Here is a 143,741-nt window from a genome sequence, read left to right on the forward strand (position 1 = left end):
ATTGACTTTTTGACTTTTAAAAATCATTAGGAGTTCCTCCAACTGCCTGAGTTTCATTATTATCTGTACAATAAAGTAGCGTTGGCTGGGTGGTTCTGCTCCTTCTCTGTCACTGGCTTCTCTTGGGACTCTTTTTTAAGTGAGAGGAAGGGAGATAGACTCCTGCATGCACCCTGACCGGGATCCACCAGGCAACCCCTGTCTGGGGTTGAAGCTCGAATCAACTGAGCTATCCTTAGTGCCCGGGGCCAATGCTCAAACCAGTCAAGCTGCTGGCTGGGGGAGAAGAGGGAGAGGGTGGGGAAGAGAAGCAGATGGTCGCTCCTCATGTATGTCCTGACCTGGAATCAAACCCAGGACGTCCATACACTGGGCCGACGCTCTATCCACTGAGTCAACTGGCCAAGACTCTTGGAGCTCTCATGGTGATCAAGTGTACCTGAAGCCTTGGGACCACGGGGTTAGCCTTGTTGGGGTGGAGGTGGTGGAGCCATCTTCTGTTCTGCTCTCCTAGGGCTCAAGGTTGTCATTTGCAAAGTGACAGAGGAAGGGAAGCCAGAGGGACCCCACCGTCCCCATGTGGTATTGCTGTGTGGGGCCTGGCCTGGGAGTAGGGTCCCTCAGAGCAAGAGTTGTGGTGTGTTAACACGCTGGCTCCAAGGTGAGTGGCAGGAGACCGCTCTTCATTTGTATAATTCAAAGGTTGGGCTTTAGATTACCATCTTGGTGCATCTTTTCATCTTAAATATCTTCAACAGTGAGAACGTAAAAAAGAAGAGCGGTAATGCCTACCTGCAGCAGAGCAGGGTGGGGCCTGGGCTTCAGTGGAAGGACAGGCCAGCATGCCCACAGCACCCCTCGTTCCATCTACTTTTATCTTCTCATGACACTTGGCCCTGTAGGCTCCCACAGGTATGGCCTTGTGTTGTAACAGGGGCCTGGGGGGAATGAGCTCTTGCAGGCTGGTTAGAAACAAGACACTCTCCTCTTGCAGTAGTCTGCCCAGCATGTCTGCCTGCCGGAGCCTCCCTCTGGGTGCAGTTCCTCGCCATGCCCGTAGGAGCTTTGGTCATCCGGGAGAGGCCAGGTGGGTGTTAGGCAACACTGGCTGGTTGGCATGGGCTGTGTCGGGTAGACGGTGAGGCATTCTGGTGTTTCCCTCTTATTTGTGCCACTTCCCTAGGCTACTGGGGCAGTCTGAGTCCTTTTCCGGCATTCTGGGCAGGGCTGGAAAGCTGGTGACGGCCACAGCTGGCCTGCCGGAGCTGCAGGTCCTCGGCCTTTCTGCTGATCCTGGGACTGAGCACACCAGATTCAGTCGTGCAGCTGCTAAGCCTTTGCTGAGACATTGAGAAGCAATAGTTGGAAGAGCTTGTTGGTTACAACATAGTTGTCTGTTATCAGAGGCCGTTTTTCTCAGACGAGCCTGTAGTTAAATGAGATTTGAAAGAAGATAATTTATTTATCTCTTCATATTATATAAATTTATTTACCCATTCATATTAGAGAGGAGAGAGAGTGCGCGTAGTGGGGGAGGAGCAGGAAGCACCAACTCCCATCTGGGCCTTGACCACCAGGCAAGCCCAGGGTTTCAAACCAATGACCTCAGTGTTCCAGGTCGACACTTCATCCACTGCGCCACCACAGACCAGGCCAAAAGAAGATAATTTTTAATCATCCAAGTTTAAAAAAAAATAACAGCCCCCAAAGGAGAAATTTTCTTGTACAAGCAAGTGTCTTTTGCTGTCATGTCCTTGGAGCCATTCCTAAAGATACGGTTTGAGTAAGGAGGTTGCTTAGAACTCACGACAGTTAAATAAATGATCTTCCAGAAGAGTTGCTGTCTCTGTTGTTTCATTACTGTGATTCAAACACCAGTAGCATTGCGCCTTCAGTGTGCAGCCACCAGGGAGCTGGGAATTCGGCACAGGCCGCATGGGCCCCCAGGAGCAGCAGCCAGCGCCCTGCCACCCTTGTTTGTTGGTCTCTTGCCAAACTGAATGCTCTTGACGTCCCAGTGTCCACCTTGGCTTTGAGTGGCCAGTGCAAAGCCCCTGCCTTGCTGGAGCCAGAGCAGCTGGGAGACAGCCATGTTCAGGCCAGCCAGGGCCCTGCAATGACGTATCCGTCCGCTGTTCTTCAGTGGTCGAGTGTTGTCAGTAACCCCCCCCCCCCCCCCCCCCCGTGGGTTCTACCCCTTTCTCTTACTGAGCTTGCCCCATCAGCCCTGGGACACTGTGCTGGAGCTCCTTGGAAGTTTCCATGGATTTTGGTACGATGAGCTCTCTGTTCTCCCCACCTCCCGGGAGCAGCCAAGCTGCTGTCCAGGTCAGACACAAGTAAGAGAAATTTGAAGTTGGCCAAAGGCAGTGGCTTTCTTGGGATTGGGTTGAATTGGGTAAAAATCAAAGGAACTACCAAGCTTGGGAGTGTTCATCATTTAAAGTGCTGATATTTTTAAGGTATGATAGTGGTGTTTATTGCAATTTGACTTTTTTTTTTTTAACCAGCTTGATACAAGCAGAAAGTCAGTGGCTGTGTGACAGGAGAAGGATTTTGAGGGGCCAGTTCTTCAGGGTTGTCCCACCTGAAGGGGGACGAGAGGGGCCCTTGTGAGGCTGCCTCGTGTGGGATGAGCTGGCTTGGTTAGAAGCCCCTCAAGTATATTGCAAGGAGGTGACACAAGTGTTGGTTGTGTCAGAGGAGGGCAGGGAGAGGACAATTTTCCCTGGCGTGAAGGGAGGGGACAGTGTTAGCTCCAGCAAGTCTGAAGTGTCCCTGCCATCTATTGCTTAGTTCCATGTGTGCCAAGGGGAATTTCTAGTGTCTGCTGCTTTCCCAGGTGTTGTGAATCAGGAAGCACTCTGTGTGTAGGTGGCTCATCACCAGAGACCAGTGTCATCTTAGCTCAAGAATAGCCCATAGACTTCTGTTTTGCAAGAGAGCTTCTGACTCCAGGCTGTGTCTGGTCACCAGGGGTCTGACCATGGTGTCCGGTGGGAAGCTAAGGCACTGACCAGGACAGCTGATGGCCACAGATGGAAGTGGTTGCTCTCAGGCTGAAGACGGGCAGTTGAGCCATCTGTGAGGACTGGGGGACTTGGTGTGGGGAAGGGGTCTCGTGCATAGAACTGGGCCTGGGAAGACTACAGTGGGTCAGGGGAGCGTCTGCTGCAAAGAAGCTCATGGGAAAGAAATACTTAGTAACTATCCCCAGAGAAATATAGAAGTTGAAATTTAAGAAAATTCAAATAGGTTGAAAAAACAATACTGTGAGATCTTTGGGGCCTCAGCTGGCAGAGGGGAGTGAGTACCATGAGGGGTAGGAGGCCTCAGGCACTCAGTTTATGGTGAGGAAGCTGGGCCCTGAGACAGTGGACGGGGTGGACTGTCTACTCACGTAGGACATGCTGGCGTGGGAGGGTGGGGACACATTTCAGACGTGTGTTCACAGAGCTTTCCTCCTCCCTGAGAGCCTCCTATTATGATAGAGGCTGTTAACGTAGGCTTAGTCCTGTAGGTTGCAGTTATCCACCCTGAAATTTTGCCACTCGAAGGAACTTGCAGTAAAGACACTAATTTATGAGATGATGCAAGTTGTCCAATTTTCAAATGATATTTATTACTAAAAGGAGTGGAATTTTTCTTTAATCTCAACAGTTTCCCTTGCTTTTAGATAGTGAAATATATAGTAATGGTATAATTTTAAACAGTTACATTCATTAAAGAAAATTATTTTATTTTCATTTTGTAAGTAACCAAGCTATTATTCCAGCTAAATAAAAAGGCCGAGGTAATGTTTTTAGCTGCTTCATTAATAAGAAAAAATCAGAACATAGTCAACATTCCCTTTTGTCAATGCACAAAATGATTGCACAGTATTAGCAAACAGTTTACATGCACCAGGGGGAAAATTGGAAAAAAGAAAATGCAGATTGAGACAGATTTGTGTTAGAGTTCATTCACAAAAAGGCATCTACACCAGGGTTAGTGGTTTCATGTCTAGAGATAGGGTGCTTTTTGCATGTTGCTCACCTGCACGGTGAGGGTGTGTTGGCTTTGTTTCACTCAGGCTACACTGGGAGGCGCTTCTTTGGAAATGGTGAACGGTGCAAATAAGCAGGATACAGCTAGAGAATGTTGTCAGTTTTAGCTCAGTGTTCAGGAGGCAGTGGCAGGTCAGTGGTCATGGGCACACGTGCTCCTGTGTAAGCCACTGTGTGCGTGAGGGCCGAGTGAAGGCGGGGGTGAGGGTGCAGGCCATGCTGCTCTGATAGGGAAGAGGAAGGCTCACTCAGGCCCAGTGGGAAGCACCGGGCCCAGGGCTAGGAGTGCCCGAGTAGCCTGGAGGGAGCATGCCCAGTACTGGCCCTCAGCGCTGACTCCTTCCTCCCGAGCCTCCCACTGTCTTCCTGACCTGTTCTGCTCTTCAGGAAGCCCACACAGGTCAGCCCTCCTCCTGACTCACTTCCTGCCTTTCACGGGCTCACATGGTATATAGTGCAGGTGTCATACATGGAAGGTCAGTGGGTGCAGTGTGTCCGCCCATTGGAACTAATACCATTTAGAGAGGAAGAGAAATCCTTGGGCTGTGTAAGTGCTCTTGCTCTGAGTACTCTAATACAGTCGTTTTCAATCGCAGGTCTGCCAGAAATTTCGTGCCAGTCCATGAAAGCGTTACCCACCCGGATGTTATATGAAAATTAGAGACGATCTCTATAATCTTCATAGTTCTATAATTTTCATATAACATCCGGCACCAGTCCTGACCTTCTGCCAGTCTGACCTTCTAGCAGGTGTAGATGAGTTAGTTACCAAGGCTAGTGCTGCCACCAGGGTGGAGGGGAGCAGGGGGCCACCATTCCTTGGGGCCTTCTGCCTCCATGGGTTTGGAATGCCACTGTCACCGCATCACCAAGCAGTGCAGCACAGCTGGAGAGCTGTGTCCATGTGTGGCACAGACATGTTGGGAAGGGCAGCAGGATAGGATGTGTAGGCGTGACGACAGGCATGTGAAGCATGGGTCCCAAACCCGTGGCCCCAGCACACAGTGACTGTGTGTGTCTCAGGCAGTGGGGTGTGGTGGGGCAGTGAGGTAGGTGTGTGAGGTCTGCCACTCACCCTGCCTGCTTGCCGACCCCCAGAACCCTGGGCCTGGCACACTGTACCCGACTTGCCCGTGGCAAGATCACATGTACACTTGGGCTCTGCCCCTGGTGGCTCTGCTTTCCTGAGGTTCAGGAACATGTTTGCACATTTCTCTCAGGCACGTCCAAGATCCCAAAACCTGTGTGTGCAGTCAGTTTTGGAGAACATTTAGCCATCTTCCAAAGCATTGCCTCTGTTCTGGGCACCACACCATGGTGTCGTCTCCTTCCTGCACTTGTTCCTAGGTGTCATGCGTCTCCTCCCGTGAGTTCCTTAAAAAGGGCTGACCCCCACATTTCAGTGACTGCGACCCTTGTGTCCCTTCCCGTAGTTCTCAGATAGTCCATACATTCTGTAGTTCACATTGTCTAGGCATACTGATACACTGTAAAGCTACGGCTCCATTTTTATTTAAACCAAGGCAACTGCACTTATTCTTGCTTCTTTTAAGAAGTGAGTTAGGGACATTTCTTGGGACAGACCTTTTTTTTTCAGTCTTTGCTTACTGACAGTCTGGCCTGACCTGTGGCTCGCCCTGGACAAGAGGACAAAACTAACCAGACTCCTTGGTTTACCAAGTCATATTTTCTCCCTTGTTTCTTCCTTCTTACCTGGATTCTGATCCTGTTACTTCACTTTTATGCACAACTGACTAGGAGCCAATCTTTGTCCTAGGACAAATTAAAAATGACTCTGTTGTGGTGTTGACTCAGTATCGTGAAACTGAGATGTTTGCCGGGTGCACTCAACACGATTGTAGGGTTGGCAGTACATTCAGCTATGAAATAGATGTCTTAAAACCTAGTAGGCAAAAAAACCCACAAAAAACCTAGTAGGCACCTTTATGTTGTTTCTGAGACCAAAGGCTAGAAAAATTGGAAGACAAGACCTGTAAGAATTAAAGAAACTGAGTTTTATGTAGAAAAGGGGCTGCTGCTTTCCTTTAGTACTGAAAAGTGTCACTGTGCCCGTGAAAATGAAATAAGCAACTGCCTTGGGAGGAGGCCACGCTGGGCATCTCCAGAGCACCGACGGGGCCTCCTAGGGCTCTGCCAGCCCTGAGCGCAAGTGCAGACTGCCTGACAGGAAAAGCTGCCCAGAGGGATAATGCTGGTGCTGACTCTAGATGCTTAGATGTCTTTAAAAGATAATTAAAAACCTAAACTAAAAAAAAAAAGGAAAAAACAGAAGCACTACCCCAAATATTCATCCACTTTCACAAGCCTCTGGGACTGTAGGGCTCGGTAGTGCCCTTTGTAAGTGGTGTGGCCATTAACTCATCCAGACTGGCACCCTTTTGAAAGGGAACAGGAGCATGTTGACCAGACTGGGACGTCAGTTATCAGCCAGAACATGGGGCTGCTCCATTCAGGCGCCCTGGGCGCCAGACAGGCCCTGAGGGGTCTGTGGACTGGTGAGACCTCGTGCTTCTCTTGGGATCAGTGCACGTAGGAAAGAGCCTGTCCTCCTACCACGTGTTTACTCACACCCCACACCATGGCGTTGCAACAAAGACGTGAGTGTATTGGTTGTTAGATGTGGTTGGGCTTCTTAGGAGAGACAGAGTCCTTGCATTTCGATGACTCTCCCCCCCCCCCCCCCAGATGATTTCTACAACGGGCATTGCATTTTTGTGGCTGCACTGAATTTTTCTATCAACATCATCTTCCTTGTCAGTTATTTTGGCTTATGGCTTATGTATTGCATACCTCATCTCTGTCTTTGGGAATCTCTGTGCTAATGATTACAAAACTTAGAATTCAAAAGGATGGAGACAGAGAATTGTTCAGGGGCCTTAAACCATCCAGGCGCTCTACAGGCACTAAGCAGACTTAGCGTGCAAGTAAATCCAATGAACGGGCTCCTCACGTGAACCACCAGCACAGACAAGTTGCCTGATGACCTCGGAGGGCAGTGTCCTTCCCAGCTCTTTTAGGGTAAGTGGGACTGCAGGGTCCCAGGCTTACCTGGTGAGAGGTGGTCGCAGGGTGGTGGCCCCTTCTCCCCATGTCCCCAGCCCAGTATGTTGAGTATCTCAATTTCCGCCTCTGGTTTTCACATCTAGAGCATGTCAGGGGAGAAATGACTCTCACGAGGCTGCCCTGGGATTAATTAAAACTTGTCAGTGCTCTGCACCACTGGGGCCAGCACGACACACGTCTCCTTCCCCACGGTCCCACGTGTCCTTGTCGAGCTCAGCTCACTCACATTCACCAGGAGCGTGCATGACAGAAGCAGGTCAGTGGACCTGGCCCTGGAGTGAGGTGATTGGTGCACCTGTCGGGGGAACCTGAGGCTCTGGGCAGGTAGGAAGAGCAAGCTGGCTGCAAGGAAGCTGCGAGGCCGCCTGGTCTTAATCACACTGGGAGAATTAACAGTGCGCTTTCTGGAGTCTCAGACCCAGTATATTTTCGTCTTGGTGGAGTCCACTTGGCATTCACCAGGAGTGCAGGGAAATGGCTCCACCTTCTGCGTGCAGGTGCGGAGGGGTGTTGATTTGGTTTTCACAAGTCTGTGACTGGCAGCTGGACTAGTGATGGAGATACCTAGTCATGAAACCACTACTGCGTCTATTAACGATGCGTGTTTCTGTGCCGTTGCTTTTATGTACCTAACTACCTCATGGTGTTTGCGTGTAAATATGTAAACTGCATTTGTAAGTACCATTTTGACATGCAGTTATTGGAATGTACAAAAAAAGTCTATGATCTTTACAAAGAGTTTCAAACAATTATAAAACACATATCCCAGCATGGATGATTCTTAGAGCTGCAAGGAGCAGGCATCTTTATTTGGTTCACTTCAGGTCTGCAGCAACCACTCGGTATTTAAAAAGAGGAACGGAAAATAAGATGTACAAAAAGATGTAACACCCCATTAGAAAGCAACATTCAGAAACGTATTCCTACGGATCCTCCCTCCCTCTCCCCTGTCCCCACTCCCCCAGAAGACCCCACCCCAAACCAAACTGTGAGAAGGAACGGGGGTTGAATGTATTGAATGTATAACAGAAAAATAAAATAAAATAAAACTGAATTTAACTGGAACATGCTCTAATCTTTAGTTTATTTCTGGTTAAAAATATAGCAATCCAGTGCAGTGTAGTAAAGAAATCTGCTTGAAAGGTAGCAGAGAAACAGCGAAACATAAGCAAAGCAAGGCAGTCCAGACGGGCTGCACCCAGGACAACGGTGGGGACTCACTTAGGGCTTTCCCAGTGTAAGCATGGGGGCCTTGCATGTGGATGTGCCCGTGGCCCCACAGACATGTCCACACCCGCTGGCCAGGCTGGCCCCACAGCTAAGACCACAGGGCACTGAAACATTCTAGAACCTTCAACTTCTGTTTGTAACACTGATAGAGAAGGCAGAAACACCAGGAACCTGTTTTTGTTCGACTGAAATAAGTTATGTTACATATTTTGGGGAGATGGATATGTGACGATTTCAGGAATTTTCAAGCCACTGGGTTTCATCCACATTCCTGTCCTGGGACCAGACCAGCTCTGGAGAATGAATGAGGCATCTGGAAGGAATAGGCATATCTGGGGGGCAGTTGCAGGCACAGGACAAAGATGTGAAACCCATGGGCTCAGTGACAGTGAGAGAGACGATGTCATGTAAGGGCTGTGGATGTCTGACAGGGACACAGGAGCCTGGATTCCTGCCCTACACGGTGAGTACAGGAATACCACGTGCCAAGAGCCCCGGCGTGATGGCCCAGGGCCCCACACTGCTCCCTGCCCTCCACAGGCCTCTAGGCGTCTGCAGCACAGCTCCTTGGGGTCTGGTGGGAAGGTGGGAACTGGGAGGGCCAGTGGGGGAAATAAGGACTTCCCTTTAAGACTTGGTGTTGGGATCTGGCAAGGAAAGCTGTGTGTGTGTGTGGGGGGGGGGGTGTGTGGAGACAGGGCTGGGTTATGTTTCCCAGGGAAGAGGAGACCTCTGCTGCTTGAACTAGGCAGCACGTATTGAAAATAGGAAAAGGCCCAGGCTGCTGCCAGCCAGAGCGGACCCCCGCCATGCCTCTGTCCATACTTGTCACCCACTATTCCAGCCAGAGGAAAAGCAGAGTTAACTGACTTCCCGCATGCGCCTCACAGCAGCTGCTCCCCCTGGCCGGGCACGGCTGGACACTCTGCTTGGGCTGCCTCCTTCTCCACATCCCCGGTGGGAGTCTGATGACAATGACGACGACGATGGTTTTATTTTTTTGCCGCTGATTTGCCGGGATCCCTTTTCTTTCCACTTCAAGCTGGAGGGTCGGCGTGCTGGCCTCCTTCTGCCATGCCACACAGCATAGTGTTATACAAGCAAAGAATTTTGGCTAAAATCCAAAAAACATTACCCAGAAAAAAAAGGCAAACTGTGAGTAATACCCAATCATGTTGTTCTGTGAAGCAACTCGGGAGTAGCTGTCAGGCCACTGAGTTATGATCCTTTCCTTTGTGTTGTTTTGCTTTTAACGTCCCCCTTTTGTACCCCAACTGGTGTTTTTGCTAATTTGACAATCTCATCAGATGAAAAAGTTAATAAACAAAATGGCGACTCCGATGTTCAGCAAGATAACCATGGCTACCAGGATGGGAGCTGAGCCCTAGAACAAAAGGAGAGAGAAGAGGTGAGCCCAGGCCTGGTCTACAGTGTTCTCTCTGGCTATACTCCCCCCCCCACACACACACACACAGCCCAGCCCCAGGCCAAAGTAGGAGGTCCGAGAGAGTGGGCGGATAACAGATCACTTAGGACAGTGGTTTTCATCCTTTTACCTTTGGCGGCTAGTGAAAATAGAATTACTTAGGGACCGCTAAGGCAGAGATCACTCTGAGCATAAGTGAATTCAACTAAGATCATTCAGTCTATAATCTTCATACAACATCAGGGTAGTTAACTCTCTCATGGACTGGCACAGAATTTTTGGCTGACTGGTCTACGGACTGGCAGCTGAAAAACACTGACTTAGGAAACAAACCAACCACTCACTCTTCTGAGCATGGAGCCCTTCAGAAGTCAGACTGGAGGAGGAGGCTGCCTACTTGATTCTACATCTGCAGTTACTGTTCTAGGAACTCCTATGGCTCTGAAAACTGGCACCTGCCTCCCCTCTTGTGTGCCCAGGTGTCTCTGAGTAAACATCGTCATGCCCACATTATTTTTGCCTCCAGCTTTGTGCAACTGGGATTTCAGATGTCACTGAATTTCAGGTGCAACCCACCCTGAGTGGCCCCTAAATTCAGCCTGAGACCCCACAACCAGCAATGGGAGAACCCTCTAATAGGCCACATCTTCCTCAATAAAAACCACCTGCCTGGTTGTTGGCTCAGCGGCAGAGCATCGGCCCGGTGTGTGGACGTCCCGGGTTCGATTCCCAGCCAGGGACACACAAGAGAAGCACCCATCTGTTTCTCCATTCTTCCCCTTCTTTATCTCTCCTCCTCCCACAGCCAAGGCTCCATTGGAGCATAGTTGGCCCGGGCACTGAGGATGGCTCCATGGCCTCTGCCTCAGGTGCTAGAATGGCTCCAATTGCAGCATAGCAGCACCCCAGAGGGGCCAAGCATTGCCCCCTGGTGGGCGTGCTGGGTGGATCCCGGTTGGGTGCATGCGGGAGTCTGCCTGCCTGCCTGCCTCCCCTCTGTTTCTAACTTCGGAGAAATAAAAAAACAAAAAACCACCTTCCCATAAGCTACTTAAGCTCTGTGCAGTTGCCATCCCTGGGCAGCCTGGTCCTTTCTTGCAAGCAACCTCTCCTCCTCTTGGGGGAGGCATGATTGGTGGTGGCACAGTGGACAGAGCATCGACCAGGGTTCCTAAGGTCCCAGGCACAAACTCTAAGATCACCTTTTTTTTTTAGTTGTTTTTTTTAAGACTTTATTCCATTTTTATTTCTGAAGCTGGAAACGGGGAGAGACAGTCAGACAGTCTCCCGCATGCACCTGACCGGGATCCACCTGGCACGCCCACCAGGGGCGATGCTCTGCCCCTCTGGGGCGTCGCTCTGCCGCAACCAGAGCCACTCTAGCGCCTGGGGCAGAGGCCAAGGAGCAATCCCCAGCACCCGGGCCATCTTTGCTCCAATGGAGCCTTGGCTGCGGGAGGGGAAGAGAGAGACAGAGAGGAAGGAGGGGGGGGGGTTGGAGAAGCAAATGGGCGCTTCTCCTATGTGCCCTGGCCGGGAATCAAACCCAGGTCCCCCGCACGCCAGGCCGACGCTCTACCGCTGAGCCAACCGGCCAGGGCCCTTTATTACATTTTTAGAGAGGAGAGAGAGAGAGAAGGGGAGGAGGAGCAGGAAGCACCAACTCCCATGTGCCTTGACTAGGCAAGCCCAGGGTTTTGAACCAGTAACCTTAGTGTTCCAGGTCAACGCTTTGTCCCATTGCGCCACCACAGGTCAGGCTAAGGTCACCATTTTGAACGCAGGCTCAACAGCTTGAGTGTGGGATTATCAACATGACCCCATGGTCACTGGCTTGGTTTAGCACCTCCCTCCCCATCAAGGCAGGTGTGAGAAGTAATCAATGAACAACTAAAGTGCTTCACCTACAAGTTGATGTTTCTCATCTCTGTCCCTTCGGTCTCTCTTAAAAAAAAAAAAAAACACGAATTGCCCAACACCTTCAAAGCAGAGGACCCAGCCCGCCTGGGCACTGAGACCACAGGCTCCTCTGAGCTTGCTGTCCTTGAAGCATCTCTGAGATGGGTGCAGGGGCCGCCCTCATGGACAGAGTAAGGAGCAGCACCGGAGGCCTCCGAGAAAGCGTCCCCCTTCCCTGGAGTCCCCACCTGCCCCTCAGGACCAGAGTAAGTGTAGACGTCTGGCTGGAAGACTTGTATCTCTACACAAGGAAGCTCCATTTTAAAGCACTCAGACATGCCAGCGTGGTTAAGTGGGCCAAATATAGAACCCTTCCTGCATCTTCCACCCTTGCCCATCATTCTGTTCCTAAAATAACCACATAGGCACACGTGTGCACACAGGGATGGGTGCACATGGGTGGGTACACATCACATGCACATATGTCACATACATACGGGTGAATGTGCATACACATTTCCAGCTGCCAGGATGAGGAAAATGGAGTTGTAAGTGCCAGCTGGTATTCAGGTCCCAGGGGCTGCTCTCTAGGAGGATTTGGGCACAGGGAGGGCAGAAGCATTTTAGGAACCAGCCCACCAAGAAAGACACTCCACTGGTTTCAAGGAGAAGCAGAAATGGCCTCTCGGGGGCCAGTGGGCTGTCTTCTGACTGGAAGCTTCTAAGAGGCACTACATCCTTACATCCTCGAGAGTCCTCTGGGGCAGGTAGATGCCAGCCCTGCCCCCAGGGTCACAATCTGGTCACGTGAAACGCAGGCCTCGGGCTCTGCATGCCTGTAAGGCCAGCCTCTGGTGTTCCTCCTGCACAAGTGAGGCTGTGGCCCGTGGCGCCCACTAGCAAGCGACACTGCAGAGCCAGTTGGAGTCAGCCTGGGGTCTGAAATTTGTGTGTGCCATTGGTTCTTCCTGCTGCCACCTGGCCAAGGGACTGAGGCATGTCTGCTTGACTGGGGGAGGCCACCTAGCAAAAGGGTCCCAGGAGGTAACCTCTGGCTGCAAGAGCCCTCCAGCCCCCGCACAATCCTGCCCAGGGGTCTGTCTGTTCTTTCCTCCAGCCCACCCACCTTGGGAGGAGTGCTTCTAGGCGTGTCACACCTGAGACTGTCCTCACTCCCGAGTAGCCCCAGTGCTGTCCATGGGGCTTGATTAACCTGGGTCGTCCCACAGGCCTAGTGTGGGTCAGAGGCGTCTTTCTAAGGAACTCCCAGAGAGTGTGCAGTGTCCTGGCCCACACATGGAGAACCACAGCTGTGGTAGGAAGGGGGCTGTGGAGTGGACAGCCGCACACAGAACTGCCTTCTCATCCGCTAGGAAGCAGGCTTTGTTAGAGCAGGACACCTGTGTTCTGGCAGATGGGGGGACCACAGCGCCTGACCCATGAGTGGTGGGGCCTTGGGAAAGGGACCTGACCCAGCCTGCTGTCCCACTGCCGTCTCCAGGACTGGGCTACTTCTCGGAGACGGTGCTGGTGAGGGCTTCTTACCAGGACGCACTCTCCAGTGCTGGGGAGCCCCCCGACACACAGCTGGGAAGTCTGAGCAAGCTGGGGGAAGGTCCGGGCAAGACTGGGTCCCATGCGGCCCAGTATATTTTTGGCAGCTTCCAACCTCCCAAGTGCTTTCGCTAAAAGGACCAATCCTGGGAGTAACCGTCTTGAGGATCTGTCTGAAGGAAATGCCACCCCAACCCTTGTGGTGGCTTCCTGTGGGGAGGGTCCCAGTCCTGTGGAAGCCACCACCATCACCCTGAGAGCCACTCCAGACTCCCCACCCCCACCCCCAGCTAGAAGAGGACTCTCTGGAAGTCCCAGTGTTGATGGACCTGGGCTCTCACTCCCCAGGACTGTCGGGTGTCCACTTACTGTGCTGGACTTGAGCTCGTCCCCGTTCTCCTCGTCTGACTCCAGGGCCACAGGCGAGGACTTCTGGGGTGGGGAGAAGGTGAGGTCCCAGCGCAGCAGCCGGGACTCGGCCCTGTCGCCCAGCTGCAGGCTCTCCAGTCTCTGCACTGCCGGCTCCGCGCTCGCAGCCGGCCGGACGTTCTCCTTGTTCTGGGACTTGGATCTCAGTCTCTGTGCCCCAAAGCCCCGGTCCTCGCCCAGGCCCCGGCCGGCCGCCCCCCTGCTATAGCGTCTCTTCTGGGGGTGTGCCTCCTGCCCGTGGGAGTCCACCCTCAGCAGGGGCTTCATCTCCATCTCATAGTTGCTCAGCTTCTCCTCATCCAGCTCCAGCAGCTTGGTGCCCCCTGAGCAGGGGTTGCCGGCCCGAGGGTGGGAAGTCCAGGAGAACGCAGGGGGCGACTCCGTCCGCCGCTCCCGGGGCTTGGGGTTGCCGGGCTGCTTGTGGCCCGAGCCCCGGGTGCGGAAGTCCTCCGTGGGCTGGCCACTGCGTAGGGGGCCGCTACGGACCCCCCTGGAACCCCCCGCCTTCTCCTCAGCCCAGCTGCTGCGGCCGTAGTCCCCTCCTCTGCCCTCCAGGAGCATCTGGATGTCCCCGCTTCGCTCCTCATCCACCGATACCTGCCGCGAGAAGTGGGCGACCTTGTTCCTGGAGGCAGGGGCCGGTGGAGGGGTGGCCGAGGGGCTGGCAGGGAAGCTCTGCAGGGGGCTGTCATCAGGGGTCAGGTCCGAGGGGGTGGTGCCCTTGCGGTACAGCTCCGGGCTCTCCTGCTGCATGGGCGTCCCGATGGAGATCACCTCGATGTCATCACTGGAGACCTGGTGCTTCGGCCGCTGGTACTCGAGCCCTAGGTGAAGAGGCAGTACACAGGCTGGGCTGGTTACTCACATGCTGTGTGGGGGCCCGGTCTCGCTTGAGGATGCAAGAGCACAGGCTGCAGTACAGGGGTTCCCAAAGTCCCTCCATGGACGCCAATTCCCACACCCCACGGGTGCTTTGAGGATGACCAGGTCACAAAAAGCAATGGTGGACAGCAGCTCTGGCCCCGGCCCCCTGCTGTGGGGCAGACCCAAGGCTCAAAGTGTGCAAGGACTTGGGCCCCGCCGGCTTTGTGGGGGTCTCAGGTCCCACCTCCTATAGGGCTCTCCTGAAGATGAAAGGAAGCATATGCTAGGTGACCTTCTACAGCAGCGGTTCTCAACCTTTCTAATGCCGTGACGCCGCAATACAGTTCCTCATGTTGCAGTGACCCCAAACAACCAAGAAATTTTGGTGGCTACTTCATAACTGTAATTTTGCTACAGTTATGATTCGGAATGTAAATACCTGATATGCATTATGTATTCTCATTGCCTCTCCGCTTCCTAGGCTTCTGTCCTCTGGCGCTTGCTGCACCCGCCCACTGATGACGTCAGCCAGCGCCGGACACACGTAATGCGCTGCTATGGACTGTGGAGCGTCCCCCCCTCCCCCCCTTCCCCCGCCCCTTACGCCCCGGTCGGATGATGCAATCACGTCTGCGCATGACCGCAGGCATTCAGTTTGGAACGCATGGCGTGCGTTCAAGCTGAATAGCGCTGCTGCAGACGGTAGCGGGGCTTCTCAGCGGCTAAAGCCATCGGGTAATATGTATTTTCCGATGGCTTTAGGCGACCCCTGTGTTTTGGTCGTTCAACCCCCGCCGGGGTCGCGACCCACAGGTTGAGAACTGCTGTTCTACAGGGTCTCAGAGCCTGGGGAGGGAGGCCACCCATGGTCACCAGCCCTGTGCACCCGGGGTGGCCTAGGCCTCCTGCTGGCCTGGCCTGGCTTGGCCTGTGAGAACAGGGGTGGTCTTCCCACCCCACGGTCGGCCTGGGGCTGGGCTCCCCTCCCCGTTTCTCTACTAGGACCTCTGAGCTAGGGCGGGAGAAGGCCTTGGGGGACATAGCACCGTCAGGGTGGCCAGAAATTTCTTGGCCCAGCAGGGCCAGGCGCCCCGTTTCTGAGGAGACATCAGCATGCTGTTGGCAGCACGGACGGTGGCCTGAGGCTCCTGCTCTCACCTCAGTGTTTGAGGTGCAGTGCTGACCACGAACAGTCCCCGTGGCTGCTCCACAGCAGGGCAAAGGCCCCAAGGGGAACCCCATGTGGTCCCGGATGGGGAAAGCTGAGACCCCATGAGTGCTGGGGAGACAGATGCAGGGGCTCAGGGCAAGCAGTCAGCCCCACCCCCCCCGCATCTGCACCCATCTGTCACATGGGGGTGCAGCCCAGGTGAGTCCAGGTCTCATTCAACCACCGTGTCTCTGTGGGAACAAGGGCTGGGCTGCAGGGCCCCTACCTTGGTCCCCAGCACAGAGAGGAAAACAGGCCGAAGAGTGTCTGAAGGACCACGGGGAGAACTGCCCTCCCTGGGCGGGGCCCTACAGCACTGTGTGGGAGAGCCCAGGCAGCATCAGACTCCATAACTCCCTGACCTGTCCCAACTGTGATCTGGACTTCCTGCATGTCAGGCCCCAGGTGAGCCTGGGCACTAAGCCCTGCAGGGTCCTGTGGCCTTCCTGGGAGACCATCTGTCCACTGACAGCCCTGGGGCAAGCCCTGCGGACCCCACACCCCAGAGAGGGGCCCTCCAGCTCAGCTCCAGCCCCGTCAGCCCCGTCGGCCTGGACAGCCTTCTCAGCTAAAATTAGTTTCAGAGCACGTGACATTCCTGGAAGCATCCTGGTAAAAACGCAAAGCACATGGAGCATGTGTGGCTGAATTCCAACACTTTCACCCCCTATCTTGGGTCCTCCTGCCTCCCAGAAGCGGGCCTGGCCTCCCTCAGCTGCCCCAACGGCCAGGTCCCCTACTACTGAGGCCAGGAGCTCTGGGGCTCCCGGAGGAGAGCTCGGGGTGTCCACCCTCAAACCTCAAGCGGTGCCCTGACGGAAGCGACCTCACCTGCTCTCCAGGGCTTCCCGCTGCTGAGGAAGCTTCTGGCGGCAGACTGGGCAGCTGGGCTGGGCTGGCCTGGCCTGTGAGGACCTCAGCCTCGGCCGGCCTCTCATCCTCACCCCCTTCTCCGCCCTCTCTGCCTCCCTCATGCCTGCTCCCCGGAGATAAGGATGAGAGTCCCAGCTCTGGCCAACCTGTAGTGCATGACGGAAGCTCCCTCATTGTTCCAGAGCCACCCGGTCTGGCGTGGCAGCCACTAGGCACATGTGGCTGTCTGCACTTAAGTGCAGATTAGTTCTGTTCAAATAAAACTAATGATACAGGTCCTCAGCCACACTAGCCTCAGTTCCTACACGGCAACTAGTTGTCTCGTCAGACTGAGCAGTTACAGAATAGTTCCTTTGTCACAGAAAGTTCTAGAATAACATTGGGGAAAGGGCAGGGAGAGAGACCATATATACGTACATGCAGAGCACACAGACATTCATCACGGAAAGCAGGAGAGTGGTGCACAGAAACATGAGAGATGCTGAAAGCACACGTGCTCTGACACGTGTGTCTGAGGGAGGCACGTGCCGAAGCCCCCTGCAGGAACACGTATCATCACGAAGGAGAGTGAACACGAGGTAAGGTGGCAGTGGGCTGAACCTGCTGGAATGTGGCCTTGGAGATCACCCAGCTGTCCCACCCCCACCTCACACCCGGACTCACCATTTTCCCTGTGCTGGAAGGAAGGTGAGAACTCTTTGGCAGTGATCCTGGCAATCCGTGCTTCCTCCTGGGCCTTCTGAGCCGCAGTGAGGGCCGCCTCAGCCTTGGCCCGCGAGTGGGAGGTCCTGGATGTGGAGAGACAGGGAGGGCAGTGAAGGCACAGAAGGCAGAGAGGGCCGGGCAGCCGCCCATCCCCAGAGTGGGCTGAGTCAGGACAGGATGGAGGCCCTGGTGTTTGTGCCTCCACATCACTCACTCACTCATTCATTCATTCATTCATTCTGCAAACATCACTAGGCACCAACCAGGCCAGATAGGCTGCCAGCTCTTCTGGGTACAGGGCAAACCACACCCTGGGAAGGGACTGGGTCCCACATGGAAGTTTGGCCTTTAAAGAGAGCCTCTGTCTCAGACGGAGCTCCAGGTCCTGCAGCAAGGAGTGTTCCACAAGCTAGAGGCTGAGACCCATGACTGACTCGTCTGAGTCCCCTGGGGTGAACAGGTGCTCAATGTTGACCGGACAAGAAATAAATAGCTTGGGGGACAGCTGTACCCTGCCGCACCCATGGGGGTGAATGGCCAGTGGGGATTGATGTGGGACCAGTCAGCTCTCAACAGGACGTCAAGGACATAAGGAACAAAACGCTCCCCCGGCACCAGGATTGGCTCCGGGCCTGGAGAAGGTGTGGGCCAGTCACGCTGGAGGCTGTGTCGCTGCCGAAGGATTCTCCAGACACATCCAGACGCCTGTGTCCAGGCTGCCCCCTCCGGAGTGAGCTGGGTGCACTTGTCCCAGCCCGCAGCACTGCCGTACCCTGAGCTCCGCCCTTCCACGGGAGCACAGGTGAGCTGAGGACTGGGAAGGAGCTCCCGGGAGACCAGGCTGGTCCCCGCCACTCAGCCTGGCGCTGCTGCCCCTCAGACCCCTGACACATACAGGGCCAGGCTGGGCATCCTCTCAGCTGTCATCTGGCACCTTCTAGAATCTGATATCATTAACTCGTACTTGTAGAAGAGACAGGCTCAGGGCGTTTAAGAAACTACCCCAAGTCAGCGTTAAGTGTAGTCCCCAGATGCTGAGAGGAAGCAAGTCTGCCTCCCATGGCCCTGCCCAGAGAGGAAACCTATCTCCCAGGAGCATCTCAATGTGGGTGGTGACGTCACGTGGAGCACAGGCGCGGCCCAGGGGAAGTCACACATCTCTGTGCCTTGGTTTCTCCCTGGGCCACATGAAGCCAGTGACATTCCCAACCTCATGCGTCCCCCATCACAGGCTGGGCATGGGGGACATGATGAGAATGGGTTTGCTCTCACATCAATAAATACTCTGCACACAGTGCACCAAGCGACAGACCCGCGGATGCCCCCCACCAGGGAGGATGTGGGGGCGGGGCCGGAGAGTAGCCGGATGGTGCTGCCCTGAAGCTTCTAGCTCTGGTCCTTGGGCTCTGACTTGGGGCCCCAGGGAGTGGCCAGTTCCCACCGGCCCTGTGCCTCTCTGCGGCCGAGGCACACAAGAGACCCTCCTCCCTTTACAACATGAGGCTGGCCCGGGTGCCCAAGGCAGAACAACACCATGAGTCCCTCTGCTGCACTTGCCTGGTGTCCTGGCTCAAGAGGGCACTACTTCCCAACCACAGGGACATCGAGGCACAATGAACCGCTCCCCCTCTGAAGGCTCCTCTGGACGGCCCGACCCTCTCCACACCCAAGCTGCTCACACTCCAGGCTTACCCTGGAGCCCCTCGCTCCTCGTGAGTGACTAGGCTTTCTCTTCTCCCAGTTCCACCGCGCTGACTAGAACAACGTGACTAGACCAGAGCAAACGTATGACACACACACACAGAGTAAATCAGCACGAGCACGTGTCCAGGAAACAAAGGACGCTGCTGAGGATGCCCGCGCCGCAGTCTCCAGGGTTCCCGTCCCGTTCCTCGCCCCACACCCGCCACCCACTGCGCCACCAGGAGCCGGCCACAGACGGAGGGAGAAACCTCGAGCACAAACGGAGCACGGAGCAAACGCTCTCCTTCATGGAGCTTTCTCTCCTAGAAACTGGGAAAAGGTGACTGTCACTCAGGATAGCTGCAACTCCATGCCCCTAGGGACCAGAGCTGAGAACATCACCTTCTAGAAGATTCCTTTGGAACCCTGTGGTTGTAATTACAACAGAAGAGGGGCAGGAGCCTCACGGAGACAAAGCCATTAATAAAACATTAATTATTAATACTTAATTTATATCAACAGCAAATCAATTGGATAAACCATCACTGCAGCCTTTGGCCCAACCTCATCCCCCCAGCTCCTGAGCGATCACCCCACCTGCCCAGTGCACCCCAGTGTGCAGCAGGCTCTGTAGTCCCTGAAGGTCACAGCCATGGGTTTATGAAAACGTTGGGCTGGAAGACGTGCACACGTATGCCGGGAGATGTCAGGGTTGTCACGTGAGAAACAAGGGTGGAAGTCGGATTCAGGGAGGGCCGGCGGGAGGCCTGACATCCAAGACCACATCCAGGCGGGAGTGTCAGTGATGGGGGAGAAAGGACAGGGTGACCAGGTACGCAGAGCAAGGGCCCGCGAGCCAGCTCCCGCCACTTCACCCACAGCTGTCCTGGGCTGAGGCTTAGTGAGGGGACAGCCAGAGCAGCACAGACGCCCCAGCTCGGAGACCCGGGGGCTGACAGAGGCCCTGGGCAACCCCCTGGAAGGGCTCTGAACTAGGGGCCTCTGGATGGGGCCATCTGTCCCCTGAAATTGTATTCAAAATGCTCTACCTGCTGCTCCCCCACCTCTGAAGCAGAGGTTCACAGCTCTCATCAGATTCCATAAGGCTCTGTGATGCCCCGAAGCCGAGACGACTCGCAGTCTGAACACGACAGGTCCCAAAGGAGAGAAGAGATGCCACGGCCTCTCCGGGACCGCCCGGGGGCTCTGAGCTCGCCTCTGCTGGAATGTCGTGGCTTCTCTCCAGAACTCGCCATGGGCTGGCATTTTACTTTGTTTTTGGTAATTGTTTTATTGAGATATAGCACACACTATACAATCTTCCATTTAAAATTCAGTAGCTCTGTGTATTCACAGAGTTCTGCAGCCATCCCCACAATCCACTTTTGAATACTTCTGCCACCCTGGACAGAACCCTCACCAGGCACACACGCTCACTTCCCCCCACACCTTCCCACCAGCCCCAGGCAACCTCCGGGCTACTTCTGCCTCAGTACCTGTTTTTTTATTCTGGACAAGCCAGACCTAGCCATTACTGTTGGGTATTTTTAAGTTTTCTATTTTTACTGAGGTATAATTCACACGACATGAACTGAACAAAGGTCTCTAGCGCATCGACAGGGTTCTGCAGCCACCACCTCTATCTATACGTAGTTACACAATGCCATCACCCCAAAAGGAGACCCAGACCCACTAGCAGTCACTGCACACTCCCACCCATGCCCCAGCCACGGGGGGTTCTGCGCGACACTCAGTGCTCGCGAAGCACCTCCCATCATCACGGAGTTCAACTGCGCATGACCACTGTGTGGGGTACGGGGCCTTCCCCAGCTGGCTGGGTGCCCGAATCCCAAAGACCTGGGATAATCAGCTGGCAAAGAAGTGTTATAGCTGACCAGAAGAGTGTCCCCAAAGCTGGGCCTGTCTGGGACCCGAACAGGTAACGTCCACCCTGAACTGCCTGTGCACGTTATAGCTGACCAGACGAGTGTCCCCAAAGCTGTGTCTGGCTGGGACCCGAACAGGTAACGTCCACCCTGAACTGCTTGTGCATGTTCCTATACCAAGTCTGAGACGGCCTGGCCCTCATGGGCACACAATGTGCTCATGTCCAGATGGCGGGATGCTGAAAAACAAGAATGTTTTAGGGGCTGTGAACAGAGTGTTGGAGGCAGTGACTGGCCAGGTGGTCAGGGGAGAGGGCATGGGAGGCACCGTGAGCACAGAGGCTTCAAGGATGGAGAATTTGGAAAGGCCAAGGCTAGAGATGAGCAAGCCCAGGTGAATTTGTGTCTCTGGTCACACTTGTCATTACAGCATTTATCTATATCTATCTTGTACTCTGTCGCCTTCTAATAAGAGTAGGCAGGTACCCTGGCCGGTTGGCTCAGTGGTAGGGTGTTGGCCTGGCATGTGGATGTCCCAGGTTTGATTCCCAGTCAGGGCACAAGGAGAAGTGACCATCTGCTTCTCCCTCTCCTCCCTTCTCTCTCTCTTCTCTTCCTGCAGCCATGGCTAGATTGATTTGAGCACATTGGCCCCAGCCCCAGGTGCTGAAGGGTGGCTCCGTGGAGCCTTTGCCTCAGGTGCTAAAAATAGCTCAGTTGCCAGCATGGCCCTAGATGGGCAGAAGATCTGCCCCAGATGGAGGTCACCAGGTGGATCTTAGTCAGGGTGCATACAGGAATCTATCTCCCCCTATCTCACTTAAATTAAAAAAAAAAAAAAAAAGATGCAGGCAATTGAAGCAATAACAGAATAACTCAAGGTTATGAGGAAATGAGGGGAATGAGCAGAGGCAGGAAGCAGGGGGTGAGAGTAACACAGAGTGTATGCCGAAGGGCCCAGGCCACGGAGAGGGCTGCAACTCCCTGGGGGCCAAGGTAAGCAGGGAACAACATCAGTGAGGATCAGGGTTCACATCAGCCCAAACCAAAGCTGTGGCCCAGGAGAAGGACAGCCAGGCCAAGCTCTGGACCTGGAGGAAGTCTTTCATTTAACCTCACAGCTTACCTGGGGGTTTCTTATAAAGACCCTCAACATAGGCTGCCAGGGGCATAAAGTGAGTTCAGTAAAGACAAATGGAAGAGGCCAAATGAACCTGCAGACCAGCATCTCAGGTCTGGTGTAGGGCTCAGTGCAGTTCCATGGAGATTCCCTCCCTCCCTCCTCCCTCCTCCCTCCCTCCCTCCCTTCCTTCCTTCCTTTCCTTCCTTTCCTTCCTTCCTTCCTCCCTCCCTTCCTCTCTTCCTTCCTTCCTTCCCTTCCTCCCTCCCTCCCTCCCTCCCTTCCTTCCTTCCCTTCCTTCCTCCCTTCCCTTCCTTCCTCCCTCCCTTCCTCCCTTCCTTCCTCCGTCCCTCCCTTCCCTCCTTCCTCCCTCCCTTCCTCCCTCCCTTCCTCCCTCCCTCCCTCCCTCTCTTTCTTTCTTTCTTTCTTTCTTTTCTTTCTTTTCTTTCTTTCTTTCTTTTCTTTCTTTCTTTCTTTCTTTCTTTTTCTTTTTTGAGACAGAGAGTCAGAGAAAGGGATAGACAGGGACAGACAGACAGGTATGGAGAGAGATGAGTGGCATCAATCATTAGTTTTTCATTGTGACACCTTAGTTGTTCATTGATTGCTTTCTCATATGTGCCTTGACTGGGGGGCTACAGCAGACCGAGTAACCTCTTGCTCAAGCTGGCGACCTCGGGGTCTCGAACCTGGGTTCTCCGCATCCCAGTCCGATGCTCTATCCACTGCGCCACCACCTGCCTGGTCAGGCCAGGGAGATTCTTTTTAAAGTCAAGCTTGGATGGCTTGGGGCAGGCATCTGCCCTGACAAGAATGTGAGAACATTCTCTACCGCCTGCTAACAGCAAGTCTCCATGATCCATGACCAACGCTGATGAATATGGAATCCAAACAGAGCTCTGGATTAAGAGATCGAACTGACCACTCTGCTGAGAGGGGGCAGCAGAAACATGGCCCAATTGAGGAGGGAAAGACAGGCTGGGCCAACTCAGGACAGAATGAGCAGTTGCCAGGCTGCAGGAGGAATGGGGAGCTATGAATGGTTGTTGAGGAGCGGGGGTCAGAGGCCTTGGAGTGACAGCGTGTGCCTAAGACCACAGCAGACCTCAGCATGCTGGACTGGACACGGCTGCTCAGAGAATGAAGTTATAGTGAAACATGAAAGTGGGCTTTTGGATTTTTTTTTTCATTTTTCCGAAGCTGGAAACGGGAGGCAGTCAGACAGACTCCCGCATGCGCCCAACCGGGATCCATCCAGCATGCCCACCAGGGGGCGATGCTCTGCCCCTCTGGGGCATCGCTCTGTTGCATCCAGAGCCATTCTAGCGCCTGAGGCAGAGGCCACAGAGCCATCCTCAGCGCCTGGGCTAACTTTGCTCCAATGGAGCCTTGGCTGCGGGAGGGGAAGAGAGAGACAGAGAGGAAGGAGAGGGGGAGGGGTGGAGAAGCAGACGGGCGCTTCTCCTGTGTGTTCTGGCCGGGAATCGAACAGGACTCCTGCACGCCAGGCCGACGCTCTACCGCTGAGCCAACCGTCCAGGGCCTGGATTTTTTTAAAGTAACAAGTTTGATGGCTCCTCAGAGAAATAACATGAACTTCTGTTCATTATATGAGTGCCCACCTTATATAGAGAACTCAGCTTAAATCCTCCCCAAACCAAGCTAATGGGGTGTCATTCCAAAGCATTCAAACCTGTGTGTCGTCCCCTCTGGTCCCGTCCTCACTGGACATGCGTAGCTCAGGGGTGGCAGACCTCCCTAGGTGGGGAAAGGGTCCAGAAGTTCGAGCAAAGACTATGGTTTCACCCCACACGCTTCAGTTCTGTCTAGAACCCTTGGAAATAAAGACTGCCCCCCCCACCCCGCCCCCCCCCCCCACCTGGCTGACCCTTGGCGAGGCAGGTCTGCTTCCGGGAGACCACTGCACACGGCATCTTCGGGGCAGCCCCAGGCTCCGCGGGATGGCAAGGGATGAATCCCAGATGGAGGCCTGACCTGGAGCTGGAGACTTGGCTGCCCTTCCTCAGAGCCTGCATGGTGGGGCGTGCCCAGTCGTTCTGCTCCGCAGGCCCTGCGGACCTGTCACCACAGCGCCCGCCGACCCGCCCTCAGTGGGCGCCTGTCACGGACATCCCGAGACTGTGCACTCCTGGACAGGAGGGCATGTTGCTCCCCACCTGCCCAGAGCCCCCCAACACTCACACAGCACAAGTGAGCGAATGGGAAACACCCCTGAAAGGGCCACTACTGGTTTCCACAGCTTCGCTTAGTAAAAATACCACAAACGTTAATTCACCAACATCATACGTGTATTTACATACATACGTTCACACATATATAAAAAGAATATGCTGTGCCAACCCTAAAATAAAATTAAATCAAGACAAGTGCGTTTAATAGAGAAGAAACCCTCCCAGTGCATTGCAAAGTTAATTTTAAATGAGACTTTCAGTAACAGTTCAGGAGGGGAAAGCCCTCTGGCTGACACTGCAGAGTGGGGGTCAGGACGGCCACTGGCCGTGGGGCCTCCTCACTCGCTGGGCCACACCACCAGCGGCATCTCAATCACCTCAATCAATTTGGACCTAAGGTCTGTTTGACGTGAAGGTCAGCACAAACATCTGGGCTTCCATATTTCAGTGGTGGTTGGGCTTCGTCAATGATCCCAGTTCTCTTCCAGCTCCCCCCACCCCGTCCCCAGTGTTAATTAGGGCCCGCACCTCCACTCCCACTCCCACAACCAACTCGAATCCCAGAGAAGTGGCCGTGAAAACCACACTGGGGTTCCCGTGTTGCTGCTGACCCGAGGATGGGGAAGGGGTCGGGCTCTCCAACATGGGAGGCTAGTCCTTTTAGGCAGCTCGGGGGACGGTTATGCAACCTCAGGGGTTACAGATAAGTCAAGGTCACAGATGCACAAGATGTAGGGGCAGACGGAGCATGGGGTGACCTACCCATGTCCTCCTAGGTCCACACTTAGCACCTGAACTGAACTGAATGGTACCCCCCCCCAACTTTATCCTCTGGAACCTGGGAATGTGATCTTAATTTGGACCTAAGGTCTGTTTGACGTGAAGGTCTGCAACGTTCCATCTTGGGTCTCCGTAGGACAAAACGTCTGGGCACCCAGCTGTCAGCAGTGCTGGCGACCAACCAAGGGACTAAAATGGGTCTGCGGGTTGTCTGAGAGTCTCCGCTTCTCACCACTCATGCTTGTACTTGGCACTTGCTGGACACCTGCCATGTGCTCACTGCAGCCCCAGCGCCACAGAAAGAGGCGGAGCAGACAGGAAGCGCGCAGAGAGGATGGGAGGCGGCACAGGAGCCGTGGGACGCGGAGGGGGTTTGTGCTGGGCCCCATCGTGGAGGGCTCGCCCTCACTGGCCCTCAACCCATTCCAGCTCAGAGGTCTCCCACACACTGCAATGGGACACCGGGCATTGTCTCTTAAAGTGCTCATGCTCACATCCATGACAACCCTACCACAGGCACGGGTAGTATCACTTCTCTCTGACAAATGAGGAAACCGCAGCATGAACCTCTCTCTGGGCTTCCATATTTCAGTGGTGGTTGGGCTTCGTCAATGATCCAAGTTCTCTTCCAGCTCAGAAAAGTGTCAGGAGTCTAGGATAAAGTGACTGCTCCCGAAGGTATGTGACTCAGGATATTGTCCTCTGCAGCCACATGCTTTGGGAGGACCGTGTATTGGGGTGAACAGTGTCTCCCCCACAATTCACCAGAACCTGGGAAGATGCCCTTATGTTGAAATAGTACAGTTATAGTTAGTTCAGATAAGGTCATACTGAATGAGGTTGGGCCCTAAATCCAGTGACAGGTGTCCTTATAGGATGAGGGAAGTCACAGAGACACACATAGGGGAAGCAGTCATGTGAAGACAGAGACAGAGACCAGAGTGGTGTGACCACAAGCCAAGGGATGCCTGGAGCCTCCGGGAGCTGGAAAAGGCAGGAAGGATCTTCCCCAGGAGCCTCTGGAGGCTCTCAGCGAGCTACAGACACACCCGGGCCCACTTGGGCCCACCTAGGAAGGTCCCCTTTGCCAGGGAAGCAGCGGCCGGTTTGGCACCCCGAGTGCCCAGGCAGTGCATGGCTGGAAGCAGGCCTGAGACAGACACACGCATTTCTCAGGCCACATGAATGTCCATCTTGCAGAAGTGGAGATGTGCTTTGGGCATATTTAGAGGGAAAAGCACCAACCAGATGTCAGGTGTTATGAGGTCCTGCCTCACCCAGTCCCTCCTTCCTGACAGCCCCACAGTCCCAGGCAGCTGCGGGGATTCAGGCCTCGGTGTTGCTGCTGAGGCCCCGAGGAAGGAGGGACAGGGGAGGAGTCTGGTCTGCCTGAAAACCAGGGGGGCTGCCCAGGCTCCCCCCCCCACACACACACACAAGGCCATGACCAGGCTCCGCATGCACAACTCGGGCCCACGGCCTGCGGAGGCAGACAATACCCTCCAGAGCTTCCACTGTCTTCCTTCCCAGCAGCCTTTGCGGTGGACCCTGTGACACCTCAGAGTGACCCAGGACAGATCACACTGGAGAGGTCCTCTGGACTTCGTAACTGCCAACTCCTCCCTCTGTTTTTTCAGTTTTATTGAGGTTTACTCATATAATACACAATTCACCCACTTACAATCTGGTGGTTTTTAGCACATTCACATTTCTATCTCCCCTCTGAGAAACCCTGCACCCATTAGTAGTCACTCCCGTCCCCGTCCCCCTGCCCCCCCCCACTGGTGGCAGCCACCAATCTACTTCCTGCCTCTAAGGGTTTGCCTGCCCTGGACGTTCTGTAGAACGGAATTAGACAACGTGTCTGGTTTCTCTCCCTGAGAGTCACATTTCTGAGGGTCAGCCAAGTGGCAGAGTATGTCCGTGCCTTCCAGGGCTGAATGGCACCACAGCACGGCTAGTCCCCGTGTGGTTTATCCAGTCACTCATCGGGGGACACTTGGCTGCTCCCACAGTGTGGCGACTGTGAGTTCTGCTGCGAACACGGGTGTACATGTTTCTGTGTGAATGTGATGTTGCTCCCTCTCCACGCCTTTCTTTGCTTTCCGTTCCTTCCCTCTCCTGGCTCCTCCTCCGCCTCTCCTCCCAGTCTTCTCTCTTCTCCTCCGTTCCTCCCACTGCCTGGTCCTTCCTCCTTTTCCTTCCCTCACTTGGCCCCAAGTGCCACACAGGTCTCGGTGCTGACCCCCGCTAGCTCCGTCTTGGGGTGTCAGGGGCGTCAGCTCGCCGCAGCCAGACCCGCTGTTCAGCTTGAGCTGAGCCTGAGCCTCCCACAGTCTCATCTGGACACTAGCGGCTGCCTGGGGCTGCTGGGTTAGAATCCCCGCTGCAGAGCTGGCTCCCTTATTGTCACCAGGGGGCAAGGCAGCTGGGCGGCAAAGCACCCGCAGGAGACAAGACATATACATCCACGAAGGCCCTTTCAGATTCAGACAAGACCGGGGTGTGGGGGAGGGAGGGTGGGACCAGCTTCCTATGGGACCCAGGACTGAGTCCCCATCCTCCGCCAAGTCCAAACCCCGGGTGTGTGCAAGGCCACGCTCCCTCCGGAGGCTCTGTCGGAGGGTCCTTCTGCCTTTCCAGCTCCTGGAGGCTCCGGGCATCCCTGGCCTTGTGGCCGCATCACTCTCAGACAGCCTTCACACGGACTTCCCATGTGTCTCTGGCCCTTCTGTCTCTTACCAGGACACCAGTCATCGGAGTTAAGGCCTCCCTCATCCAGGAAGATTGCATCTCCAGATCCTTCACTCAGTTCCATCTGCAAAGACCTCTTTTCCAAGGAAGGCTGCATTCACAGGGTCCTGGTGGACGTTGTCTGCTGGGAGCCGCCACTCTGTCGGCCTGCCTGGGGCAGCTGTGAAGGAGTCCTGGCTGGCGCCTGCAGCTGATGCCGAATACTTTTCCCTTCTAACTGTCAGTGTGCAAGGCCGTTCCGCTTGCAGGAGGGCACGGCCAGACCTGTTTATGTTCCCTCCAACCCCACATGGGGCCTGCGGAAGGTCAGGCGCCTTTAGGGCAGAATACACAACTGTAGTTTCCTTGAAGAAAAGATGAAACCTCAGAGACAGAATTTAGGGAAACACAAATGTGGGAATTATAACTTCCCGTTAGTGCAAAATCCTTTTTTCACAGGAAGTGCTGGACCATTCATCCTTTGTTTATACATTATTAAATATGTGCTAAGGAGCTGCCGTCCAGCCAAAGAATAATGTGTCTCAATAAATGATCAATACATGGAAATGTGATAAGGCCAGTTATGTAAATAAATGAGCTCAGCACTAGCTTTACAGAAAGCCACACCCACTCAATTTCCCATTGACAGGCTAAGAACCAGCCAGTCAGCTCCAGCCTGGGCAGGAGCAACAGAACCAACACTTCTGGGTGGCCCCTGGCCGCGTGCCAGGCTCCCACACTGTCTCAGCTGATCTCTTGCCCCTGGACGGCCACCCAGGTCTGACCACCCACCCTGCGTGTGCTCAGCCTCCCCCCCCCCCAACACACTCTACTCACCCCGACACCATGAGGCTGGTGAACCCCCATCGCAGGTGAGAAAACTTGGGGCCTAAGAGAGATTGAGCATCTTGCCTGGGACTCCCAGGAAGTGGGAGCAGAGTCCAGGACAAACCGGGCAGGTCAGGGACAATAGATTTCCACTTTTTAAGGAGGGATATACCATTATTGAATAGAAACAGTGGTCCAGATGCCTCAGTGAGGCTCCCATCAACCAGCTTGTAGGGACTCAGGACCGCGCCCCATCCCACCCCTACCATGTCTGTCTCTCACTGTCCACAGCTTCTCAGCTGTGGAAGAAGAGAAAGCCGGCAGGGAACGGACGGGCTGTGCACTCAAGGCTTCTCCCCAGGAGAGGCGCCGGCCAGAACACGCTGACAGACAGGGGTGTCCCGGGAGCACCCATGAGGATCGATCTCCACACGACATCTCACAGAGGAGAAAACCAAGACGCACAGAAATGAGGGGACACACCCAGCATTGCACCCAGGGTAAGCGGAGTCAGGGTCTCAGACCCAGCGGCTCTGGGCCCCCCCATGGGGAGGTGGGCTCTGACAGCCACCAAGATGCAGGGTAGACTTTTCTTCCTGTTTTAAAAATGGGTTTCCCCCCCTTTCTCACCCTTGGAAGATCTTCACAAGCATTACAAAAAAGTCTATGTGACATGTCTTGCCTTCAACTGTATTCGCAAAGTAGACATGATGAAGTCCTCGCTCCTGGTACCTGTGAATGTGACCCTACTGGAAGTACGGTCCTTATAGAAGCAACGAAGCTAACACGTGGTTTTCAGGGTGGGCCCTAATCCACTTCTAAGAAGAGGGACTAGGACACAGACACACACAGAGGGAAGGAGAGGGGAGAAGGCCACTATCTACTAGTCAAGGAGAGAAGCCTCAGACAGAACCAGGCTGCCGGCCGCCGGACCTCGGACATGTGGCCTCCAGCCCAGGAGAGCAATCCCGGCTGCTGGCCGCCAGCCTGCGGGGCTTTGTGCAGCAGCCCCAGCAGACTAGCGCAGCGCCTGTTTCTTTCCAGACTCCTTTCACTTGTGGCACCTCCCTCACTGGCCACTGCTAATCCTTAAATCACACTCTGACCTTTAATTTGAGCCAGTCCTACTGACCTGGTGGCTCAGGGATGCTCTCACTAAACCAAATTCCAAGGCAAAGGAAGAAAAGCTCTCGCCCTGCCTCCAGAGCAAGCCCAGCTTCCAGAATACTACACCGAATAGGAGGCAGCCCAGCCTAGGGCAAGTTGCTCCTCTTCAGCCGTTGTTGCCAAGACAACCCTGCCTCCTAGGGTGACCCACAACCAGGGCTGGGTGTGCAGCAGGCCCCACCTCTCTGAGCCAGTGCCTAGAGCATGGCCCAGCCCTGGAGGCCAGATGGTTAGTCCCTGGAGGGCTAGAGTCCATCTCTTCTGGATTTAGGACCCCCAGGCCCTACATCATCATCAGCCAGCAGTGGGCTCAGCCCACAAGTAGAATTAGTGTTGTTCTTATTTTACAGATGAGGAAACTGAGGCCCGAAGAAGCTGGAACCGAATCTCTCTGTTCTGCACGTCTCCCGGTGAGGTGATGCAAGCTGTCCTGGGGCCTCCATCTCCTCAGGAGTTCAAAACCTCGCCTCCCAGGGCCCCTGAGCGAGAAAGGCAGGGACAGCCTGCCAGCGCCTCCTCCTCCTCCCCTCTTGCCTCCCCCCAGCCCCAGCCAGCCCCTTGCTGCCTGGTGAAATGTATTTTGGTAAACAGGCTGCCAGTCCCACTCAGCTTAGACCCAATGCTTCTTCTGAATGAGGGGCTCACCTTTTGCGAGTCCTGTGACTGCCTCACCAGGAGTCCACGCTCTGATGAATCATCTACGAGCAGGTGGACCCTTCCCTGGGCCTGCAGCATCAACTGGGCGATGGTCAGAAACGCAGGTTCTCCGGCCCTGCCTGACCTGCAGCATCAGAACCTGTCCCTCTTTCCACGGGGGATTCGTGTGCTTGGCAAAGTCCCAGAGGCACCAGCTAATGGCACAGGACAGCACGGACGCCCACTCTCTCTCTCACATTCTGCCTGGGGCGCCCCCTCAATGGGTCCAGAACTACATACTGGAGGGAGGACACCCTGAGAGTTGCTGAGAACCTGCTGGGCACAGAGAGGTCAAGGGACTTGCCACAAAGAAACGCAGCTCAGAAACAGCCAACCTGAAACGCAACACTGCCCCCAACTCCAGGGTTTTGCCCATCATAATTCAGGGGGTGCCAGGAAGGTGAGGGCTTCCTTAGGAGGCCTAGCCCTTTACCTGTGGAGAGACCTGGGCTGGTCACCAGGCCCCATAGGTCTCAGTTTTCCCATCTGTAAAATGGAGCCATCTCAAAGGTTAACTGAAAGGGCCCAGGCCATGATCTCAGCACATGCCCAGCACGCAGCAGAGCCTGGAGGATTTGGAAGCTGTGTTCTTTTGGCCCTGGATGGCAGTCCCTGCCCATCGGTGGGGAAAGGGCCTCCATGCCTGAGCCAGCCCTGCTCCATCCCTAGGATGGGGGTTGCTCCACCCCCAGGGCCTTTTCCTGCTGCCCTTGTATGACTCAGGGTTTTCCCCAGCCCCTCCTCCCCCTGAGCTGAGAGGGAGCAGACCCCTGGCAGGACCACTGGAGCTTCGGACACAGGCCTGCAAGCACAGCCCCAGTGCAGACAATCGCCAAGCCCTCCGGGAGCCTGCTGCCCAGGGCCAAGCCCATGCAAGGCTCTTGGGGCAGCACTGGCAGGGAGGGCTTATTAAAAGCTGCCGTGTTTACAGCTGGCAGAGGGGCTTTGGAGTCCACACTCTGGCCATCCTCGGGTGGCGTCCTGGCCACGCCCCCTATTTGCAAGGGGGGACATCCTTTCTCGGCCCTGGGGCTGCTTCATCTCATGAACCCAACGGACAAGGATGCCTTAGAAATAAGATTAATATTCAGGCAGGGGCAGCTCCCATGGCCGATCCTGAGCAGACATCACTAACTCAATCACTGCATTTCTTCCAGGGGCTCCAGCCACAGTCTGGGAACCCTCTGTGTTTTCAGCCTTCCAGACTGGCCAATCAGAATCAGCTGACAAACCTTGAGCTAGATGCCTCCCTGGGCTGACTGCTACTTATTTCTTTATTAACATAAGCTCATGGGAACCCCTGGGCCAGTCTGATTACCATAAAAACACTGTGAACAGTGCTGACAGCATCCAAAGGGACCGTGTACCCTACCTGTGCCTGACCCCCAAATAGACTAGAACACACCTGCCAGAGGTGGTCAAGGGTTCACCTGTGCTGCCCACAGTTGTCAGGTCCCTGAACCTACAGCATTTGCATCACTGGATGCATCCAGAATGCAGATCAGATGCTTAGGCCCCCTGGCTTCAGAGGACTCATACACGGAGACCTGTGCCCCTGCAAGGCCTGCGTGGTCCTGCACTACAGCCCTGACAAACCTAAAGCCAGGGCCCGGGAAGAGGCAGGGCGTGTGGGCCCTGAAGTTGATGAGGCTTGGGGCTTTCTCTGAGAGAAAGAATACAAAATGCTACGTGGGTATGTTGCTCAAACCTGATAACTGTGTTTCATCAGTTCCCGGGATCTGTCTCTGGGAGTGGTGGCCCTGAGCAGAGAGATATGTAGAGGGGGAGGCCCAGTCCTGGGGGTGAAGAGCCATCAGGTTAATTCAACCTGATCAGGCGGTGGCGCAGTAAATAGAGCGTCGGACTGGGATGTGGAGAACCCAGGTTCAAGACCCTGAGGTTGCCAGCTTGAGCACGGGCTCATCTGGCTTAAGCAAAAAGCTCACCAGCTTGGACCCAAGGTCACTGGCTCAAGCAAGGGGTTACTCAGTCTGCTGTAGCCCCATGGTTAAGGCACATATGAGAAAACAATCAATGAACAACTAAGGTGTCGCAACGAAAAACTGATGATTGATGCTTATCTCTCTCCGTTTCTGTCTGTCTGTCCCTATCTATCCCTCCCTCTGACTCTCTCTGTCCTTGTAAGAAAAAAAAAAGGTTAATTCAATTTTTAGCAGACTGAGTCACATGATCAAAAATGAAATCCTCCTCAAAAGGCCCCCTCCTTCTCAGGGACAGGAGAGACAGTAACACAGGCACCGGTCAGAGCAGCCTTCCCAGCCCCCCTCCCCCCCGGGTCCCAATGTCTCCCCCAGATAGTCCTGGGCGTTCCATCCAGGCCGGGTCTACCAAACAGACTAGTCTGCTATCGAGACATTCCCCCACACCTTTGGGGTTACTGTCTCGGGGCTCAGCTGTGCACCCCACAGGGAACGTGCTTCCCCTGGGCATCCTGCCACCCTGAGCACTTGCACATTGGAATTAATAAGTGGGACACCTCCCACTGCTTGTCATTCACACTGTTTTGCTGTGTTGTTATGGGCAGCAGGTGAGCTGGCTGGGAAGCCGTATTAGACAGAGAGGCGGAAGTGATTAAGTGTGTCCTTAACTCACAGTGGCCTTTCCCGCCCCTCCATTCTCCGAGTGCAATGATCAGGGATCTCACATGCTCCAGGGCCTCTCTCCTTCTGACAACAGCTGGTAGTCATGGAAGGTCAAGCATCCGCCCTCCAGGTACTCTGGTGGCACAAGAAGGCTGAACCTCCGATGTCCATGTAGGGTCAACCCACTGCACTCCAGCTCCAGGTGGCAGGAGGGGACGCCCAGACCACAGACAGGAAAGACCTTGGCTTTAAGTCACTCATACAGCAACCTTCCTTGAGTTCCACCACTGTGCCAGATGCCGAGCAGGTGCCAGGGACACGAGAGGAAGAAAGACCCAGCACCTGCCCCAGGAAGCATAGGGGGCAAAACAGGCGTTAACTAATAAGCACAATGCCACTGGTATAACTGTACCCAGTTATAATGAGCTCTGCAGAGAATGAGAGTGCTGAGAATATACTTCCAGGGGCTCACCTGGTCACAGAGGGCTTCCTGGAAGAGGTGACAGTGAGCTGGGACTTGAGGGACTAGCAAGAAAGTGGTAAAGGTAAGTATAAGGGGCTGGGCGGGGCATGTGGAGGTCCTGGGTGGGAACAGAGGGCTGGTGCACCCAAAGGCCCCTGCAGAGAGAGGAGCTGGGGCAGAAGCTGGACCGTAGAGGCCACATGCATTCCAAGACCAGCAAGGGGCCTCTGAGGGGTGGTGGGCAGGGTGGGACCAGCTTGGAGGGGCTCAGAGGAATGCCGAGAGGAGTCCTCTAAGGGAGACATTCGGACGCTGCACCAGTCATAGAACCAATTGGTCACCAGCCCCTACAGTGTATGTGACATCTTCACATCCCCTGCGTAAGCTGATCCACATTAAGTAAGGCAAGGGATTGGCAGTATTTTAACAAATTTATTAAAATCAAGAAAGAATTCAAACAGAGCCAATGGTATAAAATGAAAGGCAAGTCCCCTGCAGCAATTGTCACAGTGGCCTTTTCTGCGGGAGCCAGGAGAGGCAGGAAGGAGCCTGAACCCCACCTGAGTGCCTGGGAAGCTTAGCTTGACGGGCCAAACCCAGGTCCAACACCACAGGTGAGCGGGTCACACAGTGCAGGTGCCTGAACAGCTGGGAAACATTCTAGATCACGGCCTCTCCTCCTCCTGCCCCATCTTCCCCTACCCCCATTTTCTTCTCCTATTAAAAAATCTTCAAAGAAAGAAAAATAAAAGCCCAAAGTAATGAAAGAAATGGTGTCGCTGCACCAGCAGGCTCTAGCCAGGCTGACTCACAAAGGCTGCCAGAAACAGATGGGGGTCAAGGAGATGCCACCACGAAGGGACATCCAGCCAACAGCACTCTGTGGCCAAGCCTGGAGATGAGGAAGGGCCCTGATGTCTGAGGCTTGGGCCTGGGGGTGGGCTGTTGAGAGGGGGTGGATCTGAGGTCAGGAGTTGCCTCCGCCTATAACAATGACCACAGACTGGGGCATTTAAAACAACATAAATTTATTCTCCCACAAGTCTGTAAGCCAGAAGGCCACACTACCTCTGAAGGCCCCAGGGAAGATCTGTCCCGGCTTCTCTCCCAACTCTGCTCTTGCTGGCAGTCTCTGGTGTGCCGTGCTCGTGGCCGCATCACTCCAGTCTCTGTCTCTTTTTCTTTTTTTAGAGAGAGAGACAGAGACAGTGAGAAGGACAGACAGGCAGGAAGGGAGAGAGATGAGAAGCATCAATTCTTCACTGCGGCACCTTAGTTGTTCAGTGATTGCTTTCTCATATGTGCCTTGACCGGGAGGTTCCAGCTGAGTTAGTGACCCCTTGCTCAAGCCAGCAACCATGGATGGGGTCATGTCTATGATCCCACGCTTAAGCCAGCGACCCCGAGCTCAAGCTGGTGAACCCACGCTCAAGCCGGCGACCTTGGGGTTTCGAACATGGGTCCTCTGCGTCCAATGTCTATCCAGTATGCCATCGCTTAGTCAGGCTCTGTCTCTGTCTCTGTCTTCACACGGCCTCTCCCCTTGTCTGTGAGCCTCATGTGCTCCCCCTTCTCATCTCTTAAAGGACATTTTCATTGGATTTAGGACCCGCCCTAATCTAGGATTACCGGTATCTCATCTTAAGATCCTTACTTTAATTACGTGTGCAATGTCCCTATTTCCAAATAAGGTCAGTTTGAGGTTCTGGCTGGACATATCTCTTGGGGTCCACCATTAACCTACTTTGGGTAGGTTAATGTTTATTTCTTGGTGACATTTGAACTCAGACTGTATGTCACTTCCAAGAAGCAGTCCTGACCCCCACCCGCCACTCCCACAAGCATTTTGGGTTTCGTAAGACTGGTGTCATGACCAGGAAGGTGTGCTGGGGCCGACTGTGTTGGCATCCAGACTCCCCATTCATCAGCCACTTCATCAGGGGCCGGCTATGCCTCTTTGAGCCTCAGTTTCCACAACTATAGAATGAGTACAGTGATAAGGATCCTTGCAAGATCTCTGTAAAGACTCATTAGACAGCATGCAGCCTTGTGGTTCTTGGTGGACATTGTGTGTGTGTGTGTGTGTGTGTGTGTGTGTGTGTGTGTGTGTTAGCAGCTTTATTAAGGTATAATTTACATACCATAACATTCTCCCGTGTAAGGGTATAATTCAGTGGATTTTAGTATTTTTAGAATTATGCAACCGTCACCACAACCTAATTTTATAACATTTTCATCACCCTTAAAAGAAACCTCATACCCACTGGCAGTAGTTCCCCATTCTTCCCAGCTCCTGTCACTGCCGGCCTGCTCTGTTTCTGTTGTTTTGTTGAGTGTTTCTCTCAGGGAGGAATTAAGGAGCCAAGCACAGGCAAGAGAGAGGCTCAGGCAGCTGTGTTTGAATCTGTGTCAGCCGGGGGTGGGGTGTGGTGTGGTGGGACGGGGAGAGAGGGTGTGCAGAACAAGGTAGGACCAGGCGGCCCCATGGGGCGGGGCCAGCACCGCAGCCCCTCCCCGCTCTCCGGCTGGGCCCGGGCAGCCTTTGAACTCTTTTCATTATGGGGTTCTTTTTTGAGTTAAAAGACTCTTTGCTGTAAGATCCAACAAAGGTCTAGAAAACCATGCTCCTGGAACGAAACAGAAGACAGGGTGGAGTGTAGAAAATTCACCCCAGACACAAACATCCACAGCACTGCTCAGGCACTGCAGACCACCCGCCCTGACCTGGGAGAGCAGGCCTGGCAGCCTCACCGACGAGGACGACGAGCAAGACGTGTGCGGTGCCAGGAACTCAAACACAGGGGCGGGTCCTGCCAGCTCTGGTGGGGCACGCTGGAACGGTTAGCATCAACAATGCTCTAGGATGCACACAGGCCCCTGATGTCTGAGAGGGAAGGAAGGACTGGCAAGAAGAGAGTTCCAGAATGAAGGGACAGTAAGTGCAAAGGCCCAGGAGTAGGGAAGGGAGTAACATGTCAAGGAACTGAGGGAGGTTAGAGTATACAAGGTGGTGGGGTGGGCAGAAGGGTGGAGGGAGTGGGGTGGCAGAAAAAATCCTATGACACTGGGTTTAAAACTTCCTACTGTCTGGCTATTATGGTTGGATATTATCTTTTAATTTAAATGAGAAGAGGGGAGATAGACAGACTCCCACACGCACCCCAACCAGGATCCACCTGGCAACCCTTGTCTGGAGCCATGCTCACAACTGAGTTATTTTTAGCGCCTGAGTGGAGGCTCCAGGGAGCCATGCTCAGCGCCAGGGGCATATGCACTTGAATCAATGGAGTCATGGCTGCAAGAGAGAAGAGAGAGAGGGGGTGGGAGAAGGGAAGAGAAGCAGATGGTCAGTTCTGTGTGCCCTGTGAATCAAACCCTAGACTTCCATACGCTGGGTCAATGCTCTACCACTGAGCCAACAGGCCAGGGCTGGATATTATGTTTTTAAAGAGTACAAAAGCAATATGAATTCTTGAAAAAATATTTTAAATAAAAAGTGTGGAGAATGAATGTAAATTTCCCCTTTCAGCACATTCCCCATCTATTCAACAGCCCTCAGGTAACAACCCTTCATTCTGGTGGATTCTCTTTCAGCTATTTTTCTATATACTTGTAGGCATATGCACCTTATTTTTGAAATAAAAATGAGGCTATACTCTACATAGATATTTTTTCCTATGACTTGTTTCTGGCTTTAACATGCCATGGACATGTATGCTTATGAGTTCAAGATAGTTCTTGTTTTTAATGCCTGCATAACATCGCTTTAAAGAATTCGACACAGCATAGCACACAGTTCTGCCTCTTGCTTTTTTTTTTTTTCCAACCTAACTCTGTATTTTGGACGGTATCCCACATCAGCAAACAGTTTCCTTGTTTTTCTTACTGCATTTTGTGCCGAAATACATTGAGCCTGCCCCTCCTGAGGGGCATGTAGGCTGTTTTCCCCTTACTGCTTCTACAAATTAAGGTCAAGTGATATCCTGGTGCATTTGATATTTCACACAGATCTACCTCCAGGATACATTTCCAGAAGTGCAGCTGCTGAGTCAGTGATGCAGTTTAAATATTCCTCCAGTCTAAACTTTGATAGAGGTGAACAGTCTGCAAACCAGGGAGGTTATACCAATCTACAGGAGCAGCAGACAGAGGTCCGTTTCCCTACAGCCTTTCCAATTCAGTGCTTTATCTTTTTTTTTTTTTTTTCATCTTTCCCAAGCTTACAGGTGAAGCATTGTTATTATGTTTGAAGTTCCAATTTGCGCTTTGGTTATTAGGCATGCGGGTGGTATATTTTTCCTTGATGATTTGTAGGAGTGTTTGTAAAAAAGCTCTAAAAGGTCCCACTGCCACCCCCCCTCCCATTTCACAGGTGAGAAAACTGAGGCCTGGAGGGGAAGCCCTTCGGCTGGTGTGTTTACCATCTCCAGCTGAAAGCAGCTGCCATCGATCAGAGCCAGCCCAGCCCAGACAGATTACCCTCCCAGGCCCTGGGCTAGCTTGTTTTGGGGGTGGGGGTGGCAGTGGGAGGATAGGGGCTCATCCCGGTTGCCCTGGGAACTCCTGCTCATAAGGGACTGAAGTCTCCTAAAGAGCTGATTTCCCAACACCATCTCTCTCTTCTCCTGCCTCCCCTCCCCCTTGGGCTGCAGTCTATGTTTAGACCAAGTGCCCCCTCTTCTCCTCCCTCACCCTGCACCCCAAGCCCCTGCACACCAGGAATAGCAGATGAACAGCCCCCCCCAATTAGTCTACATACCCATTTAACAAGAGAGAAGACAGCTAATTAATTGGGGGACTGTGTTTCCACCCAGCTCAGGCGGGTGCACAGGCCACGCGTGCCTGTGACTGTCCCTGCACCTGGCCTGGACAGGGTCAGGGGGGTGGGGTAGGGGTGGGGGGACCAGAACAGACGGGCTGGGGGACATGGTGCCAGGGCAGGGACAGATCCTGAACATGGGATGAGCCAAACCAAAGCCCAGGCACTGTCTTTCTCAAGCACAAAAAGGTTGGGTTGGGGACATATTTACTTAAAATGAGTTGGGGGAGCTCACGGCTACATCCTCTTTAGTTTGCCTACTCAGTGCCCCGTCTGAAACATGATCTTGGAAATAACTCAGTTCTATTCAGTTAAAAAAGGAACTAGTCCGTCCATGAAGTCTGGACTGGACCCAGGGCCGCTGTGTTCCCCTCTCACGGGCCTGCCACCCCCATCCATGCCTGGCAGGCGAGCAACCAGGAGGGCAATCTCACAGCCAAGACATGCTGGTGTTTGGAGGGGCAGGGCAGAGGTTGCCTCCAGATGTGCTGTGACCTTGTCAGCTCAGGGCGGGCTGTGCTCTAGACCAGTGATTTTCAACCTTTTTTGAGCCATGGCACATTTTTTACATTTACAAAATCCTAGGGCACACCACCTACCAAAATGACACAAAATGACACTCTAACACAGAACATATTATACATATAGTTAATAATATAGTTTCTAAATGTATTTATACTCAGTGTGAAACCTGGGCCTGTTTCGATGAACACAAAAGGGATATCCTGGCAGGAATGGTAGAAAGACACACACGAAGCTCTTCCTCAACAGTTCTCAGTCTCTCTCTGTTTTTAATTTTTATCGCAGTCAAGCTTGAGAAGCTCAGCTCACATAGATATGTGGTTGAAAACGGGAGCAATGTCAAAATAGCTTTGTTGGCCAGAATGGGGAACTCCTTGGCAACAGATAACCAAAAACTGTCCAAAGGAAGATCAGCAAACTTTAGCTTTAAAGTTAGATAACATTGTGATGCATTGTGATGCATTGTATATCACCCTCTGCGGGGGCCTCTTTTAAAAAGAAAAAGGTCAAATATCTATATACACCATCAGGATAGACATAACCAGCTGAGGCTGAGGCTTCATCTAGTGGTGGCAACATTTACCTCCAGTCCTGACCAGGATTAGAAATCGGGACCATGGGGAGGAGTAGCAGCTTCAACTACTTGCAGTGGCCACACAATGACAAGTGCATGGCAGCCCGAGTAGGGACCTTCCTGGGTGTGGATAAGAGGCAGCCTACTATTGGTTCATCGCTAGTGGTCGGGATGAATCCTAGAAGGTGATTGGTCAGTGAGTGGTCCCTGTGCCTCCACTCTTCCTGTCGCTGATAGCTGGAGGGATTGTGAGGGGAATGTTTATGTTCGGAAGGAGGCAGCTGGCGGCGGGCCAGATAAATAGCCTCCGCAGGCCGTATCCGGCACGCGGGCCGTAGTTTGGGGACCCATGTTTAATTTCCCCACGGCACACCTGACCATGTCTCACGGCACACTAGTGTGCCCCGGCACACTGGTTGAAAAACACTGCTCTAGACCCTGCCCCTCCGGGTCCCCGCCAGGAAAGAGGGCAATGATAGAACATAGAGTTGGTCAATATCCTGGGATGAAGAAGAGGAAGTCTGCCCCAAGTGGCAGTGCATAGCCAAGAACTTGTCCCTGTGGGCCGAGGCCCCAAGACCCAGCTCCTGTCCTATGGGACTTCACTTACACAACAGTTTCAAAACTACAGTGATTTGGAATGTCAAGGTGGTGGCACTGGCCATTAAACCGCACGGGCAGGGCCTTTCTGGGGGTGGGCCCCAGGCCCCGGCACTTGCTTACCACCACTGCCATCCTCTGCTCCTGATGCAAGCAGGCCCCTCCATGTCTGACCAAATGCTACTTCCTCTGGAAAGTCCTTCCTGTCCCCACCTGTCCCCACCCTCCTTAGAAGAAGCTCCAGAGCCTGGGGACTCTGGTCCCGGTGTGCACTCCTGCACTCCATGGACACTGTGAAAGCAGAGGCTTTATCCTACACACCAATACCAGTGGCAGGTGCAGAGTGGCCCCATACAGGCATTTGTTGAATTAAAGAAGCAATATATTTGTGCGATTCTCCAGAATCACCTGTCTCCTAGGGGACAGGGCTGATGGTCCCATCCGCATATCTGTGTGCAGTGGGTACTCAGGAGGTCTGGAGGGCTGGATGGAAAGGAAGACAGAACAGCACAACCAAAGGCACAGGAAGAGGACTGACAGGAGGCTGGCGGAGGGCGGGGCCATTGAGGACTGACAGGAGGCTGGTGGAGGGCGGGGCCGCTGAGGACTGACAGGAGGCTGGTGGAGGGCGGGGCCCCTGAGGACTGACAGGAGGCTGGCGGAGGGCGGGGCCGCTGAGGACTGACAGGAGGCTGGTGGAGGGCGGGGCCCCTGAGGACTGACAGGAGGCTGACGGAGGGCGGGGCCGCAGGCGCGGGCAGGCCTTCGCTGGTGGGCCTCCGCTTGGTGCTGCACATCTAGCAGAAGCAACAAGCTTTTGTTGATAGAATAAACAAAACAAGACCAGGCCAGGCCCCAGGGGACGTGGGAGAGCAAGCAGGCACGTTATGTCAGGGGCCATGCTGTGCTCCCAGGCCTGACAGGGAGCCTTCCACCGGCTGGCTCCGTGCAGAGCTCAGATTGGCTTCTCCCAGGAGTCAGTTACAGGATAAATGGAGCAAAAGGCTGTTTCTAGGAGCCATCATTCTAGCAGACTCCCCCCCAGGCCACCCTCCTCGCTGCTGGGCATCCACGGTTGCAGCAGCAGGTCTCCCTCCGGGCCAGTTTAGCCCCCTCCTCACGACTCATCATCCTTTCTGCTCCTGTGGAGTGAAAGCCAGTGTCCGTCCGGCCTGACTTCTGGGAGCCACCTGCTTGCAGCGGGTGGGCCTCACTTGGAGCTGACGCATGGCAGAAACTTCCTGCCTCCACATCTCTGTCGCAGAAGGTGCTGAGATGTTCTGGACCAGAATGAAAGGAGCAACTCCTATCACCTCCTTAACGGCCATGGGTGAGCAGATACAGTCTTCAGGCAAGCAGAGACGTCGCTACACCTGCGGACAACCCAATGTGGGCTCCTCGTGCAGCTGGACACCTACTTGTGTGACGATGGCACATTCCTCTAGCCTTTCTGAGCTCCTAAATGTAAAATGGGAAGTGGGGCCCAGAGAGTCAGAACACGCAGGCCTCCCACAGGGCTAGGCTCTGGAATGTGCCCTATGAGGGTGCCAGGCCCCGGGATGTGCCCTACGAGTGTACCAGGCCCCGGGATGTGCCCTACAAGTGTGCCAGGCCCCGGGATGTGCCCTACAAGTGTGCCAGGCCCGGGATGTGCCCGATGAGTGTGCCAGGCCCCAAGATGTGCCCTACGAGTGTTCCAGGCCCCGGGATGTGCCCTACGAGTGTGCCAGGCCCCAGATGTGCCCGACGAGTGTGCCAGGCCCCGGGATGTGCCCTACAAGTGTGCCAGGCCCCAGGATGTGCCCTACAAGTGTGCCAAGCCCTGGGATGTGCACTGTGAATGCTAGCTGCTTCTGCTACTATTCTTGGTACAACCAATATTCCTCTTCTTTCATCTGTCCAGTCGGGCTTGGTTCCCCTTCCCCTCATGGCTGGGCAATACTCACATATCATGCCACTTACTCTACTTGTATGAGAAATCACTGGGAGCCAGGCCTGGTGTGGGACCAGTGAGGTAGGACAGAACTTCCGCAGCAGGCCGAGGACCCCCAACTCTCCACGCAGCACCCATCGGAGCATCTGGTGCTAGGTTCACCCCACTTCACAGAAGAGGACACTGAGGCACAGCACAAAGGAGGCTCCACAGTCTGCCCACGGTGATAGGCAAGGGGCTGAGGGGTGACAGGACCCTAGATCACCAGTCTGAGCGCGAGCTCCAACCAAAAGGTAACCACGCCTCCTGTACTCAGGCCCTCTCAAGTCGCACGTGGAGGATACAAGACTCTCAATCTGGGCTCTCAGCCCCAACCAGCAGGCGGGCACCAAGATCCCAAATCCCTCACAGACTGGCATGACTGGGTTTCCTGCATGAGGGGAGAGGGGACCAGGGGCTTTTAGCCCACCCCTGCCCTTACAGCTAGCCACTTCCAGCACTCACTGCTGTGGACACCACCACCCCTGTGAAGGCCCAAGGCAGACCCCACAGGCTACAGTCCTTGTCCTACTTGGCACGAGGCAGGAGACATCAGCAGCATCTCGGTGCTTCTGTGTCCCTCTAGAGAAGCTGGAAGAGATGTCCTTGCTAACTTTCAGTTCTCCGAAGGCAGAACTGAGATTAACCTCACGGAACCTCAAGAGGCTTAATGAGCTGTTTGTAAAGTGCCTGGAGCTCGCTGGAGGCCAGATCCAGACATGTGCAAAGGTGCCAGCTAGAGAAGCCCTGCCCAGCATGCTGGCCAAGGAGAGTGGGGGCTCGGAGGTCTGGATCCCAGCCCAGGCTCCTTGGAGAAGCCCATTCCCATTTTCCCAGTAGAAGGAGTGGGGGGTAGTAGCCCTTGAGTCCAGCCCTTTGGACTGTAACATCAAGAACACCCGAGGCTCAGCAGCAGCCCTGAAAGGACCCATTTAGAGATTGACCATCCGTTCAACAACCAGCCAACATGTGGGCCCTACTCCATCAGGGAGGGAGAGGACACGACCCACATGTGTGAGCATTGCCCAGGCCTCAATCAGCTCCTCTACCCCCAGACACAGCAGGGAGAGGTGACTCTCTCCTGTTTTACAGACGAGAAAACAGTGGTTCACTCTAGAGCAGTGGTCCCCAACCTCTTTTGGGCCATGGTCCGGTTTAATGTCAGAAAATATTTTCACGGACCAGCCTTTAGGGTGGGATGGATAAATGTATCACGTGTCCGAGACAAGCGGCAAGAGTGAGTCTTAGACGGATGTAACAGAGGGAATCTGGTCATTTTTTAAAAATAAAACATCATTCAGACTTAAATATAAATAAAACGTAAATAATGTAAGTTATTTATTCTTTCTCTGCGGACCGGTACCAAATGGCCCACGGACCGGTACTGGTCCACGGCCCGGGGGTTGGGGACCACTGCTCTAGTGGACACAGAGCCACTATGACAGGCCACGCTCTGTGCTGAGTGGATTCTCTCTCCTGACTCTAGAATGACAGCGAGATGTTATCGTCTAACAGAGAGCAACTAAGGCTCAGCTCTGCTCACCAACTTATCCATCCAAGTCCCGCCAGCAGCTGGGATTTGAAAAGGACACACACCAAGAGTGTTTCTAGAGAGGTTAAGTCTGCAAAGCCAGGGACAGGCCACTGTGAAAGCCCAAACCCAGGACAGTCACACGAGAAGGCCACCTCCTGACTGCCCAGGAGCAGCAGTGACTCTGAGTGCTAGTGTGACTACGTTATGGATCCCCAGACCATCCTGGACTATCCACATGAGCTTTAAATGCTATCCCAAGTGTCCTTTCACGAAGCGACGGAGAGAGATTTAAGACAAGAAGGAAGAGGCAGAGATTGGAGTAATGTGGCCACAAGCTAAGGAACACCCAGAGCCACCAGGAACTAGAAGAGGCCAGAAGGGTCCTATCCTAGTGCCTCTGGAGGGGGTGCAGTCCTGCCATCACCTGAGTTTCAGACTCCTGGCCTCCAGAGCTGAGGGGAAAACTGTCTGTCGGTAAGCCTCCCGGCTGTGGGGTTTGCTACAGCGGCTGAGCAGACTAAGTCACTCACACAGCTGTCAGGGGAGCACACAGGCACTGGAGCCAGCTGGCCTGTGTTCAATCCCAGTTCACCTCAGTTTCCCCATCTACAGAATGGGATAACAATACTGCCCCCCCCCTCAACAGGCAACCATGACAGTTAGATGAGGTTACCTTAAGGCACACTTACATTAAAGTTATTCATTGTTTATCTGAAATTCAAGTATCATTAAGCATCCTGGTTTGTATATAGTAAAGCTGTGAATTAAAGGTGATATGGAGGACTGGCCCTGGCTGGTTGGCTCAGTGGATAGAGCGTCAGCCCGGCATGCAGACATCCTAGGTTCGATCCCTGGTCAGGGCACACATGAGAAGCCACCACCTGTTTCTCTCCCCTATCCTCTCCCCCTCCTCTCTCTTCCTCTCTCACAGCCAGTGGTTCACTTGGTTTGGCCTTGGGCACTGAGGACAGCTCAGTTGATTTGAGCATCGGCCCTACATGGGGGTTGCCGGGTGGATCCTGGTCGGGGCACATGTGGGGATCTGTCTCTCTATCTCCCCTTCTCTCACTGAAAAACATAAAAAAATAAAATAAAAAATAAAGGCGATACTATACACCAACAGTCCAGCACCAGTGAGTATGCAGTTAGGGTAGAGGACGTCAGGGCCACCTGGCTTCCTGGGGCTGGGGATCGACACTGAGATCCGATATCAAAACTGAGAACAGAGTCATGATGATCAAAGTTCCAACTGGGGACAGAACATTCTGGAGAGCAGACATGGTGCTTTGTCAAATGGCCTCATCAAAGATAGGGGAGAGGATCTGGTCTGCCAGGTACAAGCTGGGCTCAGAGGGGATGTGAGGGGCTGGCTCAGAGCAAGGCGGCAGGTTCAGAGGTTGGCCAAGCTGAAATAAAACAGCAGGTCCCAGGCAGCCCCTAGCTCAGGGGACCTGGCTTGGCTCCCTGAATGCCTGCCCTGGGAAGGAGGGTCTAGTCCAGCCTCTCTGCAGCGAGCTCATTACAATGCCACCAGCACCCACTGCCCCATGCCAAAGGGAAGAGCTTGGGGCTGGGGAGCAAGGTGGGCAACTAGCTCTGGTTTATCCATGCAAGACGCAACCGCTGAGCGCCAACTATTTGCTGGGAGAGATCCAGATGAGCCCAGAAATGGACGAGATGGCTCCGGCACCCGAGATGCTCAAAGTTTTGTGCAGTGGAGGTCTGGGCGCGAGGGACAGAAGTGCAAGCTGGGCCGGAGGCAAGGCTGACCCTGGAGTTGCAACAGTGACCTGGGTGCGGGCAGAGGCAGACCTAACAGCAGGCACGCTGGGCGCTCGCCCTGGGCCCCGGCTTCTGGAGGGCCCCACAAAACCCCAGCTTTATACTTTTTTCTAATGACACCAAGTTTGGTTTCATATGTGCAATTTTAACATTAATAGTACATAATATTTATTATTTATTTAAAAATATAGTTAACATGTATTTTTATTTTCCCTGTCTCTCTCTCTCTCTCTCTTTTTTTAAGGGGCCCAATACTTTCTTCCGTGCCTGGGGCCTCAACCGACCTTAATCTGCCTCTGGTGCCGGGCATGACTCCAGCTCTGCTACCTACTAGCTGGGACCCTGGATAAGTCACATGGCCTCTGGGGCCTCAGTTTCCCCACATGTGAGGTGCTGATCATGACATCTATCTCCCCCAGGCTCTGTGAGAAAAGTAAGGGCATGCGGTCAGCACTTGAGGGGCTATTGGCGTTGGTGTTCCCTTCTGCCCCACCACCGGCCTCTACTGAGGTCATGTATTCAGTGATGACAGTCTGTCCACTAGGTGGCTCTACAGGGGATGAGGGGCAGGGTCCTGTCTAGTCTCTGAGGCCAGGGCTGCTGCACAGGCATCTCTGAGCCACTGGCTCTGAATGATCAGTGTACGCCCCTGCCCGGGCCTCCAGGAAGGATCTACTGGTTCAATCTTTATAGTGTCTTCAGGTGGTGGCACCAAGCTAGACACTTGGGGACAGAGGTGAAGGAGACACAGGCCTAGCCTTCAGCAACAGAGACATAGCCTCCACCACACATCAGCAGCATGGCCTTTGCCTCCACTTTCTCATCTGTGAAGTGGAACAGTAGCCGGATGGAAGGTCAAGTAAACTAAGACCATTATAAACAGATGTCCAGTGCCACAGATAAGGATGGGGACAACACCAAACCAGAGCCCGGGGGTGAGGGAAGTTGGAGAGCAGGTGCTGCAGGTGGGACATGCAGTCTGCGTGGAGCTGGTACGGTGCCTGGCTGGGTAGGGGCCACTGCATTACTTCCTGTGTTATCACTAAGCTGGACCTTAAACCTAAGAGTGTCTGAGAGGTGGCATCAGAGGGGTTTACAAGCAGCAGGAACTGCCTGAGTAAATGCCTGGTCTGCTTGTTTTAGGGAAGTTTAAGTTCTCCTTGTTTTGGGGTTTTTTTTTAAGTGAGAGGAGGGGAGAGAGACAGATTCCTGCATACTACCCAACTGGGATCCACTGGCAACCCCCATCTGGGGTCAATGCTCAAATCAACGAGCTATTTTTAGTGCCTGAGGCTGACATACTCAGACCAACCAAGCTATCTTCACTACCCAGGCCGATGCTTGATCCACTCAGGCCATGGCTGCATGGCTGCAGGAGAAGAGGAATAGAAGGGGAAGAGGGAGGGAGAGAAAAGCAGACGGTTGCTTCTCTTGTGTGACCTGAACTTGGGAATTGAACCCAGGACGTCCATAGGCTGGGCTGATGCTCTATCCACTGAGCCAACCGCCCAGGGCCAAGAAGTTTGAATTCTTGTAAAAATGTTTACTTGTTTTGGGAAATATTCATATCTAGTGAAAGAGCAGAGCTAGACGAAAGAAACAATAATGTCAGAAAGACTTGCTGACTAAGCTCCCAGGCAGATGCCAGAAGGGGGCATCTGCTCCTATATTGCTCAGCCTAGAGACAGCAGAGTTTGGGAGACCTGGCGCTTTGCTCTCGGACAGCCCTGTTCTCAGGCCTCTGCTCACCAGCCTCCCAGGATGTCCTGCAGTGCCATCAGCTTCCCTGGTGTAAGGGGACCTGGGTGACATAGGCCCTCACCCCCTGGATTTACTCACACCTCTCCCCTCACCCCTATCCCCCTGCTGCTGTTGTCTGCATTCACCCAGTGTTTCTGGTGAATGAAATAAGAAAACACGCAAATTGTGTTATATTCAGATTGTTCCTTCCTATATCAATTGTGTTAGAGCCAATTTGTTTTCAAAACAAGCGCTGCAGCAGAACTGACTATATAACTACTGCTGTCAAGGAGCTAACCTTGCAACCATCCTATCACCTTATGCAGACCTAGAGCAAACCTTGCCTGTCAGCTAACATCAGCCTTTTTATGATCTGAAGAGGGAGTTAAAAACAGCCGGGCGCCCGCAGCGAGATGTGACAGGAAAGCACAGGGCTGTGAGGTTGGTGGTGCCGGACCCTGAGGGGCCCCGGAAGTTGTTGGGAAAGGCCCGTGCTTCTCCCTGCAGGCAACAGGGAAGTCCCCAAAGGATTGTAAGCATGGAAGGGTCTTCTCAGGCCAGAGGGTCCCATGGAAGGTGGATTTCAGTGTGAGACAAAAAAAAAAAAAAAAGGCTGTGGGACCCTCAGATGGAAGGTGATGAGAATCTGATCCACATTTTTATTTAAAAGGGTTAGAAGAAATAGAGATGGGGCCCTCATCCCAAACGCACAGTAGGGCTGGGCAGACACAAGGTTCTGACCCAGGACTGTCTATGGCAAGGACAAGGCGCACTTGCCCCTGAGCTCTACCTACCCCACAGGACCTTGTTCCCAAAACATACCCTCCAGAAGATGAGCCAGGGCAGCAGAAACAGCCCCAGAATTAACCTGTCCGTTGGCTGATGGTTTCAAAAAATCAGACATGAGCCTCATAAAATCAGGCGGCGTGGGAAAACCCCCCAGCTGTCTTCTTGCTTTCGGTTTCTGGTTCACCTTTGGCCCCTGGTTCACATGGCCCTCAGAGGGTGACGGAGCACTTTCTGGCCAGGCTCCTCACAGAGAGCCTTGCCTACAACACCTCCCTCATCCAGGTCCCTGGTCCATGTGACACACCTCCCATGACAGGGCTGCTGTCCCAGGAACACAGGTGGCCGGCCTGACGCAGGGCAGTGCAGGTGGAGCCTGAGCTCTCGGGCCAGGCCCCGCGGGCATCTCTGTGCCAGCGGCGGGCACGGCCAGTGCCGGCCCAGGATTGTTTTAAATATATAAAATAAAACACGTGAAGTTATGAAGGAAATTGGTAACTTGGAAATGTTATTTATGAATCGCATTTGTGAGCTAGTCACGTACCATGTCACGCTTCTCGGTGAACACGTGAAACACGCTGCAGCAGTCTGCCTAACACGGACCATGACTTAGACGTGGTGCTGGGTAAACCCTATTTCATGATGTGAAAATACCATCTGAGACTTGTCCTGGTGGCAAAGTCACAGGCCCTATGAGTGTCACTGGGGCCGGCGTTTGTAACTGGGGGGAATGTTAATTTTCATCTAGAGGTTAGTGTAAGTGCAGACATGCTCTTTCCCCACCTGAGCCTGTGGGGAAACCCTGGGCATTGCCCGGGGCCTCGGAGCAATAAGTGAAGGATGAGACTTGCCCGCCTCCCCACCTCCGGGAGCCACGGGAAGGCCTCCCCTTGAAGCAGGGAGGGATGGTGTGGAAGGCGAGAGGCAGCTCCTAGCAGACAGGCAGTGGCAACCCTGAGAAGGGGTACCTCACATGGCCTCAGGAAGGACCTGGAAGTACCCCAAAGAAGCAGTGCCTGGGCCACCGGTAAAAGACAGCAGATGGGGCCACTGTGGGCAGCGTCACAGAGCCTGAGAGCTCAGCCGCTGGGGCGAGTGCGGGATGAGGGAGGACCAGGATGAGGGCGGGCAGTCAGAGGCAAAGCTCCCACACTGCAGACACCACCAGGGCTCTGGGACCCCTCTTCGTGCTGGTGGGAAGCACTGAAGGTTCTGAGCTGGGAAAGTGAGATCTGATTCTGGCTGCCGGAGAGTGGGTGCGGGAGGAAAGGAGAACAAGCAGGGGCTGCTGCCTGCTCCAGGCAGAATGGGGCTGGACCCACCAGCGGAGGGAGGGGCCTGAGAGCTACGCTGGAGGCAGAGTCACAGGGAGCCAGCAGGGACTGATGGGGGTCAGCTGAGGACGGAGGAGGCAGGGGGTCCGGGGTATGTCAAGGTTTCCAGCCTGCCCACTGAGATGGGATACCTAGATTTAACAGAAACTGGTACAAAATGCTACAGGCGCATACCCAGTAGGGTGGCCACTGTCAGAAACAAATAGGCCCTGGATGGCTAGCTCAGTGGTAGAGCATCGGCCAGCCATGTGGCAGTCCCAGGTTCGATTCCCGGCCAGGGCACACGGGAGAAGCACCTATCTGCTTCTCCACCCTTCCTCCTCTCCTTTCTCTCTCTCTCTCTCTCTTCCCCTCCCGCAGCCAAGGCTTCATTGGAGCAAAGTTGGCCCGGGCACTGAGGATGGCTCCATGGCCTCCATTTCAGGCACTAGAATGGCTCTGGCTGCAATGGAGCAACGCCCCAGATGGGTTGAGTATCGCCCCCTGGTGGGCATGCTGGGTGGATCCCAGTCAGGCGCATGCAGGAGTCTGTCTGGATGCCTCACCACATTTAACTTTGGAAAAATACAAAAACAAAGAAAGAGAAAATAACAAGTGTTGGCAAAAATGTAAAGAAATCAGAATCCTTGTGCATTGTCTGTGAGAATGTAAACTGGTTCAGTCGCTGTGGAAAAGAGTCTGGAGAGTCTTCAAGAAATTAAACATAGAAGTTCATATGACCCAGCCACCTCACCTCTGGGTCCACACTCAAAAGAACTGAAAGAAGGCCTCAAAGAGATACGTGTACAACCATGTTCGGAGCAGCATTAGTCACAGCTACGGAAACGTGGAAGCAGCCCAGTCTCCATCGACAAGTGAATGGATAAGCAAACTGTGTTCTATACACATGATGGAATAATAATTCAGCTTTAGGGAAGGCATCCTAAAAAAAAAAAAAAAAAAAAGGGAAGGCATCCTGACACAGGCTGCAACATGGACGGACCTTGAGGACATTACGCTCAGTGACATAAGCCAGTCACAAAAGACAAATACTGTACGATTCCACTTAAAGGGGCCCCCTCGAGGAGTCAAACGCAGACACAAAGCAGAATAGTAGCTGCTGGGGACTTGGGGGAGAGAGAATAGAGACGCCGTGTCTCATGGGGACAGAGTTTCAGTTTGGGAAGCCAGAAAAGTTTGGAAGATGGGTGGCGGTGATGGTTACACAATATTATGAATGCATTTAATACTGCTGAAATAGACACTTAAAAATGGTTAGGTGATTAAATTTATATTATATGTATTTTGCCACAATTTAAAGCAAAAATGCCATGGCCGCCAAGGGCCAAGAAGGGCGAACAATGTGTTCTAGAGAAGTTCAGCTCAGCAGCCGGGGCCCCTTGCCAGCCTCCCGGCGAGTCCCTCCCCAGGGGCAGCTGGGGACGAGCATGTATGCCTCACTTGATGACCCCTTTCTGTGTATCCATGACAGGCAGTACTAACCAATCAGGCCCTTCACTGACCCAGATGTGGGCTCAGAAGCCTTCTAAGCGCAGAGCCCCAGGGAGACTACCCACCAGAGATGGCGGCAGCCGCTCCCCCCAAGCTGCTCCACTGCTGGGCTAAACCAGGACCAGCTCCAGACACAGGGCGGGCTGTCTCTGGCCTTGGTCATGGTGTCCCAGCCGGGCACCTCGGCCAGTACCAGTAACCGAGGCCACAGCAGCGACTGTGGCGCCCTGCGGTCATCACTCCCGGCTCAGACACTTCACGTAATTACCCTGCCAGGCACCAGCCAGTCACACCGCCCGCTGGGTAAATAACTAAGAGGGGAGCTTCATTCAGAAGGGGGAGGGGCCCGTGGCTGTGCAGGGCAGATAGCAATGCTCCCGACCCCACAGACTGCACGCCACTCGCCCACGGCTGTGGTGAGGGTCCAGATCCTCACACAACCCTGTCATCAGGCCCCAGGCAGGCAGCCTGGAGAAGGAAGATGGTCAGGAAGCAAAGCTGGCTTGTCCAGCCCTTCATGGTGGGAGCACAGCCCTGCCCCTCAGCCTGCCGATGCCCACACGTGGGGCCACGTGAAAGCCCCCCCCTTTTTCTTCACTGTCCTCCCTTGCCCATTGTCCCCTGGGTCAGTGGCAGAATGCAGAGGTAGAAGAGAGAGGGGTGGGGGAGAAGGCAGATAGAGAGATAAAGACAGAGATAGAGACAGAGAAACAAAGAGGGAATCCTTGTCCTAATAGTCCTGAGTTTCTTCCAGAAGACAGCGAACCCAGAATTCCCCACCCGGATGTGTTGACTTTGAGGTTCAAATCCTGTCTTGGCTGCTGAGTGGCTGTAACCTCAGGAAGTTCCACTTCTGGTCTCTTTTTCTCTTCTTATAAGGACACTAGTCCCATAGGATCAGGACCCCACCCTTATGACCTCACTTAACCCTAATTACCTCCTAAAAGCCCCATATACAAAGAGAGTGACATTTGGGGGTTAGGGCTTCACATATGAATTTGGGGGGGCACAATTCAGTCCATAGCAGATAACGCATTAGGAAGGAGGTCAGATTGACAAGACCCAAAATCACAGTTGTTTAAGGTCTAAAACATGCAGCAACATGAATGAACCCTGAGAACATGATGCTGGTAAAAGCAGCAGACACAAAAAGACTAATACTGTACTGTGTGATTTCATTCAAATGAAATGTCCAGAAGATGACAGGTAGAGTAAAACAGTGTTTTTCAACCACTGATCTGCGGACCGGTGCCAGTCCATAAAAGAGTTACCCACCCTGATGTTGTATGAAAATTGTAAACTCAATGATCTTAGTCAAATTAGCTTATGCTCAGGGTCACTGCCACTTATCAGCCTGTACTATCGGTGAAAATACTCTTGAGGTTGTCTTAGATATCTCTGGAACTTGTAGGCTCATTCAAACAACGTTTCGCACTGTGTAGAGCAGGGGTCCCCAAACTGCGGCCCCCTTAGGCCATTTATCCGGCCCCCGCCGCACTTCTGGAAGGGGCACCTCTTTCATTGGTGGTCAGTGAGAGGAGCATAGTTCCCATTGAAAATTGGTCAGTTTGTTGATTTAAATTTACTTGTTCTTTATTTTAAATATTGTATTTGTTCCCGTTTTGTTTTTTTACTTTAAAATAAGATATGTGCAGTGTACATAGGAATTTGTTCATAGTTTTTTTTTATAGTCCGGCCCTCCAACGGTCTGAGGGACAGTGAACTGGCCCCCTGTGTAAAAAGTTTGGGGACCCCTGGTGTAGAGCATTTACAAATCACGTGCCGCAGACAAAAAGCATCTGGACAAACTTATGTAGTTTTCAGTGCATCATACACGTGGAGTTCGGAAACCAAGTGCTAGCTTGCACTGTGCTGCGCTGTTACGCGCAGTAAGATAAACCTTTATTCGTGGCATGTTTTCATTTCCAGCCAGCTAGGTCACTGGTCCCCAAGTGTAAAAATGGTTGAAAAACCACTGGTCGAGGTTCCCAGTGGGTGGGGTGTGACTCCGTATTGGTGAGTACAGGGTTTCTGTTGGGGGTAGGCTACTGAGGCTCCACTGTGGAGCAGTGAACACCACCCTTGGCAGCCCCCACTCAGGACAAGTTTGCAGAGGCTGGATGGGCAGGTTAAGTGGTCATAGGAAATTCAGGGGACGGACGTGGAGGGGCAGGGTGTGCAGTGACTGCAGAGAGGCAGCTGAGACCCGAGTATATACATGGTGGCAGGTGTGTGTGTCCATGTCCCCTCACCTCATTTAACCCAGAACCTACGATGAGGCCAGAAGTGTGGATCTGGGACAGCTACACTGTTCTCTATGCAGGGCCAGGACACCGGCTGGCCATTAGTTATTTTGAATGTCACCCCTGGAACAGTTGTGATTATGTAGGGAAAACAGGACATGGAAGTAAAAACTGAGAAATTCTTCCTGTTCTATGGACAGGGAAACTGAGGCTCAAGGAGAAACAGCTTCATCCGGTAGCGGAGCAGGAGAGAGACAGGGAAAGCCAGGTATGGCATCTCATGAGATCATCATGTGGACCACGCTCCCCGGAAGCTCAGTGCTCTGGCGGGGTGGCAGGAGGGGCTGAGGACGCGGAGCGGCAGTGCGAGGCCCCAGCGCCTGTGGTACATGGGATCGCAAGAGCTTCAAGGAGAAAGCAGAGCAGGGCCTCGAAGAGACTGAGACGGTTCCCAAGCCCTTTCTAGCCCCACAGTGCCACATAGCTCTTGGCTAAGATAACTGCTGGGTCACATCCTTTGCGTACTTGGCAACAAAGAGAGTTTATCTGTGGGACAATGTTTTCCCAGAGCCAAATGGCAGTTTTGGGGTCAGGAGTGATTTAGCAGGAGTCCGTTGTCACTTTCACCCACCAGATGACTGGTGTATGTGTGTGCGGTCACCCTAGGCCTGGGTGAACTCTCAGGAACAGGATCTATGTATGTGGGACTGGACTCAGAGCCCAGCTGGAAAACCCCCTCCTGGTAGTTGAATTATTGGTTAAGTGAGCTTGTTGCTGGTTCCCAGGACCCCACGATAAGAATACCAATGATGACTGTTAAGAATCTTTGAGGGCTTTCTGGTGGCAGGGACATGCGGAGCATCCCACAGGCGGCCTCCCGTTCCATTCCTAACTGCTGTAGGAATGTCATCATGCACAGACGAGGAAACCGAGGCTCAGAGCAGTGAAGGCTGGTCTGACCCTACAGCCCACACCACTCACTACTTAGACGTGATCATCTTTGTTGGAAAAATCCCCTCATTCCCCTCCTCACTCTTGTACCTGCTGGGTACTGAGAAGGAACCCAAGAAATAAACAAAAACTCCTGCACCTCTAATAGGCGCCAACACAGAGGGGATCACAAAAAGGGACCAGCTGACTCCCTCTTGGAGCTGGGGATGAGCTCACAGAGGTGGTTTTAAACTGGGTCTTGAGGAATGCATAGGAGCTCTCTGGGCTGGGCTGAAGGAAGGCATTCCAAGCAGAGGGAACACAATGTGCAAAGAGGAAGGCTGTCCAGAGGGTAGTGGGGTGGCAGTAGCAGACTGCAGCTGGGGTGGTGGGATACCAGGGCAGAGAACAAGGAACCTGGCTATCTGGCTGGTAATCTGGACTTCATCCCAGTGACTCTGAAGCGCTGGAACAGGGAGATCGATTCCTGTTCTTACAGCTGCTGATCCGTCTGTCTGTCAACTGCAAAGATGACTGGGCACAGGCACTGAGGACGGGCGGCTGTGAGAGCTCCCAGAGGAGGGTGCTGTTGAGTGAAGACCTCCATGCCTCAGTTTCTCTTTTCCTGTCTCTGCACCAGTGTAGACCTTCCACAGAGCTGCATCCCAGACCCCGGAGACTGGCCACCACAGTTGGTACTATGCCAAGTAGTTTCTCGGATGGTCCTTCTGGACCTCTAGGGGCGTCAGGTCAGTCTGACAGCCAAACCTGGAAGCTACTGTACAGAAAATGCTCCCATGGGGATGAACCCAGACTGCCAGATCTGCCACTACTATTCTCTTCTCCCCAAAGTGTCACTAGCTAGCTCCTCCCCTTCAAGAAGAGCAGGCCTGCTGGCCTCACCTCCAAGCCTCATCAGGGCTGGCACTGGTGGTCACAGGCTCAAGGTCCAGGAAAGGAGATGGGGTCCCAGCTCGAGGGGGTTTGTGGCTGAAGTCCTGAGCCCTCTCTGAAGACCTCCTGGATCCCCACCTGAGCTATGAGGATGAGGACCAGGACACCCGCAGCCTTGCAACACTGCCATGCTCTCAGCTGTCAGCCCAGCAAATCTGGGCCCCAACCAGGGGCCCAGTGTTGTCCCAGTCATAGGGGAAGTTAAGGAGTTTGGGAAAATTACAGATATTAAGGCCCAGGGCCAAAATGTATATATCTAAATATTCATAAATATATACTTTTAGCCTTTTTTTTTTTTTAAAGATAGCCTCAAATTACACATATGATTTTAAAGCCCGTAATTTTTACTTCAGTCTTACATCCACAATGCCTTCGAAGGCAGGCTCGCTCCAGGGAAGGAGTACACTACATCTAACTGATCTCTGTATCACGTGGAAATGTTCAAAAGTATCTGGAATAAAGGACGGCTGTGGAGTTACAGAAGAAGCACATATGCTCCCTGATGCACGCGTGCACTCTCCCACGCACGGGACGACAGCCGCGGCCCGGCATCTTTAACAGTGGCTCTGGGTGGTGGGGCCTGGAGGGTGCATTTTTACCAGCCTTTAATAAAAAGGAAGAAAACAGTGCCATGGAGATGAGGGTGAGGGAGAGACAAATGGGCCTGAAGGCCAGCCTGAAAGCAGAGTGAGGAAAGGCCCCTCCCCTGGCTTGTTTCAGTCTCAGAGTGCGGGGTCCCCACCCGCCAGCATGCCCTGTCTCCCTGAGCCGCCAGCTGCATCTCGGTGTCACTGCCTGGCACTCACAGCAAGTGAATGCCAGGGCAATCCTGCTCTGCTGACCTGCAGGGCTGGCTTGGCCTCGCTCCCATCTAAACAGCACAGAGCAAAGAGGAGCCACACCTGCCTGGAGATGAGCCAGCACAGGGAGGGGCCCTTACCCTCTGGTGCTCAGCGAGACCAGCCAACAGCCTAGAGAGAGCCCACCAGCCTCCCCAAGGGCTGGGCCTGGTGCTGGGAGCAGAGAGCTCCCACATACACTGTGGCAGGATGGACTTCAGTTTAAGCAGTCAGTCAGTGTATCAGTCAGGCTAGGCTAAATGCTGTAACAAATAGGCCCAATGACAGATAATAGCTCAGAAATGAACATTTATTTCTTGTTCATGTTAAGTCAAGTCTAGGTGTTCCTGAAACAGTGACCATACAATGACCACAACTGACTGCTGGCCTTACAAGAGGCCTCTATGTGCCCCCTCTCTTCACGTTATTCAGAACATCTAGGGAATGTTCTTGTAGAAGCAAACACCATCGAAATCTGATCAAACCAGTTGGTTTCTAACTACCAGTTGTAACTACCAGGAAATCCACGGGACAGAGGAACATATTATACACCCCCGAGGCAGTCAGCTTTTAAAACCCAGACTGGGCAATCCTATGGGACAAACAACCTGGTTGTCTCAACAAAATATTGCAAGGAAAAAAGGCAGGGAGGGAACCTAGAGCTTAACCGAGATCTGAGACACACATCAACCAACGACAACATATGGATCTCGTGTTAATCCTGATTTAAACAATTAAAAATGAGGCAGCCAGCAGAATGAGAAGTCTGGCTGGATTTTTAATATGTCAGGCATTGGTGTTATTTTTAAAGTGGGATGATATTGACATCATGGTTTGATTTTCAAATTATTATTTTTTTTCTTTTTTATTTTATTTTTTTTTTCATTTTTCTGAAGCTGGAAACAAGGAGAGACAGTCAGACAGACTCCCGCATGCGCCCGACCGGGATCCACCCGGCACGCCCACCAGGGGCGACGCTCTGCCCATCCTGGGCGTCGCCATGTTGCGACCAGAGCCACTCTAGCGCCTGAGGCAGAGGCCACAGGGCCATCCCCAGCGCCCGGGCCATCTTTGCTCCAATGGAGCCTTGGCTGCGGGAGGGGAAGAGAGAGACAGAGAGGAAAGCGCGGCGGAGGGGTGGAGAAGCAAATGGGCGCTTCTCTTGTGTGCCCTGGCTGGGAATTGAACCCGGGTCCTCCGCACGCTAGGCCGACGCTCTACCGCTAAGCCAACCAGCCAGGGCTCAAATTATTTTTTATCTGTATTAATGAAATGGTATGGTGGCTAAAATGTGCCTCAGAAGTAACCTTGGGGGGAGGGACAGGTCAGGGTTCAGAAGCCAGGCGAGTGGCCCATTGCATTCCTTAGACTCTTCTCTCCACTTTTGTATATCTTTGAAATTTTCCGTCATGCAGAGTAAAAATAAAAGTAAGTGGCACACCCATGTTCACAGCATCATTTTTCGCAACAGCCAAAGGTTTAAAAAACCCGAGTGTCCATCGGTTGATGAATAAATAAATAGACTGCTGTAGGTCCTGGCCGGTTGGGTCAGTGGAAGAGCATCGGTCTGGCGTGCAAAAGTCCCGGGTTTGATTCCCGGCCAGGGCACACAGGAGAAGCGCCCATCTGCTTCTCCACCCCTCCCCCTCTCCTTCCTCTCTGTCTCTCTCTTCCCCTCCTGCAGCCAAGGCTCCATTGGAGCAAAAGTTGGCCCGGGCGCTGAGGATGGCTCCATGACCTCTGCCTCAGGCGCTAGAACGGCTCTGGTTGCAACAGAGCAATGCCCCAGCTGGGCAGAGCATTGCCCCATAGTGGGCGGGCCGGGTGGATCCCGGTCGGGCGCATGTGGGAGTCTGTCTGACTGCCTCCCTGTTTCCAACTTCAGAAAAATACAAAAAACAAACAAACAAACAAAAAACACAACAAACAGACTGCTGTATTCTCAGACAATGGATGACCACCCAGTGTTAGAAAGGAATGAAGCACTGACACCTGCCTCAACACGGACAAACCTCGGGGACAATACACTAAGTGGGAGAAGCCAGGCACAGCAGTGAAATACTGTATGATTTCACTCATAGGAGTGACCCAGAGCAGAAAGGAGGACGGTGGCTGCCGGGAACTGGGCGGGGGGGGATGCAGAGTTAGTGTTTAACAGGGACAGTTTCAGTTTGGGAAGATGAGAAAGTCTGAGGATAGGTGGTGGTGATGGTTGCACAATAGTGTGAATGTATTTAAATACCCCTGAACTGTACACTTAGAAATAGTTAAGATGGTGAAGTTTATGTTACGTGTATTTTATCACAAAACATTTTAAAAAATAAGTTCCTCATGTGCAGTGGCTCTCCTCCAGGTGGCGACTCAGGACCCAGGTGCCTTTGATCTGCACACTGGCTTCCAAGGCTCCCACGTGCGTCTGGTGAAGCCAAGAACCCAAAAGAGAAGGTCATTTCTCTCTCGCAGAGCACAGGGCCACTGCAACCACAGGGAGGCCGGGAGACACTGTCCAGCTGTGCGCTGGAGAGAAGGGGACCGGGTTGGTGGGTGAGAAGCCAGCCCTGCACATTCATGCTGAACCCAGCGGGGTGGACAGGAAATGAAGCCTTGTTTTGCTTTAAGTTACCTTGTTGTTCCAGGTATATTCTAACTCAAGTCCACTTTTGAAATAGAAAGGGATCAATCTGCCCAAGTCAAAAGACAGTTGTGTGCCTGACCTGTGGTGGCGCAGTGGGTAAAATGTTGACCTGGAATGCTGAGGTCGCCGGTTCGAAACCTGGTCAAGGCACAGATGGGAGTTGATGCTTTCTGCTCCTCCCCTTTCTCTCTCTCTGTCTCCTCTCTCTAAAATGAATAAATAAAAATCTAAAAAAAAAAAAAAAGACAGTTGTGCTTGTGGCCCTGAAGAAGGTGTGATATCTCCCTGTACAGCCTGAGAGACGTGGGCTTGAAGAGCACACTGCAAAGCAATCACGACTGGAACGGGCCCTGTGTTTGAGCTCTGCATTGTTCCCTGGGGCCACTGCAGCAAACTGGCACGAACTGGGTTAGAGAACACTAGTCTCTCTCAGTCCCAGAGGGCAGGAATCTGAAATCAAGATGTGGGCAGCCCACAGTCCCTGCTGAGGCTCTAGTGAAAGGTCCTTCCGGCCTCTTCCAGCTCCTGGGGGCTCTAGGTGCCCCTTGGTTTGTGGCTACATCCCTCCAATCTGCCTCTCCAGGTGTCTCTGAGTCCTCACATGGTCTTTTCATAAGGACACCTGTCACTAGATTGGGTCTACCCTACTCTAGTATGACCTCATCTTAACAATCTACATCTACAAGGACGTGAATTTTGCGGGCACTGTTCACCCCCAGCCAGCCCCCCATGCCAAGTACTGTTGTCTCACCAGCCCCAAGGGCGGTTGTTCTTGTCCATTTATTGCAGGTTAGGGAACTGAGACTGGAGTAACAGAGTTGGGATTCTAACACTTACACCAGGGGTCCCCAAACTTTTTACACAGGGGGCCAGTTCACTGTCCCTCAGACCGTTGGAGGGCCAGACTATAAAAAAAAAACTATGAACAAATCCCTATGCACACTGCACATATCTTATTTTAAAGTAAAAAAACAAATACAATATTTAAAATAAAGAACAAGTAAATTTAAATCAACAAACTGACCAGTATTTCAATGGGAACTATGCTCCTCTCACTGACCACCAATGAAAGAGGTGCCCCTTCCAGAAGTGCGGTGGGGGCCGGTTAAATGGCCTCAGGAGGCCTCATGCGGCCTGCGGGCCGTAGTTTGGGGACCCCTGACTTACACCATCTTCTTCTCCCGTCCAGGGGTCCAGGGCTATGGGTGGGGCTCAAGGGAAGAGGGAGTGGGGTCCAGAGAGGCAAAGGTGAGATGGGAGAGAGCCCGACATCCTCTCGCCTCCCTGACACTCCTTTAACTCCCAGATGCCTGGGTGGCATCCCAGGGTTTAGGAAGGGGTCAGGGTCTGAGCATCTTGTGTCTCTTCCTTGGGGCACCTAAGCCAGGGAGGGCTCTTTTAACGCCCTCCCCCCCCCCAAAAAAAATAAGAGCTCATGGGGCCTTAGGGCAGGTGTGACCAAGTCTCCTTTGTGACAACTGCAGGAAAACTCAGGTCTGCCCCAGGCCAACCCCACTGCTTCCCCAAGACAGAGCATGGGGCCGAGGGCTTAAAGTCTGGCAGTCAGTGCAGAGCAAATGCAGGTATCAGGAAAAAGGACAGAAATATTTATCAAACACACAGGTTTCAGACTGTTCTTCAAAGACGGTGCACGTGGCCAACAAACACACAAAGAAAAGATGCTCAACATCACTGGCTGTTGGGCAAACAAAAATCAAGACCACAGGAGGCGACACTGCACCCCCACTAGGACAGCTAGAATCAAAAGTCAGACAACAGCAAGTGTTGGCAGGAATGTGGAGAAACTGGAACCTACCCGCACTGCGGACAGGAAAGCAAAATGGGGCGGCTGATGCGGAGAGCAGGTGGCAGTGTCTCAGAAAGTTGAACCTATGGCCCAGCAATTCCACTCCTAGGTCTAGAGCCAAGAGAACTGGGAACATAGGTCCACACAAAAGTTTGTACATGAATGTTCATAGCAGCATTATTCATCATAGACAAAAGTGATAACAATCCAAAGTGTCCAACAATGGATGACTGGACAAAGAAAAGGTGGTTTAGCCATAAAAGGGAATCTAACTCAGCCATAAAAAGGCATGATGCTCTGACACATGCTATTATACAACATGGATAAACCTTGAAAACATGCTAAGTGAACGAAGCCAGGCACAAAAGAACACATATTGTGTGATTCCATTTATATGAAGTGCCCAGAACAGGCAAATTCCTGAAGAATGTAGATTTCTAGTTGTAGGGGCTTGGGGGTGGGGGTGAGGAGAGACTGCTACTGGGTAACAGGTTTCTTTTTGGGGTGATAAGATGTTCTGGAACTAGATTGTGGTGATGGTTACACAACTGCGAATACACTAGAAACAAATGAATTGTACATTTTAAAAGGGTAACTTTTATGGTATGTGACCACATCTCGATAAAAAGAACTGATGCACTTCTATTTTTTCTCATAGACATGAGTAAATGAATCTCTCCAGGAAATGAATCGCTCCCTTCTGAAGTCTGTTTTCCCTGCATCCCCTGCTTGAGACTAACCCCCCCCCCCCCCCAACACACACACTCCATGTCCTATCAGGCTGTCAGGGTGTCTGTCCTCTCTGATCACCCTCCCCCCACCTCTGAGGTGGGTACATGACCCAGGCTTGTCAAGCAGAAAATCCCACCCCTCACGGGCAGGTAACTCCAGCAGAGTCAACAGAGACTTTCCAGGTCATGACTCTACAGGTGCTGGGCGAACACAGCCTTTCCTTCCCTCCAGGATCGAGACCGGTAAGGGTTCTGTGAGAACCTGCCGGTCTTTCCTACCACACGTGCAGAGAATCTGCAAGAGAAGGAAGTGAACACAGAGAAGAAAGCAGAACCAAGAGAGGAAAAGAAAGACAGAGCCCTGACATCACCTGAGCCTTGAGCCAGCTGTGTCTGGAGCCAGTCTGAGAACGAGAGCCGGTACAGCACCTTTTCTTCTGAGCTATTTTGAGCTCTGATTCTATTGCCTGCAACCGAGTCCTGATTAATACAGCCAGTTCACATTTTACACAGACACAGGTTTGAAGAAAGACTCAAGTGGCCAAAAGTACTCTTCAAAAGCACCTATAATTACACATTTAGGGGTTCTGTTATATGAAATACATAGATCTTTAGAGCAGTGGAAACTAAGCTCAGCAAGGTGCTTACACAGCGAGTTCCCATTTCCCATCTTGTCCTTTCGTACCTGCTTCTGTTTCTCCCTCCCGCCTCCAAGCTGGTAGGGCTGAACCCATAACTGTAATACACCAATGGTACGACTTCTTTGGGCACCAGGCAGCTGGCAGAGGGAGACCTGGGATGGATGACACACCGCCTGGCAGAACCCATTAATGGTCTTTGGAGGCAAGGGGCCATCTAGGGTGAAGTCTGGGTGGTGGCGGGTGTGTGTGGGGGGGAAGCTGACAACAGACAAAGCTTGGACCTCACCTTGGAGGAGTGGCTGGCACATTTTGAGAGTAGTGACATCTGTAAATGGTGGCAGGCTCTTTCAGTAACTCAGATAACACCCCCTTCCATCTCACCAAACCACCGGTAAAGCCCACCACACACACCTACCTTGTGTAGGTCATTTTTCATGGCAATTTCACGTTCAACTAAAAGCCAGGAAAGCTAGAGCAATACCCCACCCAACTTGGGGGCACAATACATGAGCACATGAGAACCTGAGAACCAAATAAATCTGGCAGAGGTGAGCCTGACCTGTGGTGGCGCAGTGGATTGAGTGTTGACCTGGAACGCTAAGGTCACTGGTTCGAAACCCTGGGCTTGCCTGGTCAAGGCATATATAGGAGTTGATGCTTCCTGATCCTCCCCCTTCTCTCTCTCTCTCCCCTCTCTAAAATAAATAAATATCTTCTAAAAAACTGGGGGGAGGGGAAGCACAGGGCTTGAGTTGACCCTGGGCTGTCCAGGTGGGCAGTTAAGTTCTGATCCAACCTCTCTGAAGGGCAGGCTTGATTCCAGAGACAGGAGCTATGATTTATAAAGGAGCTGAGATGAAGAAACAGGAAGAAAGGTATTCATAACCCCAGGAACAGCCTGGTTATGGGGCAGGGTCCTGAGTATAGTGGGTTGAATGGACTCTAAAATTTACATCTATAAGGATTAGAAATAGGGTCTTTGAAGATATAATTAAGATTAGGTCATACTAGATTATAGTGGGCCCTAAATCCAATGATACATTTTTTAAATGTTTATTTATTGATTTTTTTTTTCCAAGTGAGGGAAGGGGAGATAGATTCCTGCATGCACCCTACCCGGGATCCACCCATCAATCCCTGTCTTGAGCCAATGCTCTGCTCATTTGGGGCCATGCTCACAACTGAGTTGTTTTAGTGCCTGAGGCAGAAGCTCCACAGAGCCATCCTCAGTGCCCAGAGCTGATGCTCAAACCAATCAAGCCATGCCTACGGGAGGAAACAGAGAGAGTGAAAGAGAGAGAGAGAGAGAGAGAAAGAGAGAGAGAGAAAGGGAGGGTGGAAGGGTAGAGAAGCAAGTGGTTGCTTCTCCTGTGTGTGCCCTGACTGGAAATCAAACCCAGGACATTCACATGCTGGACTGATGCTCTACCACTGAACCAACTGGCCAGGGCCTATTTTACTGATTTTAGAGAGAGGAAGAGAGAGAGAGGGACAGACAGGAACATCAATCTGTTCCTGTACATGCCCTGAGCGGAGACTGAGCTGGCAACCTCTGAGCTTCGGGACGATGCTCTAACCAACCGTGCTATTTGGCCAGGGTGAATGATGCATTCTCATAAGAAGAGAAGACACAGAGAGACACACAGAAGAGGAGGCCATGTGAAAACACAGGCAGAGACTGAAGTGATGTGGTCACAAGCCAAGGAATGCCTGCAGCCACCAAGAGCTTGAAGAGGGAGGAATGATCCTTCCCTAGAGCCTTGTGAGGGAGCAGCCCGGCCCCACACCTCGATTTTGAACTTCTGGCCTCCAGGACTGTGAAAGAATAAGCCCCTGTTGTTTCAGGCCCCAGTTTATGGCACTTTGTTATGGCAGCCCCAGGAAACTCACACAGAGATGATCAGGAGTGTCTCAAAAAGGACCAATGGCCCAGTGTGGCTGGGGCCCATGGCATATGGGGATGAGCACAGTGAAGACATTCCTTTCTTCCTTCAAAAACTACCCAGTGAATGCTGAATCAGTCAGCTACTTTCACAATAATGCTGAACAACAACCCTCCCCCAAATAGGTGGCTTAAAAGAAATCATTTATTTTTTGCTCATGCATCTGGGTCATTCTAAGGGTCCCTCATCCTCAGGGACAGCAGAGGATTGGGAGACAGGTGCTCACGAGGGCATGTTGTCATGACATGTACAAGAGGGGCAAGCATACAAAGTCTCACAGGGCTTCAGCTTGGGACTGGCACATCATCACTGCCATCCCATTCCACTGGCCAACAAAGCCCCCAGTGGTAAAGCCGGAAAGTCACAGGGCAAAGGGCGAGAGCGGAGCATCAGGGAGAGGAGTCAAGACCAAGGATGAAATCTACCACAGCACCATCAGGTTCCCAGATGGACTGAAATACACTGAAGTGAAATTAAACAAACTTCTCAGATCTGACCAGCTGAGGATATGGCTGTCCCAGGCACCTATTGCATTGTTTGGCACAGGTGGGGAAACTGAGGTTCGATGTCTGTTAAGGAGTCTAGGGCAGAGGAATCTTCTCCACACCTCCCTCCCTGCCTGCTCTAACATGTCATGGGAAAGACAACCAGGTGTCCTGTCTTTCTTTGAGACATTGTTACTCTCAGTGAGGATATTCAGTCGGTTCCCATAGGTAGGTTCGGTAGAACTGATACCTAATTTTTTGTTGAGTTCAGCAAACTGGTTGTTAAAATGGCACTTGAAATCAGGGTTCTCTCTAAGGTGGGTGCCTGGGCAGGTGCCCAATGTGGAAATCACAAATTTACATTCATTATTTTTTTTTAACATTCATCTGCGCAACAGCGCATTCTAAGCGCCTGTAGTAATGTTTATTCTGTCCATAGGTGAAAAAAATTGCTAGTGAGGATGCCAATCAAGAAGAAATATAGAAATATCTTAAATAACAGTTTTATTGTGTTTCTTTTGTCAGGTATTATTTAATATTTTTTCATTAATATTTTTCCATGTTTATAGCTATTAGTCTTTATTGATACAGCTAACTAAAAGAAACAAAATTTCTTTGACATGTCCCCTAATACAGTAGTCCCCAACCCCGGGGCCAAGGACCGGTACCAGTCCGTAGAGAAAGAATAAATAACTTACATTATTTACGTTTTATTTATATTTAAGTCTGAACAATGTTTTATTTTTTAAAAATGACCAGATTCCCTCTGTTACATCCGTCTAAGACTCACTCTTGCCGCTTGTCTCGGTCACGTGATATATTTATCCGTTCCACCCTAAAGGCCGGTCCGTGAAAATATTTTCTGACATTAAACCGGTCCGTGGCCCAAAAAAGGTTGGGGACCACTGCTCTAATGGAGACTTTTCACAGATAATATTTCAACATTATATCCTTTGCTCTCCATCCTGAACTCAGGTTAGTGTTGAGTTGAAGATTTTTTCTGGCAGCCCCTGCTGTAAGCCAGTAGGTACCTGGCAGCCTTTGGTTTGTTTGGTCCAGGAATGGGGGCCCCTCTTCAGTGTGAGGATGTTCTGGATTCCTCCTGGTCTCTCCCATGAGGCTTGTTTGTCTGTCTTGCCTCTTTCTGCTCCTCTTGGCTCCTAGAATTCATGTTCTGATGAGTCTACTGCTACCAGCAAGAAATCCAGCCTTCTGAGTCTGGGCTGGGACGCGGGGCTAGTTCTGGAGGCTGAAGTCGAAAATCAGCAGTCAGCACGGTCAGGTTTGGTGAGAGTTCTCTTCCTGGCTTGCTGGTCCTCCCACAGCAGGCAAGCTCTTTTTCATTAATATATATTTTAAAACTCTTTCTTAGAACATAATCTAGTTTTGTGTACCTCTTTTATTGTTCTTATTTAAGTATTAAATGCATGAAATAATAAACTATCTTTAGGTATATCTTTTTTATACTTAAAACGATCATTAGAGCAGAGAACCGGTTGTTAAATTATTTGAATCCCACCACTGGTTACTCTTCACAACAACCCCACTGGACACACACTATCTTCAACCCATTTTACAGAGTTGAAAATGAAGGCCTGGGAGAGTTTATGTACCTTGCCTGAGGCCAGAGAGGTAAGAACAGCAGAACCATTTCCCATTTCTCTCAAAGATGAAAAAGAAATGGGCTGTAGCTGCAACAGGAGGGTTTGGGGTTAGATTTACAGGAAGATTTCCACAGTCATTGTCTGGGGAAATATCACCAAGACCATTTCGGAGTCCCTTTCTCCAGGGCCTTGTAAAAGGTACCATCTTCTCTTGGGAGGAAGGGAATTCAGGGGACCATAGATTAAAGGCTCTGCAGCCCTTGGGCCTACTCTGGGCCCCAGGACCTCTGGCCCAGGACGCTCCTGGATGCAGCCAGCATGGGTCTAGCTCTCTGTTTCCTCACGTCACCCAGGGTGCCTTACAAATGCCAAATGGGAAAGCTGCCTGTGGGTGAGTCAGAGGCTCTGTGCATTCTGTCTAACAAGTGGCACGGAGTAAAGTGAGCCAGATCCTAATCGCATCTGACAGCCTGCCTCCCCTGACCCCACGCTCGAGGGCAAGGGCCAGAGGCAGAAAAGGCGGGGGCAGGCTCTTGCTTCCCAAGTCCCAAGCTCCTGACATCTGCCAACCCCCGAAAAGCACTATAGAGATACCAAACACAGGCCCAAGGTCAAGAGTTCCTGGATCTCTGGGATGGAACCCAAGGTTTGTGGGCACACCTGGCCCAGGGGCAGCAGCTTCTCACCCCCCAACTAAGCCTCCGGCTGGCCCAGTACCCGGTCATTTCCCAGGATCGTGCACCCTAGTCTTTCCTTCTCCGGTTTCTGTTTTCTGTGTCTGGAGGGCAGAGTTGGAACAGATGGCTATCCCCCGTGTGACATGTGGCTAGCCCTCCCCCTCGGGCAGGAAGCTACATGTACCTGCACAGAGGGCCCAATTCCACAGGGTCTGGAAGTGCGGCTGCGGAGTAGGCCGCCTGGTGGGGGCAGGAAGGGGCCGGCATGCCCGTTCTGCAGGGGGACATCAGGGGAACACGGGGTGACATGCCCTGTCTGTCTTCAGCCAGAACAGGTGTGTGCATGGGTTTCCTACGGAGCTGTAGCAGATGCCCACTGCTCAGCGGCTTCAAACAATACACACTGATCGTCTTACAGCTCTGAAGCTCAGGAGTCCAAACTGAATCTACTGGGGTTGAAATCAAGGTGTCGACAGGGCTATTTCCTTCTGGAAGCTCCAGGGAAGAATCTGTTTCCTCAGCTACTAGAGGCTGCCTGCACTCTCAGCTTGTGGCCACATCACTCTGACCTCTGCTTCCATCCTCCCATCTCCCTCTCTGACCCTGACCCTCCTGTCTTTCTCTTAACAAGGACCCTTCTGATTATACTGACCCCTCACCCCCAGGTAATCCTGCACAATCTCCTCATCTCAAGGTCCTAACTTAATCACTCCTGCAAAGTCCCTTTTGCCATGGAAGGTGATATCTACAGATTCCAGGGAGTAGGACATGGGACCTCTCCTGGGGCCATTATCAGCCTGCCTCAGGGAGAAACCCCTCAGGGGCCCAGCAGTCATCGTGGCCACCCCACTGCCTCCTCCTGCAGGCTCCCTCCCAGCCTGGGGACACGGGTGCAGCCCTTCTGCCAGGTAATGTGGCAGCATCCCCCTCAGACTGTAGATGCACCCATCTCTCAGCCAGCAGGGCCTGCTCTGGGAGATTCTGGTGCAAACACGCCCACGCCAGCAGCAAAGGTGGGCGGACAAGCATAGTCTCTGCTGTCTTGTTTGTGAGACTGAAAGATGGGATGCATCCGAAACATTTATAAACAGAGTTAAGGGCTGGACCCATACGGGGCATCATGGAGTCATCAGAGAAGCATACAAGTCTAGATATGCTGACACGGAAAGATGTCCTTGATATAAAAGAATAGAAAAACAAATTATAAAACAACAGGGACAGCGTGATTTCATTACTGTATAAAGAAATCACGTAGGTGTGGCACACATATGCGCATATGTGTTGGGGACCAGTCTGAAAAAACTGTAATTTCCTGTAAGGAGATGAGCAGGTCCTGGTAGGACACAGTAACTTCATACCAATCTGTTTTATTGTTTTAATATTTTAAAGACTATATTGTCATTTTAATGATATATTTAAACCAAAAATACCACTCCTCCCCCCAATCTCAGATCCTCAGAGATTCTGTTTCCTTGAAAATGCGAAGATGCCCCAGTCAGAGAGCCCCAGGAAATCTGCTGGCAAGCCATCACACTCCTGCCTGGGGCTCCAGTCTCCCTGCACCTGGCGCTGGGACCAGCCTGTGCGGACCAGGAGCCCGGGCCACTGCAGACGGGCCACTGCAGACATCTGACGGCAAACAAGCAGGGTGCCCTGAGACCTGGAAGTGGAGAACAACCCAGGGCCTGGCATACAGCAGGCGCTCAAAAAATCGGCCACACCTGAGGTTTGTACATCAAATCCTTCCGTTTCTAGGAGCAATGCTGTATTTGGAGAACATTTCAAGGGAGCCCACCAAGACCCCCATATTCCCATTCGGGGGTCCCTGAATTTGGTCCAAGTCTGAAGGGGTTGTGAGATGGAGCAGGGTAAGAGGCAGTGCGCCCCAGACTTGAGGGCTAGTCCTAGTTCTGAGACTCAGCACTGTCCTGTCATGTGGGGAGGGGGGCCTGGCTCTCGGTCACACTACCCACCGGGCCCACTTTCCCACCGTGCTGGCAGAGATGGTCCCCATCCTTCAGAGGGCCTACCTGTCTAGCCTGAGGAGTCTGACTGAGTGCAACAAGCAATTAGCCACGTCTGCCATGGTTGCAGGAGGGAGGAACGTCTGCCAACGTGCCAAGAATTTGTCATTTCCCAACTAAATGCCTATCAAGGTCCCTCTTGGCTCCACCTACCTGTGATTCTGCTCACTCAGCAAAGCATCACAAGACAGGGCATCAGCTGACAGCTGACACGTGGGCCTGTTGCTACACACCTGTCAACTGCCATGCCGACCCAGCCAGCCTCAATGCACAGGGGCAGGTGCCCTCATCTGCCCAGCCACCTCCGGAAGGCTCCGTCCCCACCAGGACAGACAGATGCCCACTACTCCCTGAGCCTCCCAGCCCGGCACTACCTCCTGCCCACACACTTATGTTCATCCAGCAGTGCTCCCACAGGAACCAGAGAGCCTCGAAAAGCACAACCACCCCTCCACCTCCTCCTCACCCCCAAGCACAGCGAGCGGCCACTCCCAGGAAGCAGAACTGGCTGCAAGCTCCAGGCTGCAGGGTTGAGCGCCAGAGGGAAGCCAGGCCAAGAAGTGGGGCTGAAGATGCAGAGCTTTTGAATATCACCCTGCCTGGTGTGCTCTGGCTATCTGTCCCCCAGCACTCCAGTCACACAGTCAACCCAAAGGGCAAGTTCAGGGGACAAGCCTGCCCCCCTGCAGGGATCACTGGGGGGGCATGTGTGTTGCACACAGAGCATTCTCATCCTCACCTTCAGGAACATCCTCCCATGCCTAGGAACTGTGCTACACACTGCACACACACCATCTCATGTGATACCCAGTACAAAGGATCCCGGGGCAACTGATCTGCACCACCCTCTGCGGAGTTGGTGACCTGCGCACAGCCACAAAGCAAGCAAGTGAATCGGGACTAGGACCACGTGTGTGGGATCTCCAGGGCCCAGGCACCACAACACTGAACTAAACCTCAGGAGCATACATTCTCTCCCATGAACTTTGCCTGAAGGCACCACCTTGCAGGACCCAGGAAGGCCCATCTCCCACCCTTGAGAATCTGTAAGCACTCAGGGGCAAGTGGGATCCCATGGTCCCCTTGGAAAGGACCAATCACTCAGCTATGACAATCCCTACTCCCTGTGAGCCTGACCCAATCATCCTGTGCCCCAAGGTAGGCATGGCCACTGCCACACTTCTGGGTCCCCAGAACCAAAGGAAGTAGCTAGAGCCCCGACAATAAAAGGAAGTGGGGCCTAAGCAGTTATATATTCATTCAGTCATTCATTCAAAACAAAACTATTGCACAGACACTATCCTGTTCAGCCACTACCTTTGTTTGTTTTGTTTTGTGGTTTTTTTGGTGACAGAAACAGAGAGATACAGAGAGATGGACAGACAGGGACAGACAGGAAGGGAGAGAGATGAGAAGCATTGAGTCTTCGTTGCGGCTCCTTAGCTGTTCACTGATTGTTTTCTCATATGTGCCTTGACCAGGGGGCTACAGCAGAGCAAGTGACCCCTTGCTCAAGCCAGTGACCTTTAGGCTCATGCCAGCAACCACGGGATCATGTCTATGATCCCATGCTCAAGGCAGTGACCCCACACTCAAGTTGGTGAGCCCACGCTCAAGCCAGCGACCTTGGGGTTTCAAACCTGGGTTCTCTGGGTCCTAGTCCAGTGCTCTATCCACTGCACCACCGTCTGGTCAAGCAAGCCACTATCTTTGTTAAGCCCGGTTCCAGAGACTCAGCAGTGATGCCTGGTGTTGGGGTTGTTCATGTTTCAACAGAATGGAGTCAATACATGAGTCAATACACCTTTGACATCTTTTCACAGTAATGTGAAGAGATTTTACCACTTTGCAAAACCCTTTGCCATCTCTTCACAGTAATGTTTGAGATAAATCACAGAAGAGGTGGGGGGGGGGGGTGGTCTCAGCAAAAGGAGCACCATCAGATTCCCATGTAACTCTCTCAGGGTCTGTAGGGTCCAATAAGTCATGGCTTTCACACTGGCCAGAACCTTCCCTGCCCTGGCTCCAGGCCAACATAGCTAGTGGACCCCAGCACTCTCTCTCTCACAGTTCATTGTCAGACATCTTCTGAAGCATAAACCATCAACCCAAGATACTGCTGAATGTCCTGGGGTCACCACAGGGAAGTAGGAAGGGGCAGGGCAAACAGGCCACAATCTGCCCCCAGCTGGAGTCTGAACAGCCTTTATCTATTTTATACCTTGGGGAGCTGTAAATTTGCATGACAAAGGGCTCTGACTGAAAGTTAAAGTGTGACCACCTCTAGGCTAGGTGTTCTCTATGCCTCTTTCATCTGTAGTAGGTGGACAGCTTTTATGTTTTGGTTTCCAATCAGACCACAGGCTGGACCAGGACCAGGACCAACGGATGATGGCCATTAGGTTTCATTTTCTAGGCTAGCATAATTGCCTAGTTATGTCTGCCATGGATGAGGTGAGGGGTGAGAAGCAGGTACAAAGGTGACATATTTGCTATCTAGGTAGAAGACATTTTTTAAAAGTGTCCCAAGGATATGAAAGTGTGGTCCCTCAGAATTCAGGGGGCTTAAAGCAGGTTAACTGAGAATGCTCCCCAGTTTCCCACTGGGCTGGGACTAACCTGGTAGGGTGACCGGGAAGAATGGAATACATCACAGCCCATTACTAACGGGGGCTTACAAGGGGATGAAGAGGACCCTATAGGAGGCAGTCACAGATGCAGGATGGCAGTGCCTTCTGCTCTGATCTATCGCATTCAGAGCAGCCCGCCTGGCACACCTGCCCTCAACCTTGCCTTCCACTGATGACCCTGTCGAGGTACCCTTCACCTTTTGCTTTTGTCGTGGGCATGTCTGCAAGCGTCCCCTCTCCCCTGTGGCCTCCTCTGAAAGAAAAGTGGCGCTTCTCGGGCCAGCAGTACCAGCATCCTGGCGGCTGTCAGGAATGCGGGTTCTCAGTCCCCCACCCAGACTTGCCGAGTCAGAGGCTCTGGAAGTGGGGCCCATCCATTTGCCTTTTCCATGCCTACTGAGGGCGCTGCAGATGCCTGAGAATCACCTGGAGAGAGGGGGAGGGCTCTGCAGCCCCGGAACTCAGCATCCAGGTGTGGCCAGCGTGTGTCTGAGCACCAGGCAACTCCAGCATACACAAAGGGCAGGGGGCAGCGGGGCTTGGGAACCTGCTGCAGACAGTCTCAGAAATCCCAGCTCCCCCTTAGCTGTGTGGCCAGTCCCTAGCCCTCAGTCGCTGTGAGCCTAGGTTCATTCTGTGAAAGGGAGAGAAAGGGAGCATGTCTCAGAACTCAAGCTCAGTGCAACCCTGTTTACCAAGAAAGCCTGTGCCCCCTCCTGGCAGCAGCCACTCTCCAGGGAAGGCCCCGGGCGCTCTGATGAGGACACACTAAACTGCTTCTCTCTGACTCAGCTCCCACAGCCGGCTGGCCATAGCGCCTCTGTCGCCTGACGGTCTCTTTCTTGGCTGTGACAGTGACCAGAGTCCACCTGGGGCCAGCCACTCCCCAGCACCATGCAGCTGCCATGGCCACATTCACACTTCAGTGGAGGGTGAGGCTTTTAGCAGTGCTGACCCAGCCGTCCAGCTGCTGGCTTCACTCTCAAGGATGCAGCCTCTGTTCCCTCCTCCTTTTCTTTCAAATCTAAGCCCAATGAGAACATGCAAGATGAGCAGCGCCCCCCGCAGCCTGGAGCAAGGCTCATACTCATTCCCATAGTGGTAACTGAGGACACCGTCACTTCCCACCTCCAAGGAGCAGCCCTGGGCACCAGGAGGCCAGCACGGCTAGGTCACACCTCTGGATGTGCAGACATGCCTATCTCCCTACAAGGGCGGGGCTGGAAGGTGGGGAAGGACCGGCACGGCTCCAGAGAAGGTGGGGGGGGGGGGACAGTAGAGCACACCAGGCCCCATTCAAGCTGAGGGTTCTGTGTGTTGCTCCTCCCATTCTTCACTGGGCAACCTGGCCCCGAGAGGGTAAGCCTCTCCCACAGGTAACTAAGCAGTGATGGGCCCAGGCTGGACGTGGGTGTGCAGGCTCCGTGAGTTCAGACTCTGAGAGGCAGTTCCAGGTGTCACCTGAGGTTTGCTCTCCCCTCCGATATGTTTTAAATGCCAGACTCTGCAACTTTGTTCCCGTGATCTGGGAGTCCCATCTAGGAGGAGATGGAGGGGACATGGGGGCTGCATCCCCCACCCCAGCACTGCACAGGTCCCGGATACGCCTCACCCGTCCCACGGTGCCCGTGTCTCCACATGTGTGTCTGAATGTTTATGTGAGTGAGTTGTGTGCACATGTGAACATGAATGTATGTGAGTGGTTGGTATGAACGTGTTAAAAGTGTGTGTATGTGAGTCGTGTGTGGGGTGTGTGTTAATTTGTGTGTGTACAGAGTGGGTCATTTCAGCCAGCCAGTCTGGTTCTCACAAAGGCTCCAAAGCCCCAAATGTAGCAGGTACGTGCAACCAGGAACCCATTCTACTCTTCCCCAACCACCTGCCCAGGCTCTGGTCACACCCTTGACCAATGTAATCCTCTCGGTAGCAGACCGACAAGCCCTCTCCCCTCCCCTGCTCAGTCCCTCCCCACCCCCCACATTAAGTAACACACCAGCAGAGGCCTCCCCAGCAGAGCGGGAGCACCAAGCCTGGCCAGCCAATGCCCCAGGCGTCCCAAGCTGCTCCAACTTCTTTGTGTCCCTCTTGCCCTCCTGGCCCAGCGTCCTGGCCCTCTCCTGGTCCACGCTGCTCATCGATTAGCCCTCAGGAAACTCCACACCCTCCTCCTGCCTGGAGGAGCCAGGAGGCCCAGGCCCAGGCCCAGGATGAAGCCATCCTCACTCCAATTCCCAGGCCTTCAAGGCAGGAGCCATTACTCTTATTTCACAGATGAGGAAACTAAGGCTCAGAAACACTGAAAACCTACACAGGTAGAGCTGGGTATGTTGACTCTGAGCTCTGCCCACATCACCACCTCGGTTCCTTAATGGAACCAGCACCGCCCAGTTTCTGTGGAAGTTGTCAGAAAGCTCCTCAGTTCTGAGAAGCTCTCCTGGTCATCGGACTCTAAAATCAAACCAGTCCCGTGTCCACTGAATTCTGTGCTTCTGCCTCCCAGATCCTTGGCTGAGAACTAACCTGCTGGCTAGACGGGAGCTCTCATGAACACCACAAATCTTTGATGATGCCGTGCCCTGCCTATAACTGCTTCTTGTCCAGTGAGGTCAACAAAACAGACATAATTCAAAAGGTAAAAAAAAAATAAATAAATAAAAATAACACTGAAAGGAAACAAATATGGCAAAATGCCAACAAGAATCTCTGGTGACATATCAGACCAGACCAAATGTTGCTTTCCCTTTTACATTCTACTTTCCATTTCTTCTAGATGAGGCAAGTATTACATTTATAATGGAAAAAAATAACTATTGAGCCTAATCTGATCTTAAAATACCAGGTGAATGATCATAAGTGTGACTCCTATTTATTTCTGTTGCCTGAACACTTCTGGGGGAGCGGAGAGAGGAGCAGAGAGGTTTGACCTTGGTGTTCAGATAGTAACACCACATTCCTTTCACCTTCTCAGAATGGATTCCACTTCCCGCTAAAGCCTCAGATGCTGTGAGTGGCAGATACTTTGCCAAAAAACCGCAGTTAACCATTTTTGTTCTTTCACTGTGGGTCAAAGGTCATTGAAAACCAGAACCAATTGGGCTAAAATTTTAATTAAGTGACGAGGTTGGGAAGGTCTGAGCATAATTGAGCCAAGAGATTTCCTGGAGTAACTAACTCCAGGCCTGCTCCTGGCTGGGGATACAGAATCATCCAGAAAGGTGCCTGTCCTAGAAGCCTCCTGTCTGGATAACCCGAGGGACCTAAATCAGTCCCCAGACTCCTGTTGCAAGCCCCAGGACTCTCAGAGCAGACCCCAAGGGCCCCACCCTGACCGGGGAATGCAAACAGCAGAAGCTTCTGGTTAACTCAGTCAGGGAGTGTTCCTTTAGAAGCAAGGAGTATGGCCACCTGGGGGCCCTTGCATTCCGACAGGGCAACTTCCTTCAACCTGCGGCAGGAACCTGCCTGTTCCTGCTGCTCACAGCTGTCCACAGCCTCACCTGGACTAGATCCAGGCTTACACACTTACCTCAGCAGCTCCTCGGGCACAGTCCCTGGGCATCCCTCTTCTAGTTTCGCAGCCGCCCAGCCCTGCACCAACTCCACAGATACTTCAAACTCCAACATGGCGCCCTCCCACATCAACTCCGTACCTACTGCTTAGGCTCCAGCAGCCCTGCTGATCCTAAACGCAGTAAGTCCCGCACCCCATTCAGAACAGCTGCTGGCCCACAGAACCAAGTTTTGCCAGGCACCTTCAGCTAACCTGTCCAGTAGGTGTTGTCTCCCAGGGCCAGTGACAATCTGGGCTGAAAGCCAGGTGGCCAGGGCAGCATCCACCCTCCTCCTGTGTCCTGGGAGTGTGGCCACGGTGGCACTGCACCTTTCTCTCGGCCAGCACCGGAACCATCCTATGCATCTCATCAACAGAATGACCCACCTTCTTTTCTTTTTTTTTTTTTTTTTTTTTTTTTTACAGAGACAGAGAGAGAGAGAGTCAGAGAGAGGGATAGACAGGGACAGACAGACAGGAACGGAGAGAGATGAGAAGCATCAATCATTAGTTTTTCGTTGTGCGTTGCAACACCTTAGTTGTTCATTGATTGCTTTCTCATAGGTGCCTTGACCGCGGGCCTTCAGCAGACTGAGTAACCCCTTGCTGGAGCCAGAGACCTTGGGCTCAAGCTGGTGAGCCTTGCTCAAACCAGATGAGCCTGCGCTCAAGCTGGGGACCTCGGGGTCTCGAACCTGGGTCTTCTGCATCCCAGTCCGACGCTCTATCCACTGTGCCACCGCCTGGTCAGGCATGACCCACCTTCTTTATCCATCATTTTACATTAAACACCAGCATATAAAACAGACAAAAGAGATACTGCTATATTTGAGGAGGTGTTTTAGGACCCAGAACCTCTCAGATTAACCATCTCACCTCTGAGAACCTCTGAGGAACCTCTCAGGGTTTCAAGGTAAATAGTCCGAGAAATGCCAGTGGAGGCATCCAACTGGGCAGCTTGGTTGACCAGACCAGGCCCAGCTGGGAACTCAGAACCACCCTGCTGCCCCATGCTACCTCCTCGCCCTCCTACCTGGAGGCTGCAATCTCCGCCTTCTGCTTGGCAATGGTGGCAGCCCGCTCAGCCGCCTCCACAGCCCGATCCACCTTCTCGCGGATCTTGCTGGCGCGCAGCGGGATGAGGTTCTTGCGCTTGCCGCTCACGAGAATGTTCTGCTTGTACTTGCCCTCCTCCTTGGTGCCGTCGGGGAACGTCAGGCAGCCGTAGCCATGCCGCCGGTTGCTGGCCCACTCGCCCTCGTACTTGAGCCCGTCGGAGCGCTGGCTCACCCCGAAGCCCGCCCGCTTGTCGTTCTTCCACTCGCCCACGTAGGTCTCGGTGGTAGTGGCGTCAATGTCGTCCTCAATGACCGACAGCTCAGCCTCGCCCTCGCCCAGGCTGATGGTGGAATGGATGTCGCTGGCGGTGGAGCTGACGGTGCTCATGCCGGCCTCGCTGCGGAACGAGCTCTGCTTGCTGCGCTGGCTGGCCAGGCTGCTCTTGGACTCCGACTTGCGCAGCTTCAGCCCGCTCAGCAGCGAGCGCCGGAACAGCCCCTTCTTCTTGCTCTTGAGGATCTCGGAATCGCTGTGGGCCACGAGCACGAAGCCCCCTCGGGACACAGCCGGGGAGCCGGCCACTGCCGGGGAGGCGTCGGGGTGCAGCGCTGTGCCGTTGGTGTGCTCACTGCGCAGAGAGTTGATGGATGTCCTCAGGGGCGAGCGGATGACCGCCGCCATGCCATAAGGGACACTCTGCCGCACACCATAGCCTTGGCGCATGCCACCGACCCACTGGCCCTGGTAGGTCCCTGTGGAAAAGAAGGAGAAAGGGTGAACTTCCAAGACAGTGAGGGAGGAGGGACACCTTACACGGGGGACAGAACCTCCATGGTCCTTTCTGACTTGGGACAACTTGGTGAGGTTCACAGGGGGGCAGACAGACTGTGGTGCATTTTTATGATTTATATCACCAATGGTCGTTTGTAAAGACACTTCCATCCTGCTTGCCACGGTTGCATTTTGTTCTCTTCCTTGGAAGTCAGAAAGGGGGAAGGGAGGCCTAAGACCCTGTGATGTACAGTCAGGAGCACAGAGGCAAGAGTAAACTGAAGAGCTCACCCTGTACGTGGGCAGAAGGCCACCCCAGAAAAGGCCAGGGAAGGCTGTAGTGAAGAAGAAAGAGCACATCGTGGGTAAGTGGCAGCTATAGGGACACAGATCTAGACTACAAACTGAGTACTGAAGAGGCAGCTTTTGGAGGCATCCGAGAAGAGTTTGGAAGAGCGCTCGGTAGGGACAGCTTTAACTGCACGGGGACCTTAAGGCATTGAAATTGGCAGACATGATTTCCCCAAAAGAATTAAAAGCAGGAACTTGAAGAGATATTTGTCACACTCCTAGCAGCACTGTTCATAAGAGTCAACAGGTGGAAATAACCCAAGTGTCCACTGACGCATGAATGAATTAACAAAGCGAGATCTATCCATACCATGGGATATTGCTCAGCCCCCAAAAGGAAAATATTCTGGCACATGATAAAACATGGGTGAACCTTGAGGACATTACACTGAGTGAAATAAGCCAGTCACAAAAGGGCTAAAACTATATGATTACATTTATGTGAGGTATTTAGAATAGTGAAATTCATAAAGACAGAAAATAGAATGGTAATTGCCAGGGGCAAAAGGGAGGGAGCCTGACCAGGCGGTGGCACAGTGGATAGAGCATCAGACTGGGATGCGGAACACCCAGGTTCGAGACCCCGAAGTCGCCAGCTTGAGCACGGGCTCATCTGGTTTGAGCAAAAGCTCACCAGCTTGAGCCCAAGGTCGCTGGCTCAAGCAAGGGGTTACTCGGTCTGCTGACGGCCCGCAGTCAAGGCACATATGAGAAAGCAATCAATGAACAACTCAGGTGTTGCAATGCACAACAAAAAACTAATGATTGGTGCTTCTCATCTCTTCGTTCCTGTCTGTCTGTCCCTGTCTATCCCTCTCTCTGACTCTCTCTCTCTGTCTCTGTAAAAAAATAAAAATAAAAATAAAAGAAAAATAAAAAAAAAGGGAGGGAGAAATATGGAGCTGTTTAATGAAAATAGTTTTTTTTGTTGTGTTTTTTTTATTACATGAGAGGCACAGGGGAGGGGGCAGAGACAGACTCCCACATGTACACTGACTGGGATCCACCCAACAAGGACCCTACTGGGCAATGCTCTGCCCATCTGGGGCCACTGCTCTGTTGCTCAGCAGCCAAGCTATTTTAGAGCCTGAGGCAAGGCCTCAGAGCCATCCTCAGCTCCCAGGGCCAACTTGATCAAATGAAGCCATGGCTGCCAGAGAGAGAGAGAGACAGAGACAGAGAAAGAGAAAGAGAGAGAGAGAGAGAAGGGAGAGGAGTGGAGAAGCAGATGATTGCTCTGTGTGCCCTGACCAGGAATCATACCCAGACTGCCACACACTAGGTCAACCGGGGCCAACATTTTACCACTGAGCCAACCAGCCAAGGCCAGAATTTCTGTTTGAGGTGATGGAAAAGTTTTAAAAATAGAGGTGATGCCATGGTATACTATTCAGCCATAAGAAATGATGGCATCAGATCACTTACAACAAAATGGTGTGATCTTAATAACATTATACAAGACTATACTTTCAGGGATCATTTCTATAGTTTGTTGATAACATACGGAGTGAAATTAGTAAATCAGAAAAAAATAATAACTGCAGGATTTCATACATTGGTGGGACATAAAAACGAGACTAAGAGACATGGACAAGAGAGTGGTGGTTATGGGGGGTGGGGGGAGGGAAGGAGGGAGAGGGAGAGGGGGAAGGGGAGGGGCACAAAGAAAACTAGATAGAAGGTGATGGAGGACAATCTGACTTTGGGTGATGGGTATGCAACAGAATTGAATGACAAGATAACCTGGACATGTTTTCTTTGAATATATGTACCCTGATTTATTGATGTCACCCCATTAAAATTAATAAAAATTTATTTATCAAAAAAAAAAAATAGAGGTGATGAGTGCATAATGTTGTGAATGTAATTAATGCCAATGAACTGTGCTTTTAAAAGCAAATAAAATGAGCCCTGGCTGGGTAGTTCAGCTGGTTGGAGCACTGTCCCAATGTGCCAGTGTTGCGGGTTCCATCCCCAGTCAGGGTACATACAAGAATCAACCACTGCATGCATGAGTGGGTGGAACAACAAATCAATGTTTTTTTTCCTCTCTCTCCCCCTCCCTTCCTCTCTCTCTAAAATCAATCAATAAAAATTTTAAAATGTGATTAAAATGGCATACATTGTGAATGTAATGTCATTGAACTATGCTCTTAAAAGTGATTAAAATAGCATATTTTGTTATCTATATTTTACCATAATTTTAAAAATCAGCAAAATTGGGCTCATATTCTTGCTCTACGTTTGGCTGTGTGACTTTCGGCAGGTTTCTGGACCTCTCTGACCCTCAGTTTCCTCATCTATAATAGAAGGAGTCTAACATTCTTCAGACCATATGTCATTGTGAGAATTAAGTGACCTTCATCATGGTGCCATACATGAAGTAAACCTCAATCTACTTTTGTCCTATGTGTTATCAGAGTTATTACCAGGTCTCAGCAAGGGCCCAATGAGGGTACACTCCACCTAAGGGCTTTGGGTGAGAATTCGGGGGGTCTATCCCATCACTCTTCCAACTCACTGTAGCGGAGGCTGCAAACCAGAGGCTCAAAGGCTACAAATTAGAGGCACAGAGGCTAAAATTGCCAATACACAGATTTTATTTGCCCCACACTGCATTTTTATAAAAAAAAAACTGGAATTGACAACATTTCAAAATCTAGAGCTTTCACGTAAAAGTTCATATATCTTGTTTCTCCTACAAAGTACCAGCTCTGGCAAGCTTGGGTCTTTGGGTCCTTATTTTCAGATAGCAAAATGGACCGGGACGCACCAGGAGTAGCCTCCTCTAGGCACACCTAGTGGTGGGATTCAAATAATCTAACAACCAGTTCTCTGCCCTAATGACTGTTTTAAGTATAAAAAAAGATATACTGAAGGGTAGTTTATTTTTCCATGCATTTAATACTTAAATAAGAACAATAAAAGATGTATACAAAACTAAATTGTTATGAGCTTTAAAATATTAATAAAAAATATTAAATAATACCTGACAAAAAATAATAAAACTGTCATTTAAGAGATTTCCATATTGCTTCTTGATTGGCATCCTCACTTGCAACTTTTTTCAGCTATGGATGGAATGAACATTACTATAGGTGCTTAGAATACACTGTTGTGCAGATGAACTTTAAAAAACAGTAAGAAGCCTGACCAGACGGTGGTGTAGTGGATAGAGCATTGGACTGGGACGCAGAGGACCCAAGTTTGAATCCCCAAGGTCACCAGCTTTATCCGGTTTGAGCATGGGCTCACCAGCTTGAGCATGGAATCATAGACATGACCCCATGGTCAGTGGCTTGAGCCCAAAAGTCGCTGTCTTGAGGCCCAAGGTCGCTAGCTTAAGCAAGGGGTCACTCGGTTTGCCGTAGCTCCCAGGTCAAGGCACATATAAGAAAGCAATCAATGAACAACTGAGGTGCCACTACGAAGAATTAATATTTCTCATCTCTTTCCCTTCCTCTCTATCTCTCTCTGTCCTTGCTAAAAAACAACAACAAAAAAACAGTGAGGAATGTAAATTTGTGATTTTCACATTGGGCGGCTTCCCAGGCACCCACCTTAGAGAGAACCCTGATTACAAATGCCATTTTAACAACCAGTTCACTGAAAGCAACAAAACATTAGGTGTCAGTTCTGCTGAACCCCTGTGAACCAGCTGAATCTCACCAGTGAGCACACCCCATCCAGTTTGCCTCACTCCCCACTCTTCCCTACTGTCTTCCCCCAGCCCACCTCCAGGACTCCTCCCTAGTGTCTTTCCCCACCCCACCCCCAGACCATCTCCTTTATTTATGAGTCCTGCACTGGAGACAAAATCCAAACTAGGCGCCAGGTAGTTCAGTTGTTTAGAGTGTCAATCCTATAAGTCAAGGTTGTAGGTTCCATCCCTGGTCAGGGCACATGCAAGAATCAACCTATGGATGTATAAATAAGTGGAAAAACAAATCAGTGTTTCTCTCTCTCTCTCAAATCAATTTTTAAAAATTCAAATGCATGGTCCCAAATGATCTGTCACTGATTTGTCACCACTCCACACTGCCATCACCCCATGTCAGAACTGGTCCTGAGCACTCATGGGCTTTTCTGTCTCTAAGACCTCATCTACACAGCCTGTCCTTACTCAAAATCCCCACCCCTACCATTCAAATCATACCCAACCAGCCCAGCTTGCACCCCCTTCTCACTAACAGCTCGGTGGAACACTCCAGCCTACAGTGCTCCCCACTCAGCACCCACAGCATCGAGGTCTGTGTCCGACACTCCATAGTGCCTGCTAAGTCCTTCCACGTTTACTGAATGAATCTTCCCTGCTCCCAGAGGGGGGCCTTGTGTACTAGACACCTCGTTTTCCACACGACATGAGCCCAGCCCTTGCAAGAGGATTTGCAAACAGGCCGCGACTGGCCTGGGCCTGGGGACAAAGAAGCTGAGAGCACTTTGCTCCAACAGAAAGCAGCTGTCCATTGAAAAAGTGACCTACAAACCAGGTGTTTTCTAGGAACAGAGCCTGAGAGCGCGTTGTTGTGCACGTGAATTGTTGGGGGAGGGGGCACAGGAGGAAAGAAGGGCAGGGAGGAGCCAAAGGAGGTGGTCTCAGCCGGACACCTGCCTCAGCTTGATGGCATGGGTAGCTAAATGGAATCCATCCCACCCTGAGGCGAGAGGTTGGGGCCAAAGCTGGACTCCAAAGCTGGGGTTGGAGGGTACAGGGTGAGGCAGCTAAGGCAGAGAGTGGGCCCACTGCCAACAACACTGGAAGCCAGCCCTGACTCGGGGGAAATGCTGAGCACCTTCTTCCCTCCTCCCACCCCTACCCCAACCAAGGGCTCTTCTGCCTCAGCCGGAGCGGCCCGTGCTGGGCAGCAGGCACTGCTCCCCAAGGAGGCTGTGCACCTGCACGCCCACAGCACCCACTGCACACAACCCCAGAATCAGCCAACCCGGCTGCATGCAGAGGACAGTCGTGGAGGGACAGGCAAAGGCAGTGGCCAATTCCGGGCCACACTGGGTCGGGGCTCCCAGGCTTGCCTCAGTCCGGGGTTATGAGGAGGATCCTGGGACCGGGCTCTGCAGCCCTGGGGGCTTCTCTCCTGCCTGGGCATGTGGTGGCCTCTGGGAAGCTGGTCCCTTAACAAGGCCAGACTGCTGCCTGGGCAGTGGCCACCCTGCAGCTCCCTCAAGCTGGCAACAGGCTGCCACTGTAAGGCCTCTCACCTCCAAAGCTCCCGCCTGGCTTACTGTCCCTTCTACTTGTGAGCCGGGGCGGGGCTGCCAGATAACACACAGAACGCCCAGTTTGATCTGAGTTTCACATGAACAACAAATAATTTTTTAGGGGACATTGCACAGGATGTACTTACACTAGCGAAGATCAGACTGGTGATCTGAAGTTCAGATGTAACTGGGCATCCGATGTTTTTGCTGCATATGGCCACCCTCGCTGGGACCTCCCAAGATGGCACCCTGGGCCTTGCAGAGGCAGGGGTGCTGAGGATGGCAACTCTCCCAAACTGAAGATCCCCCTACAAAGGAAGGAGACTAACCACCCTGCCCCCAGCACCTCTGCTATCCCTCAGAGGGGATAAGGATGGAACAAAAGTAAAGAGTGAAGGCATAGTGGACAAAGAAAACAGGTTCTATCCATACACTGGAGTATTATCCAGCCTTACAAAGGAAGAACTCCTGACATGTGCTGTAGCACCGATGGACCTTGAGGACATTCTGTATGATTCCACTCACAGGAGGTCCCTAGAGGAGTCGACTCAGAGAGGAAGTAGAAGGGTCGGTGCTGGGAACTGGGGGAGGGGGTGGGGAGTCAGCGCTTCGTGGAGACAGAGCTTCAGTTTGGGAAGATGGGAAGGTTCTGGCGAAGGGTGGTGACGATTGCACCACACGGCGAGTATGCTTAATGCCGCTGAACTGGACACTTACATAGATTTGGTTACACATACATTGCCACAATTTAAAAAAAGAAGGGAAGGCGCTCACAGGAGCTTCAGGCATGCCTGGTGGAGGCTGTGCGGTGAAGGGGCTCGTGGAGGAGCTGGGAGCAGGTGTGGAGACCCAGCTCCACACGTTCTGAGGTGGTGACCTTGGGAAAGTGCTTGAACTTCTCTGTGCCTCACTTTCCTCAACTGTAAATGGTAAAGGTGGCCAGGCGGATAAAATGAGGCAATTGATGTAAAGTGCTGGCTGGTCCTTAGCAGTCAGTTAACAATTACTAGTCATTATCATCAAAAGCTTAAGGAGTAAATAGCCCCTCAGTTAGTTATCAGTCAACCATACGGGCTGGATATCGTCATCAGTGTCCTCCAGACGTGGACACACACAGGGTATCTAATGAAAGACCAGGCAAACATCAGCTTGTTCTGAGTGACAGAAGAGGGTGGAGCAAGGGGTTCAGGCTGTCCCTCTCACTCCCTGAGCTCCCATATCATGTCACCCTGGCCTTCTATGAGCCGCTCAACCATGTCCTTGAAGAGCTGAGTGACCAGGACAAACTACAGCCTCTGTGAGCCTCAGTTTCCATATCAGTGAAATGAAGGCAACCGCTCAGCAACTTATTCCTGAATTCTGTGACTCTGGAGATCCACTGAAAAACTGGCTAACAGTGGGAAGGGTCAAAATGTGTGCACAGGGCATGCCCTGGGCCCAGACAAGGGTGACGAGCAAGGAGAAAGGACCCGTATATCACTTCATGTCCTGAATAGGCAAATCCAGAGATAGAAAGCAGATTAGTGGTTGCTGGGGCTGGGGGGAGGGACAGGAGTGACTGATAAGGGGGGGGTCCTTTTGGGTTGATAAAAATGGTTTAGAACTAGATAGAAGCAGTATCTGCACAACACTGTCAATGTGTTAGATGGCACTAAATTGTTCACTTTAAACTGGCTAGTTTTATACCCCTGGCCGGTTGGCTCAGTGGTAGAGCGTCGGCCCAGCGTGTGGATGTCCCAGGTTCGATTCCTGGTCAGGGCACACACAGGAGAAGTGACCATCTGCTTCCGCACTCCTCCCCCTCTCACTTCTCTCTCTCTCTCTCTCTCTCTCTCTCTCTCTCTTCTCCCCCTCCTACAGCCATGGCTCGAATGGAGCTACTTGGCTCCAGGCACTGAGAATGGTTCCATGGCCTCTGCCTCAGGTACTAGGAAAAGCTTGGTTGGAGCAATGGAGCAAGGGGCCAGATGGGCAGAGCATCGCCCCCTAGTGGGCTTGCTGGGTGGATCCCAGTCAGGGTGCATGCGGGAGTCTGTCTCTGCCTCCCCTCCTCTCACTGAATTATGTAGATTTCATACCAATTTTTCAAAAAAGATATAATGATGGGTAGCAGAAAATGAATGAAAGCACAGTAAAAAAAAAAGTTATATAATTTCAAATTCTCAAACGAGACAAAGGAGAGTTGATCAAGTTCGAGGGTAGAGCCAACGACCTGGGCTTTAAAACAAACTCCTGTGGCCAACAGGGTCTTGCTGGGGCAGTCCAGCCAGAGGTGCTGGAGCTTCGGGAGAGTGGAGCCCACAACCTGGAGGACCTCACTTCACTTCTCAGACTTCAGTTTACTCACCTGTACAACAGAGGTGATAACTGTACCCATGAACAAGGTTCAAATTCTGTCACACACACACATGAGGCACTGGCTGAGACAGGGGCAGCTAAGCCTACCTTGCCCAGAGCGTGCAGCCTGGTTGTAGTTGCATTTTTGCTCCCAGCGGGATCTCTCGTTTCCTAACTGACATCAATGAGAAAATAGATTTCAACATACAGAATCTCTCTCCAGAGGAGGCCCGCTACGACTGCCCTGGACGGCTCAGCCACACGTCTCCACAGCAAAGGGTGGTGCAGAGCGAGACACGGAACGAGGCCAGCTCAGCCGGGGGATGGCTGCAGATGACCCGCCCAAAGGGAGGCTCCCGGGCACTGCGCCTACCTCGCTGGGCCTGCTCTCTCGTGTTATTTCTCTTTCTCTCTCCCTCAGTGAGGAAGATGGGGGTGGAGGTCCCCATCACCCAGAACATCAGCAAGCCCTAAATAGGAGATCGGAGCAGACTCAGGTGAGGAAACAAACCTACCTAAACCTCTCCGTCAAATGCAAACTAGAATAATCCGGACAGCAGGGAACATCAGAGACAAGACCACCCGTGAACAGCATCAGCTTCCCCCACCAGGCATGTTAAACCCCAAGTTTCTGACCCCACAGGGTGGGTGCACCCAAACATCTGCATTCCCAACAAGCTGTGTTTCAGGGACTCCACTCTGAGTTTCACTCTAGTACCTGGCATAGCACCTGGCTGTGTGGCATCGGTGTTGTTTGATTCAGAAGACATCTGGGTTCAAATTTGAAAACCAGAGGCCTAGGCTGGGCACAGCCTGGTCAGCTTGACCTGCACTGCTCAGTCAGCTAAGATCCGGCCTCAACCCCAGCCCCTGGCATCCTGGGTCAGCTCTTGCCAAGTTATCTGCATCTCTCGGGCCCTGTGTGTCTCACATACTCTTATTTTCCTCCTCTGCAACCTCCACCCACCAGCTGAAGTTCTGAAGCCTTAATCACAGGCCTAGAGGGCCAGCCTCATGGAAAATGCAGTCTCACTATGTGCCAGCCTCCAAAGCTGGGGCAGCATCAACCTGGAGATGCCTGGCCAGATGAAATGGCCTCTGGACCCCTTGCAGCACCAGGTCCGAGGCACATGTTAGACTTGGCTGCGAAAGCCCCACGTTGACGGACATCAATGGCATTTAAAATATTCCGGGCCTTTTCTTCACCGGTAGCCCAAACACCCTTTTCCCCCCGCCTTCCTATCTCATCTGTCCCAAGCCCCAGCTGGCGGGCAGAGGAGCCGTTTGACCAGCATGAGGATGCACCAAGCAATACTTCATTATTCCTTTTGCTGCACACTTTAACCAGGAAGTGGTTTTCCCAGAGTTTGTGGACACAAATGTCAGAATGCACTTTGTCCAAAGTTTAAAAGACCACCACAGCAATTTCACTGTCCAGGGGTCAACCCCAGAATCTCTAAATCAGGCAGGACACCGAAACGACCAGTGAGGAAGCTACTGCCCCCAAATCTCCCTGAAGTTAGTTTAGGCTGAAAGTCATCTTTTGTGTTTGTATGGGTTTTTTTTTTTTTTAAAGAAAGGAACAAAAATACACATTCCCAGGCCCCAACTCTGACCTACTGAATTAGGATGGCCAGAGATGACCAGATGACCTGTAAGTGTCACAGCTCCCAGGTGATTCTTCTTATCACGGCATCCCTGGGTGTGGGGGATGTCGAAAGGAAGATCAGGAGATGAAGCAACTAGTTAAGGGTCACCTAGCACCATGGCACAGGTGGGTGTACAATATGTTCTGGAACCTTCCTTAGTTTATACTGTATCCTGGACCTAGCTCCACCTTTTCTACATCATTAATAATGGTTGCAACTAGTGCCTTGGCCAGCTGGCTCAGGTAGAGCATCGGCCTGGCATGTGGATGTCCTGGGTTCGATTTCCAGTCAAGGCACACAGGAGAAGCAACAATCTGCTTCTCCAACCCTTCCCCATCTCTTTTTCCCTCTTCCCCTTCCGCAGCGATGGTTCAATTGGTTTGAGTGCATCCCAGGAGCTGAGGATAGCTCTGTGGAGCCTTGGCCTCAGGCACTAAAAATAGCTCGGTTACGAACATGGTCCCAGATGGGCAGCGCATCAGCTCTAGACTGAGGTTGCCAGGTGGATCCCAGTCAGGACGCATGTGAGAGTCTCTCTCTGTCTCCCCTCCTCTCACTTGGAAAAGAAGAAGAAAAAAATGATTGCAACTAGGTCAACACATGAATGTCCCACTGTCATAAAAATTACAAGCCAACCCTGTCCTATGGAATACTTAGATAGTTCTCATTTTCAATAGCTAATCTTTGTACACAATGTTAAGTTATATTCTTATGACAAATTCCTAGAATGAAATTGCTTGGTCAAAAGGAGGATTTTTTAAAAGGTTTTTGACAAATTGCCCTCAAAAAAGACCCCGTCACCAACACCAGAAATTATCACTTTGCCACAGGCGGTGGCACAGTGGGTAGAGTGTCAGACTGGGATGCGGAGGACCCAGGTTCGAGACCCCAAGGTTGCCAGCTTGAGCACGGGCTCATCTGGTTTGAGCAAAGCTGACCAGCTTGGACCCAAGGTCGCCAGCTTGAGCAAGGCATATTACTCAGTCTGCTGTAGCCCCCCGGTCAAGGCACATATGAGAGAGCAATCAATGAACAACTAAGGAACTACAACGAAAAACTGATGATTGATGCTTCTCATCTTTCTCTGTTCCTGTCTCTCTGTCCCTCTATCTGACTCTCTGTCTCTGTAAAAAAACAAAAAAAAAAAAAAACCCTTGATAATTAAAAAAAAAAATTATCACTTTTAAAAATCTGTTTTAGCCCTAGCCAGATGGCTTGATTGAACAGAGCTTCATCCCAAAGTGCAGAGGTTGTCAGTTTGATACCCAGTCAGGGCACATGTGGGAGCAGATCAATATTACTCTCTCTCCCCCCCCCCCCCACTCTTTTCCCTTCTTCTCTCACTAAAATCATTCAATCAATCAAAACCGGTTTTAAGCTGGGCTCTGGTTATAGCTAGTGAAATTTGTTATGTGATGAACTATGTTCCCTCCCAAATCTGTATGTTGGAGTCTGAACGCCTGGTACCTTAGAATGTACTCGTACTGGAGACCGGTCTTTAAAAAGATGATTAGCCTGAGCTGTGGTGGCGCAGTGGGTGGAGCATTGACTTGGAATGCTGAGGTTGCTGGTTCGGGGCCCTAAGCTTGCCTGGTCAAGGCACATACAGGAGACGATTACTATGAGTTGATGCTTCCTGCTCCTCCCTCCCACCTTTCTTTCTCTCTCTCCTCTCTCTAAAATCAATAAATAAAAATATTTTTTTAAAAATAAAAAGATGATTAAGGTAAAATGAGGTTGTTAGGCAAGAGCACATGAAATGATGCTCAACATCACTGATCATGAGGGAAATGCAAATCAAAACCACACTGAGGGCCCTGGACACAGGAGAAGTGCCCATTTGCTTCTCCACCTCTCCCCCTCTCCCTCTCTTTTCTCTCTGTCTCTCTCTTCCCCTCCCACAGCCAAGGCTCCATGGGAGCAAAGTTGGCCCGGGTGCTGAGGATGGCTCCATGGCCTCCGCCTCAGGCGCTAGAATGGCTCTGGTTGCAGTGGAGCAACACTGCAGATAGGCAGAGCATCACCCCCTGGTGGGCATGCCAGGTGGATCCCAGTCGTGCCCATGCAGGAGTCTGTCTGCCGTGCCACCCCACCCAACCCCCCCTTTTCACTTCGGAAAAATAAAAAATAAAAATAAAATAAACCACACTGAGTATCACCTTACACCCAATAGAATGGCTACTATCAAAAACAAACAAATAAGAAACAACAAATACTGAAGAAGATATGGAGAAACAGGAACCCTTATATACTGTCGGTGGGAATATAAAATAGTTCAACCACTGTGGTGAAGTCTGACAGTCCTCAAGACATTAAACATAGAATTACCATATGATCAACAATCCCACTTCTGGGAATATACCCCAAAGAACTGAAAGCAGGGTCTCAAAGTGATATTTGCACACTCATTACTCACAATAAGCCAGTAAGTACAAGCAACCCAAGTTACCACAGAAGAATAAATGGATAAAGCAACTGTGTCCATCCATACATTAGACTATTTCTCAGCCTTCAAAAGGAAGGAAACTTTGTCACACACAACACAAATGAATCTTGAGGACATTATACTAAGAAAGATAAGCCAGATGCAAAAAGACAATTACTATATGAGATACTTCCTTACAGAGAACAGGAAGATGGTGCAGGGGTTGGAGTAGGGATGGGGAGGTATTAATTAATGGGTACAGAGCTTCAGTGTCACAAGATGGAAAGCTTTCTGGAGATAAATGGTGGTGACAGCTGCACAACATTCTGAATGTATTTAATACCAGTGAACTATACATTTAAAAATGGTTAAGATGTTAACCTTTATGTGTATTTTTTTAGCCTTGCGATTTTCATTTTTAAAATGCAAAATGAGCACACACTGAGATGCTGAAAGAATTTTTTTCATTAAATTTTTAAATTTATTGTGCTATGTTATGTGTATTTGACCACAATTTTAAAAAGAGACCATTAGGGTGGACCATAATTCAATAGGACTAATGTTCTTGTAAGAAGAGGAAGTGACACCAGGGGCACGTGCACAGAGGGACAACCATGTGAAGCAGCAGTGACAGGGTGGTCATCTGCAAGCCAAGAAGGGACACCTCAGAACAGCGGTTCTCAACCTGTGGGTTGCAACCCCGGCGGGGTTGCCTAAAGCCATCGGAAAATACATAATGCATATCAGGTATTTACATTCAGAATCATAACTGTAGCAAAATTACAGTTATGAAGTAGCCACCAAAATTATTTTTTGGTTTGGGGTCACCGCAACATGAGGAACTATATTGCGGGGTCACGGCATTAGAAAGGTTGAGAACCACTGCCTCAGAAGAACTCAACTCTGCCTTCCCACCTCCAGGACTGTGAGATAATAAATGTCTGTTGGTTAGGACCCCCAGTCGGAGACACTCTGCTATGGCAGCCCTAGCGAACTGTTACAGGACTCTAGGGCTCTAGTCAGGTGATGGAACTATATAGGCAATAAGTAAAAGTTAGGACAAACCAGGGGAAGACTCATGTTGCTAAGAACATATAAGCAATATATTTTAAAATAGAGCCTTCTTCACTCCTATAGGACACAGGAAGAAAAATTTCTGGAAAAATAGAACCAGAAAATCATGCCTGGAGTGAGAGGAGGGGGACCAGGCAGACATGGGGGTGGGGTGATGCATAGACCAGACACAGGATCATTAGAAGGAAGTCCTCATTTTGAACAGAGACCCTGCTTGCTTTCCCAGGCCGATTTAGCTGGAATCACTACACCAGGGCAGGAGAGAATTCCTCTAGAGAGACTGAATCGGGCCAGCAGTGAATGAGCCACACATAGACCTTCCAATCAGCTTTTTGGTATCTTACTTTAATAAATGAATAGCCAAGGCCCTGGCTAGTTGGCTCAGTGTTAGGGCATCTGCCCGGCATGTGAAAGGCCTGGGTTTGATTCCAAGTCAGGGTACACAGGAGAAGTAACCATCTGTTTCTCCATCCCTCCCCCTTCTCTTTCTCTCTCCCCTCCTCCTGCAGCCATGGCTTGAATGAGCAAGTTGGCCCTGAGCACTGAGGATGGCTCCATGTCCTTGCCTTAGGTGCTAAAATAGCTTCATCGCTGAGCAACAGAGCAGTGGCCTCAGATGGGCAGAACATCAGCCCCAGATGGGAGTTGCCGGGTGGATCCCTTTTGGGGTGCATGCAGGTGTCTGTCTTTCGGCCTCCCTGCCTCTCACTTGATAAAAAAAAATAAATGAATATCTAAGGTCATCAGACATTTGGAGCAAGTCTCAAACAGGGAATACAGAGATCAAAACATATATATAAATAGAAAAACAATTTCGTGGAAAAATGCAGTGTTGAAGAAGACATCAGGAAAGCCAGAAATTATATCTTCAAATAAGATCCTGCATCCACAAAATAAAAATCAAATGCAAAAAAAAAAAAAAAAAAAAAGGGAAATATTAAGGAAAAAGAAAGAGCTCCTGGAAATTAAAAGCATGATGGGTAAAATAACAATGTTGGTAAATGACCTAAAAGATAGATTCAATAGAAAATCTCAATAAACTGGGTGAGCAAAGTAGTAAGTAAGAAATACTGAGAAGATGAGAGTCATCCAGAAGGACCTAGATCTATATATTAGGAGTTTCAGAGATCAACAAAGAAAAGTCACTAAAGGTAAAAATTGGGAAGTGTCCCAGAACTGATGGCTGTGAGTGTCCAGGCTGATGGGGCTCACAGACACCTTGAATGATAAAGGAAAATGACTCATATCGAGACATGGCATTGTGAAATTTCAGAGCGTCAATGAGCAAAGATCCCAAGTGCTTCCAGAGAAAATGAGACCTCTCAACAGCAACACCAGAACCTAGAAGTCAGTGGGAAATTGACCCACCCCCATCAAATTTTGAACAAAAATAATTATCAATCTAGAATTCTACATACAACCAACTTATCAATCAAGTTATCGAGCCACCAAAACTGTTTCTTCCATGTATCCTTTCTCAGGAAGCTACTGCAGGATGCACTCCACGAAAAATGAGGGAGTAAATCAAGAAAAAAGAAGACAGAGGGGAGATCCAACACAGGAGAGGTGAAGGAAATTTCCAGGAAAAAGAAGGGTTAGTGCGAATGGGGATACATACTGTATTTTTCGCTCCATAAGACGCACCTGACCATAAGACACACCTAGGGTTTTAAGGAGGAAAATAAGAAAAAAAATATTCTGAACCCAATGGTGTGTTAAAATATTTAACAAAATACTTTATTTTTCACTCCATAAGATGCACAGGCATTTTCCCCTCCACTTTTTGGGGAAAAAATAGTGCATCTTATGGAGCAAAAAATATACTATATGTATATGTCCCTATATGTATATATGACTTCCAGAAAGCAACAAATGGAAATATACAAATATATTAAAAGTATGTATATATGTATATATATATATTATTTATAGAGAATCTGGTGGGTTTGTTCATGTGAAAAGCTGCCTTGTGTTCTCCTTAACATTTGGAAGGAGGGGAAAGAACTAACTAGTGATATAAAGAAAACTCTGCAACTGCAAAAATGGAGCAATTCAAGTTGTGCATGAAAAGTGTATAGAGTCAGAGTGCATTGCTTGGCTCAACAGTAAGCAATACTTTCATACTTTTTTTTAATTTTCTATTGAATTTATTGAGGTGACATTGGTTAATCAAATTATATAGGTCTCAGTTGCACAATCCTACAATACCTCATCTTTATATTGCATTGTGTGTTCACCAATCCAAGTCAAGTCTCCCTCCATCACCATCTATCCCCTCTACCCCCTCTTCCACCTCCCCCATGACCTTCCCTCCTGCATTCCCCACAATGTTGTCTGTGTCTAGAAGTATTTTTTCTTTGCGTAAGCCCTTCATCTTTTCTACCTAGTCTTTCAATAATGAAAAAACTGACTATAGTTAACAAAAATTTGTGACAAGAAACTGAAATGGTTAGGAAAGGTAAAAGGAAGAGGATTCTCAATCCTGGCAGGTTGGCTCATTGGTAGAGTGTCAGCCAAGGCCCTGGCTAGTTGGCTCAGCATTAGAGTGTGTGTGGATGTCCCAGGTTTGATTCCCGGTCAAGGCACACAGGAGAAGTACCCCATCCGTTTCTCCACTCCTCTCTCTTCTCTCTCTCTCTTCCCCTCCCACAGCCATGGCTCAATTGGAGTTAGTTGGCCCCAGGTGCTGAGGATGGTTCCATGGCCTCTGTCTCAGGCACTAAAAAAAAAAAAATGGCTCCGGTTGCAATGGAGCAGCAGCCTCAGATGGGCAGAGCATCGCCCCCAAGTGGGCTTGCCAAGTGGGTGCATGCGGCAGTCTGTCTCTCTGCCTCCCCTCCTCTCACTAGAAATAAATTTTAAAAAAAGACAGAGAGAGAGAGAGGAGGAGGATTCTAAAAGCCTGAAAATCTAGCCTGACCAGTGGTGGTATAATAGATAGAACATCAACCTGGGATGCTCAGGTCCCTGGTTCAAAACCGAGAGGTCACTGGCTTGAGCACAAGTTCTCCAGCTTAAGTGTCACGTCCCTGGCTTGAGTGAAGAATCATAGACATGACTCCATGGTTGCTGACTTAAGCCCAAAGGTCCTGGCTTGAGCAAGCGATCACTGGCTCAGCTGGAACCCCCCTAGTCAGGCATGTATGAGAAGCAATCAGTGAACAACTAAAGTATCACAACTATAAGTTGATGCTTCTCATCTCTCTCCCTTCCTGTCTCTGTCTCTGTCTCTCTGTCTCTCTGTCTCTCTCTCAAATCAATCAATAATTCAAAGACTGAAAATCTTCATCTACCACAGGAGAAAGTCAGTAGATAATGGCTAAAGGTGATTATGAACCAAGAAAGCAATAAGAACATATATGTAGCACCTTGGAAGTGAGTCTCTGAAGATATAGCTGAGTTCCAGGCTGGTGTTTGGGGCTGCAGCAGATGGAAGAGCCAGGGTCCTGCTAATTTTTGTCCTAAGCACTATTTTGGTTTTAGCACTAATTGACATCTTAAACTATGGGCACACAGTATCTTTTAAAGATTAAACATTTTCAAGGGGGACAGGAAGGAAGACACCTTTACAAGAAAGTTCTCACAATGGTGATATTGTCCTTGTTTTTCCAGCTTCAGACTCCAAGGCTCAGAGAGGATTTGAGCCTCGTGGGGGTGAGGATCTGAACCCTGCCCCCTGATGCAAAGCCCTGCTCCTCATGAATGCCCAGCCCATATATTTAAAAGGCTTGTGGGGGGAAAAAAAAGAAGGGGCATAGTGGCAGGTCAGTGGTCTCCTGTGGAGGCTGGGGGGGGGGGGGTGAGAAGCCACTCCAAGAAGGCCTCAGACACATGAAGACTGGAGGCAGGAAAGTGGCTGTGAAAGGCCACTTATGAGGCCACATGCAGCTCAGGCAGACCAGCCAGGAAGCAACTCCAGAGTGTCAAAGCAGACCTCAGTAAGAACGGCAAATACAACTACACATGGGCACCTGCATGCCACCAGGGGAGAGGGGACTTGGGCCCAGGCAGCGGGCTCCTCCTCATAGAAGCGGACAGCATGAAGACCCTCCCACGTGTGCCCACCTCCACAGTCTTCCAACCTAGGGAATGGGTCCCAAAGACCACATGATTTATACCTTGTCCCTCTCTCTTATCTGTCTGTCCCTCCCTCCCTCTCATCTGTCTCTGTCTCTCCCCTGAACCCCTCCCCACTGCCTCTCCACTAACTTCCTCCCCTGGCTGGCACATTCCTGCTTCTCTTCCTCCTGGCTCAAGCTTCAGCTAACAGGACACTGTGCCTGTGAACACCTCATGGTCACTGTCACCACAGCCACTTCCAGCCTGAGAAAACTCCAACCTCTGCTAAAGTTCTGCTACATTCTTTTGAGGGTGTACATACACACACACACACACACACACACACATAAACACACACATACACACACACACTCTTTCCTCCAAATTGGGCCCCACACCATGGATGCAGCCACTCAGACTTCACACAGGGACGGCCATAATCAAAAACACATAATAACAGGTGTTGGTCAGAATGTGAAGTAACTGGAATCCTCGAACACTGTTGATAGGAATGTAAAATGGTGCAGCCACCCTGGAAAACAGCTCCTCAAAAAGGTGAAACAGGACCTGTGGTGGCGCAGTGGATAAAGCGTCGACCTGGAAATGCTGAGGTTGCCGGTTCGAAACCCTGGGCTTGCCTGGTCAAGGCACATATGGGAGTTGATGCTTCCTGCTCCTCCCTCCTTCTCTCTCTGTCTCTCTCCCTCTCTCCTTTCTAAAATGAATAAAAAAAAAAAAAAAAAAAAAAGGTGAAACAGGCCCTGGCTGGTTGGCTCAGTGGTAGAGCGTTGGCCTGGCGTGCGGAGGTCCCGGGTTCGATTCCCGGTCAGGGCACACAGGAGAAGCGCCCATCTGCTTCTCCACCCCGCCCCCTCTCCTTCCTCTCTGTCTCTCTCTTCCCCTCCTGCAGCCGAGGCTCCATTGGAGCAAAGATGGCCCGGGCGCTGGGGATGGCTCCTTGGCCTCTGCCCCAGGTGCTAGAGTGGCTCTGGTCGCGACAGAGCGACGCCCCGGAGGGGCAGAGCATCGCCCCCTGGTGGGCAGAGCATCGCTCCCTGGTGGGCGTGCCAGGTGGATCCTGGTCGGGCGCATGCGGGAGTCTGTCTGACTATCTCTCCCCGTTTCTAGCTTCAGAAAAATACAAAAAAAAAAAAAAAAAAAGGTGAAACAGCCTGACCAGGCAGTGGATAGAGTGTCGAACTGGGATGCAGAAGACCCAGGTTCGAAACCCTGAGGTCACCAGCTTGAGCGCGGCTCATCCGGCTTGAGCACAGTCTCATCAGCTTGAGCGCACGGTCACTGGCTTGAGCATGGGATCATAGACATGGTCGCTGGCTTGAGCCCAAAGGTCACTGGCTTGAAGTCCAAGGTCGCTGGCTTGAGCAAGGGGTCACTCACCCTGTTGTAGCCCTCCAGTCAAGGCACATATGAGAAAGCAATCAATGAACAACTAAGGAACTACAACGAAGAACTGATGCTTCTCATCTCTCTCCCTTCCTGTCTGTCTGTCCCTATCTGTCCCTCTCTCTGTCTCTCTGTCTCTGTCACAAAAAAATAAAAAAAGGTAAAACGTATGACCCAGTAATTCCATTTGTAGATAGATACCCAAAGGAATGGAAAATACATATCCACACAAAAACTTGTACAAGAATGTTTGTAATAGCACTATTCACAATAGCCCAAAGGTGGAACCAACCCAAATGTCCATCAACTGATGAATAAACAAAATGTGGACCATCCACACATTCAGTCTTAAAAAGGAATGAAGTTCTGATACATGTGACATGGATAAACCTTTAGAATACTATGTTAAATGAAAGAAAACACATATTATATGGTTCCAGCTGTATGAAAAATCCATAGAGACAGAAAGTAAATTAGTGGTTGTCAAGGGCTGGCAGAGGAGGCAGCAATGGGAGTGACTGTTGAATGCATACAGGGTTTCTTTTGGGGGTGATAAAAAAGTTCTAAAATTAGGTTGTGGTGACAGTTGCACATCTTGTAAACATACTAAAAATCAATGAATTGTACACTTTAAAGGGTGAATTTTATGTATGGAAATTATATATATATATATATATATATATATATATAGAGAGAGAGAGAGAGAGAGAGAGAGAGAGAGTGAGAATAACAAAAAAATGATAACATTTGTCTCCTCTCAGGGTGCAGGCTTGATGGGGTACAACTTCTAGTACATAATAAAGAAAGATGGGAAAAAACGTCAAGTGCAGAACGGGAGCTATAATCCACAACTGGTGTTTCTAAGGTTTACAGTACAGCAACAACAGTAGCAACAGCTTATTTACACAGCATCTGTGTGCACCAGGCATATGCTCAGAAATCCTAACCTGGGCTTACACTGCACCTTCAGGAAGAACCCATGCAGGTCTGTGATGGAGGAACTGGGATCTGAACTCAATTCATGCCATGTGATTCTGTGGTTTCTGGAATGCGACTTGGGCAAGTCACTCTAACTCACACACTCCATCTCATTGCTGCCTTGGTTTCCTGTCTATATATAGATGGGCAGGCACAGTATTGTACAGACATGGCCTCCCGGAGTAGTGGGGCAATGAGATAGCCTAATGCATGAAAATGTTGGCCATGTGGCCAAGACAAGCAAGTGTTGAGGCCTTGTCCTATCTCTGTTCCTACTGTCCCCCCACCTCCCGCGAGGTACACTCTCACCCTTGGTCCGACTGCATCTTCCACCATTCAGATCAAGTCAAGCCATGCCTCTCGGCTGTCCTCTCCTGTGACACTCCCTGCCCTGTCAGTACCACCTCCAGCCTGATGATGCCTGCACTTCCATCTAGACCTGCAACTCCCATAACACCCTCATCCTCACCTGGCCACATGCAGCTTCTCACACTGAATGCATTCCAAATGCATCCCTCGGTCCCCATACCAAGTCCCCTCCCCAGAATCTGTCCTGGACTCTGTCTTCCTGCTCAGCCCACCTCCAAGATCTCAGGGTTCTGGTTCTCCCCAACCCACAGACCCCCATCCAGATCCAGGCCATCATCCCATCTCCTCTGAACACCAGCACCCCCAAAATCCCTCAGCTTCCAGTCTTCCCTACCCATTTCCTTCCCACTCAGCAGACAGCATGATTATCTAAAAACAACCATGCAATTACCACGGGACTCGGCGAGTACACTCCTGGGCATTTATCCCAGAGAAATGAAGGCTCATGCTCACATAAAAACCTCTACGTGAAAGTTTGTAGCAGCTGTACTCATAATCGCCCCAGATGAGAAATAGCCCAGATGCCCCCTTGCCCAGTGATTGGTTAAACACACAGTGATCTATCCACACCAAGGAGGAATACTAGGCAGCAATAAAAAGGAACAAGCTAGTGATACAGTAACAACCTGGATGAATCTCCAGAGAATTACAATGAGCAAAAAATGTCAATCCCAAACATTAGTTAGCATATCATTCCATTTACAGAACATTCTTGAAATGAAGAGATTAGTGGTGGTTAGGGGTTGAGGAGATGCTGGGGTGAAGGGGAGGCAAGCATGGCTATAAAAGAATGACTGGGGGATCCTTGTGATGATGGTACTGATGTATCAATATCAGTACCCTGGCAGTGGCATTGTACTAGAGGTTTGCAAGATGTTACCATTGGGGGGATACTAGGTGGAAGATAAAAGAGATCTCTGTATTATTTCTCACAACTGCGTGTGAATCTACAATCATGTCAAAATAAAAAAGCTAATTACACAAACACAAACACCAGAGAGTGTTGCTGCCCTGCTTAAATTGTTCAGTGCCCTTCCCTGGCTTTCAGACAAAATCTAAAGTCCGTCCTGTGGCCTCAAAGATCTCTATGCTCAGGCCCCCTAGCCCTCTCCCTTCAGTCTGCTGCAGCCACATGCCTCTTCCTTTGTTTCTTAAAACAAGCCAAGCTTGGCCCTGGCCGGTTGGCTCAGTGGTAGAGCGTCGGCCTGGCGTGCAGAAGTCCCGGGTTCAATTCCTGGCCAGGGCACACAGGAGAAGCGCCCATCTGCTTCTCCACCCCTCCCCCTCTCCTTCTTCTCTGTCTCTCTCTTCCCCTCCCGCAGCGAGGCTCCATTGGAGCAAAGATGGCCCGGGCGCTGGGGATGGCTCTCTGGCCTCTGCCCCAGGTGTTGGATTGGCTCTGGTCGCAACAGAGCAACACCCTGGAGGGGCAGAGCATCGCCCCCTGGTGGGCATGCCGGGTGGATCCCAGTCGGGCGCATGCGGGAGTCTGTCTGACTGTCTCTCCCCGTTTCCAGCTTCAGAAAAATACAAACAAACAAACAAACAAAAAACAAGCCAAGCTTGTTACAGCCTCTGAGCCTTTGCACATGCTGTTCTCCCTCTCTGCACACTCTTGCTCCCATGCTCCACATGACTCATATCCTGCAGTTCTCCACTGATTTGTCATGCATTACTCATCGTCTGACCATGACCTCCAGAGTTCTCCCTTCCCTGCTGATGGTGCTGTGGCCACACCAGGACCACAGTGAGCAACCCTACAAACCTGGTCTCTGCCCTCTAGATCTTTCAGTCCAAGGGTAGGAGACAGCCAGAGAAGCTACAAATTACAGTATGCAGGAGCACGTGCAATAATGGAGGGCTCAAGGCACTTGCAGAGGCCAGAGGAGGGATGCTCTCTGGCAAACCCACACTATCCTAACCGAAAGTGCATTTCAACTATTGCTCCACACACACATACATACACACACCAGTTACCCACAAGCAACTAGGCTTCTGAACTCAACAGCGAGCAACAAATGGTTGAAGGCAGGGCCACAGAAAGGTTATGCACAAAACTTAACTGGACAGGCTGGCAGTGGGTACCAGATCATGGCGCCTTGGCTTTGCTTCTACAACTAGCCGCAAGTAAGGCAAGGGTGTAACACCTGCTCATCAGGTAGGTCTTCCCTGGTGTTCCTGGGAGGGGCCATCTGCCTCCCTTAGTTCCTGAAACCCTCCCCACTGAAAAGCCATCCCAGGTCTCCCTGCAGTCAGACTGCCACCATTACACCTAGAAATGCCTCATATCTTTTCAGCAGTCCTCACCCCTGAGGCACAGACCGACTGGGAGGTGCTTTGCAAAGTGTGTCCTTAGGACTCCTGAACCAGATGGCCCCAGGTGTGTGATCCTGCTGTAGACTCATGTGCTCTCTTCTGAGAATCCTGTCTGGGGACTGGGTTGGACAATTCAGACTGGTGACCACATGTTGCTGAGTCCCTGTTTCAGCATCTCCCTCTCTGCTTGCTCCTGGCCTTTGCTTTGGATCCACAGGCCGGCAGGAGGCTGCTAGCTTTGCTCTCCTCCCGTCTCCCACTTGCTGTGCTCAATGAGACCCAGCTCTGCACATTTAGCCGCCTGCAGAGACTAGAAGGGTTCTTATCCTAGGAGTCTGTGAACCCTGTAAGTGTCCATAAAACATCACATGTGAGCAGGGACATGCATGTGTCCTGGGAGGGGACCCATAGCTTCGTCACACTCTCAGAGGGGCCTGGAAGAACACACAAGTTTATGAATTGGTGGGTAAAGGTCCACCAAACACCAGGTTTAGAAGACCGTGGAGCCACCTCTCCCAGCCTCTCCTGCACTGTTAGACCCTGGACTCCTCTCTGGCCTTTCAGCTTCCTCATCTGTAAAGAATGGAAGTGGCTGGAATAATTGCTCCATCACTGGGTGCTGGGGACAATTCTGGGGCCAGTCGAGCCCCACTTCCCATATCTGACCTCATCAAGCCACATAACTCTATAAGCCTCACTTTTCTCATCTCTTAAAGCACCTGGCTTATCTCAAAGCACTGTTTTAAAGAATAAAAGGGATAACATTTATGGCAGAGTGCACAGCCCAGTACTGGGAACAAAGCAGATGTTTAAAAACTGTATCCTTCTTTCAAAGGAGTCTCCCCGGCTTTGTGACTCTAGGCTTCTCTTATATGCTTTGGAACACATTCAAAGTGAAGTCTGTGAGACATTGCAGTGAGCTGAATTGTGACCTCCCCCAAGATACACCTACATCCTAGCCCCTGGTACCTGTTAATGTGCCCTTATTTGGAAAAAGGGTCTTTGCAGTGAGGTTCAAGATCTTGTGAGCATCCTGGGCTTTGGCTGGGCCCTAAATCCAGTGACATCTCCTGATAAGAAGGGAAGAGAAGGCACAGACACAGAGGAGGCCTCCTGGTGACAAAGGCAGAAATATAACAGTGCTTTTCCTTACTGTAATACATGTAAAATAAACTTTCCAGTCCATTTTACTTTTTTAAATGAAGCACAACATTAATTTCATGAGCCACTTGACCCAGTTTGAAAACCTGTCTACAGAGCAATGACTCTTGGCCCTGCCTGCCTTTATCAACATGCAGGCCAGATAACACCCTCCAAATCCTGGCTGAAGTGCTGTTGGATGGAACCCCAGATGCATCCCACTGATTCCAATGTGCATGAGGATGCTCTGGAAGAAAGGCCTCAACCTGAGCTGTAACCAGAATCGCCTGGACAGTTCACGCAGAACCTCAATGCTAGGCTGCAGGCTGCATGCAGACCACCTCAGCCAGCCCAGGCATCAGCATTTTTCAAAACACCCAGATGACTTCATGTGCAGCCAAGATTGAATTGGTGTGCTAGAGCGGTGCTTCCCACATGTGGAACCTCCTGAGCATCTCCCAAACACTCAAGATTTTGACCCTGGAGGTGTCTGCACTGGGGCCTGAGATTCTGCTTGTTTGGCTGTCTCCCAGGAGACTAGTGTGCAGCACTAGCCTAGAGACATGCTTTTAGAGGTGGGGCCCTGGACCAGCAGCATCAGCATCAATTGAAACTTGTAAGAAATGTAAATTCCTGGGCAAGATCTCAGGCTCAGAAATTCAGGGGTGGGGTCAGCAATCTGTTTTAACCTGCCTTTCAGGTGATCCTGATGCACACTCAAGTTTGAGGAACACTGGCCTAGAGTGATAGACAGTGGCAAGCCGACACCCTGCCCAACTCCTGCATGCCTCCAGCAGCAAAAACGGATCCTTGATTCTTTTGGGGACCTCCAGAAGCACCAGGGCACTTTCCTGGGTCCCAATTAGCACCCGTGACATTCCTGGGAAGGCGGGAGATGGCACATGTGGAGAGGGAAAAAGTATTACGATTCCATCATAGAGATCAGAACACTGAGGCTGACAGAGGACAAGCCTTCAATCAGCAACTTCCATCTTGGAGGAACCGCTGCCCTGCCCACCCTTCTAGATTCAACTCAGGTATCCGCTCCCCTAAGTCCCCCTGCTGCTCACTCAAGGACACACACTCTCTTCCCAACTCGGAATTCTCACCTGTGGTATTTCCATGCAGGACCCCCAAAGTCTGGCATAAAAACCCAGTTCTTTCACATATTTTAGCTTTGCATCCAGACTGCATATTCTTTTCGGTAGAAGTCATACAATCCTGTCTCTTATATTTTATTTTGTTTATTTTGCAGCCTACATTACTGCAAACTATGCACTGCATACATAATTCTACAGACTGGATATGTGTCCTCAAAATCCATATATTGAAATCCAAACTCCCAATATAATAGTTTTAAGAGGTAGGGCATTTGAGAGGTGGACAGGTCATGAAGGTGGAGGCCCCGAGAATGGCATCAGTACCCTTATAAAATGGACCCTAGAAAGTTCCCATGTCCCTTCCATCATGTGAGAACACAAAGAAGTTGGCAGTCTATAACCCAGAAGAGGGCCTTCACCAAACACCAAATTTGTCAGCATTTCAATCTTAAACTTCCAGCCTCTGGACCTGTGAGTAATGAATGTCTGCTGTCTGTAAGCCCCAGTCTGCGATGTCTGTTAGAGCCGCTCCAGCAGACCAAGATACAGTCATGCTCAGCAAGTATTTCCAGGCTAATTCACTGAAGGAGGAGCTGAGCTTTTCTGTCTTTGCACCTTGAATATAGCAGGAACACAGTAAATGCTTCTCAATGACTGAATGAATTAAGCCAAGGAAAAGGTAGCAGTAAAGAGACAGAAAGTGAGTAGATGGAAGGGTATCTCCTGCTCATCTTTGCTAGAACTTTGCAATGAATGCTGCTCATTAAACAGTGCTCCAGAAATGTCTTCTGGTCATGACTGTTTCACACCAGTAGAACACTATTACTTGATTATTCATTGTATTCAATACTATCCATCTTACTCAGGTAAAAACACTGGCAGAGACTCTTATGAGCAATGACGGAGCCAATAACAAAACAAAACTGATCAAGGAATTGTAACAGTGATGCTTTAAAGAGAGTTTAAAATTTTCTCTTTAATGGCCTATGTCTAGTTCTAAGTTCTTGCAGCGAGATGGATATATGAATGATGACAGTTCATGAAATTACCAAACGCAACTTCACTTCCCAGTTCATTCATTCCACGGCCACTGTATGCTGGCACTATGTTAGCATCTGGACACACAGCGGTGATCAGCATAGACAACATATCCCTTCCTGCAAGAGATTTACTTGCACTCCACCAGCACTGTCCAAGAGAGTTTCCCATGGTGATGGGGATGTTCTATCTCAGCACTGTGCAATATGGTACCATCTCTGGTCACACATGGCTATTGAGTACTTGAAATGTGACCAGTGTGACTGAGGCACTGAGTTTATAAATTTTATTTCATTTTAACTCATTTACATCTAAATAGTCACATGTGGCCAGTGGCCACTGGATTGGGCAGGGTTGGTCTATATGACTTATCCACTGATGCTGATTTAAAGAAAATGGTGGGAAAATAGTTTTTCATTGGCTGCCAGAGGTAAGATCACTCCTTTGCCTGTTTTTGGTTGTGCACTATACCCCCTGCACGTTCCATGGAATCTGAGCACACACAACAGGACGCATAAGTAAGTAACCTCAGGCCTCAGAGTGACTTTTACAGTCCTACTAAAGAACCACACCCCAAACCTGCCTGCACAAGCCTGGGAGAGGCTCTCCCGATTCAGCAGGAAACACCAGAAAGGCAGTCAACTTTTTTAGAAAAGTCTGATAGGATTGGGGTGAAAATAAGCAAATACGCTCAGTGGTGATGTTTCTTGGAGTAAGGAACCCACACACTGACAGAACAAGAGCAGGCAAACTTCTGACAGCTAAGTGTGCAGGAGTCTGAGCCAGGCCATCACTGGCCAGAAGGTGGCCCTGAGAGAATCCGAGCACAGCCAGAGGGGGGGGGGGGGGGGGGGGGAGTGCTCTCCAAGGTGCTGAAGAGACTCCTCTGTCCTAGATGAAGACCGGTGGACCCAACGGAGACAGCTCCTTGGTCTAAACCACAGAGCCTGTTGGTGGCAACGCCAGAACCCGGCAGTGCTCACCTTCATCTACCGCATGGTCTCTCACTAACCAGGAAACTGCCAATTGGGGGAGTGGCTGGTCCAAGAGGGATGGACCACTGTGTTAGATGAAAACAAACACCACTCTTTCTCTAGTGCTCACAACTCTAAACATCTTGTTGTCATTGAAAGACATAATCAGTTTTATACACACAATTAATTACCAGCTCAGAGTTTGGTAGCTAGTTATGTTTAGTGTAGTGGAGACCTGGGGGAAACTGAGAAAGGCAAGGAGTCTTGAAGAAAAATAGAGGTTTCCAGTCCTCCCTTTCCAGTCACTACCACCCTTTATTTTTCTGGGTCTTCCCCTCTCTAGCCAGATGAGCCCACAGCCCCCTTCCCTCAGGTTAGCGGCATTAGCTGCGCTAACTGCTAACGTCAGCTAGGGGCTACTCGCTAACTATCCTCACTACCTATGGTTGGAGTGGCTATTTTCGGAGGGTGCTGATCTTCACTTCCTCACCAGCCCCATTAGGCTTCCTAATATAAAGCCCGTCAAATCGCTCCAGGGCTGACCTAGGTGAGAGAGACTTCAGTAATACTTCTTTCCCAGCTATTATTGGCAACAAAGAACTAGCTATTTCCCTTTTCCTTCTCCTTCCACCTCATGGAGACTTCTCCCTCCCCAAAGTGGCTGAAAGAGAATTTCTGAGGGGATGCTTTTATATCTCCTATAGCTGAGTGCTTGATTCTTTTTGTTTTTGAGAGGAGTTCCAATGTGCACAGTATGTTGACAGATGCTTCCTCCTAACCTGGGCATTTGGATGAAAAATAATTAGTTATTTTTCACATATCCATGGCTAAGTACCAAAAATATGCCCAACGGTCATTTATTTTGTCTCGATGAAGGGTTTTCCCCCTTTACAAGGGGGAATTAATTGCACAAATGTGTATTTAAAGTGGAAACGAAGCATTCTGCTCCATCTGTAATCTGAGTCCTCCTCTAGGGCTGGCACTCTCCCCTTACAGGGATGGCCGCTTCGCAGGAGCATGAATCGGTAGGGATTGGAGTACTTGGCCAGAGAACAAAGCTGGGAGGGTGCATGTGGCTGCATTTCAGGGGTCAGGATGGAAAACGTCGCTGGGTGACAGGTGTATTGTGCGCCTGCGTACACAGGCGCCGGGGGATCTGAATTTTGACTGTGGGAGTGTGTGATTTGTGTGGGTGGAGGGTTCTGGGCCAGTGAGCGGAATCTGTGTGTGAGGGGGAGAGGCCGGGTGTGTGAGATGACTCATATCTTTCAGGCTGTGGGAGGGTTTATTTGTGGGGGTGGGAGGGTAAATTTGGCCTCAGGGGTCTTATGTACACAGCACCCAGGAGGAAATATTTACCTGTGCAGCTTAAGGCAGGGGTCTAGCCGGTGGAGAAGAGGTAATGCAACTGTGTGGGACCGGAGTGGGGGATCTGGGGGTGTGTGTCTGCAAATGTGCACTTGCCTACAACTCTGGGTGGCTGCACCCAGAACAGAAGAATGGGTGTGGAGGAAGAGGGAGGAACAAGGAGGTAGTTTTGAACCCAGCAGTTTAGAGAGAGGTGTTCCACACAAAAGCAAAGGCTCTGGAATTGCCATACTGAGTGTGAATCTGGGTGTGGCCCAACGTTCATCTGCCTTCTCTGAGACTCACTTCCCAGTATGGGAAGTAATCCTGGAGAGGTATACAAATTAAATGCTATAATTCTCACAAACACTTGCCCCATGCCCTGTATACAGTAAGTGTTTAATATTTCCATTTCATATCCTGTTCAATATCATCATTATCACATCTGACTATTGGTTCTAAAAAATAATCATTACATGTGAAATTCACTGCATGTGAACTGTAATAATAAAATAGTGATACATAATAATAAGTGCTTACTCTGGTATAACCACGTTCACCACCTCAATTAATCCCCTCGTATTTTACCGGTATTATTATCAGTCCTTTGAATAGGTGAAGAAACAGAAGCTCAGAGAACTTAAATAACTTGCCCAAGGTCAGAGAGCAACGGCACAACTGGGATTCGAGCACAACAGCTGCAAATTCCATCGCATTTGCTCCTGCCACCCCACTCCCCTGGCCTCACCATCTCCATGGAGTCACCCAACAGGCTTCAATGAGCAACACCTGCCTTGTGCTCTGGAGAGCATAAATCCAAAGGAGGAGTTGGCAGAAGTGTTCCCAGTTGAAATGGATTCCATACCAATTTCAGCTAAATGTGGAATACATTTGCCATTTGTACATTATTCATGATTGTCTCTGTTTTCCCCAGTCAGCACTGGGAGCTGGGCTGAAGTTTGGGAGCTTTGTTGATGCCTGCCAATATTGCCATTTCTATGCATAGGAAAAGTCAGATTGAACCATTAACTCATTCAAGGCCCTGCCCTTTAGGAAGGGAGACTCATCAAAGCCCACCAGCTGACTGGGGAAAACACGGAGAGATCCACTGTTTCATTACAGCAGATCACGACATCCCACTTTGGCTCCACTCGCTTGGTGGACTGTTCAAGGCACACATTCTCCAGTCACCTCCTTCCTAATGAGAAGTGAGGGCTATGTTCCAGCAAAGTGGCCCCAAATGTCTGGACTTGATTATCTCAGGCCAGTAGGGTCAATTCTATTTGCCACCATGCTGTGTCACAAACCAAAAGGGATCAGTTGGCCCCGGCGTCCTGCATCTCTGTATCTGCCTCAGCTGGCGCCCTGGTGGTGTGATGAGGGCAGGCTGAGGTTTAAACCCTCAACTCTCCCACCAAAGGCTGGAGACCGAGCTCCTGGGCCTCACTACTCTCATCTGTAAAATAGATATGATCCCTTCCATCATGTGACACTCAAGTAAGATTATGCAGAGGGGAAGAGTTTTGGGGAGCTGAATACTGCTTAGCTGCTTGGATGGAGGGGTGGAGACCCAAAGGCATAAATCCAATAAAAGAAGAGTTTCTCACATCAACATGTCAGACCCTAAACTCATGGCCAGCCATGGAATCAGATCCTCTCTTCCCCCAGTAATAATAATGTAATTACCACCCTTCTTTCTAAAATAGAAGCCTTATGAGGGCAAAGATTTGTCTGCTTTGCACACTGTTGTTTTCCCAGAGTGTAGAGCACCTGCTCATTGTAGGCACTCAGATATTTGTTCAATGAAGGACAGAAATCCACAAGACACTGAAGGGGAGGTGGGCAGACTGAGATGCTAGACCTTAGATATTCTGCAGAGCTCCTGACTCCTCTCTTCCACATGCTCCCACGTGAGGCCCCCTTGAACAGGACTGCAAAGCCACTCTCCTGGCTCAGGCACAGCTGGGAGCACCTCTGGAGGGACAAATCTGCAGAGCAGACTGGCCAGCGCCCTGAAGTGGCAACTACCCCTGAGCTTCCAAAGCACCCAGCTGGGAGTGCCAGGCTGCTCGACCACGCACCTCAGCCACCCACATCTGCTGCCTGGGCCTTGCTGTGCCTGCATATGGGTGCGTGCACACGGGTGCATGCACACGCACGCACATGCGCAAGCGCGCACACACACATGCCTACGACCTGGAATCCAGCAGGTCCATCTGCTCGCCTGGCCCCCATGTCCCAGGGTCAGGGAACTCTCCAACCTGATCAGTGAAAACAGCACAGAAGAGGCCGCCTGGGACCAGGGCTGGGCTCGGCTGTGACAGGCAGGAGCCTTATATAATTAACTGCCCCTCACACCTCCTCCCCTTTGAGGAATAATGAACCCTGCCTCTCAGTTGCATAAGCCAAAATAATAATTACTCTCCAGCCCTCTGTCAATCCTGGATGTGGTCAGGGAGCAGGTTTCTTCATGCTATTCAGAGGCAGTGAGAAGACCACACATACACTCATGATTTCTATGCCCACCAGAAGCACACAAGTCACTGCTGTGCCACACTCCTTTCCCAGGCATCCATGCCTAAAAAATTACTGAGCTGCTTGTGAGACGAGACCTCCGATTGGAGAGTGCATCTGGACAGCAGGCTTGTTTGGGGTCTGGCTTCCAGGAACAGTAAATGCTCCGTGCCTCTCAGATGCACCAAGGAGTGGACACTGGAGTGTCTGGGACAGGGGGATAGCTGCAAGGCCACCAAAGCTCCCAGCAAAGAAATCATCTTACAGCAGTGGTGGGCAGCGAGTGGGCACTTCCCTGACTTCAGCACTGGCTCAGCACTCAATGTGGTGGCATCTTAGAATGAACACAGAGCATTCCTTGAACTAATGGGGAAAATGATTCAGCCACTGAAACAGCGAGATTCCTGGGCTCTAGCTACACAGATGGGCCTCCCTTCCTCCCTCCCTTCAGCAGCCTGCTCTGACCGCACCAGCCCGCGTCCAACCACCTAGAAGTTTATTGCCTTGCTGTGTTGGTTTGGGTTCGTGTCCCCCGCCTCTAGCTCTCCCAATCGCTCCCTTTCCATTGGCTTGGGTTGATCAGGTCTGAGGGAGGCCCTCTGGCACTGCAGGAAAACAAGAAGCAAAACTGGGGCCTGACTCCTAGAGGCCCACACCAAGGGAGCTCTGTCAACAAGAGGAGGGGGCCCTCTGCCAGCCCCCTTCCGCCCTCAGTGGCTCCCAGAGGAGGCTGTGGGCCAAGTATGGCCTTTCCGCAGGTCTACGGCCTGCTGTTGGATGATGCACACTCTGCTCAGCTCCGCAGCTCCAGGGCCTGGCTCTACTCCTGGAAAGCCCCCAACACTTTTCAGCTGGCACAGGGTTGCTGTCCCCCACCAAGCAGTGAGGCAACCTGTAGCCAGGGCAGCGGGGCCTCCAGGGATCCTCAGGAAATGCCCAGGTGCCCACAGCTCCGCTGGAGGGAGAAGCTCAACTTCCTCAGAGATAAACAGAACATGCAAGAGAAGGTTCCTCCTCCGCCCAGCCCCCGGCCCGCCCGCACCGGCGCACCTACCTCCATCCGAGTAGGTCTCGGTGCCGTAGCCGTCCTGCAGCCCATTGCTCCAGGTCCCTTCGTACTTGGCCCCGTTGCCCGTGCACTCCCGCACCCCGTAGCGCCCCTTAAATCCGTGCGTCCACTCGCCCTTGTACACCCACTTCCCCTTGCTCTCCAGGCCGATGCCGTGGCGCTTGCCCTGCGCCCAAGTGCCCTGGTACGTGTTGCCGCTGGGCCAGGTGTAGACGCCCAGCACCTCGAAGCCGTGGCTCCACGAGCCGGTGTATTCGCCCTGGCCCTTGGGGCCGGTGCAGACGCCATGGCCGTGCGCCTTGCCGTCCTCCCAGCCTCCACAGTAGGACCCTCCATCGTCAAAATTAAACCTACCCCCACTGGACATGCATGTAACTCGGTTTGCAAATCCCGCAAACGGTGGGAAAAAAAAATAAGGCGACCAACGAACCGGAATCTTGGTTGGCTGGCTGGTTTTGTTTTGCTATTTTTTTAAGGAAGAATGGAGAAAGCAAAAACACAGCGAACAGATCCCGAGCGGCAAGCGGCCGCGGCGCCGGCTTCGGCGGAATTTAAGTCAATCGAGGGCGATTATTCATTTTCGAGCTGCGCCGCGGAGCCTGACCAGCGTCTCGCGCTCCCGCTGGAGACAGGACCGGAGGGGAGGAGGGAAGGAGAGGGAGGGAGAGGGGAAAGGGAGGGAAGGGGAAAGGGAGGGAGGGGGCAGGAGCAGCAGCGCTGGTGCAAACGGCTCCACCTCAGCGCCAAGTGCCCCTCAGAGGCGAGCCCGCAGGGCTGGCCGTGCAGGCCGACGCAGGGACAGAGTCTCAGGCTCGGGGCGCAGCCCCCCACCTGCGGCTGCCGCGTTGCGGGCGCCCGAGGGCGGCGGCGGAGCCCGCGGGTGGCGGCACGGGCGGCGGCGCGGGCGGCTGCACCATATTGGGGGCCGCGGGCCGGGCCGGGGCGGCGGCGGAGGCAGCAGCAATGCGGCGGGTCGGGCGGCGGCGGCAGCGGCGCCGGCGTGCGTTCCGATCCCGCCCTGCGCGCTCCAGCCGGCGCAGCGCGCGCCCGCAGCCCGGGCCGCGCGCCCCCGCCCCGCACCCCGCACGCCAGCGCTCCCCAGCCCCGGCCCTCCGCCCCCTGAGCGCCGCGAGCCTGGAGATGGGCGCTGCTGGGCAAGGGGCGCTGGCTGGGACCCTGGGCGCCCCGCCCTAATTCCCTTCCTGGGCTCCCGCCCACTAGGCTCCCCCTCTTTCCTGGTCCACCTAGAAATAGGGGTCCAGCCAGTGCACCCCAGCCCCCTTTTTCCCGGGACTTGGATTTAAAGGGACAGGAACTGCGTAATGGGAAGGCGCCCAGGGCGCTCTCTACCCCTCCTGGGAGCCCGGGTGAAGCTGGTGAAGCTGGCGAAGCAGGCCCGGGGGCGCCCCGGATGTTTCCGCTCCCGAGCCCCGCGCCTCCCGCCTAGCTCCTATCCGCGAAGCCTGTCTCTGGCATGACTGGAGAGGCTCTGGGCAGACCACAGGTGGTTTTCCTATGACCAATAATCTGTCCTTTTCCTTACAAGCAATTTGATTTCAAATGTGGGAGAGGGCAGCTCACCTCAGAAAACATGTCTCCTCCCCATAAATTAAAAGAAAGTGCGGCCACACGCATATATCTTGGATGCCCCAATCCCATCCCTCTCCTGCGCCTTGGACAACAGGTAGCCCCCCACTCCAGGAGTGGTCGCACTTTGGGAGTAAAGTAGAATCGCCATTACAGTGTTACTAGGTCTTTCTCCACACATACTCCCACCCCACCCCCACCCCTACCCCCAAGAGATAGTATCTGATTCCTGGATCCGAGTATCCTGGGACCAATTTAAAATGCATTTCCTGGACCATAAATCCGCAGGCAAGAGCCCGCGTTCCCAGCTTTCCGGGAGCGCATGTGGCAAATGGCAGCAGCCAGTGCCGCGGAGGGGAGACTGCACCCGGTCCAGGCTAATTGGAGTGCGGAAGGGTAACTAGGGTTGTGTTGAGCCAGAAATTGCAAACCTGGTGGTGGAGCCTGAGATTTAGCATAACAGAAGGGGTGCGATTGAAACCTCCAATTAGCCAGGGACTCTGCTCCTCCTTCTCCTGCTTGCATTGCTCCCACCTTTCGGTAAATAGACCCTCACTGGAAAACTAACCCCTCCTCTGACCGCCAAGTTCAAGCTCTGACTTCTTGTCTTGCCCTGGACACCCAAGTCCCCTCCCGAAAGTGCCACCAGCCTAGAGGGCAGTAACCTCTTCATTCTCTCCCCCTAGGGAAAGTAGTTTAGAGTTTTCAGTTTAGCGTCGATAATTGCATTTACAAAGTTGTCAAAGCACCTTCTAAGCCCTTTTTCCCTGTGCTTCTCCGAATGCCTGGGGTGGAATTATTGGGTCAAGCACATCTTGGACTTAGTAGAATTTGCTCTAAGTCCTGGAGCAAATTCTGGGACACCTGGAGCATTTCCTTCTAACCCTGCAGTGCACCTGAACTTCCAGTCTATTTCCTAGCCCATACTTGCTATTATCAAACTTCCTGCTAAGTTTCCATTTATTTTGTCAATCTAAATGGGTATGAAATAGCTTCTCAGGGCTGTTTGGTGAAAATGAAAAATTACATATAATAATGTGTAGGCAAAAGGGCTACACACTTTCCTCACAAGATTCAGGCTCAAATCCTGCCTTCTGGGCTGGCCAGCTATATGGCTCTCAGCAGTCACTTAATATCTCTAAGCACAGTTTTCTCATCTGTAAGATGAACATAATAGTAGTTCCCATAAGGTTGCTGTGAGGATTCAAGTAGCTGGGCACCAGGCACTGATAAGCACTGAACAAATAGGAAGCTTTGATCATGGATTCCTATGTGGGACCCCAGCCTTCAGCCTGCTCCTCCCAAACACTGTTGAGATAAAAATCAGTTTTTCTTATACATTCTGCACTTTCTTTCTTCCATTTTATGACCAACACATTTTCTGCTGATTTAGCAGCCCTTCCTCACAGGAGCAGTGGATTGCAACTGAGATTTTGTTGGGAAATGGTGACTGGTTCCAAGCACACCCTTCCACTGGCAGTTCCCATGCACCCCTACTTCCCTTCCAACTGTGCATGGTCAGATTAGCTCTAGCAGTGACAGACTCTACTGTCTGAAATGCAGATATTAGAGGCATTCATTTTGTGCAATTTGGAAATCATTCTTCCATAAAGTGGGGCTGGAAGTATTGATTTTATTTTAGAGGAAATTCTCCAAGGCTATAAACATAGTACCACCTAGCAATTTCAAAACAAAAACCAGGGAGAAAAACAAGGAACTAAACCATCACGCAGAACTTCATGGCTGTGTGAATCAGGCTCTGGGATGAATATGTCACATAAGTGATCCCACAGGCACTCCTTGGGGGACCTTAGCTTACATAGCTTCCTTTCATGAAGAACTTGGAGCCTACCTAAGTGTGAAATGTCTGGCCAAAGGGAAAATAATGACCAAGCAGGATTTCAGCCCAAGTGGTTTGGTTTTCCAGCCTGCAATCTTTCTGGCCTCCAGGCTCTGCACTGCCATTCCCTTCTTCCTCTTCCTGTGACCATGACCAGGAAGTTACCTGGTTTCAGCTCCTGAAAGGCTTTCTGGTTCCCTTGTGTATTTCATCTCCACAAAAGCCTGTTTGTTTCCTTCAGAGAACTGAGCTAGAGTCTACAGTTACCTGTCTTCTTGTCTATGCTTATGTTTACCTCAACACTGTGAGTCATCTGCATCAAGATGTCCCATTCTGGGGGCTCTCTTATAAAGTGACATGGATACTCCTGCTGAGTGGTGGGCCAGCTGGTGAGTGTAGTAGATGTGACATAATGTGGCTTTGAAGTTCAGTCCATAAATGGTGACATAGCTTCTGCCTCATGGTCTTGGGATGCTGGAGCTTGGAATGGAGTCACCATGCTATAAGGAAGCCCAAGCAGCCCACTGAGAGGCACACAAAGAGACAAATGGGGCCTCCAGCCCACAGCCCCAGCGGAACTCCCAGCCAGCCCAGCACATATCTACAACCATGTGAATGCACCATCTTGAATCAGATCCTCCAGCTCAGGTGGACCACCCCGGGTTAATGTCATATGGAGCAGAGACCCCACGCATGGAGCTTTCCGTACCATATCTTGTCATAATTTCAGTTTCTGAAAAAAATTAGTGATTATTGTTATGTTAAGCTAGGAGTCATATAAACTACAGCTCAGAGGCCAAATCTGGTTCACTCCCTTGTTTTCATAAGTAAAGTTTGATTAGAATACAACCCCTGGCCCTGGCCGGTTGGCTCAGTGGTAGAGCGTCGGCCTGGCGTGCAGAAGTCCCTGGTTCAATTCCCGGCCAGGGCACACAGGAGAGGCGCCCATCTGCTTCTCCACCCCTCCCCCTCTCCTTCCTCTCTGTCTCTCTCTTCCCCTCCCGCAGCCGAGGCCCCGTTGGAGCAAAGATGGCCCGGGCGCTGGGGATGGCTCCTTGGCCTCTGCCCCAGGCTCTAGAGTGGCTCTGGTCGCGTCAGAGCGACGCCCCGGAGGGGCAGAGCATCGCCCCCTGGTGGGCGTGCCGGGTGGATCCCCGTCGGGCGCATGTGGGAGTCTGTCTGTCTCTCCCTGTTTCCAGCTTCAGAAAAGTACAAAAAAAAAAAAAAAAAAAAAAAGAATACAACCCCTTCCCCCATCATTTGCATATGTCTATGGCTACTTTCTCATCACAATGGCAGAGTCGAAGTGTTGCAACAGAGAGCATATGGCCAACAAAGCTTAAAAGATTTACCATCTTGTTCTTCTTTTTTTTTGTATTTTTCTGAAGCTGGAAACAGAGAGAGACAGACAGACTCCCACATGCGCCCGACGGGGATCCACCCGGCACGCCCACCAGGGGGCGATGCTCTGCCCACCAGGGGGGGATGCTCTACCCCTCCAGGGCGTCCAATGGAGCCTCGGCTGCGGGAGGGGAAGAGAGAGACAGAGAGGAAGGAGAGGGGGAGGGGTGGAGAAGCAGATGGGCGCCTCTCCTGTGTGCCCTGGCCGGGAATCGAACCCGGGACCCCTGAACGCCAGGCTGACGCTCTACCACTGAGCCAACTGGCCAGGGCCCCATCTTGTTCTTTACAGAAAGAGTTTACGAAGCTCTGTGTATTAGTCTGCTCAGGCTGTCATAACAGAATACCATAACTGGGAGGTAGGGTAGCTTAAATACAGAAATTTATTTTCTCACAGTTCTGGAGGCTGGAAATATGAGATCAGGGTGCCAACATGGTTGGGTTCTAGTGAGGACCCTCTTCCTGGCTTGCAGATGGCCGCTTCTCACTGTGTCCTCACAGCTGGGAGAGGCAGGAGAGGAAAGGAGAAAGACTGAGTGAGCGTAGGCGAGCAAGGGTGTGCTGATGTTTCTTTCTTATAAGGACACTTATCCTATGGGATCAGGTTCCACCCTTAAGACCTCATTTAATGTTAATTACATCCTTACTCCAAATACAGCCACAACAGGGGCTGGGGATTCAATATATTAATTTTGGGGGGACACATTCAGTCCATGAAATCGTGCTTTAAGCCACTGAGTTTTGGGTTGGTTTGTTACTCAGCAGTAGTAACCAGAACAACTGCAAGATTTATACAGAAGAAACCACATTTGTGTGTTCACTTTCTCCGGTAGCAGACACACAATGGGTGTGTGACGCGCTTTTGTGGCACAAATTATTAACCCAAGAGCTGGCAGTGAATAGCTTGGTGATAGGGAAAACACCCCCTGGGCATCAGGGGATCTGAGTTCTGGTCTTGGTTCTGACTCTAACTTGTTGTGTGACATCAGGCAAGTCTACCAGCTTCCTGAGGTCCATTGTCTTCACCTATAAAATGGGGAACTAGATGGCTTCCCTGGTTTGGTGGTTTTATAGTTGTAGAATTTTCCTCAGCTCTTGTTGCCCTTCTTCAGCAGTACAGTGTGCCCCCTGAAGTGCTGTGTGTGGGGGGGTGAGTTTACTTAAGGTCCAGATTACTCATCAGGACCATGAGTGTGGCACTCATGGAACTGCTGAGGGGAGCCTTCAAAGGGGTTATTTATCTTGTGTTTTCTTGGGCCAGTTCCAGGGTTTGATTGATCAGCCCTGTGGCACACCAAAACTAATCCCATTACACAAACTCATGGAAATGTGGGAGGTTGACATGGCCTCAGCACCAGGAGCAGTTGTTGGAAAGGATGTCCGCTATCTCATCCATGCAGCCAGTCCCCTTAGCTGCCTGGGTGGGAAACCGGCTCAGCCACTTACCTGTTGGAAGCCAATGTGGGGATATCTCTGTGCCTCTCTCCTCATCTTTAAAGTGACACCAACACCAGTTTTCATTTCATAGGGTTGGGAAGTAACCGACCTGACACAAATAGAAAGATGTGGGTGGTCCTTAGCATCCTGTTGGTCCTCAGTAGCTCATAGTTGTTCCCTGGATGGTTGTTCCCAAGAATGAAGATGGTCATCTGTTATAGGAGCTACCTATGGCCCAGGAGTTATGGGTGTGCCCCTGTCCTCCCTCCCCATTCCCTCCTTCTCCCATACCACTACCACTACCACTACCACACAGCTTGTCCGTACTCAGGCCCCAGGAAAGGGAAGACAACCACTTAGAGGTGCTCATGAGGGTCCAAACCTTGTCCTGGGACTCTTGATTCTTCCCAAACCAGAGGAAGAGAAAGATGCCGGCCCTGGGTGAAAGCAAAATGTCTAGTCAGAAAGGCCAGATGTTCTTAGCCAATTTCTTTGCCTTGAGCACTTTATTTCTTTCTTTTTTTTTCTTTTTTTTTTTTCAAATATTTTATTTATTGATTTTTTAGAGAGAGAGGAGTGACAGAGAGAGACAGAGAGAGAGAGAAGGGGGAGGAGCAGGAAGCATCAACTCCCATATGTGCCTTGACCAGGCAAGCCCAAGGTTTCGAACCGGCGACCTCAGTGTTCCAGGTCGACGCTTTATCCCACTGCGCCACCACAGGTTAGGCCTGAGCACTTTATTTCATCCAAATCTTGGAATAACCCTTTGGGGTTCAGACTTCCTTCTTATAGATGGGAAAACTGAGGCTCAGGCAGATAAAGTGAGACAGTCCTTGCTTTTCATTGCTTTGAATATTTCTCTCCAAATCCCTTCTGGCCTGCAGAAATTCTGCTGAGAAATCAGCTGGCAGTCTGCTTGGAGCTCCCTTGTAGGTAGCTGCTTTTCTCTTGCTGCTTTTAAGATTTCCTCCTTGTCTTTGACCTTTGACATTTTAATTACAATGTGTCTGGGTGTGGCCTCTTTGGGTTCATCTTGTTGGGGATTACCTGTGCTTCCCCGACTTGTATGTCTATTGCCTTCACCAGGTTAGGGAAGTTTTGTGTCACTATCTTTTCAAATATGTTTTTTTTTTTGTTTTGTTTTTTTGTATTTTTCTGAAGCTAGAAACGGGGAGAGACAGTCAGACAGACTCCCGCATGCGCCTGACCGGGATCCACCCGGCACGCCCACCAGGGGCAATGCTCTGCCAACCAGGGGGCGATGCTCTGCCCCTCCGGGGCGTCGCTCTGCCGAGACCAGAGCCACTCTAGCGCCTGGGCCAGAGGCCAAGGAGCCATCCCCAGTGCCCGGGCCATCCTTGCTCCAATGGAGCCTTGGCTGCGGGAGGGGAAGAGAGAGACAGAGAGGAAGGAGGGGGTGGGGGTGGAGAAGCAAATGGGCGCTTCTCCTATGTGCCCTGGCCGGGAATCGAACCCGGGTCCCCCACACGCCAGGCCGACGCTCTACCGCTGAGCCAACCGGCCAGGGCCTCAAATACGTTTTTAGTTTCTTGCTCTCTCTCTTCTCCTTCTGGCACCCCCATGATGCGAATGTTGGTGTGCTTGAAGTGTCCCGGAGGCCCCTTACACTATCTCCATTTTGGGGGGGTTCTTTTTGCTGTTTTGATTGGGTGTTTTTTGTTTCTTTATATTCCACATAGCTGACTTGATACTCGGTGTCATCTACTCTACTGTTGATTTCCTGTAAATTATGTTTCATCTCTGTTAGTGTATCCTTTATTTCTGACTGGTTCTTTTTTATGGTTTCTATATCCTTTTAGTGCTGCTGAGATTCTCGCTAAATTCCTTAAGAATCCTTATAATCATTGTTTTGGGCTGTCTCTCTGGTAGTTTGCTTGCCTCCATTTCATTCTGTTCTTTTTCTGGAGATTTCTCCCGCTCCTTCCTTTGGGACCTGTTCCTTTGTCCCCACATTTTGGCTGCTTCCCTGTTTGTCTCTATGTACAGTATCGGACTTGGTAGAGTGGCCTTGTGTAGTAGGTGTCCTTTAGGTCCTAGTGGCGCAACCTCCCCAGTCACCCAAGCTGGGTGCTCTGGTGTGCCCCTGTGTGGGTTGTGGTAGTTAAGCCTTGATGGCTGGCTGTTGGTGTCACTGGGAGATTGTCTGCAAGAACCAGCTGCAATTACAGCAGAGGAGCTATGTGCAGGAGTTGACCCTACAGAGCAGAACTTGCTTCAGCAGGGTTTCGGTGCTCATCAACTCTGCCCCTTGAGTGTGTCATTTGCAAAGGTGGTAAGGTTGTCATCGGCATGGTCTGAAGCTGTCCACTGCATGAGATGGCACAAGCTATGGAGAGATCTGTAGATGGTTACTTCTTGTGCTGGGCTTGCAGGTGCCCAGGAGAGGACAAGCTGTGAACCAAGGCCGGCTGTCACTAGTGCCAGGCTTGGGCAACTTAGCAAGAGGTATGGAGTTTACAGAGGCCAGATGCTGCTTGTTTGAGAGCTTTTAGGAAAGTCCAAAGCATGAGTCAAGAGAGGCCATTTGTACAGTAAAGCCACTAGAAGAGACTTCAATGGTGCCACAAGTTGGGCGGGGCAGGGTCTCAGGTAATCACCAGGATGGGGAGAACAGTGTGAGCCAGGTAATAAAGACTCAGATATGATGCTCATCTACCAGCTCTTTCGGGGGTCTTGGAAAAGGACAATGGCCTCTGCCAGCACTTTTGTGTGTCAGAAAGCTACCCCTCACCATTGTCATCCTGATGCCAGACAATTTAGTTCCTCCCTTTATGTCTTTGGTTCCTTTCATCCTTCTGCCCCAGTGCTGGAACTCAGAGGGAGTGAGTCAAGTTGTCATCCATGCCAGACAATTTAGTTCCTCCCTTTATGTCCTTGGTTCCTTTCAACTTCTGCCCCAGTGCTGGAACTCAGAGGGAGTGAGTCAAGGAAGTCCATGCATGGGCCGTCTAAGAGCAACTGCCTGGGACTGCAGTGCCTCTGTCCCCCTCAACCTGAATCCCCACTGGGTTTTACCGCCAGAAGTTATGGGGGCGCCTCTTCCTGGCACTGGAACCCCAGGCTAGGAGGCCTGGTGTGGGGCTGGGACCTCTCGCTCCTGGCGGGAGGAAACTCTGCACCTGAGATACCTCTCCTGATTTTAAACTGCTGCAGCCCATTCCACATCTCTGCCCCTCCTGCCAATCTCGATGTGGCTCCTTTAAATTCCTAGTTGTAGGATTTCCCTTCAGCTGGATTTCAGGTGTTTCTGAATGATGGTTGTTCTGTAGTTTAATGCCGTGAACCAGCGTGGCTAGTAATTCCAGGTAATGAGTGGGAATGGCGCGAATTAAGAAAATGGACCTAAAGAGAAGAAGGATGGGCTCGGGAGGACTTTTTGCAACACAGAAGTTAGCTTGGAGCCTCCACTCCCTACCTGTTTCATTTATAGGGCAAAGTGAGGCCATTATCAAATCAAAGAGATCATTAAAACAAAGTCATGTTTCCAAGGCATCCTAAGAATTTTACCAAGTGCAGAAAACCCCCATCATACATAACATCCTAACTTCACAAAACAAAGTATTGGCTCTAGTCTTTCTGAGGGACATGGGGGATAGGATGAGTATAAACAATCCAGCACCACAGCTAACATGGAGGTGTGGGAAAAAATAGCCTTTAGTAACTTCACAGAACAAGTGAGGTGGGGGGTTGGGCAGATTGTCAGCTTACTGCCAGTTCCCTACACCTCTGTCCCACAAAAAATCTAAACTGCAAAGACCCTGTTGGCTTTTGGTCCCCAACAGTTTAGCTATAATTTTGAAGTGGTTATGGGAGGATTCAAGTACCACATTTACCTATGCTGCCATCTTGATCAGACGTTTGACAAGTAAATTCTTTTCTTTTTAATTTATTTTTAAACTTTATTGATTTTTTTAGAGAAATAGGAAGAGAAAGAGAGACACACAGAGAGAGAAACATTGCTTTGTTGTTCCACTTAGTTAGGCATTCATTGGTTGTTTCTTGAATGTGCCCTGGCCAAGGATGGAACCCACAACCTTGGCATATCGGGATGATGCTCTAACCAATTAAGCTACCTAGCCAAACTCCAGAAAATAAACTCCTGAGGAAATGGTTCTGCAATCTTGACATCCCAAGTTCAAGGTTCCATACTCATGCACTCTATTTGTCCTCTCCACCCAGCGTACCAGGAACCCCCATATCCCTATCCCTGACCATCTTTTATAAGGACAGCCAATGGGTGCCTGATGTGGACTGTGCTCAGTGCCCTAAAATCCCTACTTCCCCCAAACCATGTCAGCCCCTATGGTGGGTGCCGCTTTATGGATGAGGAGTCAGAGCCTTGGGCAAATGAGTTCACCTGCCAGTAAGCAGCAGTGTGTATTTGGAGCAGGCATATGGCCACCCCTTTCCACCCTGCTGTCCTGCAACAAACCCTCATCCTCGCACCTAAACTACCTTCTCCAGCTCAGCCACTGGAATCATAACATCAGGAGCTAGCAGCAATAACAGCCATCACAGTACTCTGCCACTACAACTGCCATTTTGTTCTGCCTGGTACCCAACCCTCGAAGGTAACAAGTGCAGTGGCCATAATAGCAGCATCCAGTTCAAAATATAAAATGTTTCCCTGTGCACCTGCCATCACTGTTTCCCTCCACATAGCACAGGGGACAACTATGCTAACTTGTATCACATAAATTAGTTCTGCCTTATCCTAGAACTTCATGTAAATGGAATCATACATTTTTGTCTGGCTTCTTTCATTCAACATATGTCTCAGATTCATCTGATTTGTTATATATATATATATATATATATATATATATATGTTATATATATATATATATATATATATATATATATATATATAATGGCACTTTGTTATTTTCATTGCATAAATACACTACAATTTATCCATTCTCCTGTTTATAAACATGTGTGTGTGTTTTTCCAATGTGGAGTTATTTTGAATAAAGCTAGTAAGAGCACCTTGTATGTCACTTCTAGTAGTGAATTTCTGAGACTCAGGGTGGATGTATATTTAATTTTAGTACTTAGTTTTTCAAAATGGTCGAGTCAATTTGCACTTCCCCAGCAGAGGGTAAGAGTTCTAATTGCTCCATATCCTAACTAACACTTGGTAATGTCAGTCTTTTTCATTTTAATGGTATCTTATTGTGATTTTAATTTGCATTTCTATTTTTACTTTTCTTAAGTGAGAGGAAGGGAGATAGTAAGATAGACTCCTGCATGTACCCTGACTGGACTGGGATCCACTCAGCAACCCCCGTCTGGGGCTGATGCTCAAATCAACCCAGCTATTTTTAGCACCTGAGGTTGACATGCTGGGACCAACCAAGCTACCCTCAGTACCTGGGGCCAACAATCAAGCCACTGGCTGTGGGAGAAGAGGGATAGAAGGGGGAGAGGGAGAGGGAGAGAAGCAGATGGTTGCTTCTCTTGTGTTCCCTGACCAGGAATCAAACTCAGGATGTCCATACACCAGGCCAACACTCTATTCACTGAACCAACCAGCCAGGGCCCATAATTTGCATTTCTTAGATAAACACTTTGTAAATTAATGAGCCTTGTTTTTTATTTGTATTTTAGTATGTAATTTCTTTCTTTTTTGACAGAGACAGTGAGTGAATCAGAGAGAGGAACAGATAGTGACAGACAGGAAGGGAGAGAGAAGAGAAGCATCAATTCCTTGTCGCGGCACATTAGTTGTTCATTAATTGCTTTCTCATATGTGCCTTGACTGGGGGGCTACCACAGAGCGAGTGACCCCTTGCTCAAGCCAGCAACCTTTAGGCTTAAGCCAGTGACCATGGGGTCATGTCTATGATCTCACGCTTAAGCCAGCAACCCTGTGCTCAAGCCAGTGAGACCATGCTCAAGCTGGATGAGCCCACGCTCAAGCCAGCGACCTTGGGGTTTCAAACCTGGGTCCTCTGCATACCAGTCCGACGCTCTATGCACTGCACCACCACCTGGTCAGGCTGTAATTTTTATTTATGATGTTTAAATATACTCTTGTTATTTATTTGTTGTGTTTATTTTTACAGTTTACTTCTAATAATATCATATGCTGTGGATTTTCTATTTAGATGGCTAGTGTAAAGTTTTCTTTGAAAATAAATCTATCCAAAATTTTAAAAGGGGTGGGGAGATACATTTAAAGAATAATTTTATGCAATTAATAAGCCAGCAAGGATAAGAATATGGCAATTTATTGGAAGAGAGGTGAACCTCTCTGACCTCAAGGATGAAGGTAAAAGCAGACTCTCGACAGAAACCAAGAACAGAAAAGTCAGAACCCAAGTCTCTCCCTTTTCCTGCGGCCTCCTGTCTCTCCTCTTGGCCTGTATGCTTAAATTTCTGCTATTTATACACCAGCTTTCTCTGCCTTAATCTGCTCTTTCCAGCATCTCTCTGTCCAACATCCTGACAGTCAATAACCTGGACTCTATGGATCCTAATTCCTGGGAGGGAGATGCAGCTTGGGCCAGCGCAGGTCAGGTGTCCATTCCTGATCTAGTCAGCTGTGGTCAGGGGGTGGGGGCCTGCCTTGTGACAGCAAGAAGAAAGCCTAGTTGACATTTCTAATGCAAGTAGAGGAGGCACATTCTGAATCAAAAATTGGGATGTGTATTCTGCTGATGGAACAGATGATCTGACATTGAGAATGGAAGAGCTATGAAAAATGTCAGGCATAATTTTACTTCCTTACTTACCAAGAACTAAAATTATTAATGACCCCAAAGGAGCACTGTCACTGGTCATTGAATTTCTAGATAGAGATAATTATGAAGAAGAGAGAGGTGGAGGAAAGAGGAAGAGGAGGAAAATGCAGAAGTGATTTGGATGGATTAGTAAGAAGGAAAAAGAGAGGCTGTGGAGTGGTGATGATGGTGAAGTTGATGATGATGATGATGGTGTTGTTGGAAATGGTGGTGATGATGATGAGGGTGATGATGGTGATGGTGATGATGGAGATGATAGTTAAGGTGCTGGTGATAATGATAATGGTGATTGTTTTATTTTATTTATTTATTTATTTTTGTATTTTTTCTGAAGCTGGAAACGGGGAGGCAGTGAGACAGACTCCCACATGCGCCCGACCAGGATCCACCCGCATGCCCACCAGGTGGCGATGCTCTGCCCATCCAGGGCGTCACTCTGTCACGACTAGAGCCACTCTAGCGCCTAGGGCAGAGGCCAAGGAGCCATCCCCAGCGCCCGGGCCATCTTTTGCTCCAATGGAGCCTCGGCTGCAGGAGGGGAAGAGAGAGACAGAGAGGAAGGAGGGGGAGGGGTGAAGAAGCAGATGGGCGCCTCTCCTGTGTGCCCTGGCCGGGAATCGAAACCGGGACTTCCACACGTCAGGCCGACGCTCCACCACTGAGCCAACCGGCCAGGGCCGGTAATTGTTTTACATTGATGTTCCTGGCTTTGTGCTCAGCACTTTACCTTCACTATCGCATTTAACTCTCAAACAACCTTATGAGGCTACCTACTATTATTATACCCATTTTAGAGATGAGGAAACCTAAGACTTTGACACGTCAAGTAACTTACTTAAGGCAGAAAGGGGCCCAAGCAGCTGACAGCAGAGTACAAGCTTGCAACCGTCTCATTCTTCTGTCTCAAGTGTGTAAACATCCCCTCACTGGGGTAGAAGAGTTGTCTGTGGTCAAGCCATATATTTACACAATTTGATGAATAGTTATATAGCAAACACCTGTGAACAACCACCCAGGCCAAGGAATTGAACATCATCAACACCTCATAAACCATGGTGTGCTCCTCCCCAATCATAACCTTCTCCTCCCTCCAGACAGAACTATTCATCTGAATTTATGGTCATCTTTTTTTCTTTATAGGTTTACCACCTGTATATATGTATTCCCAAGCACTATAGTTTAGTCTTGCCTGCTGTTGAACTCTATGTGACTAGAATTATACTATATGCATTCTCTTTTGCCAACATTGTGTTGGATGTTCATCCATATGGCTATGTGTCTCTGGAGTCCATTTGTTCTCTTAGCTGTATAATATCCTCTTGTGTGAATTCTTGTTCTCCTGTAACTGGCTTGTTTCCAGTTTGGGGCTTTTATAAACAACTGCTTTCACTTGTCGGTCTATGTATTCTGAAAAATGCACACACATATCTTTGCCCAGAAAAACTTGTTCATCATAAACATTTCTTTTTAGGGATCCCTTAGGCCAGGTGCCTCTTCTCTGAGCACCTATGCTCCTCCATTAAAGCACATGTCACTTTGCCATGCAGTTACCTCTTAATTCATGGTCTCATCCACTCACACGGGGGAGAGGAAGTGCTGTAAGGTGGGACCCTGTCAGATTCCTCCTCTCCCCCATGACACCCAGCATGATGTCTGGCACATACTAGGAATGTGATTATTGCATTTGGAGTAAATAATGAATGAAGAAATGAATGGCCTGACCAGGCGGTGGCTCAGTGGATAGAGCGTCGGACTGGGATGCGGAGGACCCAGGTTTGAGACCCCGAGGTCACCAGCTTGAGCGCGGGCTTATCTGGTTTGAGCAAAAGCTCATCAGCTTGAGCCCAAGGTCGCTGGCTTGAGCAAGGGGTTACTTGGTCTGCTGAAGGCCCGCGGTTAAGGCACATATGAGAAAGCAATCAATGAACAGCTAAGGTGTTGAAACACCCAATGAAAAACTAATGATTGATGCTTCTCATCTCTCTGTTCCTGTCTGTCTGTCCCTGTCTATCCCACTCTCTGACTCTTTCTCTCTGTCCCTGTAAAAAAAGAAAAAGAAATAAATGAACAGTCAGCATTCCCTAAGCATTTGTTGAACTGAAGCTTGTCACAGAAGTGAATAGTAGAGTGGGCCCAGAGGTGCTGTTAAGATGTTCACTCAGCTAAAGCTGCTTCTGATCTGCATTTTGACCTTGTTTGACATGGGCTGATAATCACAGACATGGTACATGGGGACAGAGTCTACAGGCAGAAGAGTGGGGAGGATTACAGAGGCCTCCCTCACCCTTCCTGCTCGGTAGGTGGTATGTTGGATGCATAAAGGCATCCAGGAAACCGCTTCTGGCTGCATTTTCTTTTTCCATTTCTTCCGTCTCTGCCTCCCAGGGCTAATAAGTGTGATTAGACCTCATTAGAGTGAGGCAGCTAGTGGTTTCCTCATGCCTTTTCCTTATCTGCTGTGTATCCAATTTGTCCATCCCCATGGAAGATTAGTGAGCAAGTGATGGCAGGGAGAGGCCTATGGATCTGCTGGTTCATCAGAGAGGAAGATAAAAGTCATGGAGCCTGGGCAAAGGCTATGGGCAAGTGCTGAACTGCTATAGGTTGATGGGTGTACCCAAGGGTCAAAGCCAGCATACAAAGGCTCAGAGGTTGGGAAGACGAATCCAGAAATCACAGTAGTGGATTGGAGGCCTGGCCAGAGTAGGCAAGCTGGTGTGCAGGCCAGGCCAGGTGAATTCGCTCCTATCCTATCAGTGACGGGTTTCATCAGAGCTCACTGGCCTCAGGATAGCATCCAGCCTCCTTAACATGGTTGACAAGGCCTCCGTGACCAGTGCCTGTCTACCCCGCCTGCCTCTTCCCTCTCTTCTCCCTACTTCCTGCTCCTATTCCCCACCCTGCCTAGGCTGTCCTCCGCCCTCGCATATTCTCTTCCCCTCACCCACTGCTTGCTTTCATGTCTCAGTTTAGTAACTCCTTTTCCCCAGAAGCCTACCTGACTCTCTCCCTCATCCAAGGTCAAGATGGATGCTCCTGCCCTGTGCTCCCAGAGCTCTTGGACTTTCTGATTCATAGTATTTAGCACACTGTGTGGTCCAGGTTTGTTTCATCATCGGCATTCTCTGCTAGATGATTAAGGGCAGGGGCTGCAACTGCTGTGTTCACATTCTATCCCAACTCAGTGTCTATACATAGTAGATGCTCAATAAATATGCTTTGGCGTGACTGAATAAATAATGTGGTCAAGTATTTGCTCAGGATTATGGACTGACTCAGAAGTAACTGGGACTGGGAACAGCTCCTTCTCTATCCTAGCCCTGTTCCCCCAACCTTGCCTTCTGTATAGCCAAAGCCTAGAAGTCCTCCCTCTCCTCCTTTCTAGCGGCTACCTCTTACGCCTATGGAAGCTTGCAATGCACCTAGGGTTGTTCAACGTTGAACTTTACTTAGGCAAGAACATTCAGATTGATCCTTGATTCTCAGCCCCTGTGTTGGGTAGTCTTTACCTAAGTACTGCTGACCTGGTTTAGCCCGAGTCAAGTATTACCTGAACACAGACCTATGTTTGAACTCACCCACTTACTGAAGTACAGAAGACAACAAATTTCCTTTTTGCTTACGTCACTCTGAGTTGGGTTTTCTAGTATTTGCAAAGATGTTTTTTAACAGCTTTTTTGAGATATAATTAACATACCACATGATATCATACATGCATTTAAAGTGTATAATTCAATTTTTTTAGTATAATCATAAAGTTGTGAACTATCACCATAATGTACTTTTACCTGTTCATCATTTCCAAAAGAAACCTGTACTTATTAACAGTTACTTCCTATTCTCCCCTTCCCCCAGCCCCTGCAAAGTACTACTCTACTTCGTATCTTTATGGATTAGCTTATTCTGGACACTTTTCATAAATGTAGCTATATACTGTGGGCCTTTTTTTTTTTTTTTATAAAGAGAGAGAGAGAGAAAGAGAAGAAAGAAGAGAGAGAGGGAGGAGAGAGATGAGAAGTATCAACTTGTAGATGCCATTCTTTAGTTGTTCATTGATTGCTTCTCATATGTGCCTCAACCAGGGGGCTCAAGCCAAGCCAGTGACCCATGCATCTCACCCCCTACCCCCCCATCCCCGCTCAAGCCAGCGACCTTGGGCTCAGGCCAGCAACCTTGGGCTTCAAGCCAGTGAGTGAGACCTTTGGGCTCAAGCCAGTGACCATAAGATCATGTGAATGATCCCGTGCTCAAGCCAGTGACCCCACACTCAAGTTGGTGCACCTGTGCTCAAAGCCGACAGCATGCACTCGAGCTGGCGATGTTGGGGTTTCAAATCATTTCAAACCACTCTAGCAATGGTTGTTAGGTCTTGAATCAATGCTTTCCACAGCTGGCCGCTGGATGTGCCAGCCATGGGACTCTCTGGCAGGAACTTGGCGCAGACCAGTGGGAGACACTGCCCGTGACTGGCCCTCAGCCAATTTCTCGGAGCTACAAGCAATCCAGAGTTTGTGGCTGCCTCTGCTGGGCCCAGGTGCACATGATAATACCAAGCTGCACACCTAGGCTGGCTTTTACTCACTCTGGGTCTGGGGGAAGGTCCATAAAAGGCCAAGGTTCCCTGAGCCCTGCCTCCTGCAGCCTCTGTCGGCTGGCTGCTTGTTGGGCTCAGCCACTGAAAAAAAACCTCTGAAAGAGTCTAAAGCAGAAGTCCCCAAACTACGACCCACGGGCCGCATTCGGCCCCCTGAGGCCATTTAGCCGGCCCCTGCTGCACTTCCAGAAGGGGCACCTCTTTCACTGGTGGTCAGTGAGAGGAGCATAGGATGCAGATGCAAAGCGCGGCGTCGCTCACGTACAGTACTACTTCCGGTGATGCAGGACGCACGTGACACAGCTCCAGAAGTGTGTCATATCACTTGTTACGGCTAGCAGTGACAAATATGGAACCAGACATTGACCATCTCATTAGCCAAAAACAGGCCCATAGTTCCCATTGAAATACTGGTCAGTTTGTTGATTTAAATTTACTTGTTCTTTAAATATTGTATTTGTTCCCATTTTGTTTTTTACTTTAAAATAAGATATGTGCAGTGTGCATAAGGATTTGTTCATAGTTTTTTTATAGTCCGGCCCTCCAATGGTCTGAGGGACAGTGAACTGGCCTCCTGTGTAAAAAGTTTGGGGACCCCTGGTCTAGAGCCTGGGGCAATTCAGGGATTAAGAAGGATGGTGAGTGCGGCTTGGCCCCAAGTATCAGTCTGTCCAAACTTTTTACATACCTCAGCAGGGTGTGGCCCCAGGAGTCCAGTGAGTGTGGCCTCTGAGACCCAGAGATGTGATTTTTCCCATAGTCAGGACAGTTTCTACTGAATTTTCCATGAGGCGAAGCACCAGTCATAGACTTCAAAGTGTGTGGGGGGAAGCTCTGGCTTCAACACCAGAAAACTGAGTCACTGACAGGCCACTGCTTCCTGGCTGACTTCTCAGAATGGCTCAGTCTTCATAGAGTGGGGCAGGAGAGACTCCTGAAGGTGGGGCCGTTGCTTTCCTCTAGGCTGATGCCACTCAGAGGGGACTGTTCCACCCAAGGAAGATGGCAATTGCAGTATTGGAGAATGATTCAGCACAGAGGTTTCTGTGCCTGTCCCCCACAGTGTCTCTCCTTGGGCCACCAACTTCACACTCTCCTCACGCAACTCCAATCCTCTCAGAGCTCCCCAGCTGGAGCTCAGGGTAAGTGGCTGTGAAAGAAAATTTCTGTGCTGACCCTTTAAGACAGAACCTGTGTCTCCAGACAGAAACCTTGGCTCTTTTCACCACTAAATGCTGTGTGGGTGCCTCTTCTAGGCTCTGGGAACTGGGCCTGGGGCTTAGGACCCACACAGAAGCAGATTTAATGGCAGGCACACTGGGCCCTGACTTCTGAACGGCCTTGCAAAACCCCAACTTTACATTTTTTTCATATGTGCAATTTTAACATTAATAGTACATAATATTTTTTTTTTAATATGGTTAACATGTATTTTTATTTTCCCTGTCTCTTTTTTTTAGGGGCCTGTAAAACCAGTAGCCACGGCCACCATCAGAGCCGCCTGGCCCATGCAGGTTTGCATTAGATTCGGACAGACGGTAATGAAACAATGGAGCCAAGAACTGGTGGGCCATTACTTTTAATCCTTGCACCTGGTGGGCAAGTAAAGACACACACACTGGGCTCCAAAACCCACTCATTCAGTGCTCACAAAGCTACTGACTTATCTGAATTTCCTAGAATCAAAGGTTTCTTGCTCACCAGCCTTATTCACCTCTGTTCCCCATCTCCTTCTCTCTGAACAAACTGGCTTCTCCTTCAGCATTCTGCCATCTTGGCTGCTTCTCCTCTCCTCCACGTGGCCTTTCTCTGCTCTCCTCCTAGAACGTAATCCCTCTTCCCCTGGAACAACGTGATCTCTCCTTTTAAAACCTTTTGGTGCGAAAGCCCTTCCCCAACACACACATTAATATAATCTCGCCCATCCGAAGCAAGAAGGGCAAATAATATTATCACCTGGGCAACGGGCTTCTATGTGGGCAGTGCCATCTTTAACAAAGTGAGCATAATATATTTTATCTGCCCAACAGGGCCCAATATTTTCTTCTGTGCCTGGGGCCTCAACCGATCTTAATCTGCCTCTGGACTCACACCTTTCAGGGCGAACCTCCCCACAGTGAGAGTTCCTCTGGACCCTCCGCCCTGCTTGCTCCTAGGAGTGGGGCAGCCCTTTCCACAACTCTGCCCTTCCTACCAGTCTCGATGTGGCTTCTTCTGTGATCCTTGGGTATAGACTCCTCTTTGTTTCATCCAAAGTTGGTTTTTCAAGATGATTGTTGTTAAATTAAGTTGTAATCCAATTTGCTCCTGGGAGGTGGCAGTTGGTACGTCCACTTACTCTGTCACCATCTTGGAATCTTCAACTCTTAACTCTACCGTGTCCTGGCTGGATAACCTGGGGCTTTCATGAGTTATTTCTGTATCAGGGAGCCACCTCCCAGGGACATGTCTCAGGGACATCCACTGTGCCTGGGGGAGGACGTCCATGGTAAGCATTGCATTGCCAGTTCAGACATTTCCACATGGGCATCTCTGATTGATTCCTTTGGATAAATTCCGAAATGTAGAACAGACAGGTCAAAGGGCATTTTGCAAACCTGCTGCTGCCAGCAGGATGGTGCTCCTTATTACAGTTGCTCAATCTTTCACATGGGTCAGATTCAGATGGCTCTGATTCTTGTTTGAGCGGGCCGGGCAGGGCCTGAGACTGAGTTTCTAAGGCGGTGCTGATGCTGCTGATCCAGGACTGCCCTCTGAGTAGCGGGGGTCCCCACGCGCTCACAGGTTCTCTGTCATCCCCTTCTTGCAGGAAGCCTGGTGCTCAGTGAGGCCAGACAGATCACAGCCCCAGTGCTCAGGGCTGGCTGGTGCGGAGCCGTGGGGGCTGGAGAAGCCGTTCCTGGCACACAGCCTGGGTCCACAGAGCGCCTGCCCTCCCCAAGGAGCCTGAATCCCTGCCATTAGCCGCCAGCCCAGATGGGCTGTTTATGTGCCAATTCCTGTAACTCTATTCCGCCCAGAGAGGATTAGTGAGGCTGGCTCTCTGCACCCAGGCCAGGCAGCGGGGGTCCAGCCTTGTGCACGGAGGGCCTTTCCTGCAGCCTCCCAGCCTTCAGGTTTCCGTCCTGTCCTGCTGGCTGCGGACAGGCCCGGAGTGCATGGCGGGCCGAGGGAGACCCCGTCTGGACGGGAGCGTCTGTGCAGCGCCCGCAGCTCTCTCTCCACCGCCAAATCCTGCCTTGGGAAACAGAGACACGGTGTATGCTGGTTTCCACTCCACCAGAGAGGCTGCAGATTCCTCTGTGTTCCTTGGGTGGGAGTGGGGGAGTGGGGAGTGGGGATGCAGACAAACACAACAATTTTAATCCAGGTGAAAAATGGGGGAGAGCACAGAATACTTAGTGTTTTGCTTTCCACATGAACCATAGAAAATTGCTGCTCTGAGTCCAGTTTTGCCTTCTGAAAAGGCAATTTCATGTGATTCAATGTTCATCCTCATTGTAAACTTCAGGGTCGTTTTATAACTACCCCATCTTCAGTACATGCAATGCCAACATATTTGTACGCAACCACATATTGCTATCAACATTCACTGTTTTTCATGGAATTTAAGGTGCCATCAAGCATAAGGTGGTCTGGGCCCCTTCATCCCACCCACCAGCTGGGAAATTCCGCAGATGGTGCTCTGGGGGACTTTAAAAGATCAGTGCTCCCCTCTTTTCTTGCCAGAATTTTAGGGCTGCTGTGTTCCATGGCACACTTTCAAGAGCCACATGCCTGTCAGGCATGCCTGTGAGCCATGATGAACCAATGCAGGACAAAGAGCCCCACACCCTGGCATCTGTCTGTGTCAGTGGAAGCTGGTCTCCTTCTCTCCATGAAGACTTTGATGGTCAGTCCCCAGGAGAGCAGTGGGATGGGGTAGGGGAGGCTGATTGAGAACTGGGGTGGGGGGCTGAGCTCTGTCGGATCCCAGGAGATAAAAATAGCAATACGTAGACAGCTTACTGACTCACCTGGCCCCAACCTTCCAGGGTAAGGAGGTGAGAGCTCCCCAGGTGTCACTGTGCTATGACCATGTTGGAGAAACAGGGCGGAACCCCCCGCAAAGTTGGATGAGCTGCACGAGCACCAGGAGGGTTGGACCAGTTTGTTATTCTTATGATGAAGCTTTTTGGGGAGAGCAGGGCAGCCTCCTAAATTTCTTCAATGACTTGAGGAAGCAGAGAGGGGAGACTGGTTTGGGGTATTATTGTGGTTAGAGTAGGGCCAGAAAGGAGCTGAACAGAGAGCTGTGTGGTTTGAGTCTCCTGCAGCAACGTAAAGAGCACCTGGGCTTTCTTATCATCCTGCCCGCATGCGGGGCAAAGAGAAAGCACAGTGAGGCTTACAGGCTGCCAGCATCCAGCATCTATAATGGAAGCAGTCTACTTCCCATTGACATGACTGCTTCCTGGTTCCAGATTAAAACACTGATCACTGTGTGTCCGGCATGACGCTTGTGATGTGTGTGGCATGCTATATGTATACACATGCACATACATCATGCAGGGAGTGTGACAACCCCTGCAAATCTCCAACATATTAGCATGTGGGGTGCATTCAACCCACCTGTCCCCAGAGCATCCTCACAGCAGTCCCATTGTCAAAAGACACTTAAGATTCTAAATTATGAACAGTTCAACATGTACCAGACACCCATGTACCACCACCCAGATTGAACAAATGTTAATCTCTTCCATATTTGCTTTGGAGTGTTTCTTAATGAGGTCAAAGTTAGAGAAAGTTGAAGCTCCACCCTGTTCTTTCCTTCCTACCCTGCTCAGAGGTGAATTCCTACCAAAGTTACTGCACAGTAGTCCCATGCCTCTTTCCCACTGTATGCAGACATCCAGAATCCCCAGTGCCATAAACTCTGTGTCACAGAATTTACATAAAGAGTATTACACTGTTCAAGTCCTTTAGCACCTCAATTTTAACCTAATGTAACATTTTAGATTTATCCATGTTGATTAAATGCAGCTCTTGTTTATTTTTAAATATATACATTATTCTACTAACTAAAGTCCAATTTGCTTACCTAAATTGCATCCCAATAAGCTTCTGGTTGTTTCTTTGTTTCTTTTTTTTTTTAATTAAGTGAGAGGCAGGGAGGCAGAGACTGACCCCTGCATGCTCCTGACCAGGATCTACCTGGCAAGCACCCTACCAGAAGATGCTCTGCCCGTCTGGGCCCCTGCTCTGTTGCTTGGCAACCGAGCTATTTCAGTGCCTGAGGTGAGGCTATAGAGCCATCCTCAGCACCCAGGGCCAACTTTGCTTGAACCATTTGAGCCATGACTACAGGAGGGGAAGAGAGAGAGAGAGATGGGGAGGGATGGGTAGAGAAGCAGATGGTTGCTTCTCCTGTGTGCCCTGACTGGGAATCAAACCCAGGACTTCCACATGCCAGGCTGATGCTCTACTATTGAGCCAATTGGTCAGGGCCCTGGTTATTTCTAATTTCTGCTTATAGTCACTGTATTTTAGATGAAGAGTGCTAGACTACCCAGCCAGGAAGTAGGCCAGGAAATGAGCATAGACTTCAGTTCCTTCTACTTCATCAACAGAGCATCACATCTGGGCTCAGGGCCCTGGTTAAACCACACATACCTCTAGTGAGGTTACCTGTTGTGGTGGTCTTAAAGATATGTCCACAAGTTCTTGAATATTCTACACCTTGAGAGGTGGACTTAATTCTGGCCTTGAGCATAGGCTGGACTCATACAGTTACTTCTAATAAATAGAATATGGCAGGCGTGGTGCCATGTCACTTCTGAGATTAGGTTATAGGAAGACTGACTTATGTCTTAGCCTCTCTCTCTCTCTCTCTATTTCACTGCTCAGAGAGTGAGCAGCCAGGTCCCATGCTGGGAACTGCCCTATGATGAAATGTAGCAAAGAATGAAGGCCTCTCTCCAACAGCCAGGAGGACCCGAGGCCTGCCAACAAGCACAACTCATTTGAAGCCCCACATGACAGCCCTGACTACAACCACGTGAGCCAGAACCACTCAGGCAGCGTCCAGCCAGATTCCTGACCTGTAAAATTCATGGCATAATACAGGTTTGTTGTTTTAAGCTTCGGAGTTTGGGCATATTTGTTATGCAACAACAGATAATTGATATACTCACTTAGCATCACCCAGAGGCCAGGTGGTAGAACGCAGGTGGACTCAGGCATCCAGCTGGCTTCACCACCAGCAGTCTCAAAGCATCTCTTCCTCATACTGTCCTGAGCTCAGAAGGCATGTGATGAACCAGAGGCCACAAGCATGGACCCCATCTTCTGCTGAGCTGTGGCCCCTCAGAGAGGCTGAGCGCCTGGGCGGCTTGTCTGTTTAAGCACTGGTCGTAATCCCCTTCTCTCCCAGTCCTCCTCGAACCCTGCCATCCTCGACCAATTCCCTCGCAGCCCTGACCAGCTACCCCTCCAGGGACTGTAGTACTATGAAATAAACTCAGACCAGTTCCAGTCTGCAGGGAGCTAGTTTCCAGCTGAACTTTCTTCCTGAGTGTAAATGACTGACACAGAATCAAGCGTTTTAGAATTTTCTTCCATGTTATGAGGTGGTGGAGTCTGATAGACCTGGATTTCCAATGTCCCTCTCCTCACTCTCCTCATCTGTAAAGTGGGGTCAATAATTGCACCTCTCTCCCAGGATGGCAGAGAGAATTCAGGCAGGTCAAGTGAGCCAGTGTTTAAAGGAGAGCCCCCAACAAATGGCTGCACAGTTGTCATCTATCTTATTAATACGACACCAGGAGGAGCTCGACCTCTGAGGGAGGCCTGGGACACAGGCTTGGACGTGGCTTCCCGGGGAGATTTTGGGTGGGGACTGGCAGGGGAGGGACTCCAGAGCAGGGAAGGGGCCCTTTTGTGTCCCAGCCTTCCTGGCCTTCTCTTGGTTTCATGTGGAGCCATGCTGCTTCTCACGGGTCATTGTGGAAGCTCCCCACCCCGTACTAAATCGACTTTTTCTTTTTTATTGAGATAAAGATCACATAACATACACTTAACCACTTAAAGTGAACAATCTAGTGGGACTTCGTGCATTCACAGAGTTATTGCAACCGTCACCATAGTATAGTTCCAGAACATTTCCATCACCCCGGAAGAAAACCCGTACCCCTTAGCTGGCACTTCCCACCTCCCCTCCCCTAAGCCCCAGCAGCTAACAATCTGCTTTCTTTATCTGCCTGTTCTGGACAGTTCATAGAAGAGGCATCATACACTGTGGGGCCTTTGTGTCTGGCTTCCTTCACTCAGCATGATGTTTCCAGGGTCTCTCTTGTTGTGGTCTGTGTCAGTGCTTCGCTCCTTTTCATGGCTGAGTAACATTCACTGTGTGGATGGACCACATATTCTCCATTCATTCACCAGTGAAAGGGAATTTTTTTTTTTAGCCTTTTTACTAGTATGAATAATTCTGCTGTGAACACTCGCGCACACATTTTTGTGCCAAAGTGTGGGTTCAGCTCTCTTGAGTAGACACACCTGGGAGTGGAATCTTGGGTCCAATGATAGCTTCTCATTTACTTTTTTGAGGACCTCTTCTTCACTGTCCCTCCACCCCCATCCTTCAGACCTCAGTGCTCTCATGGTTCCTCATTCTCCAGATCTCACATTTCATGTGATTTTGTGGAGTTATCTGGGTGGAGTTCTGAAAGCCCCATGCAAGCAGGAATGGGGGTTTTCCTGTACCCGGGCCTGGCATGTGAAGATACTCCAAGTGCCCGTTAATGTGTGAATGGAATACAAGTGTGAGCCGACAGGTAAGCAGAGATGCCACCAGGGAGCCCAAAATCTAGGAGCAGGGACCAGTTGGCAGACTCTCAGTCAGGCACTTGTTAGAATGAGGGGCTAGGGGATTATGCTCCAAGAGCAGCCCAGTTGGTTGCTAACAGGAGTGAGGACCTATGCTGTGTCCTGCACTGTCCCAAGGTGGGCAGAGGGGTGCAGCCCTAACATGGTATAGAGTTAATGCTTTCTGTGTGGTACTTCCTTCCCGCCTTGCCCCCCACCACCCAGAATTTCTTGGGTCACCTTCAGATAGATTGATCCTCTCAAATCCTAGCTCAGGGTTTGCTCCTCAGAAACCAGACCAAGACAGCAAGGTACGACCTGTGGTCCAGGTGAGGACTAGCCTTGTCATTAGCAAAAAAGAATCATCATTTATAATAATAATTAACAAGAATCAAGAGGCCTTCCCAAGTTGGCTGCACCAGACACAGTTAAGTCTGGTTCTCCGGGCTGCACGATGCTGCACTGCCTGCCCTGAAGGCGTGGGTCAAGCCTGGGCCGGCGGGGCTGGGTAGGGCAAGCGAGGCGCCCACACTCGAGGTCCTGTAGTGCCGGCTGCACCTGAGAGGGAGTGCCCCCTTGTCCTTGTGGCTCTGATTTCAATTTTAGATAAATTGTACACATGTGAGTATGAATGTGCATAGATGCATGAATGTGTTTCTGTGAGTGTGAATGCTTGTGTGTGTGTGTTTGTATATATACATGTATAGGTATATGTAAGTGTATGTGCATATATGTATGTGTATTTGCATGTTTGTGTGTAAGTGTATTTGTGTGTGCATATGTATATTGTGATGTGTGTGCCTGTGTATATAACAGCAAGTGTGTATATATATATTATATATTTGTGGGTGGGGGTGGGTGGGTATGTGTGTGTTGGTAGGTGGTACATGTATAAGTGTGCTTGTGTGTATATGTATGTGTCAGTGAGAGTATTGTGCATGTATATGTGTGTATGTGTGTGTTTGTACACCTAATAGTAACTATTGAGCACTTATGGGCCCACATCATCCTAAGAGCTTTATATTATTAACCCATTTGATCCACACAACAATCCTGAAATTGCGGTTTTACCATTATCTCCACTTCGCAGATGAGAGAACTGAGGCTCAGAGAGGCTGAATGGTTCTCCTAAAGCCACACAGCTAGTAGACATGGGACCAGGGTGCAAAGCCAGCCTGCCTGACTCTAAACCTCTAAGTCACGTATGTGAAGATGTAAACAAACCTTATAGTCCCTTTCTGAGCCACACAGCAGAGTGACACTCTTGCCCACCATCTTTCCTTTTGTTTCAGCTCCTCCACAGTCGAGGAGAGCAGGCCATCCCAGCGTGGACCTGGTCCACATGCTACCTTTACAGTCAAGGGGAAGGACTCCAAGGAAAGAGCGACTCCCCCTAGCTTACCAGGCCTTCAGTGACAAGTATGGGTCCATATCCGCCTCGAGCCTGGGGCACAGAGGGGAAGGTGGGACCCTCCACGTCCTCAAACTGAAGAGCACTGTTTCCAACCCAGTCTGCACAAGCTGTGTCCTTTCTCCTGCAGCCACCAGGACCAGCTTGGTCACTCTGATGTGAGCCTCTGCCCACAGGGCACAGGGCCATGTCCTCTCCCCCAGGCACCTCCGCCTGATCGTTCATTCTCCCAGGGGGTGGTTTTCCTTTTCCTCCTTTCTGCAAACTTCAGTGGGAAGGAAAAAGACCAGGAGAGACCGAAAGTCAAGGGGTGGTGATGCTCCAGTGTGTATCTTTAGCCCAAGCAGAGGAGCAAGGCTTCTCCTTCCGGCTGCAGGCCTTATCCGCCTGCCCTGGTCAGATCATGGGACTGAGGAGGACATAGCCTGTGGTGACAGCTGCCCATAATCCTCCCATTTGGCTGACAGACAGACTGGCCTTGGCCAGAAATTACATGTTTTGAAGCTTTTCCTGAACCAGAAGCCCCAGGAGAGCACTGTTTTGTGATTGTTGTTTGAATTCTCCTTAATATCAACTTGCTCTTATTTCCCCTTTGATTTTTTTTTTTTTTTACGGGGACAGAGAGAGAGTCAAAGAAAGGGATAGACAGGGATAGACAGACAGGAACAGAGAGAGATGAGAAGCATCAATCATTAGTTTTTCGTTGCAACACCTTAGTTGTTCATTGATTGCTTTCTCATATGTGCCTTGATGGTGGGGCTACAGCAGACCGAGTAACCCCTTGCTCGAGCCAGCGACCTTGGGTCCAAGCTGGTGAGCTTTGCTCAAACCAGATGAGTCCACGCTCAAGCTGGCGACCTCGGGGTCTCGAACCTGGGTTCTTTGCACCCCAGTCTGACGCTCTATCCATTGTGCCACCGCCTGGTCAGGCTCCCCTTCAATTTTTAAAATTGTATTTTATTATGTAATATATATAATATATTTATTGTAGAAAATGAGAAAATATAAATAAACATAAAGAAGAGTTTAAAACCTCCCAATTCTACTTTACAGCGAGGAAATTAACCAACTTAATCCACACATAACAAAGGTGACCCCACAGGCAAGAAGCCAGACCCTGATTACTACTGAGAGTTCAAACAGGCAAAACTAACTTGTGTTAGAAGCTAGGATGGCCACCACCCTGGGAGTGGGCACATTTCACTGCTTGGATTATTCCCAGTGAAAACATGCCAAGCTTTGCATTTTTGAGTCATGCACTTTTCCATGTGTATGTTCACGAAGACCTTTATTAAATAAAATCTTGCCCCTTCCTGTCTCCAAGGGATCACCAATATTAACATTTTGGGGTGTTTCCTTGCAGACATTTCCCATACATATATGCATATTTTTTTTCATGGAAAGAGAAAATCCTGCTCTACCCCCTGTGTTTTCACTGGGAGGTAGTGAATGCAGAAGTCAGACTGTGGGGGGTTAGGGTGAGAAAAGACCCACCCTGAACCCTCCAAGTAAGTGGCCCATCTCCCTGGTTGTTAGGGTGAGGGCAGTAGTGAGCACCCAATAACTGTGAACTCTTATTCTTCATTCACTCTTTTCACTTTCTCTAATGCAAACATCTTTCCAAGTCAACAAATTACCTTTGTGCCTGCATATAAGAGAGCCCCGCCTGACAGGCAGTGGCACAGTGGATAGAGCATTGGACTGGGATGCAGAGGACCCAGGTTCAAGGCCCCAAGGTTGCCAGCTTGAGCACGGGCTCATCTGGTTTGAGCACAGCTCACCAGCTTGAGCCCAAGGTTGCTGGCTTGAGCAAGGGGTCCCTCGGTCTGCTGTAGTCCCCCGGTCAAGGCACATATGAGAAAGCAATCAATGAGAAACTAAGGTGCTGCAACAAAGAATTGATGCTTTTCATCTCTCTCCCTTCTGGTCTGTCTGTCCCTCTCTCTGTTTCTGTCTCTCTGTCACAAAAAAATAAATAAATAAAAATAAAAATGAGTGTAAGAGAGCCCCAAAATACAGGGAAATGCCCAATCAAATCCTCCACAGTAATTTTTGGCCCAACTTGAATATAGAAGTGTTTTGGGTGTCAATGAAATAGTCACAGGAATGCATATAAAATTTAATTCATTAATTACATTAGAAATGTAGTTTTGGAATCATAAATGAGATAAAATAGAATGTTCAGTGGAGACTGGCAAGTTGTCCATCAAACCGTTTCCCTCCTGGGGAGACAGACTGTCTCCATTTCCCAGCCCTGGCAGGTAGTACAGACATAAGACAGAGATTGTCCAGCAGAATGCAGGCAGTAATTAATACCTCACACCACTTCTGGGCCTGACCTCAGAAACCTCCCAAGTCTAGCCTGCTCAAACTCACACCTCATCTGCTGGCTAGACGCTGGATTCAGCCAGGAGTCTGAGCCCAGGGCATGGGGGATCCCTAAAGGCTCACCAAACTCCCGATTAGAATGTGTTTGAGAAAGAATGAACCCATGGCATTACTTTACATGATTGTCTTTATTGTTTGGTGTGCTGGTTGATGCCTCCTAAATCAATATATTAATTTATAAGTAATGCTTTTTACACTTCACATTCCCTGAGTCTATTTTATTCAAATTTATCATATGCATTGTCAACATCAAGTGTCTTTATCTTAAAGAACCACTTCTTGAGTCTTCAGACTCAGTTTTACAAAGCGCATCATCATGTTTTCACTTCAGAGTCCTATAACATTCATTCAGTACATTGCTGACAATGGTGTGATCAAGATACACGTCTTCATTACAAAATATTTGGACAGTTCCTTCATTTGACTTGTAGGTTTAAATCCTTGGCCTTCACAAGCTAGGCACTTACCGTATTCCATTTATTTATTTATTTTATTATTATTATTATTATTATTTTTGATAGAGTTAGTCAGGGACAGACAGACAGGAAGGGAGAGAAATGAGAAGCATCAATTCTTTGTTGTGGCACCCTAGTTGTTCATTGATTGCTTTCTCATATGTGCCTTGACCGGGGAGCTACAGCGGGGTAGTGACCCTTTGCTCAAGCCAGCAACTCTGCACTCAAGCTGGTGACCTAGGGGTTTCGAACCTGGGTCCTCCGCGTCCCAGTCCGGCGCTCTGTCCACTGTGCCACCATCTGGTCAGGCTACCGTATTTCTTTTAAAAGAGATCTTTTTTTGTTGTTTAAATTTTTTTACAGAGACAGAGAGAGAGAGGAATAGATAGGGACAGACAGGAATGGAGAGAGATGAGAAGCATCAATCATCAGTTTTTTGTTGCGAGACCTTAGTTGTTCATTGATTGCTTTCTCATATGTGCCTTGATCGCGGGCCTTCAGCAGACAGAGAAACCCCTTGCTCGAGCCAGGGGTTACTCGGTGGTGAGCTTTTTAAAATTATTTTTATTTTTTTGCTCAAGCCAGATGAGCCCGCGCTCAAGGGTCTCAAACCTGGGTCCTTCCGCATCCCAGTCCGATGCTCTATCCACTGCGCCACCGCCTGGTCAGACTTAAAAGGGATCTTTAAACAGCCTATTCACTATGACAACTACACCTGTAAGGTTCTCCTGGAGGAAGATTAGCTATATCCAGATTAATTTTGGGGATCCTTTGTTATTCCTTCCCATAAGTTACCTCTATAAGGATCTGTACCTTGCTTTGTTTGAGGTCATTCCCAAACAAGATATCTTCCCCAAACCAATTTAGTTACTCAAAATAATATAATTAAAAGACACAATTATTAGATGACTTTATTTTAAAACTGATCTCTTTTATTTTAGTTATTATTGACATTTTATACTGGAGATTTTCAAACATACAAGAGTCAGATGAAGTATATGATGGACACTCGTGTACACAGAACCTAGTTTCCACAGGATTTGTATACGGCCCCATTTTGTGTTGTCTCTACCACATCCACCACACCTTCTGTTGTAAGGGATATACTTTTTTCACTGTTCTTTAAATTAATTAATTTATGTATAGTTAGTATATAATCTTATACTGCTTATATTAGTTTTACGTGCACAATATAGTGCTTGACATTTTTATACCTTACAATGTGATTACCCCACTAATTCTAGTAGTAAGCTGTCATTGTGTAAACTTACCACAGTGTTATTGACTAAATCTCTCTTCCCCTTATCACCTGTACCCCCTCCTGTTCCCTTCTGGAAACCATCCTTTGGTTACTGTTTCTATGAGTCTGTTTTTGTTTGGTTTGGTTTGGTTTTAGATTTCACATACAAGTGAAATCATACAGTATTTGTCTTTCTCTGTCCAACTTTTTTCACTTAGCATAATACACTCTAGATCTATCCATGTTGTCACAAATGGTGAGAGTCTTTTTTATTGCTGTGTAATATTTCAGTGTGTGTGTGTGTGTGTATGTATATATGTACCACATCTCCTTTATCCATTCATTTATTGATGGACACTTAGGCTGCTTCCATAGCTTAGCTGTCATAAATAATGCTGCAACAAACATAGGAATGCATATATCTTATTGAATTAGTTTTCTTTGGATAATACCCAAAAAGTAGAATTTCTGGGTTGTGTGGCACATTTATTTTTAGTTTTTTGAGGGATATCCAAACTGCTTTCCACAGCGGCTGCACAAATTTGCAATCCCACCTACAGTGTAAGAAGATTCCCTTTTCTCCACATCCTTGATAACACTTGTTGTTTGTTGACATGATAACAGCCATTCTGACTGTTGTAAGGTGGTATTTCATTGTGGTTTTGATTTGCATTTCCCTGATGATTAGTGACATGGAACATCTTTTCATATGTCTGTTGGCTATCTGTATGTCCTTGTTGGAGAGCTATCTTTTCATGTCCTCTGCCCACTTTTTGATCAGATTGTTTGTTTTCTTGTTATTGATTTGAATGAGTTTTTTTATATATTTTATTTATTTTTAATTAATTTTTATAAAGATTTTATTTATTCATTATAGAGAGGGGAGAGAGAGAGAGAGAGAAAGAAGGGGGGAGGAGCAGAAAGCATCAACTCCCATATGTGCCTTGACCAGGCAAGCCCAGGGTTTTGAACCGGCAACCTCAGCGTTTCCAGGTTGACACTTTATCCACTGCGCCACCACAGGTCAGGCTTTTTATATATTTTAAATATCAACCTTTATCATTTGAGAATATACTCTCCAAGTCAGTAGGTTGTCTTTTTGTTTCATTGAAGGTTTTCTTCACTCTGCAGAAGGCTTTTAGTTTGAGGAAGTCTCATTTGTTTATTTCTTCTTTTGTTTTTTTTTCTACTTCTTTTGTTCAAGGAGACATGTCCATAAAGATATTACTCAAATTAATGTCAGATAATTTACTTCCTGTTTTCTTCCAAGAGTTTTATGGCTTCAGGCCTTATATTTAAGTCTTTACTTCATTTTGAGTTCCTTTTTGTATATGGTATGAGTGGTCCAGTTTCGTTCCTTTGCTTATATCTGTCCAGGTTTCCCATCACCACTTGTTGAAGCAACTGTTGTTACTCCAGTGCATATTCCTGCCTTCTTTGTCATAGATTAGTTAACCATGTAAGTGTGGGTTTATTTCTGTACTCTCTAATCTATTCCATTGATCTATATGTCTGTTTTTTTGTGCCAGTACCACATTGTTTTGATTACTATTGCCTTGGAATATAGTTTGAAATCAGGGAGCATGATACCTCTAACTTTGTTCTCAAGATTGCTTTGGCTATTCAGGCTTTTTTATGATTTCATATACATTTTAGGACTATTTCTTTTAGTTCTGAGAAGAATGACTATTATTTTGATAGGAATTTCACTGAATCTATATATTGCTTTGGATGGTATGGTCATTTTAACAATATTAATTCTTCCTATCTATGGATGTGGTGTAGGTTTCCATTTATTTGTGTTCCTTCAATTTCTTTCTTCAATGTCTTATAGTTTTCAGAGTACAGGTCTTTTACCTCTTCAGCTAAGTTTATTCCAGGTATTTTATTCTTTTTGATGTAATTGTGAATGGGACTATCTTCTTCATTTCTCCTTCTGATTGTTAATTATTAGGGTATAGAATACAATAGATTTCTGTATATTAATTTTATAATAAGGGATACATTTCTGAGGGTGGGAGAAACTTTGCTTTATATTCAGGCTATCTGCTATATTTACTTAATATCATTTAAAAATAAAACATTTACTATGGAAAATGCCAAACGCATATCAAAGAAGACAGAGCACAATGAACCTATGTGTCCATCACCAGCTTCAACATGGGACGCATCTTGTTTCATCTCCAGCTCCTGTTTCCACCTGTCCCCAGATTATTCTGAAGCAAAGACCAAACAAGTCATCCTTTCAAGTGTCATTGTTCACTGTTGTCTTTCCTTATGTGTTTTGAGGCATCGAATGGTACACCCTGGGAGTCACCCAGGTGTCAGGTCCCAGTTCTTCTCCTACTAGCTGTGGGACACTGGACAGGTGACTTCCCATCTCTGAGCTTCTTCTTACAGAGAGAGAAAATAACAGTACCTTCCTCACTGCACTGTTGAGAACTCGATGTAAAAATGTCTGTGAAGTGTTGAACGTAATAAATTCTGATTTGTATCATTTTTACCAATAATCTCTTTTTAATATTTTAAAAGCTGAGAAGGACCAACCTGGAAAATAGAAATGTTCTGTTTTAACCTGTGCCTCGCTACAGGGGCTATAAGTTCCTTGGGCAGCTAGGGGCCATGAGACCCACTCCAGATAGAGGAGCTGGTGAGGGTTACCCATTCACCCTCAAGTACTGTGAAAGCCCAATGGCTTCCTCTCAAGAATTCCACCAGGGGGCACTGTTGGCATCCTGGGACAGGATAACTGTGGTGCCCCAAAACTGCAGAATGTTTAACTTCCCTGGCCTCCTGCCACAACGTGACTGAGTCAGCCACAACAGCCCAGACACAGACCATGGAGGAGTTGGTTCTTGTGCACATTCTGGCCCCCCAGAAATGCCTGTGGGAGGCTTCAACTGGGGGAAGGGTTAGGGTCCTGTGGTTGTGAAGGTGAGGACAAGAACACTTGTCCCTCGTTTCTTCTCCAGTGTTCATTTGTACCCACAGTCTGGGGTCACCCCCACCAAAGCTTTCGGTGACCAGCTCCATCTCACTGTGACAGACAGACTGTGTCCCCCAAAAGTCATATGTTAGAGCTCTAACCCCCAGAACTTCATAATGCGACCATATTTGGACACAGGGTCCTTAGAGAGGTAATCAAGTTAAAATGAGGTCATGTGGGTGGGCCCCACTGCAATATGGCTGGTATCTATATAAGAGATTAGGACACAGGGATGTGCATAGTAGGAGGACAATGTGAGGACACGGGGAGAAAACAGGCACCTACAAGTGAAGCCTGGAACCGACTCGTTCCTCACAGCCCTCAGAAGAATCTACCCTTGCTGACAACCTGTTCTGGGACTTCTGGCCTCCACGACTGTGGGAGAATCCATTTCTGTTGTTTAAACTGCCCTGTCAGGAAACAAATACGCTCACCTGGCCAGGCCTGACTCCCACCATCTAAAGGCAGGTGGTGGCTCTCAGAGGCTCACCTAAGGAAGAAATGCCTCCATGTTGGGGTCCTGGCTGCATGTAGTGGGGTGGCACTCAGCTCAGACTGTGGATATCCGGCCCCAGTCAGATGCCAGCCGTGGGCAGACACCATCTGTCCCCACACACAAATAAATCAGGTTCGTTCTGGTCACAGCAGGATCCAATTCGAGAAAAGGGATTTCTGTGTCTAGCCCATCCAAACTGGGTACGGGTGTTTGAGCAAATTGAGGAATGACTTAAGATTTCCTGTTATGGAATTGAAGAAAAGAAAAAAATTATCATGATGGCTATTTTCCTCTTCTTGTTAAAAATTTAAATGAAACAGATCATGCAGGAAATTCACTTAACTTGGGAAGCATATCCTTGGGATTCAGACACAGGACTTAAGATTTTTAATTTCACCTGCCTTCTAGAAAAGGCTTCTGTCAGGGAATCCTTTTTTAGAGCCAGTTCCAGAAGAAGCCATTAAATAATTTAGGTTTAAGGGAAAGGAGGCTCCCTTTTTTTTTCTCTTTCTTCTTTTCTTTCTTTCTTTCTCTTTCTTTCTCTTTCTTTCTTTCTTTCTTTCTTTCTTTCTTTCTTTCTTTCTTTCTTTCTTTCTTTCTTTCTTTCTTTCTTTCTTTCTTTCCTTTCCTCCCTCCCTCCCTCCCTCCCTCCCTCCTTTCCTTCCTTCCTTCCTTCCTTCCTTCCTTTCTTCCTTCCTTTTTTACTTTATGCCAGGGGTCCCCAAACTTTTTACACAGGGGGCCAATTCACCGTCCCTCAGACCGTTGGAGGGCCAGACTATAAAAAAAACTATGAACAAATCCCTATGCACACTGCACATATCTTATTTTAAAATAAGAAAACAAAACAGGAAGAAATACAATATTTAAAATAACAAACAAGTAAATTTAAATCAACAAACTGACCAGTATTTCAATGGGAACTATGCTCCTCCACTGACCACCTATGAAAGAGGTGTCCCTTCCAGAAGTACAGCGGGGGCCAGATAAATGGCTTCAGGGGGCCGCATGTGGCTCGCGGGCCGTAGTTTGGGGACCCCTGCTTTATGCCTTCCTTTATGCCTTTCTTTCTTTCTTTCTTTCTTTCTTTTTTCTTTTTTCTTTTCCTTTCCTCCCTCCCTCCCTTCCTCCTTTCCTTCCTCCTTTCCTTCCTCCTTTCCTTCCTCCCTCCCTCCCTCCCTCCCTTCCTTCCTTCCTTCCTTCCTTCCTTCCTTCCTTCCTTTCTTACTTTATGCCTTCCTTTATGCCTTTCTTTCTTTTTTTCTTTCTTTCTTCTCTCTTTCTTCTCTTTTTCTTCTTTCTCACTTTTTCTTTCTTTCTTTCTGTGGGGCAGCTGTGTTAGGCTTGCTTGGTGGTTTACTGGCTGCAAGCATTTTGCCTGATTGGAGCGTGGGTGCATAGCAGTGCCGTGTGTGTGTGTGTGTGTGTGTCCTATATAAGGCTATGGCTATGGGTGCTTTGCCTTCAGGAGAATAGTGGATGGTGGACTGCCTGCTTGCCACTGTCAGGGGCCGTTTTGCCATTCTTTTGCTGGAGAACCGGTTTTCCCCTGCCTGTGTGCTCTTCCACTGTTTTGAGACTCCATTAAATGGAATGGCCCAACAACACTTTCCAGCTCCGCAGTTCCCTTACTATCTGCTCGAATCCAATCTGGACCAGCCTGGCCTTGGCCATGGGCATTACACTTTCTTACTTTCTTCTCCTGTCAAACATGTATCTCACTGTGGGGCAGCTGTGTTAGGCTTGCTCGCTGGTTTACCGGCTGCAAGCCCTTTGCTTGATTAG

The 143,741-nt window shown here is 50.4% G+C and overlaps 1 protein-coding gene across 1 annotated transcript; it reads right to left on the reverse strand.

Moving 5' to 3' along the window:
- Positions 1 to 7,558: 7,558 nt before the first annotated feature.
- Positions 7,559 to 108,438, reverse strand: JPH3 (junctophilin 3). Its single transcript, XM_066348534.1, has 5 exons — positions 107,495 to 108,438; positions 75,352 to 76,129; positions 17,279 to 17,403; positions 13,609 to 14,492; positions 7,559 to 9,744 (listed from the first exon to the last, which is right to left on the reverse strand). Exons 1-5 carry the CDS (start codon positions 107,874 to 107,876, stop codon positions 9,664 to 9,666), a joined length of 2,250 nt encoding a protein of 749 aa, XP_066204631.1. The 5' UTR covers positions 107,877 to 108,438; the 3' UTR covers positions 7,559 to 9,663.
- Positions 108,439 to 143,741: the final 35,303 nt, after the last annotated feature.

The sequence above is a fragment of the Saccopteryx leptura genome, chromosome 9, assembly GCF_036850995.1.
Source record: "Saccopteryx leptura isolate mSacLep1 chromosome 9, mSacLep1_pri_phased_curated, whole genome shotgun sequence".
In the NCBI taxonomy this organism is placed as follows: Eukaryota; Metazoa; Chordata; class Mammalia; order Chiroptera; family Emballonuridae; genus Saccopteryx; species Saccopteryx leptura.

Bases quoted from the DNA above. Each gene is read 5' to 3' on its own strand.
- JPH3 (XM_066348534.1), bottom strand. From the start codon at position 107,876: ATGTCCAGTGGGGGTAGGTTTAATTTTGACGATGGAGGGTCCTACTGT. The intron at 17,404-75,351 runs GTAGGAGGGCGA...CTCCACATCCAG, and splicing joins GCGGAGATTGCAGCCTCCAG to GACCTCCCACTCGCGGGCCA. The intron at 14,493-17,278 runs GTGAGTCCGGGT...CTCTTCACCTAG, and splicing joins CTTCCAGCACAGGGAAAATG to GGCTCGAGTACCAGCGGCCG.